Genomic DNA, 144,179 nt, shown 5'->3' with positions numbered 1-144,179 from the left:
TGAGCTTTGGATCATTTCAGTGTTCTGGGGAGAAAAAGAGGGGGTGACTTATTCAGCCACAGAAGGATTACCTGGTATCAGGACTGTACCTTTTGCCAACTCAGATTATGGTTAATTTATAAGTCTAGTCTCTAAATATTTAAGTTTCCACATGCTCAGTAGGAAATCTTATTTGGTAGCTAGTCTCAGAAGATACCACTTGCTCTTCCCATCATCCCCACAGAATTACTGTGGCAGGGCAGGTATGTCCCATAATTGCATCTGCTAAGGATCACTACAGTTCCAGGCAAGAGAAAAGAGGACTTGGAGAAGCCCATCTCTCCTATGCACTTAGTGGAGAGGAAGGCCGGAGCATCAGCAGATTGCAAAGGAGCGAGAAGTGAGGTCCATTTGATGGCAAAACTGAAATAAGGACCCAAAGAGGAGCTAGAGATTAAGAGACACTAGTACCAAGAGGCAAAAAGACAGGGGGACCATGATTTAGACCAGAGTACATAAAGGTGGGCTGAGATTAAACTGAACCTGAAAATTAGTGCAATTGATCCAGGGTAAAGTATTAAGAAGTGCCTGAAGGTTCTAAAGGCCTGAAGGTGCCCGAGTCCCATTTGCTTCAATTTCACTGGAAGTTTTACATTTTTAAGCATCCTTAAAAATCTGGTCCTCCCTGCCTTAGCTCCCCATCCATAAATGGGTACAATAAAATCCCCGTATTGCACAGCTTAGTTGCAAAGATAAATTCATTAATGTCTGTAGAGCACCCAGCCACTGTAGTGATAATAGACACCATAGAACAGCTCAGAAATTATTGTATAAATCTGCATTCAGAGCACAATTTGAATCATGTTTGGTAAACAGGGGTTAGGAGCACATGTTGAACAGGGAGAATGAAAACTATATATGCTAAAACACTGCTTACTCAGTGAGCATGCTCCCCTCCTGAGCAAAGCACAATGCAAGAGTCACTGTGAAGCAGGAAGGAATTATATACTTAAAACCTGTATAACTTAATACATATGTGAAAGAGTCAAATTAATGATGCATAGGCCATCTTAATTCTGGCATTTCCTAACTATGGAGCATCTGATTTTGGCATCTCAATACTGCTTTAAACATAGCTTTAAATGAAATCTATACGATATAGCAAATATGTTGTTGGGGGTGCTTAATTTGGCCCAGATTTTTCACGCCAGCTTTGATGGGGACAGCCTGAAACATATCTGCTAATCCAGCCATCCTACCTACCTCTTAAGTTATTGCCAGCTATACTGTGGGGAGAAGTGGACACACTGGAAGGCAGGGAACAACTACAGGAAGAGCTGGACAGGTTGGACAAATGGGCAGAAAACAACAGAATGCAATTTAACAAGGAGAAATGCAAAGTGCTGCACCTAGGGAGGAAAAATGTCCAGCACACCTACTGCCTAGGAAATGACCTGCTTGGTAGCACGGAAGCGGAAAGGGATCTTGGTGTCTTAGTGGACTCCATGATGAACATGAGTCATCAGTGTGATGCAGTCATCAGAAAAGCTAACTGCACTTTATCATGCATCAGCAGATGCATGACAAACAGAGCCAAGGAGGTGATACTTCCCCTCTATCGGGCTCTGGTCAGACCTCAGTTGGAATACTGCATGCAGTTTTGGATGCCACACTTCAAGAGGGATGTGGATAACCTGGAGAGGGTCCAGAGTAGGGCCATTTGTATGGTTAAGGGCTTGCAGGCCAAGCCCTATGAGGAGAGACTGGGGCACCTGGACCTCTTCAGCCTCCGCAAGAGAAGGTTGAGAGGCGACCTTGTGGCTGCCTATAAATTCATCATAGGGGCGCAGAAGGGAATTGATGAGGCTCTATTCACCAAGGTGCCCCTGGGAGTTACAAGAAATAATGGCCATAAGCTAGCAGAGAGCAGGTTTAGACTGGACATTAGGAAGAACTTCTTCACAGTTAGAGTGGCCAAAATCTGGAATGGGCTCCCAAGGGAGGTGGTGCTCTCCCCTACCCTGGGGGTCTTCAAGAGGAGGTTAGATGGGCATCTGGCTGGGGTCATCTGAACCCAGCACTCTTTCCTGCCTATGCAGGGGGTCGGACTCGATGATCTATTGAGGTCCCTTCTGACCCTAACATCTATGAATCTATGAATTAGCAAGTGTTCAACCACAACCAGAAGAGAAGTGGGGAGTATTTGAGCATACAGGATTTTCACAATCCATAGCAGCATTTTTTAATGCAATGCATAAGCAACAATGCTGGAACTCCTTGGCTTTATCTTAATGTTGGAATGTGTTGTTTTGCTTTTCCACAACTTGAAGGGTACCATTTGAAATGCGCCAGCTGTTTTCCTTTGAGAAATATGTGCTGTAACAGCATTACCACTTTATCAGTTATTACACTTTTCCATTTTATGACATTTAAAATCTAGCCTTATGTCAAAAGCATGCCTTCATTATAACATTGGTGGGGGGAGCAGAAAGGAGGAAACCTCTTTCTGATCTGACACATTGGGGAATCAAAATCTCTATAACTTTTTTTTAATGATTTGATCCTGAATGACTGAAGTCAAAGGCAGCTTAAAGATAGCTCAGGTATCCCTACACTACACTGTAGTCACTTCTGTGACTGCCAGGTAGACTTACCAGTAATTAAATAACTTCACAAAAACATGTGCCTAAGCCTTTCTCTACAACTCATTACATTTTTCTGACTAATTTCAAAGAGCCTGTATCACCTATTCCTGGAAAATAGCTCAGGTATTTGCATGGTGTCATTTGCAGAAGACCCATGAAATCAAGGTCCCATGAATTTCAAACTCTTGCTTTTCAGATAAATACTTTCAAGTCTCTTTAATCTAGTTTGACAGTTCTATATTTATCCATTTCATACTGCACCGAAGGAATAACTCCAAATGGATTTCTTATCGTTTATAAAAGTTTTGGTGTTTTTCCAGAGCTTCAGAGACTATTTCCCCCTTCCTTTGAAGTACAACTATTGTCTGGCCTGTGCCCTCTCCCACTTGCTGCTGCTTCTTGTTGGCTTTGTATTCCCATATGGGAGTCAGAAAGTGCCTCCCTTAAAGGTTAATAGGAGAATTCTAGCCTCATCAAATCTATAGGGCACCTATAACTTCAGGCAATATTTTGAAACTAATCTCAGGTTTGTAAAAGATATCACAGTAAAGCCATAATTAAGGTAGCTGGTTTTCATCCCAGGAGACAGTCTGGGTAAGGTCACAGAAAATCTTAGTGTGGAGGACAGCAACAAGGCTAGGCCCCAGATCCTTGCCAGAGCTACAGAAAGACTGGAACTGCTTTACAGTAAAGAGTTCTATATATTACGTACTGTAATAGAGTATTGTTTCTGCACCACAAGCCTCATCAAGATATTACAGACTATATGAAGCAGCCCATTCACCCTCAGGCAGCTCAGTGGCTCTTCATCCAAAAGCTACTGTTTCATCAGTGAGACCTTTAACACTGAACCCCACCCCTGCTCTTTGCAGCCCCAGAAAAAAACAGCAGCCATTAATCACAAGGTGCTGACAGATGTGTCCCCTCTTATTCTGCAGACAGCTCAGAGTTTGGCTGCATCAGCTGAGCCCCGCTCCTGGCCACACTAACAGATGTCAATGAAGACACTGCTTTGGAGTGCCTCCACCTGAACCCTCATATGAGGGTTCAGATTGCCATCTGATCAAACATTTTTAAAACATTCTGCAGCTGTGCCCTTGTCAGTACATGGCTGTAGAACACTTTCAGTAGTCGATCACATGACAAACTGTCATATCTGTCACTGCCACTCACGTCTGTCAGCACCCACAGGGTCTGCTCACTGTATTTCACCCTGCCTCTGTTCCAGAAAAGAAAAAAGATGTCTCCCACCTCCCCTCTTAAGACCTGCACCCCAATTTTTGGCACAGCTGAAACAGGAATGGAAGGTGTTACAACTTAGCCTAGTTGATGCATTCTTTTGAGAGACAGAAGATGTAGGTTTGAATCTTCTCAGGATGTGTAAATCAGTCAGCCCTCTTGGCCCAAGTCAAAATGGGTAAACACCACAGCCATCCTTGTACCAGGAATTTTCAGACAGTCTAGCACCCTTGGATGTTAGAGCCAAGGAAAGAAGTCGTTTTTGTAGATATACCCTTCAATTTCCACTTTTTCTTGTAACTAAAGGAAACCCATATCCACAAGTATTTTAGCTTTATACAAACTAAGCCATCTAGTCTCACTAATCTTAGTGACAGGGGCCTCCAACCAAGTCTAAATCCAACCTAGCTTTGTGGCAATGAACACTGAGTAACAGAATTCAAATCAAACTGTATTTCTTTGCTGAGGGCTCATATCCAAAAACAATGTCACATAACTTTGGATCTGCTTATGTTCTGGCCAAAATAATGAAGAGCTTACTTGAGGTCTCACAAGAGAAAAGTAGAAGATTTCAGCATTGTCTAGCCTACCTTCAAATCCTAGCCCTCACTCATGACCTAAGCATAAGCCTAATATGGATCTGATTATTGCCTCTGTCACAACCCAATGATTTTGGTGCCTCGGCACGATGGAATTTTCCTGCCACATGAGAGCCTCTTGCACAGCAAAAGTTTTCTGCTACAACAGAAAAACCCCGGTGCAAGAGAGTTCCCGCCATTTGAATGCAAATTTGTGTCCTGCTATTGGCCAGTTCTAAATTATTCCTATGTGGCGGCTAGTAATTGGCTTGCTAGCTGTTTAAAATTTCGTGCAACTTCCGCCCAAATCGGAGAACTTTAAGCACGCTGCAGAGTGCCTCTAAAGAGATCTGACTTGCGGCTGAGCTGATCGATAGACTGATCACCTATCGATTCTTCTCCCCATCGCCGAGCGCAATCCTCAACGTACCCTTTCCCTGCCGGCTTAATTTGTGGATGGATTAGCTGGCCTGAGCCTTGCCAGCTGGAGCAACTCACATACTTGTTTAAGCGACCGAACCACCTGCGTCGCGGCTACAAGCGGTGTAAGTAAAGTTTTTGCAACCAATAAGCTTTTTCTGCCTCTCCATTCACCAGCCCGCCCAAGCAACCGAGTGATTTCTAAATCATCTCGAGTCGGCTCCAGCCGTCTGAGACAGCCTCCTTTAAAATACACTTCATATAAGACCGAGCTACTTAAAACCTAAGTTCTATGTTCAAACTTCTAAATTGTAAAAAAGGCTGCCCTTAATAGAAGGGAAATATGACTGCTTCACTTCTCAGGGGGGAGAAATCAATAAAGAAGCCTCTTCAGCACCAAAAAATGTCAATTAGGGCCTCCTGGCTCTTCCTCAAGGCTGTGCCAGTGGGTTTTTTTTTTTTTTAAGAAGAGCAGGATAAACGTTTTCTATAATTATTTCCAAAACTGCAGCATTTCAGAGATTTTATAATGTTCCTGCTTGACATTTCTGTGGGTTGCAACGGTGCTCTGTACTGACTTTGTCGTAAATACAGAAGCCATCAATCGTGCTACAACAGCTGCCTCCTTCTCTGCCTTTCATAGCCCTTTGCTCCTTATTTTATTCATTATAGAAAGTAATACTGAATGTAGTGCTCAGAAATTGTGCAGATATGACTGTCCTTGAGACAGAAATCCTCTGTCAATATATAACATCAGAAACACTGCAGACCTCCCACTACTTTGTTACAATGCCTCAAACATGTTCTGCAGAGCTGACATCTAAATGAGAGAGGTGTCCGTGTCCATTCATACCTTGATCTGCAGTCTTTCCTGACATGGCTAAGAAGACTCAATCTAGATTATAAAGGACAATAAAGAGGCCTTTCTAATACTGCCATTTTGTGAATATTATCCCAAAATTGTAAATATATAAGTGATTTTTCCCCAGTACAAAGATCCACACGTCAATAGTTCTTAACCTGTGGTAGAATTTCTGTTCACAACATTTATATTTTCTAGATTTCTCCAGTCAAGGAAAGAAGGGCTGTAAGTATGATAATTTGTTAAACCAATATATACACAGAAGCCATTAAGCCAGTTAGCCTTAGTAAAGCTAATTTAAACATTGTGATGTGCTCCTTGCCAAGTTTTTATATAATGGTTATGAACCTGAAACAGCACCAATGCTCTGGTTTACAATCCTGTGGGTAAAGGGCCTCCTATCCCACAGTTGGATCAAGAGATAAACTGTTCCACTGATGGAAGGATGTACAGATTTTTTAACAAAAAGACTCAGGCTGTAGCTAATATAAGCAGAAGTTAGCTACCTATACAGGAAATTTTAACTTGGGACATCTAGGTGGTCTTTAGAAATGGAGTGAAATAAGTAAATAATTTTCTGCAGAGAAAAGAAAGGCTTATAACTTATTTGTGTTGCTGATAGTTGCTTGCTGTCTGCCACTGTAGTATTCTGCATGAGCATTATGCTCACCAAAGGCTCTAATATAAAACTCTGAACAATGCAGTCATAAATTTGATGAATAGCACAATGAGCATAAGCCATACTTGGGAGCTGCAGCAAATGCTGGAAAGCTGATGTGGCTCAAAAACTGGATCCCGTGACTGGACTGGCCTGCCTTTAAATGAGTCGCCTGACCTCAAAATACGAGCCTGCCAAGGGTGGATTTATTATTATTATTATTATGGGTTTATTGTTTCTCAGGTTTTACACTGTTGAACTACCATTCTAGAAAATGACAATGCAACCAATGGCAACATCTTCCAGGAGGGCTGCCAATGGCTCATTCTGGGTGTTGTGACAACATTACAAAAACACTATTGTATCTCATAAGTAGGCCACTAAAATGATGACTGCTCACAGAGCTTTGTAACATGGTATTAGAAGAACCCACTATATATTTGTTTCAATACTTAATCTGTAAAATCACTGATTTTGTCATACGCTAAATAGGCTTGTGCCATAACAAATGAGCCTATACCATTTAAATCAATGATGACAATAAAAATCCCATTGTTACCAGGAATTAACGGGTATTAGCAAGAATGGGGCACTTTGCAGTAATTATGCATTGTAATAAGAAAGCAGCAAGAGTTTTCAAAAGCTACTTGATTTATTGCCAGACTACCAAGTATTGAGATTTGTTTACCAGGACATGTTGCACTCTGGTCAACCTACTGGCCTACCTAATCTAGGAGTATCAAGAAAAACATGCGCCAGAAAAAAGTCCTTTGAGTATGTACAGAAACGGTGAAAACAAGAACAGAATGTATTAAGTAAGGAAAACCCTAAAAATGAGGTCTTACAAATGAGGGCTTATACTTTGCTCATCCATCAGATCTCCTTCCTCCATATACTTGTATTATTACTACTTCTACTAGATATTCATTTTGGCTGTATGATTGAAACAAATGAAGATAATGGCATCATTCTCAGACAAAGGGATCACAAAATGGAAGTGCAATTTGCATCCATTTAAGTCTTTTATTCATACAGCATTGCAAAATGGCTCCAGCTGTATCAGGAGCTGAAGCAAACAATCTGAGTACAAACTCAAGCTTTCCCAGAATACACCAGGTTCTGATTTAGCCCATTCTGCAGATAGGTCTGACCTGGATCAAAGATTTCAATTTGATCTCACTTCCCCTTTTAGATTCACCTCTTTTATAATGAAATCATAAATCAAACGTATTCCTCTGAATATTTTCATAGATTTTAGCCTAATGAATTACTTGTTTAAGGTATCTGTAAAATCAAAATCTTGCTTAAGCACTCTTACTCCTACCATTTTGTCAAAATCTACAATCTACTAGCTATTTATACTTTTGCTTGCATGATAAAGGCCTTTAATTCCTGCTACACCATAAACTTGGCTTCCTGTTTGAAATTTCGAATTTCCTAATTTCCTGTTCATATTTTATATTATCTGTCACCCCACCAAAACAGTGTTGTTTCCTAAAATGTCAACCATTGCTATGCAGGGTGTGGCAGAAAGCCACCTTTGTTTCCCTCCCAAAAACTCAGCTCTGTGACAATTTTAATTAGGATGGGCCCAGCGGAGAGATGCATCCTTACCTTATCTCTTTAGGTAACCTGAGCTGGATACATTCCTGAGGGAGGGGGGAAACCTGCTCCCTCTGCCTATGTGACTAGTATCACATGCTTGGGTGAGGGGCTTCCCTCTTGGTGGGCTAGAGTCTGCCTGGCAACTAGTGATGTATTTCAAACTAGTTGGCTGACAGCCAACAGGTACTGACCTCCATTGGACCAGGTAAATGAGGTCACAAGGGCTATATAAGTTAAGGACTGCCCGGGAGGAGGGGCAGCAGCCATGAGGGTTACTCAGGAAAAAAGAAGAGCTGTACCTCTGAAACTGGCTCTCTCTCTCAAAACTCACGATCAAGGAACTACCTGCTTCCAGAGGGATTCTCCAACTGCCTCTGGATGATACTTGTGAGTAAGCTACCTGAGATCCAACTAGATATATAGCTTGCAGTAACTCAGATGCAAGATCAAAGGCTACCCAGCCACAGGAGTTTGCTCAATGGGATTTCTCTGATATTGCTCTACCCTGTACCATATTATAACCCTACCCTCTGTAACCAATAAAGTTCTCCTTGGTACCTAGTGTGGGAGACTTATTGGGTGTGGGTCTAGGTTACGCCTTGGGGTCCCCTTGGTTCAGCTGACTAAGGGAGACCACTACTTGTGCTTCTGAGTGGGGGAAGCATCCCAACTTCTTGAAGTGAATCAAGTCCCCTTGAGGGCTACTAGGCCTTTGTTTCCCAGAGTGCGCAGAGCCTGAATTAAGTCCAGAGCTCTGGGTGGTGGCAGTGGAACCCCCAGGCTAGCGGGTGTGCTCCAGGAAGGGGGTTGACCAGTCGTGAGGTGCCCCTAGGGAGGCACTTGGAGCCTGGAAGGTGGTCGGGCACAGGGAGGTGGGTGGCTCAACACAGGAGCGCTCCCTACTGGCCTGCCACACGGGGTCATATGATTTTTAGAGTTTGTATGACAAAAAATATAATGGTATGCTTCTCTTCTCCTTTCCTCCTTATTGCTTTCCCTGCTATTCCCTTCTATTCCCAGGTTAATTAAACCACCAACATTTCACTTACACCAGTGTAGTTCACACCATCATTTAGATACAATTCCTGAACAAACTCCACCATGTTTTCTCTTTTACAAATTCTGGCATATACTGCAAAGATAGCAGTTTCTATAAGTGGTGCATTCCAGCACCACTACTTAGGTTTTTCAGCTCACTGTATATTAAGATAACTAAAGATTTTTACCCCATTACAATCATTTTTTTTCTTACCACTGTACTGTAGCAACTAACTGTTAGATAGACCTTCATTAAGACCCTGACTTAGCAAACCATTCCCATTTAGCAAAGCATTAAACATATTTAACTTGAAACATGGTTCTGTCCAATTAAACACATGCTCAAAGATAGGCATTATGGTTATTGTTGAACAGAGTTCTTCAAGGTCTGATCCAGAGCCCACTGAAGACCTCTCCCACCAACTTTAGTCAGTTTGGAGAGGGTGAATATGTGCAATAGTCAACAGGTGCGTTGAGACGAGTGTGCACATGCCTCTTACAGTGTCTCAAAGCCCCTTGAAATGCTGCAAGAGGCACATGTGGGAATGAAAAAATGTTCCCTGCAGGGCAAAATTAGACTCCTGGATATCCAAGAGTCAAGAAAACCTGCAGATCCCGGACCGTGCCCTGAGGCAACTGCCAGCTGGGTCCTCCACAGAGATGCTCCGGTAGCTAACCAGAGCATTTCTATGGTTGGCCCTCAACCCGGTGCTGAAGAACACTGCCTGCTCATGCAGGGCAGGCAGTGTGCCAGCTGCAGGGAGCTGGATCTGGGCTCCTGCAAGTAAGGGGGGGGGGCTGGAGGAGGGCGGAGGGGACCATGGGGGAAACCCCCGCTGGCCCCGCCCACTCCCCCAGCCCCCCGCTCCCTGCCATGCCAGGCCCCATCCCCTGCCTGCCCCCTAAGCCCCCTGATCCCTGCCCCACCCAGCCCCCGCCTGCCCCCCAATCACTGCTCTGCCCAGCCCCAGCATCCCAGCAATTAAAAAAAAAAAAAAAAGCCCACAACCACCGGCAGTAGCAGCTGCCATTGGGGGTCATTGGGGCCTCATAGCAGAGCCCGCCAGCAGCACAGGGCCGGGGTGACAGCACCAGTGGCCCCAGCTGGAGCTTCACAATGCCCTGTCGACTATAGCCCCCACAGCCGTTGCTACTGCCAGTGAGTATGAGGCTTTTTAAAATTTTTGTTAAGTGCCGGTAGGCTGGGGCTGGGTAGGGCAGCAATCTGAGGGGCTGGGGAGCAAGCATGGCCGGGGAATGTGGGCCCTGCAGTGGAGGGTAGCCCCTGCAGGGGCCATAACCCCTGTTGGGGGGCAGTCTGAGAGCTGTGCTGAGGGACTGCACCCTGCAGAGGGCTGGAGACCCACCCCTCCTAAGCAGCCCCCCCACAATCCACCCACATACCCCAGTGGCCCCCACATCCCTCCACAGCCACTTACATACCACCCCCCACCCTTCTGCAAACCCCACATCCCCCCAGCACACACCCTGTGTGCCCAGCTGCCAGACAGGATGAGACCTACTGGCAGGAGCTGTGGCTGCAGGGGCAGCTGTCCCCACATCCTGGTTACTGAAGAGGTCACATGGAGCTCTAACTGCTGTATGGTAAAAAAATTAAAGACAAACAGCAAAACATATAGGAATTCATTTCATTATGATGATAGAGACGCTGGTAGGCTTCCAAATTGCTTTAACACTGTAGATATATCAATAAAACATTGCCCAACTGACCACTGTCTCTCACTCTCTATTTATAGTGGTTTTTTGTTTTAATTGTGGAGGAACATGGATTTGGGGGTATTTTTACAGAATGACTTTGGAATTTTTATCAGTGATTTTTCAGTTTGCAAATAGGGAACACCAGAATTCCTGCTAGGGAGGCAAGCAGCAGGACCCAGGCAGAGGATCCTGCTCAGAACTGGCACCTTGGACCCAGCTGGAAGTGGCTGACCTCCTGGCCAGTTGGGGCCAGGAGGACATCCTTTGGTAGTTCAAAGCAGGCCACCACACTAGGAACGTCTTCCGGGTGATACCTGGGTGGGGGCACACGTGGCAGTAGTGCTGCACAAAGGCCAACTCTGCAGCCACAGCCCACTGGCAGTTGGCCCAGAGGGGCAGATGCCTCTGCTGGCTGTGCAGTCCCCATCCAGGTCTGGCAGGTGCGCAGTAGGTCACAGCCAGGCAGCAGCCCCCACTGCCAGACTGCTGCAGTGGGTAAAGGGTGCAGGGAACTCTCAGGGCTGCTTCAGCAGTCCAGCTGGCACAAGGGGTAGTGTCCCCAGGTACCAATTAGCTGGGTCCCAGAGCTCCTGAGAGCAAGTAGCCCTGAGCTATTTGACAGGGCAGCTTTTCATACTGCTGGGGACAGCACAGGTGCTGACCCCAGGCTCTAGCTCCCCCTGGCCAGGCAGGGTTATTTTGCCCCAAGTGGCAAAATTTGCCCCACACCAAAGTGCATGTCCAGGTACATGCACTGAGGCAAAAAGCCCTGGCTCAAATTTGTTCCGTTTCTATTTGAGCAGCTGCAAGCGTATGTGTAGCCCAATGAGGACAAAGCTTTTAACTTCACCCGGGCAAATTTTACATCTTGTTCTAAAGTGTGCTTTTGTCATATATTGGCATAGGAATATAAAAAAAAAAAATCCAAAAGATAGAGCTGATTTAAAAAAAGAAACACAAGGTTTCTGACAGAAAATATAGTTTTGTCAAAATATAAATGTTTCACAGGAATGCATTCATTTCAATGAGGTTTTCAATAAGTGGTAGTCAACATGTACTTTCAAGTGACTTACTTTACTTCAATAGTGTTGAAATCTTCCATTTTAGCATTATCATTTCAATTCATTTTCCTAACTGTATATCAAAATATTCCTTTCACCATTTTATACATGTACATTGGATATTTACTCTATTATATTTAAACTTTTGACCAAGGAAGAGTTTTGATATTACAGAAGCAAATCTGTTTGCAATTGTGTTCAACAGGAAATTGCAAAGTTTTGGCAGTTCTGATAATTTAATAGCTAGCTTCTATTAGCTTCTTCTAGTTATTATCAGTCAACATGGAAATCTATTTTTCAGCATCCTCATCTATCACCTTATAAACTCGTTGTACAGATGCAGGTCCACAATTGACATATTGCCCAAAGTTCACAAATGAACCTCACCTTTTAAAGGCAGTGGTAATTTTCTGTGCTCAAACAAGTTATGGTGCATCAGATATTCATATTCAAGAGAAGATCATTACTCCTGTTGGTGAAACCTGCAATTCCAGAAATTTAGAGTAGGGCCATTATGAAGATTAATAAGCAAAAAAAAGTGTAGTACTATTGCAGTCAGTTTACATCTTCAAAGCACTTTAAATACAGGAAGTAATTAATCCTCAAATAAATCTTCTATGGTAGCAAAATGAAATTGTCATCATCACTAGAGGTCTGCGTTTAATATGACAAGTAGAGCTAAATTCTGCAGGAAGGCTGCTTGGTTTCTAGGGCATTCTGGGAATTTTGTGACAGATTCCCTTACATTAAGTAATTAAGACCACATGTTCAGGCAATGAAACTGGCACACAGCTCTGAGGTCAATGGAGCTACATAGGAATACATCAGCTAAGGAGTCACTCAATGGAATTTGAAATTGAAGAATAGGAAGTGAACAGTGGCCCCCTGGGCCCAATTGATTTCTCACTGTCCTATTATTTAAAAAAATAAATGTAGCATATTGAAAAAACAGTAGTTTAGCATCACAGAACTTCTCAGGAGGAAACTAAAATTTTTGGCACTGGGATTCAGGATGGTGTAGGAGCTGATCTGAGACAGCGAGACAAACAGTCACAGAATACTTTTGCAAGAACAATCAGTGAAGTTACACCAATTGCTATATTGTCACTTGCTTTCACTGCTAACATCTCTTTGAGATGAATGGGGTAGTTCACACCTCTCAGCACAGAATAAACCTTGTTCAGAGTTACAAAGCTCTCTTCAGAATCAAAAGGCCAGAAATATTTTTCCCCTCTTGAGCTGAAACCAAGATTCAGATTTCAAAACTACATTGATAAGTGGATTCAATATCACTGAATATAGGTTCTTGACTTCCTGAGAACCTGTGAGTACATAACTATTAATCAAATGTCAGTTGCAGTTATTGTAAAACTTCATTCAAATTCCAGCATACCAGCATCCACAGGCTTGCCAGAAAAAATTGTTTTTCACTGTAGTATGGAAGTGAGCAGCAGCGATTCTCTGATGCTAAGACCAAAGAATTAGACAGTCTCTTCTTCTCAGCACTTGCTCATCTTTCTTTCCTCTTGCACCCTTCATAACTGTGGCTTATTTAGATCTGTTAAAAATGGTTCATGTAAGATTCCTTGCTTGCTGAGACTTGGGGATTGTTCTACCATCCATTGAAATTTATCGTAACACTCCCATTGATTTCACTGAGGCAGGATCTAACACTGCTGTTGTGAGGACAATGGCAAAACTCCCATAGACTCCAGTGGCTGCAGAATTAAGCTACTTGTTAAGCTACTACTTAAAGTAGTAACACAAAGGACAAATACTAATGAAGTGCAGAGGTAAATGGATCATATCAGAGGTACAGCAACACTTTTTAGCACGTGAAATATAACAAATTCACTGGAAACTATCCCCCTTCAGCAACAGCAAAGCTTTGAGGAAAAGCCATCTCTTACATAATCAATGGAGACAACCTTTTCTATCAGCTTACCTCACTAATCTCATACTTCAGAATATTTCCATTTTTTATCTGAGAGCTCAGTAGGCAGAAGCCATGCTTCTAAACAGCTGTCTTTTTCATCTACATTGTTGTGTTTGAATGTAATGCATTGGATTCCCCATTACAGCCATTTCCCAAACTAAAATGTAGATGTCCCTTCTCCCCACACCTTTAATATATGTCTGCCTCAATAATCAGGCATCTGGGCAACAAGAAGATCCAAAGAGCATTCATTGTTCAATGTAATGAATTGCATTAGGAGCAAGAGTGGGTTTACTGAAGAACTGTATAAAATGCAATTTGTGGTTGGTTGGCCTGTTTTGTTTCCCTATCTTTCTTGTTTGGATCCAACAGATGCCAAGAAAAAAATGTCTCGACTTTCCAAAACAATTTCCTACATAGGTAAGTACTTAAAGAATAAGGATCGAAACTCATTGTAAGCTGCCAAAACATCCAATGAACCAATAGTTTGTGAGAATCTAAGATTTTAGTTATGACATTTGATGGACTGAAGAGAAGAATTGATGGTCTGGAATGCTAGAGGGGAAAGTACAGACCTTAAGTGTGAACCAAAGTTTTGGCAGAAGAGTCACAAAAGAATGGATATTAGAAATACCAGAGACCGAAATGGCAAGAAAAGTGGCAAGATTTGGTGAGACCCTTTGAAGCTCAATCCCTCCTTTCTGCCCAATTTAGCTTGTATTTTCTTAGCCCCCACCTCCTCATTGCTTTCTCTCTATTCCCAAGTTAATAAAGCAAGCAGAATTTCACTTGTATCACTTCATTTACATATCATTCCTGAATAAACTCAGCCAGTCTTCTTTTCCAGATCCTGGCATATATTGCACAGATATCTACAGGTCTGACAGAAAGGCCAGTTGAAACTCCATCAAGAACACAAGTATTGAAAATCCCATATAAGGGGTTTTAAGCAATATAATATTTCAAATGGAAAAACACATACAGTTTGGAGCTATTCAAGTGCAGCATCTCACAATCTTAGCTTCTCTCCCAGTTTCCCTGTCAGTCATGCCAGAAAGGGAATCTAAAAGAAGCAACATGGTCTTTTTCTGTTAAGCAATACCAATTGGCTGAACCATGTTGCTGGGTTGTAAACCTAGAATCCTCTTTGATTCCTAAAGATGAAGTACACATACGATTAAATAGGAAGCAGAGGTTTACATGAATGAGCAGTATGTTGCCTAACTGCATGAAAGTGGTTACTCTTAATAAAAGACCCTTGACTTTTATTACTCCAAAAGCTGGAGTACTGTGTCCAGTTCTGGGCACCCCACTTCAAGAGGGATGTGGACAATATTGAGAGGGTCCAGAGGAGGGCCACCCGCATGATCCAGGGACAGCAGGGCAGACCCTACAATGAGAGGCTATAGGACCTGAACCTGTTCAGCCTTCACAAGAGAAGGCTAAGGGGGGACCTTGTGACCATCTATAAACTCACTAGGGGGGACCAGAAGGGTTTGGGGGTGACCTTGTTTCCCCTAGCGCCCCCCGGGAGAACAAGGAATAATGGCCACAAGTTGTTGGAGAGTAGGTTTAGATTAGATTAGACATCTGTAAGAACTACTTCACAGTTAGGGCGGCTAGGACCTGGAATCAACTTCCAAGGGAAGTGGTGCTGGCTCCTACCCTGGGGGTCTTTAAGAAGCGGCTTGATGCCTACCTGACGGGTCAATTGAGCCCAGTTTTCCTCCTGCCCAGGCAGGGGGTCGGACTGAAGATCTACAAGGTCCCTTCTGACCCTACTTCTATGATTCTATGACTAATACAAAGGGTTTATGGGACATCTTGTCTGAGACATGAACCTCTTCAAACTTGCATTGCTTCCAGCTGATCACAAATATAGTTAATCAGACTGGCAGTTACTTTTATAAACAGGAACTAATTGGCTCTCTACTGTAGTTAAACAGATTTGTACACTGAAGATTATCTAGAGACACCTGCTGGAGGTCAGCTTCAGATTTCCTGCTTGTACTGATGGAACTTCACTGAGCAATGAAAGTTATATTCCTACTTGGAAAGGCAGGGGCTCTGGCCTCCACTAAAGTCAACAGCAAAACTCAAGGCCTTAAAACCTAGCCAAAAAAAGAAAAGTCACTTAGAAAGAAAAGACATTAAGCCCAATGCTGCATAACCAAGAATATATTGGAAAGAAAGATATTCCCTGCTCCTTAACAGCACCTGTCATTCTGTGCATCTAAAACAGCATTAAATCTAGTTGAATCATGTCTGCCATTGCCTAGATTATCAGCTGCAGCAGGGATGACTGCAGTTAACACACCAAATCCTGGTTAGCACATGCCTCTGTGACAACGGTGCAAACTTATTCAGTCCATTATGATAGCCAAATATAATGGAAGGACACATATTTGAGTCTGCATCCTTGGAGGTTTTTAAAACCTGACTAAACAATGCCTTGGCTGGGATGATATAGTTGGGGATGATCCTGCTTTGAGCAGGGGGTTGGACTAAATTACACACTGAGGTCCCTTTCAACCCTTATTTTCTATTATATCACCACTTACCTTGCATCAGGAAATCTACTAAGTGGACATTTCATTAAATGATCCCAATATGTTGTTTTGATGCATGAAAATCATCATAGCAGATGAAAAGCAACTCCTGTCCTTTGATAAGGAAAGAAAACATTGCTTTTACACAATTTTTAAAAAAATAAGCATTAATCAACATTTGGAGTATTTCTTTTAGACTAAGTAGTGGGCTTGAGTTTTTTGCCTTACACCAAACCATATGTAGGAATACAGAATCATGTGTTTCTTCTCTCTACTAAAAACAAAAAAAGTGGAAGCATCATAATTTTCAAGAGGAGGCCATCAAACAATAACATCCTTTTCCATGCTTTGGATCTTTGGTCATAGCACCAGAGAGAAAAATCACATTCTGTTTTGTTAATATGTTTGGGTTAGCTACAACTCAGGGAACGGTTTCCTCATCCTAGTTATTCAGTAACTTCTGTTGACAGGTCCAACTGTAGACTCTGTTAAGTAATTCATGTTTCTTCTTTGAAAAAGATAAAAAGTATTCAATACAGATTAAGTACTTTCTCTGCATCTTACATACAAGTCAGGCAGGGATTGAAAAACCACACACCTCCTGTCTCCACGGCTCCAAAAGGATCTACAGAACACTTTGGTAAGACACCCGCTGGATTATTAGAGGTCTATAAAACCTGTGTTTCAACATCCACTGTTATGTGTAAACATATGGGGTACCCCCAAACAGGTCTGTTTTGCAATTGAGAGCAGAAACTTAAAAGTAAAGTCTTGCCTAGACACGCAGGGCATTTTTACACATGTTCCGGGATGCGTGTTTAATTAGCAAGTTGCACTAATTAATTTAAGTTGCATCTGATCATCACGTGTATCAGTGTCTCTGTGTTGAAAAAATGGTGGCAGGGTGCTTTGAACTAAAGCTTGCTCAACAAGCTTTAGTTCAAAGCACCCCACCGCCATTTTTCAGTGCAGGAACGCTGATACATGCGATGCTAGAGTCTGCTGGAGTACCTTAATTTTTGCACTCCAGCAGACTCGATTAATCGAATCAGAAGCAATGATCATAAACTCATAGAAGAAAGTTTCAGACAGGATTCTTCATAGTTCATGTGACCAGACTCTGGAATATAATCCCAGTTGGGGTGGTTCAGGCACCTACCCTAGAGATCTTCAGAAGGAGACTGGATGCACACCCTGTTGGGGTTATTTGACCCCAGCAGTCTTTCCGGCCCAGAGCAGGGGGACTGGACCAGATAATCTCACAAGGTCCCTTCCAGCCCTAAATTGTGAATCTGCGAGTCTGCTCCTACGCACTGGATTTCCAGCACATCAGAGCAGGCTTCCTGTATATGTATAGGAGCCCACAGTTTGCATCAGTCTAACCAAAATACTCCCTTCTCCTCTCCCCCATGTCAGAAGGTTTGTTTTAATTTAACTATATCATCATTGTTAAACCCTGCTTTGTGTTCAGACTGGGTTGTAGGACACGTTTTCCAAACTTTCAAATGAATTTTTGGTCTAACTGAATCTGGGGCAGTTTATAATTTTAGGGAATTAAAGTATACAACATACGATGGCTTCACATGGGGAAAAAATTACAGTTTTTCAAGACAATGCTTTTAGTTTTTGGAGTTACTAGAACACAGACAGCAAAGCAAAGTGCAAGAGTACAAACCCATGAAGCCTTTAACAGAAAAGGCAAGAGTCCTCGAGTTCATGAACTGCTGAGTTTTGGACAGATTTAATTGTTATGCTTATAGCTGACTCACAGCTGAAAGGTTTTTTTGTTGAAAAGATGGTTTAGGGAGACTTACAGGCTCTTCAGCAAATCTGACTAGAACTCAGTCTCACCCCAGTATTCTTCCCCTCCCCCCTTCTTCCACCGTAGTATGCACACAAGGAGGGTTCAGAAAAAACAACGTCCCTTTAAGTTTGAAGTTTAGGCCTATGCAGTTCTCCCCCACTCCCTCGGCTATGAATTAACTCAATACTCAACTAGTATGCTTGTACGCAGACAAGCACAAAGGAAATAGCACAGAACAGCAATGATTGCTCAGCAGTCAGCACTGCACATGAAGCAGGGATTTTCCAGGTCATTTTAATATAGTTCATCATTTCAACTTGTTGGGCTGATACTGCCAAATCAGCAGATGTACTTCTTAAAAGAAAGCCTCACCAATTTTGCACAGGGCAGCATTCTGAAAACTCATGGAAAGAGCAACACTTTGCAACAGTGATCAGCAGTGAATCACACTGTAAAATAAAGGCTCATGACGACTGGGCTGGAGACTCGGGTGCTGTAGACTGACTTAGTGCCGTGCTGATTTACGCCACCAAGAAATCGGTCCTCCATCTAAGTAACAAAATTGCTGCAGCCAACAGCTGTCTAAGAAATGTCAAATGTAATTCTAAAAAAGTTACCTCTAAAGACATATCACAAGCTCACATGAAGCTATTGTTTCTCATGCCGTAGAAATGGTTTGGCTATGTGTAAACACAGAGAAAGCTAATGGTTTGGCATGTTGGTGTTCTGGTATCTAGACAGACTGGAGAATGCAAGGAATGAATGTAAACCATTGGAGAGAGTAAAGAGAGTTAAAAAATTTAGTATACTATGTACTTGGACTGTTGCTCCCACTTGGACTGAGCTAGTGATCCACAAGCATGCAGCAATTCTGAAATACTGTGTTGTTTAATTACAGTTAGATTGTGGTCCCCTTCCTCGCACTGAATTGTGCTTTACATCAAGTCTATTCTCAGCTGAAGTCAATGGAACAACTTGTAAGCAAACTGCAATTCTGTATCCGGAATCTAACCCATATCTTTTTAGCTAAAGGTCATGAGTGGTCAAGTGTTCCTCAGTTGTATTCAGAAGGAAACATTTTAAGAAACAAATAATCAGAGTGTGGGCAGAGGAGGTAAATTCAAAGTGTTCTTCTTTTAAAAAAATAAGAAAGCAGGAGTACCACTGTTTTCAACATAGATACTTGCTTTATGAAAGATGATTCCCTGGGAAAAAATGCACACAAACATCTCCTGAAGAGCAGCATCCCTAGGTAAGGGCTGTGGCATCTCCACATGTCTCACTCCAAATGAAAGCACAGAGAGATGCAAGAGAGTGCTGCCTCACCTGAGTACAGCTGAATTAATTCAAAAAAGGAGAAGGAAGTAGGATCTGTCCAAGAGTTTGTTGGAGCTGCTAGAAATTAGATCTAAGAATGAAAGAAAAAGCTAGCGAACAGCAGGTGAGAGAGATCCGGAGTATAGGTGAGGGAGTGAGAGAAAAGAGCAGCATCACAGGCACCTGATTCCAACAGTGAAATTAAAGCATGCCTGAGGATGGGTTTGAACTGGCCATAGGGAAGATAAGGAACTCTGCTTCTTCCCATAGGCCCTGACACCTGTTACTTTTTTGACCACTGAAGTCAGCCCTACCATCCTACCTAGCACTCGGGTCCTAAACTTTGGAGATTCTTTTTGTGCAACATCTCCAAGCAATAACCTTCCCTAGTCACTCATACACAACCAAACCTCAATCTAGACCCTTGCCATGTCACATCTCTATTACTTTCACATCTTAGTCTGTTGCCTTGAAAAGTGCCATCTTGGCCATATGGGCCTATTCAGAATGGTCTGCAAAGGTCATTTTCCTTTATACATCACATATCTTTGCTTTCCTCCTCCCCTGACTCCACATTCTGTATCACATCAAACATAAGCTACTTCTCTTCACTGTCAATGCCCTTCCTGGCCTACTTTCACCATACTTGTCATCATCTCTCATTCATTATCAATGGTTTGACTGCCATCTCCATTCTGCCTGTGATGCCAAGGTCCATCACTGATTTGTTGGATAATAATACAAGAATCTTCTCATCTGGTAGCTCTTTATCCTTACAAGTTCTCCATAAGCATTCACAAAATTATCTCATTAACCCTCTATAAATACTCCATGTGCTCCCTCACCTCTCTGCATCCATCTCTTGCCTCCACTCTGAGACCAAGATCATTGTTTGTGGTCAGTACTATCTTTGTGTTCTGTCTCTATAGAGCCTGAAGCAACTGGGGTCCTGGTCTGTGATTGTTTGTGCTATCATGGTGCTGAGGACCCCCAAAATAACAAGAGAAGGATCAGGAGCAGCCTAGAAGAGTAGTGAGCTTCTGTGAACTAAATGTTATCAAGCAGGAGAATGTAGGGAAGGAAGACTGGGAAAACCAGGGGTGATCAGAGTGCTAGAGGTAGTTGGGCTGCCAGAGGGCTGATGTGAGAGATAGTACATTGAAGGGAGAGAGTTTTGAGCAGTCAAGATAGAGGGCAGACCATGTGTAAGGGGTTGAAGGAAGAGTTGAGGATAGAGGAATCTGGGGCAGGATCACCATTTCTGACCTTTGTCATGCCCTGGGTGTGGTAACGGATTGCGACGGTAAGAACTGAGCTTATCAAACAGTCCAGGTAGGACACGATAAATCTCTTGTTGTTAGATCCAGCCAGGTGGAACTAAGAGCCAAATAAATCAGTTCTCCTGCAAGCAACTTGCACAGAGGTCACCAAACACCCCACTGTTCCTCACTGGCCAGTAGTGTAGTCACTTATTACTGGTTCCTTCACCTGCTATCTAACGGCCACCATCTGTTCCCCGTAAATTACCTAATTCGGAACCAACATAGAGAGGCAGGTAAGACATGGAGTCACTAGTGGCCTGAAATCAAGAACACAACTGGCCCAGCACTGTCACAGTTCTACCAAATTCAGGAAAATATGTGAAAAGGGCTCCCAAATACAGTAGTGTCATCCTTTTGGTAGGGAACTTTAGGCTGTTCTGAGAGGCCAAGGCAAATAGCAGTCTTTACTACAGAAATAGCATCATCCCCTCAATGTGGCAACTACCTCTTCTAATGCATTTGTGCAGCATATAGAAGAACAGCATCCAGTGAAGGCTTACAACTGACCCAACATGTTTATATTATGGTAGCACCTATGGGGCCCATTGTTCTCTCAACTGCCTACAGTGGTAGAGAAGGAAGAACGATGAGTTGCATGCACATTCTTCGGTTCCCTACCACATGTGTACACACACACACACCCTTTCTAAACAGTGAGTTTTGACAGAAGCTTTTGCCTTCCTCACTCATGGGACAATTCAACATTCTGGAGACAGATTAGATTTTTATTAAACCTTAGTGCAAGTCTGGAACATCTTTTAAAATCAATTGGTGAGCATGTTCTGACCTACTACACACATACTGCACCATAAAATTAGGTGCAATCCCAGCAACTGTGGTTGGAGATGTCCTCAAGGGGAAGTTTTCCTTCATTCCTAGACCTTCAACCTTAAAGTCAATCAAACAAAAGAGGCACATACATCTCTTCAAACAGGATCTGCGAGGAAATGCCTAGACAGTTTTTTATGCTTCAGTCTCTTGTTCCACATTTGTGGTATAGACATTTCTAAGAGTGTTGCAATAAACACGGGGGGGGGGGGGGGGGGGACATATTTTCTGGTTATGAAACTGCATCTTTAGTCATAAGTGCTTTTGTATCAGAGGATACGTGTTAGAACAGTTGTGCTCATCCTTCATCCCATGGAGTGAATGCAGCCTGCAATGTCATGTCATCCAGCCCATGAGGCTCCCCACAGGTCTAGAGATTTGGCATCAGGGGAGTGGTGGCAGTATTAAGAGCCATGGCTCTGGAAGCTATAGCAATTAATGCTGCCATCGCTCCCCTGCTACCAATTTCCAGTCTGCAAGACAGATGACAGCCTCATACATCAGATCATGCTGGCACAAGGGATTGCTTTGCAACTGGATCCAGGCGTTGGCTCACACCTTTTCAGTGATCTGGCCCATGGACCGGCCCTGAACCACTCATTTGGCCCATGAGGCTGGAAGGCTGAGCACCAAGTTAAACATGAAAATACACATTTCTGAGAAATACTTTGCACGAACAAGCAAGACTGTACTTTTCCCCAAACAATATATGACTTTATATACATGACAAACTTACAATATATGACATTTCTCTGTATATCATGTAACTCTGTAAAAGAAGACAAAGAAAAAGTGTAGAGTAGAGCTAGAAAAAGAAAATGCTAATGTCGAGTGCTTTCAAGATGATTAGTTACAAGTAAAAAACCACTAGATAAATAGATTATAATAGAGGTTCTCAACCCCCTGGCTGTGGCCCAGTACTGAGTCTTGAAAGGTTGGCTGCCAGACCAAAAGTCTGGAAGTGACCAGCATACTTATAATACTTAGTGTAAAAAATGGGTTGGCTCTCAGTCCTCAGTATGCTGGTTACTTCTGGTCTGCAGTATGCAGGTCTGCTGTCTATAAATGTTGGGAACCACTGGATTGTAAGATCAATGAAAACAGCCACCTGTGCTCAGTTGACCTCATTTATCTACATTCTTCAGTTTTGCTAGTTAAAAATATTGCAAAAAGTCGGTGGCCTCTAAGTAGATTGTAGCTGTGCCATGGCATTCCAGCTGAGAGAGATAACCCCCTGTGAAAAGCATAGCTATGAAACGTGACTTTCTATCAGATGTGTGAACACTGATGAGTGTCAAAATGACAACAGCTCCCATTTCCTCAAAATTTTCTTCAGGAAGAATTTTATTATGTTTTAGAGTAGTATCTTAGGAGTTCAGTCATGTACCAGTACCATGCCATTGTCAGGAGCAGAATGGCTATTTTGGTAATAGTTACAGCTTGAGGTAGTGCCAAATGGTATGTAGTGCATTTAACCAACTGTAAATAAGAGCTTTCTTATACTGCCACATAGTCAGTTGTTCTGACTTAAATCTCAGAACAGAGACTTAACAGCAGAGTTTCCCATCAGCCATCATGGTTCCTGCTGCTGTGTAACACTATTGACTCTTTTTCACGACAACTGCATCTTTACACTGGGTATCCTCCTTTATAGCATCATGTGAACTTCAATTTTTATCTTTCTGCCTGAAGGCATTTTACATCTATGCCTCCTTAACTCTAAACAAAAACACCATTTTTGCACTAGATCTTAACTAGCTGATGCATTTAAGGCATCTTTCCTATCCATTTTCTTAAATAAGTCAATATGTGCTAATACTCCTTTATCAAGTCAATGTGTCACTGTGTCTCAACCACCTTCAACAGTTGCTAAGCTTTTTCCTTTAGAAAAAGGAGATGGTCTCAGGTCTCACATATTCTTCCTCCTTAGCTCAAACATTTACTTGACCCCACTTCCTGTGTACATGTGGCCATCCATGAGACGCACATTGCTTTAATTCCACTTCTGCTGAAGTCAAAATTCACGACTTCATGCTCTCAGTTCCCTCATCTTTGACCTCCCTAAATCCCAGCTTTCCATATGACAGCATAGGCCAAATGTTATTTTCTATTCCATATAATACCACTGGTTCCTCATTCTTATTTAGGAATGCCCAAGTGGTTTTTTAAATCCTCTATGGACTTCTTATAGTACCAGGGTACATTTTGTGCAGATATACCCGAGTTGGCTTTAAACTGGATGGTTTGGTACTGAAAGCACAGTAGTCATAGCAACACAGAGTTCAGTGTGGGCTTGCCTGAGAAGCTAGGGCAGTATTCAAACAGCTAGCACTAAGCTCCATACAGCTAATCTGTTAGCCAGTTTAGGTACAGCTATATGAGTAACAGTCACTACAGTACAGTGGCCTAGAAGAGCAGCTCTATTCCCTGGGCAGTAGCTGCATATGGAGCAATGCCAACTGCTGTTCTGCCAGCCATGGCAGTGACTATTTTTGCACCTCTCTTCCCCCAGCAAAGGCAGCACCTGAGGCTGCTGCTTCCCTGATCACTCCCCGCCTCCCCTAGTTATGCTACTGCTGCAGTACTGACATATGCACAATCAAAACCACCAGCTGAAAGTCAGAACCACTACGTTTCGCATTGCTAGGCTATGACAAAACACCAGTAGGCAGGGCAGAGTAAAATTCAAATTGGACCTAGCTAAACAGAGCTTCCCTACTCAAAAATAAAGCCCATGGTCATAAAAAACCTTTCCTTCTTTTTCTTTCCATCTATTTCTTTTCTCTCATTCATTGAGTACAGACATAGATATGTATTAATGCTTACATTTTCCCACTAGTTTCAGGACCATACAACATTGTTAATGAAAGGCTATGAAAAGACTCAGAAAACCCCCTTAAAATCCCTTTAGAAAAACTCCTAAAATTAGCATTCAAGTAAACACCTACAATCCAAATCTAAATCTGCCAGTAATCAGGCTATCACAAAACCGACAGCTTATTTCTCTTACATCCTGAGACTTCTTGTCGCTTAGTGCAAAGCATATTGATGGTTACAAGTTCTGCACAATTGTACAACATCTCAAACTACACAGAACTCCAGTTTTGGAAAACAATGTAAAACCTGCATATTCTAAGTTTGTGTCATCAGTGTCTTTCCACTGACTTGAATGAAACTACCAAAGCTTCAGTCAACAATGAATCTCAGATAAAATATCTAAATTTTAGAAGCATTTATGCTTTGAAAGGTTATTCAAAGCATAATGGGATTTAGATTGTTCCTTTATATCTTACCACTTAGGAGCCACTGTAATTTGGTTTTTGAAACAAAAATGCCATCTTGGGAATATTTCCCCTTTTATTTAAAAATAAAAATGAAGAGCAGCTAACAAACTTAAGATGATTAGATAGCCTTGCAGAATTTAAACCAACAATGCATTTATCACAGTCATGTGATATCTCTTGAAATCTATGTAGTTTCTTAGCTCCCAACATGCCATTGCAAAATCCAGGGCTATTGCAAAAAACAATTATACAAGTTTTTAGCCTTTCCTGCTCACTACATCCTCCAGGCCCCAGTTTGTGAATCATGCAAGATCTCAGTGGTTCCAAAGCTTAAGATGCTAAATCTAAGTCATACAGAAAAGCAACCAAAATGTGCTTGGGAGAAACAAATATGGTAATGGGGAGACATGTGGTCAAAATATAGACAGTGAGCCTATCATTTTGTCTTCTTACCTCAGCTCTGTGGTCTTGGGTATAACGTCAGTCACTTGACCTCAGCTGTAACTTGTAATACTTTACAGCTTCTTCACATAAATGCAGGTTTGTTAAAAAGCATGAAGGGGATGCACAAGTATGCTGCATATATTTCAAGATTAGAGTCTATAACCTTGGATTGTAGTTAAGCACAGAATGAAAATACTAATTGCTAACCATGGTGAAGATCAGGTGAAATACCAGAATAATGGCAGCTGTACCTTTGGAATAAGGGCAACTGTGAATATTAGCAGCAGTAATATTGGAGAACTAGGCTCAAAGGAGCCTCCTGGATCTTTGGAGTATGAGTCCAGGCCCTTACAAGCTTGTCCTACAATCCCTTTCAGAAATTTATCGAGTCCTATCATAAAACAAGGTTTCTTTGCTCTCACTGCATTTCTGTTTAAAGGCTTTTCCTTTTCTCTAAGGCTTAAAAACATTTTAACATCCAACCTAATTCCCATATCCAATTTATAGCTATTTGCCTTTCTGCCAATGTTGCCTTTTAGTTTATATAGCTCTTGTCCTACCCTGATGTTTAGCCAACTAACGTTTTATAGAATAATCATGAGCCCTCTCAGCCTTTGTTCCAGTAGGCTGAACAAGCCAAGTTCTTTTCATCTCTGCTTTTAAAGTAGATGCTTCAGTATAATCACCCTAGTCACCCTTCTCCACATCTGTCCTGTACAAGGAAATAGTCAGCCCAACAATATTAAAGCAAATATTACTCATTTTGCAACAACTTGATGAAGCTCTGATTAAAACCAAGTAGCCAATGTCCATAGGAGTTCATCCCATCCTAATTAGAGCAATCACAAAGGATTATTTTTTCATCTTTTTAATGAACATTTGGAACAGAATGGAATTACCTGATGCTCATTTGTCTTCTTGATGTGATACCATAAGGAATTTACAGCAAAACAAGACCCATGTGATTTAGTCAGACTATTCTAAGATGAAATAGCATTATTTGTATTGAATAAATATGCTTATTGTTAAATGGAAGATAGTGAACAAACAGGCTTCCATAAGAGCGAGTGTTGTGCTTAGTACTCTCTTAAAACGGTTCAGAGATATGCTGGGAACAGGGAACTAGAGGTAATCTCATTATTATGAGATTAGCTAAAATATAAAAGCCTCTTCTATGACATAAGGACATTATGTCAGTCTAGGTTCTGTGTTCATATTGTAAAACATTAAACAACATACCTCACTGACATCAATGTTGATATTCATTGATGATAAGACCAAGAATCGATATAATTATATTCCATTACAGATGCATCCTCTTCTACTGCCAGAGATGAAATTATTATGGCAACATAGGCAAACTTGTGCTTTCATTCCCTGTGCTGTATTTTTTCCTGTGACTGGAAGACTGTAAATTCCAGGCTTATAAATTTCACACCCTCCACATGCACAAATGTGATATAATTTAAAAATAACATTCAAGACTAAGGTAGATGGAAAAACACTACAGAATGAGAGTAATATATATGTAGAGACCTAGAAAATAGCTAATGCACAAGAACATGTGACACCAAAAAAAAGTAAATAATGGCCAGAGACAAAAAAAATTAATACAAGCAGGCAATGAGATGGTTATGCAAATAAAGGCAGCAAAAACTTAATAAACAGAAGTCATACATGTAGGAACTAGTGAGGCACTGCTTTCTGCAGCAATGACATTGAACCTGGGATACAATTTTGTTGGTCATTAAGCATGTGACCAACAAAATTAGTCACATACTCAGCGTGACCAGAATTACTAAATTAGATCAGCTCCAAAGAAGATGCAAAGCAGCTGTCAGAAGCTCAGGAAACAAAGAGCCTGATTCAACCAGTTTATCATCCTGTTTCATATCAGCTACCCAGCATCAAACCAGCATCACATAGGGGTATGAATTGGACCCTGGGAATTTAATTGCTCAGCTGAGATCAATAACTTCTGTATGCAAATAAGGGAAAGGAAGGTCCAGAAGTTTATCTAGTCAGTAACTGCTTAGTTATAAGCAGCAGCGCCTGAAGTGCAACAAAGATAGAAACCTGGGCCACGTAGAAAACAAATGTGCATCTGCTAAACAGTTACCAGTATTTTTGTAATAGAAGAGCATCTGCTGCATAGATAATAAAGCAATTATATGATCTAGGGGCACGTTAAAGTAACACCTCACAAAGTGTATAAATGCAGACCAGTGTTCAAGTAATAAGCATTAGTCACAAGTGAATCTCATATCTTTCAGTGTTTTGCCATGTTCCCACCTCTGTTGCAAAGATGCCAGAAAGTAGATTCTACATACAGAAACGGTCTCCTTTCTGTTTATTTCAGGACATCTCAGACATACTGAGATGCAAGTGCAAATAGGATTTTATTTTAAAAGGAAAACAGTGAACCTGCAACTGGCCTCAGTGTTCAAGGTAATGCTGTGACTTACTTGCCCTGCACAACAGTGGTGTTAAACTGTGTTTCTATCCTTGCAGTGAAAGTACTAACAGAGGCAATGGCAATAACCTTCCTGTTAGAGACCACCACAAACTTCATGACTATTTCCAGAACAAAATAACTTTTAAAAACTTTTCCAGAAAATGCTGAAGGCAAGTGCTGTTAAGTGCTTTTAAAAACAGCTAATGTTTCTCAAGGTTTAGTTTTCCCCTCTTACTTCTAAGTGACATGCTTCCATGAAAAGGTATCCAGGCTGTAGCTGTATTGGTCTAGAGGAAAAGGAAATCAGGATTCATAGTAGAGATTATATCTTTTATTAGACCAACAAGATTTTAGCAAAATCATTTCTACCCAGGAGAATTTTTACAATCTTTTCTCCATTGCCTGATGAAGGGTGTTTATGCCTGAAAGCTTGCAATTAAATATTTTTTTTTGCAAAAATCTTGTTGATCTAATCAAAGACATCATCTCTACTATGAGACCTGATTGCTTCCATGAAAAAGAACTTCCATTTAGGAAGTTAACACACAGATTATCTCTGTATGATAAATATTTTTGTTTGTATTATAGCCAAAGAGTTGTGATGGTAACTCAGAACAAGAACTAGCCTTTGAGTTGAAGCATTAGACTGGAATTCAGGAAAACTGGATTGAGCTCCTATACATGTGCTTGTGGTGGTGGGAGGTTAAGTAGAGCAGTTCCCGGAGAACCACTCTAATTAAAATGACTCACCATCACATGTAGTAAGCCCCTATGCGTTTAAAAATGGCCACAGGATGCTTTAGCTAAACCCCATTTTAAAATGCACATGGGTTTAATATACATGATGGTGAGGCAGTGCCGGAGTGCTCTAAATTAGAATGCAGAGCAGACTTGATAAATTGATTAATCAAGTTTGCCTCAACCCATTCTAATTAGAATGCAAACCCTGTGCATAGGCAGCCAGCTCCCTGTGTGATCCTGAGGCAAAGCTATAACCTCTGTACTTTGTATCTCTATCTGTGGAACAGGGTTATCATTTTGGGGCGATTTATCTGCTTAGCCTGTAAACTCCAAAGGAGGACTTTTGCTTTTACTGTGTGAATGCATGTATATGTATATAGTGCTTAGCACTGTGAGGTCTAATTTCAATTGGCTTATTCAGGTGCTACAATTAAGTCACCAAAATTTGGCGATGCAGTGATAAAAGCAGATTTTGCATCATATGCACAATAGCAAACTTTTAGTATTGCTATGACAGTTCTAATGTAGTGCTCATGCTTGCAAATGAGTTAAAGACCCAATTCAGGATGGCCTTCCCAAATCTCTAATCTTTTCAAGCAAGTTTACCTTCTTGCACAAATTCGAAGCAACTTACTGCCCCCAAAATACATCAAGTCAATTACCATGCACCATCTACCTGCTAAAGAAATCTCTATCATTGTCATAATAAAGAATCTAAGGAATGTGTGGCTGAATGTAGTGACAAGTGCTGCTGAAATTCCTTGATACTGTAGTGTTTTGGTTTATTTCATTCATCTTACTGCTAATGAGCCATTTATTGTAAGCAAGCATCCAAGTTCTTCTCATTCGTCCATGAACTCACTAATTTAGGATAGATCAAAAAAAAAATACAGGTATTGCATGTCAGAGTATCTGTTTAGTCTAAAATGAGATAGAATGATTCATGCAGGGTCTTGGTTTTAGCTTCCCCACCTTCAGTGCATATCCAGACTGAGAAGTAAGGGATGTGCCATGCTCAGTTAGGTTCTGGAACCCTGACCATGTTGACAGGGTGCAAGCTCAGGATTGAACCATGGTCGCTACAGATTTCTGAACCCAAATAGAACTGGGCAAGACTTATTTCTCAACCATAGGCCAGATCTCATAAGGGACATTGTGTAAACATACCTTTTATGTCTCATGTAATCTTTGAGGTTGGATCCAAAGCTGAAAGAACAACTCCAGTTGACTCCAGGAACTTCACATCAAAACCCTTAGTGCTAGATTCCCACCATGTGAATAGAGTATATAAATCCTACATGTTTCCAAATGCAGTTTTTAAAATATAGTTAGCAGCAAATGGACCTTCAAGTAAAGCTTTCCAGAAGAACCCCAAGGGAAGACTATTCAGGCATGGATTACTTATGCATGCGTAGCACCTCAGAGACTGACTTGTTCAGAGAAGCTAAGCTTTCACAGGCAACAGTCTTTAGCCATGACTCTCAACCAGGGTGCCATGGCACCCTGGAGTGTCTTGAGATTCTTTCAAGGGTGCCATGGGTTGCCATGCAAGGTTAGCAGTTAAGTGTGCAAACATGGTTTACACAATAAACCCAAAGTTTTCAAATGGGAATCCACAGTGTTAAAAACATTCTGCCCTGTGTGGTCTTTCTGAGTTCTTTCCAACAGAAGAATTATTTTTCTGCAGTCAAAATGTTGGCATTTTCCAAGGGGTACCTTGAGACTAAAAAGGTAGAAAACCACTAGTTTAGTGCCTGAATGCTACCCCATGCAACCTCCCTTAATCTTGCTTTATGAAGACTAGACTGTACCTGGTAATCTCCATTTGTATCTGGCAAGGACATCATGTTTGCAATTATCTTGCACTTCAGCAGGATAAAAAATGACATGATGGGGGAAACTGTGGAAAGAATCATGTAAAAGGGACAAGCTCTGTCCAGTAACAAAAGTTTAACTGTAGAAGTGTAATTTATCTGGCCTGTTATAGGCACATGAGTTGCGGATAACTAGCTGTACACAACTGAGTTGAGAAATAAATTTAAAATGTATTAGCGATAGATATATTTTAATGCCAGTCCAACTCACCTAGGAATAAGATAAGTTGACTTATTTTGGAAGCTATGACTCCTGCAGAATTTTGTGTGTGCATTTTATTTCAAGCAGAAATCAACCGTACACCTGTAACTTAGTACAACAGCAGGTGAGCATTTGTTTCATTTTAAAGTCTGGCATGCACTAATGCCAGTTCTATACTGCTTGGGTTTAGAATATTAATGGCATCCTGCTAACTGACCACTTCCAGGCTCTAACGGAGGCTACAAGGTGCCATGTAGAACTTTAAGGCATATTTTCACACCTTCACCAAAGCCGAATAGAACATCACTTTCCTAACCCACTGGTATGGGCAACGCAATCTGAGGAAGTTAATGATTTTCATTTCCTCTGATCGTGTGGGTTCCAAATTCTAGGTTGTCAAAGATAAATAGGAAAGATCAATCTGAATAAAACTATTAATTCTTTACACCTTTATATTTTTTAAATTATTTAACTTTTATTACTGTTGCACCATTTATACAATTACATATAATTTCAATGCATCCATTGTACATTTTGCTTTTCATTTGTTTTCCAATGAGTGGTGTGTTGGTGTCTGTGACACAGAATGGAAGAGAAACTGGAACTGCAATGAACGCAGACTTTTTCATTTCCACTGACCAATAAACAGAACTACAGGTGCACCCAACCACAGACATGCATTAACTCGTCATGAGAAATCTAGGTAGGCTAAGTAGGATGAGAATGCTTTTTACTCCCAAAAATGTTTGGAGAGGAAGAAGAATCGGAGGATTGGCATTGAGAAAAATGTGGACAGCTAAGTGGGTTTTGTCTGAAAGTTGGCATTCATCCACTGCATTAAAAAAAATATCAAAATAAGAAAGGCTGTAAATAAAAAAAACCACAGAAAATACTGCTTTCATAAAGATCTGATTGCCTTGGCACAAACCCAGTGGGTAGAATCAAAACACATCACTCCCAAACCCCATTACAGAACAAAAAAAGATTTCAATACATTGGTGGAATGCATTTACAGCTGTTCAGATACAAAAGAGGTGCTGTACTTTCAGACATCCATTTTTTATTTTAAATCCAAGACTGACTTGTCAAGTTGGCAGAAAGTATATTAGATATTTCCCCACAAAAATACTATTTGGATTCTCCCCCTCCCTCCCTCCCTCCCTCCCAACTTGATGGGACATCCTTTTTATTTTCTGGGCAATACATATTGTTATTTCAGATCTGAAACAAGTTAGTATAGCTGAAAAATAAAAAACAAAAGACACAGGTTGTTTTAAGTGGTTGTTTTCAACAGGCTGTCCAATTTAATCTTGCACTGCTATGGTTTGATCCGAATTAGTCGCTGGAACTTCAGAAGGTTTAGCTTCCTCTGGCGGGGCTGCAGGCTCTGAGGCCTTAGGAGTAGAACTAGATGCCTCTATTGCTGCCTGGGTCTCCTTGGAAGAAGGTGCAGCTTCGCTGCTGCTAGGTTTTGAGTCTGAAGCTGGGGCCACTTCACTTTTAGTTTCTTGAGTTGCAGGTGCTGTGGGAGCCTCAGTCTTTTTGGCTTCCCCTTCCTCTTTGCTCTTGTCATCTGATTTACTAGTGGCTGTGGCTTCAGAAGGCTGGGAAACTTTTGCATCATTGCTGGACTCAGAAGTTTTAGATGCTTCGATACTGGCAGCAGGAGCAGCAGCTGAAGTCTGCTCCTCTTGCTTGGGTGCCTGTTGTTCATTGTTCTGTGGTTCTGCTTTTGCATCAACAGAGGCCTCTGACTTCTCCGGTTCAGGTTTTTTAATTTCTTCCTGGCTCACTGCTTTCTCTTTTTCTCCTTCTTTTTCTTCTCTCTTATTGGCAGTGACCTGGGAATCTTTATCACTCTTCTCCTCTTTGTTGTTTTCCTTTACTTCTGTGGTTTCTGTGGTTTGCTGGGCATCCTCACTCTCTTTTGGAGTCCCTTCTTCCTCAGTAACAGCTCCCTCAGCCTTCTTGTCTTTTTCTTTAGCTTTTTCATCATTCACACTGTACCCCTTCTTCTTCTTGCTAAGTTTGCCTCCCATGTTCGGAGCTCTGCAATAAGATGGAGAAGAGACTGTTACCAAAAAAGCCCACTAATTATTGGAGGGAAGGAAGAAATAAAATAGGTTGTTACTTCTCATGCCAGCAGACAGAGAATGTTGGTGCTGGGTACTGCAACAGAAAACATGGTAACATGATCAGTCATTAACTACTGGACATCAAGAACCACTAGCATGCCAGATGTTTATCCTATACTTCCTGCCTGCCCAAAAAACTCTGTACTGAGATATCAAATCATCATCATCATCTTCTATAGTCCATTAATCAGACTATTTAGCTATTTAGACTAAGAGAGTGAGTTGCCACTGTTCGTCATCTCTCCACACTCCAGTTGCTTTCAACAGAAAGGAAGTACTATTAAGACAATCCAGTTTTTTTGGTTTCTCCTCCCTGCCCGTTTCAGGGACACAAAAAAACTCAGCAATACCATTTGACTTGCACACAAACTGCTGGAATCCTTACATGAGGTGTCTACCCCTGGTTAGAAAAAAATCCCCTGCTACCTTGTACCCAATAGGAGAGTGCAAAATAGGCCCTATTTGATTTGGATTTGGTCTCGGCCCAAATCAGGAACAGTGATTCTATTCATTGATTCAGATCACTGTCCCAGATCCAATTTGGCCGAATCCGAATCTCAAGTTTCGATGCTGATTTGGAGAATCAGCGATTCAGCCACAGACACAGCTTTAAATGTTTTTTCTACATATCTCAAGGTACCAGGAGCAGCTCATAAATGCTTCAATGGTGGAGCAGATGGAGCATCCCACAGGAGAGTGGGGGGGAGGGGCCCCGTGTGCTCAGAAACAAACCCGAAAGTGGACCGGAAGTACTTCCAGTCCATTTCCATGTCTGCTGGGGAGCGTGTGGGGGCCCCACCTCCACGTTCCCATGGGATGCTCCATCCGCCCTACCATCTCAGCATTCATGAGCTGCCTGGTACCTTGAGGTATGTAGAAAAGACATTTAAAGCTGTGTCTATGTCCAAATCGTCGAATCTTTCCGAATCGATTCAGAGGGTTCCAATCCAATTCAGAGAGATTAAGGGGTCCCTTGATATGATTCGGATTTGGAGACTTGGCCACCGAATCGGGCCGAATCTCCGCCAAAACAAATCGGCGACCGAAGCTTCATGCAGCACCCAAGGCAGTTAAAGTAGCTAAGTAGTTAAGGTAGTAACTTCCAGTAAACCTGGAAGTAAACCCAAAACACCAGTTTGGAGTTCATGAGAATAAAGAATGACCACCACTTCTCAATAACTGCAGTCTACCCATCAGAAAAAAAAGCAAGTCAAAATCATCAGTCCATGAGAGATGCTCAGTGCCACAAAAAAACAAATAAGCTGTGGATAAAGCTATGCATGCTTAGCAGCCAAATTTCAAGTGTTAACAACTCGGCCATTTAAATTTTTTTCCGCGGCTGAGATCATACATGCCAGGTTTCAGCCTGGAATGAATTTTTATAGCCAAGTTATAAACTGATGCAAACTGGTTTAGAATGGAAGTGCTGATCCAACTAACATTGGTACTAAACAGATTGAGGTTACATAACAGACCGCACCTACTCCCCAACAACCTCCTGTGACCTACATAGCCGACTCCCAGCTGGGATGGAGACCGTCCCCTTGGTGGGCCTGTATGTATTTCTAATTGCAGAGACCAAATATATGCATTCAAGATACAAGGAGGGGTATAGGCATTACATGCTCTTAAAATTAAACTCAAGAAGCAGAAGTTGCTTCAGAACAAGGAATAATCTGGTTTATTTTACTTTCACCCTATTTATTTAAATTGTGGCACATATGGCATGCAAGAATCACCTGCTATTTCAGTCCTTTCACACAGTGAACCTTATGAGCAACCACACTCGGGCACAGGAGGTTGGATTAAGAAACAGGACACTGACCATCTCAAATATAATAAGCTTTTACCATTTTTCCTGAGAGAGAGATATGCCGGCAAAGCCAATGTAGGAATTTTCAAATACAGGCTGGTATGCAAAATGTGATGTGGCGCAGAGCCACATACAGAGGGTCCCATCTCTCTCAACATCTGGTCAATGTTCCCAGAAACACCCAGTGACCCTACTTTGTCACCATAAAGTGCCTCAACTTCCAGAAGCACTGTGGCCCCCTTTAAAATATGTCAGCTTAGAAACCCAAAAAACCAAAGCACCCAATATCACACTAATCATTTTTAAAATAAGGATGTGCAAGTATAATTCAAAAGAGGCTGATATCCCCTTGGAAAGAAGTACAGATAATGTTAACTGTCCCAGCTAACAAGGAAAGTATCCCTGAACAATACAGTGAAGCACAAACTTGGCCTGGAGAAAAGAGGCATTTATTTGCAGTGCTCTCATTAATGAGACCTCAACTTGAAAAGAGAAAACACACACACACACACTTCTGTCTGAAAAACATTTACTCTGTATTAAAGGAAAAATACCCTGGCAATAAACACCTATTATTATTATAAATGAAAGGGTTGGGGTGGGGGAGCAAAAAAAAATCCCATTTTAATTTTTATATTTTATAAATACAGTGAACATTCAGTTTAACTGTTTCTTCAGTAGAGTCAATTTCCCTAGTCTGTAGAGATCTTTCACCTACCAGAGATGAAACCTAGTCTCCTAAAAACATACAGAATTGTGAACATAAAGCCAGGAAAAATGACAACAGGAATCAAAACTACACATAACATCAGAAATTTCTATTACATTATTTTCAAAAATTGGCCAAATTTTTAACACCTTCATCTTATTAAGACTGCTTAAAAATATTTAGTCTATTTTGTGCCACTTAAGACTTTTTATTTATGCATTTCTACTAGCTTGGGTATTTGGCTAGCTTAAGCTAGAAAAAAAGGTTAAAGTGCGTAGTCCCATACATACATCATAACAAAATACTGAAATTTGTGTTAGAAGGATCACAGTCTTCATTTCTTTGAATTGGACTTGCATCCAAATTTGGGCTTAAACGGGTGCTTTTACACTAGACATTTACTGTGCAGTTGACCAATTAACTGCATAATAAACATCTCAGCATCTATACATACACCCCTCTTAAGGTGCATGAAATTAAAACTGCAGCAGGGTAGTCTTGTAAAATACAAGTACTACTTTGCGGTGGATGGGGTTATTTTGTGCACAGCAGTGCATGTCTAGATGTTGCCCTAGCTGGCTGAGGCATAGCGTTTCTCAGTGCAGGTCTGGCTGGCAGGCATCCCCTGTGCTGAGGCACCCTGTACCCCACAACACATGAAGATGGAGAGCAACCAGTCCAGGGCTGCTTCCCCATTTCCATGTGCTGTGGAGTGCTGGCTGGGATGTTGTGTGCCTCAGTGTGGGGGCTCCACAGCATGCAAAGACATGGGAGCAGCCCTGGGCTGGCTGCTCCCCTGTCTCTATGTGCTGCCCCATAGCTGGCTGAGGCATAGCGTGCCTCAGTGTGGGGTCTGCCTGCCACCTAGCCCCACACTGAGGCACTCTGTACCCCAACCAGCCCCTACATCACATGAAGCCCAGTTGGAGCAGCCCTGGGCTGACAGGCTGACTCCCTGGGTCCCCCTCCATATTGGACTGTTCCTACTGGTCTCCACGTGATGCACACGAATGCACTCTGGAACTTATTATTCCAGAGTATTTTGCTCCTGGGCAAACATTCAAACAGTGCACCCAGGAGCAAAAAACTCCAGAACAATAAGCCCCAGAGTTTATTGGTTTGCATCAATTGCACATGTAGACATGCCCAATAACTATTTTTTGGCACTCTGGGCAAGAGAGCTCCAGAGAAGTCAATTGTCTGCCATGCTATTAATAAGGCATATACTGTGAGGCTATGCATGTCTCTTGTCTGTATGCAGTTGGAATTGGAAATTATGATGAACAAGGACTATTTAGGTCTCAGATCTCATGATCAAACAGAAGAGTAATGACAAGGGATTTTCCCTGTAATGGCTCAATAGGGAATCCTGAAAAGGCTGACCATCTCAGGAACCTTATGTTACTGAAATGGTGTGCCATTCCCAAAGAAGAATCCCAAGGTAACCACACTTGATGATCATGATCATTCCCCCTATTTCTGTGGCAAGGATGTTATCTTCTTAGTTAAAGAAAGGCTATGGATGTCATGTTTGCAGTCTGATAACATTACGGCATCCCTAATTCTCCTACTTGCTCCTCTGATACACTGAGTACTGCTCCAGCACTTCTTACAGAAACAAAAGATAGTTTATATGCAGATAACTGGTGAGTTTTGAAGAGTTTTTGCAAGTCAGCAGGAACAGAGATTTATATTAGCGCTGTGTCCGCACTCAGATTGCCAATCCCTAACTAAGCCTATTTGTTTTCCTGGTCTGGCCTGGATATTATGAACCTAATTTCACTTACTCTGCCTTCTGTATTTTTCCAGATTTTGCTGTGCTAATTTGCCAACATTGCTTTTTTCAGGCAAAAAAATAGTATCAAGCTCTGAATACTGCTAGTTGTAGAGCGACCAAAGGCAGATGTCCTCCAAGAAACAGAAGTACACCATTAAAAGAAAAATATGCCTGAGAACTAAACAATGCACACTATTGTACTTTGTGGTTCCTATGTCCTGGCTTTGCATTATAGCAAGTGGACTGTGTGTGTAATAGGAAAAGATGGGGAAGAGAGAAACTAATTTTCATTTTTTCTTGATAATCTTTAGTGTTAAAAGTAGACTGCCACTTTTCTGTCTTGATCATTATGTATTATTAAAAAAAATACAAAGGGAAACCATTTTGGAACATGAAGGCCAACTGGTACTGCTTCTAGTACCACGGTGACTGTCATTTACTTGATTGAAAGCACTTCATGAAGATCACATATGCCCTACAGTCAGAGTTGGCTCATCTCAATCCATTTTACAACCAACCAACATTTTACAATCCCATTTTTCATTGTCTTATGAATTTGAAGTAAAAATTTTCTTTAAAAAATGTTTTTCTTTAAAAACAAAACAAAACAAAAACTAACCTACAAACACCTCAATAGTTGTGTCAGGTGCCACAGCTAGAAGCTACTAGAACTACTGAGGCTACCGCACAGGAGTACCTATTCTGTAGGCCACAATGCAATTTTATGGTTCTCTCCCTCACTCATCTGACAAATGTACTCCCCGTGCATCTTTCTTCTCCAGAGATGGGTCTCTGTATACACGTCACAGGCTGAAATATTTTCCATTATTCTCTAGTTACACCTCAAAAAAGGCTCTGAGGTAGGTAATGCAATGGATCCTGGGATGCCTCAGACATAAAAAGGTTCCTGCTGCTCACCAACCCCATAATGTGTTTTTTCTAGAAGTAAGATGCATATGAAAGAAACTTCACTAGCAAAAGAACAATATGGGATTTTGATACTGCTGTGACTTGTGGCCACTTCTGCAGACCCACCTATCTAGACTACACACAAGGCAGTCTTAAGGCAGACTTTGCCACAGAAGATTGCACACTTCAAGGGTCAAGCACAAGTGCTAGTATCTATTTCCAGGTCAATTCAAACCAGAGGGGGAAAGAGATCCAAAACATTTTTATTATATTCATTCCATATTTTACCTTTGTTGTTAAACATAATGCCAACAAACCACCTTACTAAACGTTGGTCTCCATTTGGACTCACTTCAGCTCTTGGTTGGACAAGTGGGAAAAAGACTTAGTTATTCTCAGAACTGAAAACTGGTCTCAGCAGTTTCTATTGTTAGAAGAAAAGGGAGCTAAAGAAAATCTGAGTATGGTTTCTCAAGCTTCTGTGGATTCCTCAGGTTTTCCCCTCAAATTTCATTAAAGTCAAAGGCTAAACATTTTTTTTTAATTTAGTTGTTTCAAGTTAGGCACCCATAGCCATACATAGGTAAACTATAAAAGTGTTCATTTTTTTAGAGAAACAAAATGTCTGTTGGGTTAAGAGGTACTCAACAGCACTGAAAATTTCACTGCTTACTTGGATGCCTTGGCATGTGTTTTGATGCCTACCTACAAAACGTAGACATATATAACTACTTTTTCTCATTTTTTATACTCCTGAATGTATCAAATCACATGATCACTACATGCAGGTTGGACAGATGCTTGGTTTTGTCAGCGATGACCCTGCCTCAAATAGGGGGCCTGGCTAGATGACTGTGTGGGGTCCCTTCCAGCCCTACTTTCTGTGGCCCAGAGATCATATATGTGTCATATGCATGCATCCTCAACTAGTTTAAATCTAGGCAAAACCTTATTATAAGTATAGGGTCCCCCCTCCTATATTTTCACGTGCTACCACCAATATAGTCAACTGTAGCTGAAGTGGAAAAATACTAAAGAGCTGTGTTAAACCTGTACAAGTTTGATGGTATATTTTGATGGTGTCAATTTAGTACCATCTGCAGCATGCTAAGCATTGTCAATATATTTGGGAAGACTATCCTTGAAGAGCTTATAAAGCAACTGTTACTGGATGAAAAATACTCTATTTTGTAAATGCTTGCACTACAATTGCTAGAGAAGGTCCTCAAGCCAAAGCCATGCTTGGATTTCCCCCACCCTCAAAGTTTGGCATGTACTAGGATCAGTTTAATTTTTAAACCAGGTCAATCACCCAACACTACACTCAGCTGGAAATTTCTGACTTGAGGACTTCTTGAACAGAGAACTTCATTGTTGCTATTCCCCTGAATTTGTACACCATGAGGCCTGTGTTTCTCCACTTCTAAAAAAAGACACTAGCATACAGGCTGTTTCTTGGTGAATAGCAGCAGTACAGCAATAATTTTCTAGGTGCTTTTAGTAGTTTAAAATGTAAGGCTTTTGTCAAATTCTGGATTCTGGAACTCTGAAGCCACAAGAGTTCAGTCTTTCCCTCCATTCAGATTACAGGAAAAATTAACAACCCCCTGCCCCCCCCCCCCCACCCCAAAACAAACAGCCCAGAATTAGAGATTGGAACAAAAGAAGGTTCCAAAAAACAAAAACAAAAACCAAAAAAAACCAACCCCATCAAATCTTTGTTCAACTGCTGCTATTTAGTACTCTCCCTGAAGTTTTGTCCCTCCCAGAAAATAACACCACGACTGTGCATTTTTCACCAATTAAAATGGAAATGCCCCTTTCCACAGTTGTATTAAAAGTTCTTATTGCACCAATATACAATGTGGGACAATACTTTTGACAATAACACTGCTGAGAAGGACCTAGGTCTTCAGGTGGATTACAAACTTAAACTCAACATTAGTTAGCAATCTGGGGCTCTCTCCCTACCCCTTGCCCTCCCTCCCCCCCCCCCCCAAAATAAAAGTAAATGCAATTTTCAGCAATATTAAAAAGAAGCATTGTACTATAACTTTCTGGGTTTTGCATATCAGTAGGGACCTACATAATTCATGGCAGAAGTGGGCTGGGCAGCCGTTCCTTTAACCTTGCAAGTTTTCCTATGTGCCCCCTCCCCACCCTCCAATTGGCAAGGGGGCCCCACCATTCACTCCTGAATGGCACGGAGGCAAAAACTTCAGTTTTAAGTACAGTGCTGTTTTTTTTCCCCTCCTGGCCAGTCAGGAACAAACAGCAGAGCCACCACATCCCCTCAGTCAATCAGGAATGGGTGGGGGGTGCGCAGGTGAACCTGCAAGATTAAAGGAGCTTCTGCACAACCCACTTCCACTGTGAATTTGGCAAGTCCCTACATATTAGTTTTCACCTCTGGTTAGGCCTTAGCTGGAGTTCTGTGTCCAGCTGTGCCTACCACATTTAAAAAATGATGATGTAGAGTAACTGAAAAGGGCACAGACCCAAGCAAAAATATAAGGTAGTTGGAAGGTAAGCTCCATGAAGAAAGGTTGAAAAAACTAGATGTTTAGTTTGAACTATGTATGTTTGAACTATGTAAGTTTAGTTTAGCTAGAACTCAAGCCATATGAAAAAAGGTTGAATGAGATAGGTATGCTTAGTTTAAAGAAAAAGAGATTAAGGGAAGACATAGATAGCAGTTTTCAAATATTTGAAAGGCTACCTGAAAGATGGAGAAAGACTTCTTTCCCTTGTCAAGAAGAACAGAACGCAAATAATAAAGTAGGTTTAGATCTAATCTCAAAAATGTTCCTTTTGGAATAGTAGGACAACAGAACAAGCTGACAAAGGAATTTGTAGAATCCTCTTCATTGGAGGTTTTCAACGATGATCAAAGAGTTAGCTCACTAAAGGGAAGAGGCTGAGAATAACCTTCCTTAACATAAAAAAGATGACAAGGAAGAATGGAAAAATAAAACATAACTTGGAGCCTATGAAATAAGGGCCTGCATTTCACAGGAGCAAAGCCTCTGTAGCTCCCATGCAATTTCAGTGGCATTTAGAATGCCCTGACCTGCTAGGAATTACAACTCAAGTTTGAAAAGTACTAAAACATGTCTAAATCATGGCCTTCAATGGAGCTTAAGTGATCCCCTGAACACAGCCCTAAATTAGCACAAGTTGCATAATACAAGGAATACAAAACAAGCTTCTGCAAACTTGGAAGCAGCAATAGAGCAGTCCCAGTTATATCCAAGATAAAAAACAGCTTGCAAAGCTACCTCAGCACTAGCTACTTCACCTCACTCCTAAGTATGCATTGTGTCAAAAGTCTACAATTCAAAGTAGAATTTCAACATTCCAAACAAGATAAGATACCCTTCCCAGAGGTTACCTAACCAAACATGTCTTCAAAAAGACAATGCAATGAATGCCAAACAGCATTAATGTAATTCAGCAACTTGTTAAACTCTTTAAAAAAGGGTAGGGTGGGGAGAAATGGCATTTAAATCAAAATCCTTTTTAAAAGTTTGGTTATAAGGTTCAGAATATGTAAACAAGTAATCCAGTTACACAAAACCTTAAGGCCAGATTTTCAAAAAAGCATTCTGTACCCAACAGGTTCCGCTAAGAATTCCAGGTGCTCTATGGAAAAGTTTGGCCATTGAAATACCAAAGCTTATTCCCAGTGCAGAAAGAAGAAAAGGAATTGAATAGTACAGAAGAGTTGCTTTCAAATACAGGAATGCTAATCAACTGATTTCCCACATCTCTTGTTGGAGAGTATGGATGTGCCTTGGTTCCTGGAGGCAAAAAATCAGGATTGTTTCTATGCCAAAAGCTAAGGAAGTGGTAACAGAAAGCCTAGGCATTTCATTCTCCAGCAGATGTTTCATTTCTACTTCTCCCCTTGTTCTAGTAGGATATTTGCCAACTCAGGGGAAGAATTATTGATGGTAATTTGCTGTTCTACTGCCAACCATGATGACACCAATACATTTAATTACTTCCTAAGTGTACGAAGAGGGGCAAATGTAAGGTCACATAGCCCCCATATAGATTATGAAAAAGGTTAGAACATTTTTTTTCTGGATCCAAATAAATCCTCAAATAAGATTTTAAATCCAGGACTGCCAGCAAACACAGACTGACCATGACCCCGTATAACAGTCATAATACATAACAAATGGAGGACCAGACATTGATAATGGTAGAATGCAGAATTTCAAGATTTCCAAGATTTACCAGTCCAAGCACATTACCTTCTTAGAAACTAAATCCCCGCAAGGAACTGAATAACCAGTTTAACTGAGAATGAATAATGATAGTCAATTATCACAAACATAATCACTCTCATAGCAAAATATATCAGTAATATGATCAGTACTAGTCAAAGTATCATGTATTTTAAATGCTTGAGATCTCATATTTTTGCTGGCAGACCAATGAGGAATCTATCAAATAACAGAAAAGAGATTCGGACCAGTAAATTCATTAGACATACAAGCTTTGCCAAAGTTACTCAATCCATTTAGCATCAACCTAAACCCAAAGTAACTTGCCTCAATGAGTTACATTAGCTACCATAGCTGAAAAAAAACCCATCCCTGTTGAAAGCAATGAAAACTTGTAATTGATCAATTAAACAACTGAAAACTATTTCTTGAGTCTGCCCATATTTCAAAATTAAAGGTCTGAGTAGAATTCTATGGGCTAAATAGATCCGTGTATTTTAGACTACATTAACGTCGCCCTGAGAACTTCAATAACCTGAGAAGCAGGGTATTCTGCCCTTAGTTTGTTGTCCTAATGTTGCAATGTTTAGTTATCTCATAAGAAAGCATTCTGAGCAGCATTTGAATAGTGCAACTGAATATTGTTTCCCATATATTTACTAGAAAGAGCCAGCATCTGACACCAGAATTAGTTTGATCTTCAGAGAAGCAGTAGAAACATGTTTGCCTCTTTCTGTTACCATAAAATGCAAGCCGAAGTTGTTTGAATTTGTGGCCTTTCTTGTTTTGTTTTTGTCAGCTTTTAGCTAAGCCATTTTTTGTCAAATACTGGACAGCTTGGGCTGTTTGCATTGTGACCACATCAGTTGTGGCAAAGCAGAGGTTTTGGAAACCTGCAACACCATTAAACCAACATATGTAAATCAATATGCTGCTGTCTTCTTGAAGTCACAGGCAGTCTGAAAAAATAGCTGTTACATACAAAGTGCCCTTTTATCTTAGCATACTTTTTGCTGTTGAAATATCAACTTAACTCTTTTCATAACTGCCAATTTTAAAAACAAGACCAGATGATGTGCCGGACATGCTCTGCATGCTTCAATAAATGTACCCTATAGCACTGCCAAAGTCTACAGCTTCATGCCTGGTAACTTCTAAGGGCAGTTATATATATTTTTATACATGGTATATTGAAAACAAAAATGTAAATTAAACATAAAAAAGATTTTAATGAACACTTTATGGGCTGAACTATTCAAATTCATGTTTATTTAATAGAAGTCCTTTATTCAAAACCAAAATAATTGAAATTAAAGAAACAGCCACAGTTTTTTTCAGCGGGCTGCACCATGGAATCTTACTGTAAAAACGAGGTCCAGTTTGTGAATCAAATACACAAAGACCACTTATAGAACTAATTATTTCAGGTGACATGGTCGTATTTTTTGCTAGCTTCATACAAAAAGCAAACGTTGCAAAAAGTCAGTATGCCCCAGACCAGAGATTCATAAATGTTAGGGTCGGAAGGGACCTCAATAGATCATTGAGTCCGACCCCCTGCATAGGCAGGAAAGAGTGCTGGGTTTAGATTACCCCAGCCAGATGCCCATCTAACCTCCTCTTGAAGACCCCCAGGGTAGGGGAAAGCACCACCTCCATTGGGAGCCCATTCCAGACTTTGGCCACTCGAACTGTGAAGAAGTTCTTCCTAAATCTAGTCTAAATCTGCTCTCTGCTAGCTTATGGCCATTATTTCTTGTAACCCCCAGAGGTGCCTTGGTGAGTAAAGCCTCACCAATTCCCTTCTGTGCCCCTGTGATGAACTCATAGGCAGCCACAAGGTCGCCTCTCAACCTTCTCTTGCGGAGGCTGAAGAGGTCCAGGTGCCCCAGTCTCTCCTCATAGGGCTTGGCCTGCAAGCCCTTAACCAGACGAGTGCCCCTTCTCTGGACCCTCTCCAGGTTATCCACATCCCTCTTGAAGTGCGGCACCCAGAATTGCACGCAGTACTCCAACTGTGGTCTGACCAGTGCCCGATAGAGGGGAATTATCACCTCCTTGGTTCTGTTCGTCATGCATCTGCTGATGCACGATAAAGTGCCATTAGCTTTTCTGATGACTTCATCACGCTGACAACTCATGTTCATCTTGGAGTCCACTAGGACTCCAAGATCTCTTTCCGCTTCCGTGCCACCAAGCAGGTCATTTCCTAGGCAGTAGGTATGCTGGACATTTTTCCTCCCTAGGTGCAGCACTTTGCATTTCTCCTTGTTGAATTGCATTCTGTTGTTTTCCGCCCATATGTCCAACCTGTCCAGGTCTGCTTGTAGTTGTTCCCTGCCCTCCGGTGTGTCCACTTCTCCCCGCAGTTTTGTGTCATCTGCAATCTTGGACAGAGTACACTTCACTCCCTCATCCAAGTCGCTGATGAAGACATTGAAGAGTATCGGTCCAAGGACCAAGTCCTGCAGGACCCCAGTGCCCACACCCTTCCAGGTCAATACTGACCCATCCACTACGACTCTCTGGGTATGACCCTCTAGCCAATTCACCACACACCAGACTGCGTAGTCATCCAAGTCACAGCCTCTTAACTTGTTCACCAATATGGCATGGGAAACTGTATCGAAGGACTTCCTGAAATCTAAGTAAACGACGTCAACCCCTACTCCTGCGTCCAGGTGTTTTGTAACCTGGTCATAAAAAGAGACTAGATTAGTCAGGCATGATCTACCTGCTACGAACCCATGCTGGTTTCCCCTCAGCATAATTTTTCCTGCCGGGCTCTCGCAAATGTGAGCCTTCCTAATTTTTTCAAAGACTTTGCCAAGGATGGAGGCGAGACTGACTGGCCTATAGTTGCCTGGGTCTTCCTTCCTCCCCTTCTTGAAAATGGGGACCACATTGGCCCTTTTCCAGTCCTCCGGGACCTGGCCTGTGCCCCATGAGTGTTCAAATATTCCTGCCAGTGGCTGTGCAATGACGTTAGCCAGTGCCTTCAGTACCCTCGGATGGAGCTCATCCGGGCCTGCCAACTTAAACGTATCCAGTTCCTCCAAGTGCCTCTGCACCATCTCAGGGTCTACGCTTGGTAGTCTGGCGCCCTGCTGCTGCCTCTCTACAATCCCAGGGAGAGACTTGTCTTGCCCCTCGCTTAGGAACACTGAGGCAAAGAACTCATTGAGGAGTTCAGCCTTGTCCCCCTTGTCTGTCACCAATTGTTTATGCCCATTTAGTAGAGGTCCTATTCCACCTGGGACTTCCTTTTACTCCCTACTCTATATATCTAAAAAACAATTTTTTGTTATCCTTAAAAAAAGGATGCCATCCTCAGCTCCATGGTAGCTTTGGCCTGTCTAACTGCCTCCCTACAAGCGCGAGCAGAGGAGGTATACTCCTCTTTAGTAATCTCTCATTTCCACTTTTTATATGCCCCCCTTTTTGCCTGTAGGCTGCTCTCGATTTTTCTGGTCAGCCAAGGAAGCCTCTTGGCCCCTTTCCCCCTTTCTCCCCGCATCGGGATCGTCTCCCTCTGTGCTTGAAGGATCATTTCCTTAAGGCACAGCCACCCTTCCTTAATCTTAATTACTAAATCTTAATTACAATACTGTTGTTCACACAACACAACTAGAAGGAAGAACATGAACACTATAAACACTTTTTTTCCCAGAGGCTTTTAAGTGCCATTGAACAAGTAAAGTTTGGGCCAAAAATTAGCATGTCTTTAACAATAAACTAAACCAATAGCCAAAAATATTGATACGTGCCTTCTGCTGATTAATTTCAAACTACTTCATTGGTTTATTTTCTTTTTATTTCTCCCCAATCAGTACCGCTTACTTTTAAAACAGGAGTCAGTTTTCAATCTTAATTCCTAAATCCATAGTTTGGTTGCCAAATAGAAGTGGCCAGATTTTCAGAGATGCTCAAGCATTCTAGTTCCCAGTGGGATCAGGCCCAAAGAATTTCACAGCTTACAATGCTGGAAGATTCTGACTATACTACTTATGGCCAAACCATTTTTTTGCAGTCCCATATACTTAATATACAAATGTAAACATCTAGGTAATGAAATATTAAGAATATAAAAGACTTGGACAATGTCATCCTCGCAACTGTTACATTCAGGTTCTGTCATTTATTTCCCACTACATTTATGCGCACATATATTGATTCCATTTCTATATCAAACACATTTAGAAAGAAGCCACCAAACACAGCTCTCATACTATGTTTTCCAAAAATCATTTCAAAATCTCACATACTCAACACACCAGAAGAAAACCTAATATAAAGATACAGTTAAGAAAATGAAAGAATAAGTTAAAAAAATTATTTAAGAAAGGTGTATTTTAGGACATAAATTAAATATTATCTCCCTTCAATATTTTACTTTAAGAACTCTAAATTTTCATGCCAACTTTACTGATTAAAACTGAATCAGGTTTGGAATCATATCAGTACAAAAGCCACAGTACATTATACTAAAGTGGTCATTAGTTTCTGCCATAAGATTTCAAGTGGGGATTAACTTGGGGAAGTTAGCACTATATACCACTGGGCATGTCTACTAGGCCTGTGTGAAACGGTTAGTATTCGCTTAGCATTCAGCTGATTTGGGGGACAGTGATTCAATTTGGTGATTTGAATCACTGTCCCAAATCAATTGAGTCGAATTTGATTTTCAGATTCGGGCACCACTGAATCAGCCAAATCTCCAAATCAAACAGGCCCTATCCCTAGCCCACTCTCCCAGCCCCATCAATGGCTGTCCCACCCAGCCCCAGACTCCAGGCTATTTAAAAAAAAAAAGCCCGGCACTCAACGGCTGCTTCCAGGTGGGGGGGGGGGCAATCCCCACTGCCCCCCATTGCCCTGCACTGCATGGAGGACTCTGTCATGATCCCACATCCTCCACCCACTCTCCCAGCCCAGCATCCCAGCACTTTAAAAAAAAAAAAAGCCCCCACTCACTGGCTGCTGCCAGGCCGGGGGGGGGGGTTGATCCCCGCTGTACCCCACTGCCTCATGTTGCATGGGGTGGCTCTGTCACAAGCCTCCATCCCTCCCAGCCCCCCCCTCAAGGATGCCCCACCTTGCCCCAGCATCAGCTCTTTAAAAAAAAAAAAAAGCCCCACACTTGCTGCTGCCAAGATGGGGGGAGAGGGGGTGATCCCTGCTGCACCTCCCCACTACCCTGCACTACATGGGGGGCTCTGCCATGAGCCCCCAGAAGCCCTGATAGCTGCTGCAACAGCCAATGAGTTTTTTATACCAGGAGCTTGGGCCAGGTGGGGCAGCCATGTGGGGCTGGGAGAGCAGGCGGGGATCAGGTGGTACTCAGGGAGTCTGGGGGAGCAGGCAGGGGATGGGGCCTGGCGGGGGTCCCCCATGGTCCCCTCCCCCTCTTCCAGCCACCCTCCAACCCCTACTTACCGGCACAGAGTCCAGGTCCAGCTCCCTGCAGTGGCGAGTGGGGACTGCCTGAATCTCCAAAGCTCTCCGAATCTTTTCTGAATCAATTTGGAGAACTTAGAATTGATTCAGACCTTTTAATTGGTCTCCTGATTCAATTCAGAGATTCAGCCACCAAATCAGGCAGAATCTCCTTAGAATTGAATCAGCACCCAAAGCTTTGCATAGCCCTAATGTCTACATGTTCATTAATGAGCAGTAGTTACTGCGTATTTAATTTAGTACTTGCTTAATGAAGCACTAACTAAATGTGCAGTAACTATACTTACTGTGCAGAAGCACCAGCAAACACTTTTTTTGTGATGCTTAATGCACAGTAGCCTAATACTACTGTACAATAGCATATTGGAATGGTTTTTGCCTGGCATGTTACTGTGCTGTGTTATTAGGCTACTGCTTATTAAGCATCTTGTGTAGATGCAATCTCTGATTGGCAAATGGATTTTCAAAGTGGTTACCAAATTGTTAGACATCCCTTAATCCCTTTACAGTTACATCTCTCATAGGCTAGGGACAGAAATTACACACAAACTGGTATAAGTGATCAGAAACCGATTCAAACCTGTAATACAACAGAAGTTCAGTGCACATAAACCACTTTCAAAATGACCAAAACTAGTTTAAGATAAACCTGGACGGATATCAGCCTTAACTGATTTAGGTTAAATTGGTTTCTTGAACTTCTGTCCCAGATCCCCTCCAGATTCAAGTTAACTCACAGTGCCCCAGAATCCCAGGATGCAGAATGCTTTGCACTTCCCCTGCAAACTGCGCCCCTTCCTCCCCCTGGCAGGGTAGGCAGGTTAGCCTGGCCCAAGTTATCTGCTCCAGTTGAGCAGGGAGGCATGCTCAAGCACCCCCAGCTTCTGGCCTGGGCCACTGCAGGCATGTGGCTGCATTTCTGGCACCAAAAGTGAATGTCTGTTCACTTGCTTATCAGTTCAATCTATGCAGTTTAAACTAACCTTCACAGATTAAATCGATTCAGCCTCAGGCTTTTTGACTGTTCATACTTAGCCGTACAATGTTGGTCGCTTTAAAGGAGGCAACTCAAACTATGGGCCACTTGCAAGGTACTCTTTACAAACAAGGGCTACCACTAGCAAAATCCTCTCTAGTCAGATGCAAGATCTCAGCAGAGATCTTAGGAAACTGGATCACAATGCATCACCATGCTGCACCATGTGAAGAGGAGGTTTTGAAGGAGAGGCTTAGACATGCATCTACACCTGAATGATTCCTGTGTGCTGTATGTTAAAGCAGTATTAGATATGGCTCAAATCCAAGTTTCCCTCCAAAACACATTTATACATGTACTTCAGGGATGGGGGTGAAAGGGAACTTTAATTAGAGCAGCTCTGAGAGCCACTCTAACTAAAGCACCTGGAACATCATGTGTATCAGAGTTCCTGTGCTGAAAAATGGTGGTGGGGCGCTTTAACTAAAGCTTGTTCAACATAATTACATCGCATCAGAGCAGCCTCTTTGAACATGTATAGAGACCCACAAAATCTACTCATAGAAAAAAGACTCCCTCTGGCATGTAGACTCTCTCTTTCCCCCTATGTTCCACTAAATATTAGTCTCTCAAAGTTTAGTATTGGAACATCCAACTTCTGTGATATACCTGGTTTCAATCCTTAAATCTACCTCATGCTCTAGCCATGGTTCTTGTTTCTCCCCACTTCTGAAAATAGTGCAGAATAGCTATTGTATTCTAGTGTGTTGACAGCTATAGATTTTTACTCACCCTGCTCTCCTCTCTCTCACTTACACTCAGTAAATGCATCTGCCTAGCATGAAAGGGTCATTGTAGAAGGAGAGGTCCCAAGAATAGAAGGAAGCCCAAGAGTGACTCTTCTCCCCCACTTACCTCAGGTGGAACAGGAAACACTGCCAGGGACCAGAGCACCATGCCACACTTGCAGAGCCAGTGTTTGGTCCAGATTGGCAACAGCGAAGCCCAAAGAAGTACTTCCAGCCCTAGAGGGGCAGCCAGGGAGAAACTGCAGCATTCAGGCAAAGGACTCTCCTGCTAGCACTAGCCTGCAGCCACCTGCAGCACAAAGGCACCTCACCAGAGGTATGGGTGGTTGGAGAATCACCAACTAATGGAAGTCCGTAGACAGATTTCTGGGGCAGCACACACAAAGAAAGTTGAACCCCCACAATCAAGTAGGTGCTGAAGGTTACGTGTGTGTAGGGCCCGGAGACCTGATTCCTCAGAGAACTGAGGGCGAGGCACTGGAGCCCATCAATGGGAATTGTTTCTTTTGTTGGATTTAATTGACGTCTGACTGTGGTCTGGACTGTTACAACATGAATTGATAAAGAGAATGCGGGGAGGGGTGAGTGACCCTGAAGGAATACTGGTCCCTTTAATTTGATTTCTGAACTTTATATCAGGACAGTTAATCATGAATGGAGAGAGAAAGAAACAGAGAGAGAGAGATAACCCTGAAGAAGGCTTGTCCCTTTAGTTGATTTGGTTTTGTCTGTATGAAATTGCTAAGGAACAAATTGAGGGGAGGATTACCCTTGAAGGTTGAAAGGTATCATGGTGAATGCATCTTATGAGAGGTGTAAACTGCCTTAATCTTGAAAGGCTGTGAGTACAAGTGATGAAAGTAAGCATGCCCTATGCAGACAGTGGGACTAGGATAGGCTGCCCCCCTGCTTGGACTTCCATGGGATCAACCCAGAAGATCTGACTTAAATCCCAACAATCTAGGGGAGGCCTCTAAACTGACTGCAAGGAGTCAGTTACCCAAAACAAGAAGTCAGATTAACATAGAGGAAGTGGTACGGGTGGGGTGTAGGGAAGGCAGAGCCCCAGGAAGAGATTCCTCCAATATGCCCGGATTTACTACCCAGTGGAACTGCTCAAAATAAGACCAAAGTTGTGGCGGGTGAGAGAAATAACATTGGAGAGCAGCTAGTGAGATAGTGTCGACACCTCTTCATCCTGACATCATTCACCAGGAAGACATCAGGCCAGAGGGTCCAGGATTTATAGCAGCTACCCCCGACAGTTATAAACATCACCCTTTCTTTTAACTTACTTACCCTGAGCAGCAACTGGACATTCTTTATTATTAGTATATTCTCTGCCTTTGATCTGATAGCTCCTGCAAACTAACTTTTACCCTTACACAATATGGTAAAGTCTCCTGAAGGAGGTTATATATCATACCATTTACACTGAACACTCACAGGTCCTGCTGACAATATTGATGCTTCACATGCCTTTCTGGTGAAATTTAATCCTCTGCAGAGTGCCAGTATGAAAATCTAGATACTACTTTACTACCACTTGAATGATATGCAGATTCTGTATAGGTCTTGAAGAGGCTTGTATTTCATTCTCCAAACAATACTCTTTATCTTTAGGCTGTGTCTTCATATGATATTTTAGGCTAGAATGCAGCTATGAAATCACTGTACATAGAATCATAGAAAAATAAGTCTGGAAGGGACTTTGGATTGTCTAGTCCAACTCCCTATTAAAGGATCATCCCCCTACCAGGGTTCAAATTATAGTAGGGCTGGGAGGGCTAATCCCCCCATAAGAGACAAGAGCCCCTGCATAAGAGATGAGAGCCCTCAGTCCACTCTGTGCCTTTCTAAGCAGCTCAGACAGCAGTGGCAGTGGCTCCTTCCAGCTTCTGGCTGCCACTGCCACAGAGCCCCCCAAAACTTGGAGTGTAATTTAAACCCTGCCCCCTATTAAACCATCCCAGCCAAGTCTTGTATAAAAAACTACTCCTGGTTAAATCTTTGTGACCACAACATCCATGCCAGTATGCTATCAGCTACCTCAGCTCTTCAGTGTATCATAAAAATACAGTAGAAAAGAAAGGGTCAAAAAAAGAACTGGAAAAGATACAAGGATTAAATCTTACCTTAAATCAAAAGATTTTGAAAAAGTTTTATATTCACATCACTGACTAGTATTTCTACAACCCAAAGCCTGAACTTCACTATGTCATTATTTGATTAGTTTCATTTCCTAATTCTCACACTAGCACAGCATATTTTGTAGCCCAATAGAGAAATGTTTAACGCACAAAAGTAAAACGCAGATCCTCTTTCTATTTTTTTTAGTTTTTACTGAGTTTTGAAAATGCCCCCAACAATATTCCAATAAGACAGCTAAGGAAGTATGATCTAAATCAGAGCTGGCAACCTACAGCCAACAGGCTGGATCTGTTCCATGAAGACTGTATCCAGTCTGCAGCAGCTCAGGAAATCTGCAGAATACTTCAGTCACAGCAACAGAAGAATATCCAAGGTCCTAAGTCCTGCCCTTTTCTCTCCATTCCTTTGGCAACATCTGCTGATTCCTGGAGGGTGGGGCTGTGGCCCACAGCAGAGGTTGGGTTGAAATCAGCAGCCCCACAGTGACAAAAGGTGCCAATCCTTGGTCTAAATTAATATACTATACAGTGGGTGTATAGTTGGTTGGATAATCAGACTCAAAGAGCCATCAATGGCTCAGTGTCAAACTGGAGCAGGGAATATTTTAAGTGTGGTTCCTCAGTGGTCTGTATGAGGTCTGCAACTGTTCAATACTTTCTTTAATATGCTGGAAGATGGAACGGAACCATAGTAAATTTGAAAAACACCACCAAGCTAGATAGCATAACAGACACTTTGGAAGATACGATTATGGATTCCATATGACCTTGATGAATTTGAAAAAAAATGGTCTAAAGTAAAGAGGATGAAAAAGTCAGTAAGGACAAGTTCAAAGTACTGTACTTTGAGGGGAAAAAACAATTAAAAGCACAACAAAAAACCAAGGAGCTAGTTAAACTGCAGCACCACAGAAAAAGATCTGGGATTATGGCACAAGCAGAATACACATCAATGATTCAATATTGTTGTGCGGACAGAAAAAAGCTAGTGGCACATTGGGATGTGTTAGCAGGAATGCTGAATGCAAGCCAGTCATACACTGTTCATCTTTGGCAAGAGCCAAATGCAGAATTACTAAGTCTTGTTTCAGCCACTGCGCTTCAAGAAAAATCTGGAGCAGATGGCCTGGAAAGATTGTGGGTTTTCTGCCATTTCAAACTTTGAAAATCCCTATTATCCATTTTAGGAAACTATTTTCTCAGCCATGTTGGATGAGAGTTCATCAGGCATTCCTGTAACGTTTATTTAGAATTGCAGAGAACCACTTGGAACGTCCTAAGATTTAGAATCCTCTTTTAAGCATTAGAAATATAAGTGAATATGTAGCACTGTTGCTCCATGTTGCTCCATGTAGGGATGCTGCCATGCAGAGCTGTTCCCTTTGCATTACATTTTTCTGGTAAATTCTACTTGCTTTTAAACTTCTAATCCTCAAGGGGATGAACAGGAAAGCAGCCCACTTCTTTCTTCTGTTTCAATTATATTTATCAAGGACAGAAACACATTGGCTTAAAAAAAGAATATCTCCAGCAGAAATTCATACAAGTGTTCCAATGAGTTGGTTAGATTTGAGAAATCCACTTTTGAATTGTATATTTGCTTCTAAGAAATCAAAAGTAAAAGCTATGATATGAGCTAATCCATATAATGTGAACTCATATTATGCTTTACATGATTGGTGGTTGTGGCAGGACACTGTTGGTGCCTCCCACTTCAAGGGCTGAAGCAAGCAGCCATCAGGTGCTTGATTGTGGTGGCCATTTTAGATCTCTGGCCACCTATAAACAGAGACTCCTCCATGACTGTTTCAGGCTGGACAGAAAGAAGTACTTCTTTATTGTCCAAGCCCCCAAGGCCTGGAATAGACTACCGCTGGAGGTAGTTCAAGCACCTACCTTGAATACCTTCAAGAGAAATTTGGATGTTTATCTTGCTGGGATCCTACGACCCCAGCTGACTTCCTGCCCCTGGGGGGCAGGACTCGATTATCTTCTGAGGTCCCTTCCAGCCCTAATGTCTATGAAATCTATGAAACATCTTGGAGGTAAGGGCAGGAGCTTAAGGGGATGGTTTGGAGGCTCCTGGTCCTGGGCATGACCTAAAACTGCACCCTGCTGGGAGTGGGTTGCCTGGTGGGGCTCTCAGTGGCATGGGAGCCCCCAGGAAATGCCAGGCCAGTTACCTCCCTGGTGAAAGGTGGATCAGGGTGCCTTAATAACCCCAGCTCCCACAACCAGGTGGGTTACCCTCTGGTAGGACCAAGAAGGTGGACCCAGGTTACAGTGGCTATAGACTCAGAAGCCTGACTTAGAATACCCTTGACAGGTCACTGCTGGTGCCAGGACCAGAACAGTCAGAAGGGCCAGGGGCCCACAACAAGGGACACCCAGAGCTGAGGGCCTGGGGTTTCTGACTGGCCTTGGAGGTGAGTCCAGGGTCTGTGTGGCCAAAGGTCCTGGGGGAACCATGCTCAAGATGGGAGGAAGAGTTCAGGGAGCCAGGCAGCCCAGTATGAGGGCAGAGTAGGCCTTCTGAGGGGAGAAATCTGGTTGGGGTCCAGATTGGAGGATTCTGGGACCCAGCGTAGAGCCAGTAATGTTAAGATCTGTGGATGCCATCTGGAAGGCTTCGGCTGCGGTGTTGGGAAGGAACGGAGCCGCAGATAGCGCCCTTGGCATCGGGGCAAGAATGGGCAGCCTCCCGCCTAATTAACAACATAATTATATATCAAGGCATGGCAGGAGGGAAGGCAGGCAGTTGGCCCAGAAACAGGCGGGTGGGCCATTGGTAGACTGGCCCCGAGGAAGACCCCTGTTACAGGGGTCAACCTTTTTGGCAGGAGTGCCACAAATTATCCCTGCACTCTCCGTAAGTGCCACTCTGATCCCTTTCCTCTGCCCAATCTACTCTCCTGCTTTTCTGCTCTTTGCCCTATCTGCCACTGCACTGCATGTCCCTGCCCTGACCTGCCCTGTGCCCCCTGTGACATGTGCTGCAGGTTGGCCACTCCTGCCTTGCACCATTGTTTAGTATCAAATTAGGTTCCTGACACCTTAGAGGCTGATTGTGTAAACTTCCATTTGACATCTTCAGTATCTATACTTATTTGATTTCTACTTACGCATGTATGGGCATGGCTAACCAGCCATGGCTGAACAACCATGCTAGTGCAAAAGTATCAGAAGACTGATCAGTGGCCAGTCCATGAGGCAACTATTAAAGCCAGAAGCTAGCTGCAAGCCATGATTTGCATTGATAAATTTATGTTCAAATCAAACCAATGAGGCAGAATTCCAGTTTAATGGTTTCCCTACCAGAATCACTCCATGGTCTAGAGGCTAACAACTAGGAAAGCATCTAATAAAATTTAGAAATCAGGAAAAATGGATAGTATAGAAGTGGAAAGCCTTCTCAGTTTCACATTCCCTTTAATGGAACAGCTGGTATTTCTTTGTGTTGCTAATCTCAGTAAGCAGCTGAAAATTTGTCCATTTCAAACCTATCTGAAAAAAAAACACAAAATGGAAGCAGAAGGGAAAATAATTTTGTCATCTGCATAATCACTGGCTCAGGGCTGGATTTTTTTTCCAGACTACTTGCTTGATCTTTGTGGAGAATGTAATGGAGAATGTAAACAGTACTTGATGCTGCATGAATTCATTTTCAGCAGTTCACTATGGCAAAGTACAGACAGTCAAAATGCTTAAGGCTGAATCAATTCAGTCTTTGCAAGTTAGTCTAAGTTGCGTAGGTTGAGGTGATAAGCAAGTGAACAGTCATTCACTTTTAATTCCATAAATGCAGCCACATACCTGCAGTGGCCCAGGCCAGAAACCAGGGGGCCCTAGACCATGCCTCCCTGTCTGCTGAAGCAGACAGCTTGGAGGGCGGAAGGGGGGGGGGTTGCAAGAGTGATGCAAAGCATCCTGGGATGCTGGGGGACTTTGCATTAACTTGAATCTGGAGGGGATCTGGGACAGAAGTTCAATAAATCGATTTAACCTAAATCAATCAAGTCTGATCCTACATCCCCCTAGGTTTATCTTGTACTGGTTTTGAAAGCAGTTTATATGCACTGAACGTCTGTTGTATTACAGATTTGAACCAGTGTTTCTTTGAAAAAATCCTCTCTGGTGCCTCGCCCAACAAACTGTGTGGCTGATCATGGGAATTGCCAAAGAAATCTGCATCTGATTGACTAGCTAAGCATACCTTTCTCCTCCCCCAAGATAACAGGTAACTGAGAGCCACCATATTCTGCCTCTTGACGAGTTGTATAAATAGGTGTTGACTCAGCTCCTCCACCCTGCTCAGATACTGACAAATGTAAGACAGTAAATGAAGGCACTTCTACTTTAACACAGTGGAAATAAATGAAAGCAAGGACATTTAGTTCTGGGCCCTTGCTTCAAGGGAAGAAAGTATACTTCCTCTAATGGAATAAACACTCTGCTACCAGTAAGAACAAAACACGGTAATGCCAGAATAAAACCAGTGAAGACAACATGTCTCCTCACTGCATTTATGTTGTTAATGCTTTGTATCCATCTGGAACACTTGACACCAAAACTTCCATACTGGGAGCTGGACGCGGAACATGATTCACGCACATAAAGTTAAGCATCCACATTTGAGACTAATGGGCCTCAATCATACCCCAGTCCATCTCGGATCCAGCCCTTAGCCCAGTCCCATATCATCCTGCCACTCTCTTCTACAAACACAATGACCCCTCAACTTTTACTCTCCACCCATATGCTTCTATGCTTCAGTTTTCATATTTGTAAAATGGAGGTATGCTTTTAACATGTAAAGAGCTGCTTAAAATCCAGATACCGGGGTTGCTTTGATTTACAATCACTAGTCATGTATTTACACTCACTCTGGAGTTACACAGGAACTCTAAACTTTTGCAGATACTTCCAAAAATTATTTTAGGACCAAGCCTTTTCATACTTGCTCTCAGCCCTGCAGTACATTTGCATACAGATATTTTGATTTGTAAGTCAAAAATACATTTCATTCAGTTATTTTACTTGACAAAGGGGAATATTTTCCCTACAAATATGCAAAGCACAGGTACATCCAGCTGAATTAAAAATAAAAAAATCAAGCTGTTAAATGGCAGACATCACATTAGTCCTCACTGAGGACTATGTACATAAGAAAGCTGAAAGTTATTTTGTTTGGCTAGAAAGTTCTGATTAAAAAACTGCAGCACATCCACAGTTCACAGCTTTCCTTAAGTTTCTCTCAGCATAACTGGATTGTTGACGGGGCTTTGCTAAATGGATATTTTACATATACAGTGCACATCCTCCCTAAAAAAAAAATTTATTGCAGAATAGTCAAATACAAGTAGGTGTGCAAAAGGAAGTGTGTCCAGAACCCCTCTTTAAAAACAAAAATGACACAGGAAATTCAGAGTTTCTTTTACATTGATGCTAACTGCAATGTTACATGTACATAGGAGGCTCTCTTCTTACAGAAAAGTTCCTATATATTGGTATTGCACTGTAGCTCCCGTATACATGCAATAATGCAGAGCCATTTTGAAAACCCAAAGTTCCTTCCTTCTATTTGAGTAACAAACATTAACAGTACAGATGCAGCAACTGAGTTGTTGGTGTGACTATACCCACGAGGAAGCCAGCTGAAAGTTGCTTTACATTAGTTGCAACAGAAGACGGAACGGAAGTTTCTGTTGTAATGCATTGGTCTACTCCTGGAAACCCGAACAAGTAAGCAACAGAGAGGATTTCACAGACCTTCTTCACTCCCACTTTGCCTCTTGGAGTATTAAAATCTTTGATGTTTTCTTAGTAATTCATATATGCTCAGGTATATCAGAGAGAATAATTCTTGCCTGGAAATCTGACCACATACTCATAAACAGAAACAGGTTACAACGCACCACTCATAAAACATCTGTCCCTTTTCAATTAACAACTGTGACGTTCCAGTACTAGGGACATTTAAAAGGCCTGAATTGATTCAATCTTTAAAAGTTAGTCTAACCTGGCTAGGCTGCACCAGTTTGTAATCATCTAGACATCCCCTCTGGACTGAAGAAATGTAGGTACATGCCTGCAGTGGCTCAGCCTAGAATCTGGAGGGGGGGGGGGGAGCGCTAGAACAGCCCTCCTGTCCCTTCCGCAATGCAGAGCTCAGCGAGGGGGGGGAGGCTTGTGGCCAGGCCCTGGCAAGATACTCTGATTAGGGAGGGGTTCTCCCCCAGTCACTGCTCCTGACCAGTGAGAGAGCCATCAGACAGTTAATAACAGAGTATTTAGTTACACAGCAGGGAGTTGATACCATTTATCAACCCATCAAAACAAAACAGAAGCTTCTCTCATTAGTTCAAGCTCTTCTTAGACAACTTTTTTCAAAGAAGGAATGGAGGGACATTACCAGCTACTTGTTGATTAGCTCCAAAAACCCCTAAGCCGACACTGTCCTGTCTGCCTTTTTCCTGTCTCCCACAGCACAGACCATACCCAGCATGTGGTATGCTAGATAGTGCTGAGAGGTGTCTGTGTAAGGCTGAGGGGAGGGGGGAATCCCTGCTTGAGCAGGGAGTTGTGAGAGGGCTGGAGGGAGCAGGAGGAAGCCAGGCAGAATCCGCTGTACCTGCAGTCTCTGCCAAACCTCCAGCCAGGGAGCAGGGGGAGGGGCCAGCCTGGGGCCATCCCAGAGAGCCCTGCCCAGGGCTGCAAAGCATCTGGGATGCTGGGGGCCTCTGGTTTAAGTTAAACCAGGAAGGGGTCTGGGACAGACAATGCATAAACCAGTTTGAGCCAAATCAGTTAAGTCTGATACTACATTCAACCAGATTTATCTCAAACTGCTTTCAGCCATTTTCAAACTGGTTTATGTGCATTGAACATCTGTTCTGTTACAGGATTAAACTAATTTCTGATCACTTAAACCAGTTCATGTGTAATGTCTGTCCCTAGCCCAGATGACCATTCTGAAATATGTCCTGAATCACAGATCAGCATGGAAACCTCTCACCATTCTGACCTTTGTGCATAAATTGACCTATAGCTTGGTCTCAAGTTTTGGGGTTGTTTTTCTTTTTTTGTTTTTGTTTTTTTACAAATTCAGCTAGTTGGTGTTTTTATGATTGCAAAATTATGGCATATTTTAAAATGCACAATTTTAAAAGGTCAGAAATTTAATCACTTTGGGTGTCCTAATGCAAAAATTCCCCATGGATAGGATTTTCAAGAGCACTCCACCTCTTGCCATTTATTGAGACCAACAAGTGCTTTTAAAAAGTTTTACCTCAGCCTCTCCTGAACTTGTTCAGCACTTATTGTCCCTGTTCCTCATTAGACAATGTTCTGTGTAAAAAAAAGGTTTTAGAGATACACTTCAAAAACAAGCACTATTTACATGTCAAATTTCAAGTTTCAGCCATCTGTGTTACATAAGGGAAAAGATAAAAAAGGTTTGTGTTATTTTGTTTGTTTGTTTTTTAAACTGAGGGAAAAGCTACTTTTTCATTCGCATCTCTCAGAAACCAGCCATGAAGAATGTTACTTATACCAAAGAGAATTTTGGAGGCTTAAGAGAGAATTGGGGACTAGAAATACAAATCAGATTATACTATAACTAGGCATTTAACTCCAAAATAAACTCTATGCAACTAAAACACATATACAAAGTTGGCACTGGAACATTTCACTACAGTTCTGTTTTTGTCATTTATAGTGTTAAAAAAAAACAGCTTTCATTTCTAACTACCATGTTCACAGAGAAAATCTTTAAAGTGTGAGCCCTTCGAGCAGGCAATTATTTCAGGCGAAAGGCCACTTACCGAGTTTTGACAAGCTGTCAAGGGTCTCATGGGTAGCCCTGCCCCTCAACAGGTGCCCCACCCCCTGGTCGCCATCTTGTGATTGGAAGTCCTGCCCCCTAACCCCTGAGCTTTGCCCCACAAAGTCTCTCGCCTTGCCCCCAGAAGTACTCCTTTCAGGAAGGGGTTTTGCCATCTCAGAACCAGAAAAATACAAAATTATTTTCTAAAAAACAAACATCTACAGCATTCATTAATTTGATTTCAAAAAATATTTTTGTCCGGATTTACATGTGTTTGTGTAGTGTACATAGAGGTGATTACACAATAGCTTAAAATGATGTCTTACTCTTCTGTATTGGATATGGGGGGTGCATATAGGTTTGTGGGGGGCTGTGGGTATGTGGGGTGTGGGTGGGTATGGGGTTTGTGGGGGGTTGTATGTGGGGGGAGGGTAGCTCGGGTGTATGAGGGAGTGTGGGGGTTTGCATGTATGGCAGTGCAAGGGGGAGTGTGGGTGCATGTGGGCCTCACCCTATCAACAATCGCATGCGCATGCGCACACACACACACACACACACACACACACACACACACTACATGCAGCCTGCATACGCTGCCTGTCTGCATACGCTGCCTGTCTGCATGCACGAATACGTGCACTGCTCCTGCCTGCACACGCGCATGTAGGGTCCTGTGCTCCCTAGTCCAGTGATGCAGCTGGAAGCCACATGATACCAAAGCAGGACCAAGGCAGGAAGAGTAAAATGGCTGAGGGTGGGGCAGGGCTAGGCTGCTCACTTCTGCTGGGGACTCCCCCGGGTCCTAATACCCCTGGCTCCTGTCAGCCTTGACAGGCAGCCAGGAGCAAATAAATATTAATTTACTAATTTTTTTAGGGGTCCCATGGGTCGGAAAGAATGGCCTGGCAGGCTGTATTTGGCCTGCCCCTGCCTTAGAGAGAGCAAAACCAAAAAGACAAATTTAAAAAAGACCGTGTTAAGGTCTCATGGTTTAAGTTACTTGTGATTTAAGCCCTTTTTTAACGCTTGGAGTTGGCAAAGCTGGATGCATTTATAAGCATTGTCAAGGAAAAAGAACCTAAAAAATATATTGTATATTCACATGATTTTAAACACACGTAATCCCTTGCCCTGTCATTCAATAAAGACATTGAGAGAAATAATCCTTTAATTGGATAATTTTTTGCATTTCACCTATATTAAGTGTATGCTTAATATATGGGACCTGTTTCTCTTATGAGTAAAATAAAGCTAGCTAGAGAACTAATTAAGCTTTGCAGGAGTCACACAAATATATAAGTTACTTAAATTTACTGCCATGTTAGTTAGAACATGAATGAATCACATCTGGAGATATGGAACTTGAAATTGGCTACCTGATAGGGTTTGTTAATAGTTTGGGCCTAGACACACTACTCCAACCCACCTAATACCAGTTACACTGCATTTGTAAATCTGTTTCACTTTACATAGCTACTTGCTGTTTATTTATAAAAAAAACAAGTTCTAAAATATGTTCAGAGCACTGTTGCCACTTCCAAATGGCACACTTTCATTTCATGTTATTGTCTACAGTAGATGACTGACACATATTTCAACGTGCTATTCCAACGCTGCAACAGAAAGCAGGTTTCCTCACAAAACAGAAGCTCAGTTCATTTTTAAAGTACTCATTCATGTTTTCATAGGTCATTTCCAAAACTACCTAAATCGCAAAGGTGCCTAAATCCTTAAGACTTACTTGAAAATTTTACACATGATCTAGTCCCCTACTTGCTGTGCAGTTAATGCCTCAAAGCTCAAATACAGTCTCTGAAAGAAGGCAATCACTTTTAAAGAATAACGCCAGTTAACTCAAATAGTAAGAGCAGTTAGCCATGCTAAACACTTTTCGTGATCTGTGACAAAAATAGGCAATCTTACATTTTTAATGAACAGTTTAAAAAGCAGAGGAAGAACCACATTTTTGGGAAACGAATTTCATCTGTGACCTTAAAACAATCCATAGGATTTTCAATATTTTTTCTGATGTTTAAAAAAATTAATCCTTATAGTGGAAGCTGTTCTACCTGGCGCCCAACCAAAGCACTTATAGATTCCATATGACTTCACTGTGGTCTGCCCTTTCAGGGTAGGTACAGACATTCAAAAAACCTGATGCAGGATCCATCTAAGTTACATAGTTTTCTGTAAGTGGTATAGTTTAGATAGGTAGCAAACAGAACATGTGTTCACCCTTTGGTGGAAAGTGCAAATCTTAGACTGCGTTCCACCACTTTTAAACCAATCTGTGTGTGCTGAACTTCAGGACTGAGGTCAGTGTCACAGGTTCAACAGAAAAGGAAATACAGTTCTGCTGTCAAGGAAGAATAGCCAGAGTGAATTACTGTAAGTGATATTTCCAACAGAACCAGCCAACAGAAGTTGTACTTGATTTGGCAGAAGTGATGTACATCTGCTGGCTGAAAGGAGTAACCAGACTGAAATTCTGCTGGCAAAGCTTTGTACCATAGACTAGGGCGGTGATTCTCATTAGACTCATGGTAGTCCTCAGATGTCACTTATTTTTTGACTATGGAAAATAAATAAAGCAATTCTTCTGTTGCAAAGAATTTAGACTGTAACAGATCAGAATGATTTTGCCACTGTGGATTCCTATTTGAAATCTCTGGATTTATCTTGTGAATCATGTGTAAATGTGGGCACACCTAACGGTGCTAATTTTGGGTAGCATGCTTAAAGTACACCCTGGGGAATTATGCAATTATATTCCTAAGCAATTTTATGCATAAAAGGCATGACCATGCATAATTTTGCATAATTTAACTATGGTGGGCTCTGTGCCTCTGCCTCTATGAGGTAGAGGCACAGAGCCTCACTACTGGACAGCTGGGTAAGTGGGGAAGGGAGCTCCTGCCTGTGGAAGGGGGCAGTGGGGGTGGGGTTTGTGGGGGAGTGTGGGGCGGGGGATGTGTGGGTGGGTAGGGCCTACCCACCATTGTGCTGGGCCAGTCGACTCATTGCCTCCACGTGGGGCTTCCAGCACTCCAGCAGGAAGTCGCATGTGGAGGCACGCAGCCCGCCCAGACCAATGGTGGCTTCCCACTGGAGTGCTAGAAGCACCACATGGAGGGCCAGCCCAGTCCGATGGCACATGGATCGGGAACCACACACCATTGGGCCAGGTGGGAAGCCACAATAGTGTTATATTTAATTTAATTTGTAGGAAAAACAAGTAATTAATTTTGCATAATTTTGAGTTTTCCTGTGCATAATTTTTAATTTTTCTGCACATAATTCCCTGGGGTGTATTAAAGGAATCTTGCAGCACCTCAGGATGCCATTTCACCCTGGTTAAGAATCACTGGACTAGGGCCTCAGAATACTTAGTTTACCAAGCCAGGTGATAAAATTAAGGGGATACCTGAATACTATATCAAAGGCATTGCAACTAATTGTGCTTTAACTAACAGATTTACCAAAAAGTCACCGAAGGCATTGCACACCAAGCTAATGACATCCATAGTTATGATCCAGGATCCTCCTGTCATCAGCTATCTCCTCAAAAGAACAGTAACTGTGGTCTGAAAGCATCTGTGCTATATCTGGATGAAGACCAAGATCTGCTACTTGCATGTTTCCCCAAGGAAAGAAGTTTGACAACTTCACGTGGCTACTTGACCTTTGTAGAATGAGGGTGAGAGCTTACCTGATTAATGCCGTATGGCCAAACAAAGAGGCTGAGAAGGGAAATGTCCAAGTTGATATCAAAGCAGTTCTAGCAAGGAATTTGTGACAGCAGGTTCTTAACATTTCTGAACCTAGAGTTGTCTATTATTAATATGCTACAGAAGTAGGCTGACAAGCACTAAGAAGTGCACGATTTCATTCATGAGCCTATCTATCATGGGCCACATAATATCATCATACATATCAGAGCATGTAAAGATAAAATCTCAAAGTAGAGGAGGTGTTTTTAAGTGTGTCACTAAAAGCTCTGTGTTTGGCTACAGCAATTAATCATAATGTATGGAAAGCTGCAGTAGTATGGTAAAACAAAAAAAACTATATTAATTTACAGTGTGTACTTCTCATGGAGAAAAGCCCAGTAAATTGAACCAAAGAAATGAAGCCCAATCCTCTGTTATATGAGATGACTGAGCAATTTGTCATTCTGCAAATAAAAAGGATTAAGTACTAAGAGAGTTGCTTTTGTCACAGCCATATCTGTGTATTCTAAAAAATGGAAATATAAAACTGAAGTCAAGATTATATTTACCAGAAAGGGGAGTTTTCCATTCAGGGTTTTTAAAGCGGTAACAAGATCTACAGACCAGAGAAATTAATTCCCTTCTTTACAGATCAAGTTCAGTATGGGAAAGGCAGAGGCATAAGTGGTCAGTTCTGCACCCTGGGTTAAGTTCAGTATGGGAAAGGCAGAGGCATAAGTGGCCAGTTCTGCACCCTGGGTTGTAGTAGCGCATGGTACAGGAGCAGTGGCTAGAGGTTTGCTGCTGCAAGGAAAGATGTCACTTTTTCTTGCCACCAAAAATCTGTGTTTACATGACTGCTCAACAAGTTGGAAGCAAAAAACAAAAAACAAAAAACAAAGAAATGACATCTCTGCAGCAGCAATCCTCCACCCACTGCTTTTTTTCACCATGCTCCACCACTGCCCAGGGCACCATGGCCACTTTCGGGATCACCCCTCCTTTAGCCCCACTCACCCACTCATTGTTATGCTACTGGGGTATGGCACAGCAAATGCTCAAGTAGCCCTCCCAGCATTCTTCAACCCTAATGTGAAACTAGTAACCTTAAGTGAATTTTATTCTGCACTTCAAACCTGGGTAACCCTATTCAGGTTGTGAAGCATGTCAATAGTTTCATATTCACACATTGATTGGAAACAGGTCATGAGGAACAGGACATTTCATGAAGACTTGAAGAACTACTACTTTCAGGCTAAATCCTTTTTGGCAAGGATTACCAATACTGTAATCTGTTAAACTCCATACCTCACCTCATCTCTTCAGAGATCTGAGATGTTCTCCAGTAGTGGTACTATTTATTCAACTTGACAGAATGCTGGAGGCAAAGCATCCAGCCACAACTTCAAACATCTTCCATACTAAAACTCTGGCCACTAGATTAAGCCATTTCTTCACCCTTAGTGTATGAACATATTTAAGTTTCCATTTCCATACTGCACTCCTTGAGTCTTATTTCTATGGAGACTTGCTAATAGCTCATGTTTATGATCAGACACTTCCTAATAAAACACTGATGTTTTAGGTTCACGTGGATTCCTGTATATACAAGATTTAAAGATAAAAGTTAAAATCTCCAACTCAGACTTAAAAATTCAACTTGCACAAATCAAAACAAAAAACAAAGCTTCCCATCCAGGAAGAGCACACGCCAACTGCTGAAGCTTCCTTAGCCTGACGAAGGGTTTTTGAACCCGAAAGCTTGCTTAATAACTTTTCTCCAACTATTTGGGTTGGTCTAATAAAAGATATCAAATTCACCCAAGGAACCTTGTCTGCCCATAAAAAAGGGAACTCATTCCAGTGGCTCAGAACCTAGCCAAAACAAATAATGTCTGCACTGAAACAGGCTTTTCCACATGGTTTTCGTAGTATACTTAACTCATTTATCCCACGTTTCCTACATTTGCCTGTTCTACACTACAGCTTTTAAACATATTAGATAAAAAAAGAGACAAAGAGACATGCCTCAAAGCAATAAATGGATTAGCTAGCTTTAAAGTTTGTGCATTAAAAATACTTTGCCTTCAGGTTTTACCACAAAACTAGACAGAGACAGAGAATATAAGGTGGTATATCTGGTGCTGTGACTATCCCCCACTGCCAATGGATGCCAACCTACTTCCAGAGGTGGAAGTTGGTCATTTTTAGCATGTTCTACAGTAAGCAAATTCAGTGTGTTATTAGGGTATGCTCTATGAAGCTGTCAAATGATGTTTTGAGACATTTTGTCACAAATAACACGCATCTTTATATACCAGGCACTTTAAGACACCTCTCATATTTGTAGAAACCAATCTGATTAATTATTAGAAGTGCTTTATTGTGTTGCAGAGTTTTGGAAAAAGAGCTATTCCCTACTGGGATGGTGAGAAGAGAGAAGAAAGGGAAAAACCCTTCCCTTAAGAGCACTGCTTAAAAGGATATAGCTCATGTCTGGTTTCATACTCAATATTGTCAACATGCCAGATTACCCCCTCCCCTGGACAATTAAACAATAGAGGACAAGGCAGGAAAAAATTCTCCTTACAGTACTTCTAATGGCTCAAACCAGCTTGTGGAAGGTGGTCCCTTCACATGGACCAGGCAGGAAGTTCAGTCCCTGATTTCTGGTACGACCTCCCATCCTCTGCCAAAAGAGAGACTCATACAGACCACCTGTCACTTCCTGGACCCGCAGACTACCATCAAAATGTTCACCTCCTAGCACATAAGGGCTAGGGACAGAAGGTACACATAAACCAGTTTAAGTGATCTGAAACTGGTTTAAACCTGTAACAGAACAGAAGTTCAGTGCACATAAATCAGTTTCAAAATGGCTGAAACTAGTTTAAGACAAACCTGGTTGAATGTAGTATCAGACTTAATTGATTTGGGTCCAACTCATTTATAAAACTTCTGTCCCCCTTCCTGGTTCAACTTAAATCTGTCAAGTCTTTGCAGCCCTGAGCTGGGCTGTGCTGTGCTGTCTGCTCCAGAGAGCAGGGCTGGCTCCACCCCTCTGCTCCCTAGTGGGGGCTGGCTGACAGGGGGGCAGACTCAAGCCCAGCTGAGGATGCAGCCCAGTCTGCAGGGCGGAACTGCCCCCTCAGGCAAACCCTAGCTGGGGTCTGGGACCAGGGAGGGGTGTTAAACACTCCTTCTCCTGCTCAAACTTGCTGTGAGGAGCTTCAATTCTGGACTCCAAATCCCAGAGGCACCCAAAAACAAGAAGAGGAAGTAATGAGCAACCCTGCAGAGTCCTGGTGCTATAAGTATGGACTGCAAATCCCAGAGACCTTGAGGGCAGCAGGAAGAGGAAGTAAACACAGCCAGAGAGCCACGCTCTCTTGTGCTTTTGGCCTGAGCCACTGAAGGCATGTGGCTGCATTTCCTGAGCCAAAGGTAAATGTTTGTTCACTTCTGTTTCAATTTAATCTGTGCAATTTAGACTGACCTGCAAAGACTGAATTGATTCAGCCTCAGGCTTTTTGACTGTTTGTACTTAGCCAAGGTGCTGTTACCTGGTACTAGTCAACATTTAACATTCACTTTGCAAAAGACCTAGAGTTTTTACATGAGAGAAAAACCTAAGGATTTTTTTACTGCTCTCCAAATGGGTTCTGTTTTTTTCCAGGGGCAGGAGTAAAGTGCACATAGCAGGCCCATCCTTTTTCACACAGAATAAGGAAAGGCTGCCACAAAACAACCTTTACCTCTCCTGTTCGCAGAATCTCAGTGTGTAGAGAATTCTATGCATGCATATCTGGACATGAGATAATAGCCCCATTGTGTAAATGCTATGTAAAACATAGGAAGGCAGTTTCTGATCCTACAGCCAAAACAGATGGATGAGGAACATAAAGAAACAAAACACTGAAGGTCATTTTTATCTCACAGCATGCTTAGGAGAGTTTCCAACAATGGAGAGACTTGCATGGTATTAGTATGCTAACTGCAGTGCTAAGAATTAATACATTAATACACCCTTTTAAAGTGTTTGACTTGCTGAATTGAGTTCAGTATCATTGTGGTGGTATAAATCCATAAACCTGAAGGCAAATACCAGCTCACAATACATTATAAACAAGTTAACAGCAAACATCACAGGAAATCAAAGTAGCATGACAACATTATACCACTGGGATGAGACTTGCAATGCCAAATTTCCCATAGCATAAAAGTAGAATTTAAAAACCTTCAAATATTTTGAAAATTATTGGCCTTAATGTAAAATGTAGGGGTAGGGACAGACATTACACATAAACCAGTTTAAGTAATCAGAATCTGGTTTAAACCTGTAAGAGAATAGATGCACATAAACCACTCTGAAAATGGCTGAAATTAGTTCAAGTTAAACCTGGCTGAATGTAGTATCAGACTTAACTGATTTGGCTAAAAACAATTCATGCAATATCTGTCCCAGAACTCGTGCTAGTTTAAGATAAACCAGACACCCTCAGCAACCCAGCATGCTCTCCAGGCTGGGTGGGGCTCTCTGTTCCACAACAGAACTGGCCCCTCCCCTCTTCTTCCTGCCTGCAGCTCTGGCAGAGACTTGCAGACACAGAACATCTGCCTGGCTTCTGCCAGCAAAGCGGGAATTATTCCCCTCTCCTTTCTGCTTTACAAAGACACCTCAGCATTAGCTAGCAGACCACATGCTGTCTACTGTCTGTGCTGTGGGAGATGACAGGCAGGTAGGCTTTTTTGAGCTAATCAACAGGTACCTTAATGTCCTTCCTTGAAAGAGCTGTTTAAGAAGTGCTCCATTAGTTAATTGAGAAAGGCTTTGTTTTCTAAATGGGTTGATAAATACTGAGTTAGGGGTGATAAACATTCCCTGCTGGGCTGCTTGGTGGGGGCGGGGGGGAATTATCAGAGCGTCCATGCCCTCCTCAGCTCAGCCCTGTGGAACCTAAGGGAGGACTGCACTAGTGCCCCTCAGCTTCTAGCCTGAGCCACTGCAGGCATGTGCCTGCATTTCTGGGATGTCTCTCCAGTTAGAAAACTGATTTAGCCTAGCCAGGTTAGACTAACTGGCAAAGAGTGAATCAACCAGGAGTTCGCCTGGGAACTGGCTGAGGCCACATGCTCCAGGACCATGGTTGTCATGGGTGACTTCAACTACCCAGACATCTCGTGGGAGGATCACTCAGCAAAATCCGAGCAGTTGCAAAGCTTCCTATCGTGTGTGGGTGACTCAAGAAGTCTACGGGCCAACGAGAGGTAATGCACTGCTCGACCTGGTACTGGCTACTAGAAATTACCTAATTGGTGACCTAGTGATAGATGGGAAGCTGGGTGACAGTGGCCACGAGCTGATCACCTTCACCATCCACCGTAAAGCTGGCAAGTCAGTCAGCAACACTGAAGTCTTTGACTTCAGGAAAGCTGACTTTGACAAGCTTAGGAGGCTTGTCAGTGAGGCCTTAGGGGACCACGACCCCAAGGGGAGAGGAGTTCAGGAAGAGTGGTTGCTCCTCAAGGGAGCGATCCTCAATGCACAAGTTAATTCTATTCCATCTCAGAGGAAAGGTAGCAAAAGGGCACAGCAGCCCCCCCTGGCTCTCCAGGGATCTAGCAGACCTCCTGAGGCTAAAAAGAAAGGCCTACAAAAAGGATGGAGGATGGGATTCACCTCCAAGGAGGAATATTCTGAACTGATCCGGTCCTGCAGGGAACAAACCAGGACAGCCAAGGCTGCAACTGAACTCCAACTAGCTTCGAGTATCAAGGACAATAAAAAGTCCTTTTTCAGATATGTGGGGAGCCAGAGGAAAAGCAAGGGCAACACTGGAACCCTGCTAAACCAGATGGGACAACTGATGACTGATGCCCAGGAAAAAGCCAACCTATTAAATGGGTACTTTGCATTGGTCTTTCATCAGTCCCATTGGACGCCCATGCCAACTACTGGGCAGGGAGGTCCGGGTGAGGGAGATCCCCTGCCCTCCATCAATATTGACCTCGTGAAGGAACACCTTGAGAGGCTGGATACCTTCAAGTCAGCTGGCCCTAACAATCTACACCCCAGGGTACTCAAGGAGCTGGCGAGCATCATAGCCCAGCCTCAGGCACAGATCTTTGAGAACTCCTGGCGCTCTGGTGTACTATCCAAAGACTGGAAGAAGGCCATTGTGGTGCCTATCTTCAAGAAAGGGAGGAAAGTGGATCCGGCAAACTATAGGCCCATCAGCCTGACCTCTATCCTGGGAAAGGTCTTAGAAAAGTTTATTTAAGCGGCCATCCTTAATGGACTGGCCGATGCCAACATCCTGAGGGATAGCCAGCACAGGTTTGTTGCTGGTAGGTCTTGCTTGACCAATCTCGTTTCCTTTTATGACCAAGTGACCTATCACCTGGACAAGGGAGAAGAGATTGATGTCATATATCTTGACTTCAAAAAAAGCCTTCAATCTGGTATCCCACGATCACCTCTTGGCGAAACTGGCCAATTGACGCCTTGGGTCCACCACGATCCCCTGGCTGGGAAATTGGCTCTGTGGTCAGACCCAGAGGGTAGTAATTGACAGAAGTCAATCGTCATGGTGCCCTGTGACCAGTGGGGTCCCCCAAGGCTCTGTCCTTGGACCTATATTGTTCAACCTCTTCATTAATGATGTGGACATTGGAGTCAGAAGCAGACTGGCCAAGTTCACCGATGACACCAAACTTTGGGGCAAAGCATCCACACCTGAAGACAGGAAGGTGATCCAGGCTGACCTGGACAGGCTCAGCAAGTGGGCAGACGAGAACCTGATTGTGTTTAACACTGAAAAATGCAAGGTTCTCCACCTTGGGAGGAAAAACCTGCAGCATCCTTATAGGCTCAGTAGTGCTACACTGGCTAGCACTATGGAAGAAAGAGACTTGGGGGTCATCATTGACCACAAGATGAACATGAGCCTGCAATGTGATGCTGCGGCTAGTAAAGCGACCAAAACGCTGGCTTGCATCCATAGATGCTTCTCAAGCAAATCCTGGGACGTCATTCTCCCCTTGTACTCGGCCTTGGTGAGGCCGCAGCTGGAATATTGCGTCCAGTTTTGGGCTCCACAATTCAAAAAGGATGTGGAGAAGCTTGAGAGAGTCCAGAGAAGAGCCACGCGCATGGTCAGAGGTTAGGAAAACAGACCTTATAACGACAGGCTGAGAGCTATGAGGTTCTTTAGCCTGGAAAAGCGCAGCCTCAGAGGTGATCTGATGGCCACCTATAAGTTTATCAGGGGTGACCACCAGTATCTGGGGGAACGTTTGTTCAGCAGAGCTCCCCAAGGGATGATGAGGTCGAACGGTTATAAACTACTACAAGACCGTTTCAGGCTGGACAGAGGGAAGAATTTCTTTACTGTTCGAGCCCCCAAGATCTGGAATAGCCTGCCATCGAAGGTGGTTCAAGCACCTACATTGAACACCTTCAAGAGAAATTTGGATGCTTATCTTCCTGGGATCCTATGACCCCTTCAGGCGGGGAGCTAGACTTGATGATCTTCCGAAGTCCCTTCCAGCCCTAATGTCTATGAAATCTATGAAATTCAGGCTCAGGCTTTTAGAATGTTTGTCCTTAGCCACAGTATTTAAGTTAGAAAAACAACATTGCACAAATTTAAATTACAAGGCTAAGTAGGCGGCAGCAGGTTTGTGTTTAAAGGGCATCTGAAACTAAGTTTATTGAAATAATTTTTACCAGTGCAAATGCTATAATAAGTGTTTACATTAGTAGATTGCACCAATTTAATTTTATGTGTTTTATAGTTAAGTTAGTACAAGAACTGTGTCCATACCAGCCACTGTACAGGTTTTGTTTTATTTAGTTTTAAAAGAGTTTTCCCTTTCCTCACCACATATACCATTTTGGGTTCATAAAAGAGCCTTTCTTTTATTTGTGCGGGCCAGGGGCGAGCCGGGCCCGTCTTTGTGCACGCAGGCTGTGGCCAGCAGCCCGGGCACGCGGAGCCGGAGAAGACCGGGGGCAAGCTAGAATTAGTCACGGACGCGTAGTGGTTGATTTAAAGATTATTTACTTACACCAAAGATGGTCGTGGTGTAGGCTGGACAGTTTCCAGGTTCAGCTCTGCTTAAATCCTCATTAGAGGACTACGACAAATTCGTTCTAGCCTCGGAGTGATTGAAGCTCCGCGGGTTCGGTAGTTTCTCTCCCCCGGAGTTGCTGAAGCTCCGTGGGTTCGGTTCGGTTCTCTCCCACGGAGTTGTTAAAGCTCCGTGGGTTCGTATCTTTAAGATGCAGGAAGGGATACGTCTAGGAATTTATCGGCGACAGGGAGAGGCTAGAGGCTGTTCGTTCTTTTCCCCAGAGTTGTTAAAACTCCGCGGGTTCGGTTATCAGACCTCTATTGCCTTTTAAGAAAAGCATTGGGTCTGAAAGGACCCGCAGCGCTTAGAGATCTTCACACTCTCCCCCTCGAACTCCAATTGCTCTCTCTCCGACTTGGGCGGAAACCACCCAAGCCCTTTATACGGCTAGCAAGCCAATTGCTAGCCGCCGCGTGTGCATGTATTAGAATCGGCCAATAATGTGACACGAATCTTCATACAAATGGCAGGAACTCCTTGCACCGTGCATTTCTTGGATGCAAAAGAAATGCACCATGCAAAGAAAGCTACAAATTGGCGGGAAATTCTCCGTTGCACCGGGGTTCTCTTCTGCAGCAGAAAACTCCACTGTGCAAGGAAGCTGCAATTTAGCGGGAAAAATAATTTAGCAGTGCCGAAGCACACACAAACAAAAAATCACAACTTTGGGTTGTGACATTATTTACAGCTGGCATTTACCTATCAGTTGACTAGTCACCAGCATACTGGATCTTTGAATGGGTCAGAAAATTTTATTTTCCCAACCTTTGGCATTTCCCGTTTTACTAGTTTGTTATGTTCTCACCCTCACACTCCTACCATTTAAACACTGGTAGGTTGGAAAGACTAATCTCACCATTTAAACATAGCTGGCTATATGCAGCTATAGGACTGCCGCAGCTATTCATTGTTGTGTATGGTTTTAGAATATATTTTAGAAAGAGTTAAGGAGTCGTGCCCACAGTTCATGTGGACTGAATACAAACAGCATGCAAACTCAGTCTCATTAACAGGGTTCAAGAAAAGTGCATTGGTAAAAATGAAGAGCAAATGCACTGGTATCGCACAACATTTGCTGCAGTGGGCTGTGTTGACACTAGCCAGCTTGAATACAAACTCTTCCACAGAAAACCTTGTTGCTATGGAGAAATAAAAGGAGGAAACAGAGAAAGGATTAATACAATAACAAGCCTTTTGTGTTATCTTTAATTGAAAGGCTATACCAGTAACCAGTAATGTCAGAGGTGTATAGATGTACAAGAATTCTGCTCCAATTACTTAAACAAGATACTTATTTCCAGCTATGCATTTCTCATTAGGACATGGTCCAATACCCAGCCTGACCTGGAACCCAGAAGCTGCTTTTATCAGTAACCAGTTGACCCAAAATACCATATTACATTTTAAGGAACTGGGATTCCTAATAGAAAGGAGTTTGGTGGATCATATTGCAGCTTCAGTTTTTCATACATTTCATCTGGTGCAAATCATTTTACTGATTACATTGATTCACACCAACCATTATTCTGCTAATGTCTCAATCAGTAAATTGTGTTCCTGTTGAGGCAGGGCAACTCGCAGGACTCCTGGGGTTCTGAGTTGCACTAATTTAATTTCAACTACTCCCCACTGTTTTAATTAGTTGCTAACAAACTGAAGGCATTCTCTCTACCAGAGTGTTTTGTTTTGTTCCAACTGGAGAAATAGCATTCAGAATATGTTCCAGGAATTTCTGAAAGTTCATTCTCATTCTGCATTAGAAAGAAAACAAAAACACTATTAATGTTTTCCACAAATTTGGGAGTTTTTTCTGAAGGTGTGCGGTGGGAAATCTAAAGTTCCCCTGTTCCTGCTAACCAAAGACTCAGTGATATGGAAAGTCACCTGAAGGAGATCAAAATTCTGATAGAATCTGGGATGAAAGCCTCTGCTCCAAATTAAGCAGAGCTACAATTTAACTTCATCCTCCTCTGGGCTTACAGCATGCAAAAGTTATATACTTCAGAAACAGAGTGCTACGGCCCCAGTAAAACTTCATAATGGAAAAAGCTTTGCCCAAACAGATACATATCCGCAAAACACAAGTTTTGATTAAACACATTTTCATCAAAAACAATCCAGCTCACCATATTTAGCCTGCTGCTCTTCTGGGGGACCCAGAGCCAGGCAGAAGCCCAGAAGTTCATAGGAAGCAGCTCTTCCCTTTCCCCAGGAGTATGAAAAACAGCTCTCCCCACCCAGATATTTTCTCATTTATTCCCATCCTCCTAATGTACATGAGTAGGATCCAGATTGTAGGCTCCATCTGTTGGACACCTTGAAGCCCCCCTGATGCCACCCCCATACACATAAACCAATACAAAACCAGGAACTGTAATGCTCTTTCCCCTTCATTTTATTTATGAACTCAGTTTAAGGATTATTTTTAAGGGAGGAAAAAATGCAGTCAACATCTCTGCAGTTCTGGGCATAGTATTGGGTAATTTTTGCAGCTATGTAGGCAGGCTCACAAGATTATAAGGATCATGTATCCATGGTGATTTTTAATAGGAAAGCCTCTTGCAGTTGAGTATATTTGGAAGCAAGAAATGAAGTCAGAAAACTGTAAATTACATTTTGAAAATGCATCTTTGAGAACTGGATTCCAAAAAAATGCAGGGCTGGATAAGATTCTAGGAAGTCAAACAGTGCTGCCCACCAAGACTGGGAGAAATTGATCCACAGCATCACTCTTCTAGTTTATTCCTATGCTGTAGTTACCCTGAGTCCTCTCCTGTTCTCCAGTAAATTGCTCATAGGTTATTGTGTCAAGGTCCAACAGGCATATTTTGTAAACAGTAATATCAACATCAGCATGTTACTTCAACTCCCACATGGTTCTTGTTAAGTTACATTTTAGAGAGTAACTTTCATTAACTCTCCCCCTCCCCCAGTACTAAACATAATTCAATTCATATAGCTTTGTTTTGCCAACAGTCATCTAACAAAGGATGTACAGCAATGCCACACAATAACACATCCAAGACAGCAATAATATAAATGCAAGAAGCACGCTAAAACAATTAATCAAATTGAATAGTCACTATGTAATATTACACTTTGAAGCTTCTTACAACAGCATTGGTTCGTTGTTTCTATATTCAGATTAAGGTTTAAAATTGACAAATAACAGTGTATATATTTACTGTTGAGTATTAAACAGTACATATTTAGGAAGTACATTCTTCCTAAACCCACCTTCAGTATCTTCCAAACCTACCTTCAGTTCCTACAATTGAGAGCTAGCTTTTTGTGGAAAAAATGCTCATATTTTATTAAGCCACTTTTATCCAAGTAATTATTTGGCCCTTACCACCGTAACATACAAGTGCAAGGGCCTCAGTTACTCTGGGACAAGACTGTCCAATTACATCAACACAAGAATTTTTTGCTTTTTTTTTGGTATCTGTTCTCTAACCATATGCAATGAGTACCCCCTCAACCATGGAAGGATAGGGTAACCAAGAAAACCACTATAGACAGAGCTGCACTGACAAGAGAGAATTTGGAAAATAGGCCTAAAGATTACGTGTTGGGAAAGGGGAAGCTGATTTGGTTGTACCACAAAGTATTATCTAGAGCATCACTTAGAGGCTCAGACTATAAAGAGGCAAGCCCTCAAGTGGACAAGATGTCAGGTTTCTGTGAAAAGGACTATGACAATGATAAATCAAGCTATTACTGTTTGCATTCCCTATGTAGCATCTAGTTGCTCTGTTTCCATAGCTACCATATGTTGAGATCTCTGAAGTATCTACAGCAACAAGGAAAGGCAACATCCATGTTCACTTAAAGCTGATATCCCGTCTTTTTTCCTTCCTCTCTCATCCTTCCTCTGCCAATCAGCCAACTAAATGAAGCTGATGGTATCAACCTTTTTTCTTTGATTAAGTGGACTTTTTAGAGTAATTTATAACTGCTGTTTCTAATAGTACTAGAATGAAAACCCCAACAAGCACCCCACTCACCAATGTCCCCCCCCCCCCCATATACACACACTTCCTTCTCCTTTGGAGTAAACAAATTGCCTCACTCTATGATTTCAGCAACTGGAGACAAACCTTGTTTTGTTTAGAGGAGGGCTGTTGCTTCCTCGGTCAACAAACATTTACCAAACAAGCAAAAGGCTTGAAGCTGTCTAGTGCTCCTTCAGGTCATCCAAACCAAATCACTGATAGTATTCCCCTTTCTCATCTACTCCTGACAGAAGGTTGTCACCTTTGAGAAGGCTTATTACGCATATTTAGATTAGTTAATCAGATACTTCAAGCTACAACAAGGGTAATATTCCTATGTCACATTCAAGTGTAGCAACATCTCTTTTGTAAAACTGACCTCCTTTTATCCATATTGTCTCTCTTTCCACCCCAACATTATTCCAAAACAATGCTTCCACTTAGAATATTCTACAGGTTTCATGACAACTTTGTTCCCCTCAATGAAACTTATTCCCTGTAGTGGTTAAAAAGACAAGATGAGCCTCAAATATCTCACCAAACATGGAAAAAAGTTCAAATACAGGGATTTTTGATCTTTAGTATGATGGTTGGCATGCAAATCATCTAACTAGGTAACAACTGGCAAGTGCACACACATACAAAACATAGCAATAAGATAAGCAATCAGATTAACCTTCTGTAATGGATTCTGACATGGGCCACCAGTTCGATGCCAAGTCAAGTAATTAGGAGTCTCTTCTGTTTCAGTGCAATTAAACCAGGCCCGTAGGTCTTCACTAACAGGTATGCTTTATCACAGTACTGTTTACCTCAATCAAGGGCACTCTATGCAGCAGTCTACCAGTTCCCAGCAATGTGGCAGAATCGGTGCAATAATCATCCTAGAAAGATACTGTTCATAATCTAATTACACTTTCAGTTCTTGTGTGACTGGGTTTTTTTTTCTTAATAGTTAAATAAATCACTTAATGTTCAATTCTTGCTGTAACTATAAAGAGATTAAGGCATACTTGAGCCTCAATGAATGGTAACACACATTCTAAATTAGCCTTGACCTACAGATTAGAAGCAATTTTGAAGAATGGTTTAATGTGTGTAAAAAATTAATAAAACACAACTCTTAGAAATATTCTTGAAATGTTCCAGGATGGCAGCAGACCTACTGTACATATTTAAAGTTGTGCTACTGCTTTTGCAAGCTCATAAAGCAAAGCATGGCACAAATGTTTAGCTTTTTATACTGACATTATTAATTTTGGTTTGTATGGACACATGAATGGCTCAGATATTAGTATTATAGAACATGCTATGGAATCAGCCTGCCCTTCCCCCTTTCTTGGCAACAGTTAGTTTTTATTACTCACTGAAGATACTAAGCTGACCTTCATGAAGAATTAAGTTTTATTCCTCCACAAAACAGGTAATGCACAGGTAGCATTTGTTCAAGTTTTTCCTAGCCAAAGGGTTTTCCTAGTACCTTCCATGGGTTTTATATCAGACCCCAAGAGTACTCCATATCACTGTTCTGGATTTGCCCAGACCTAGGCAAGAGGATATCTTGAGCCTGTGGAGTCACCCCCAACCCCACCCCACCCTAATGAGAATGAAGACAATTCTCAGTTACTGCTACTTGCAATTTGAAAACTTTATTTATGACCTGGAGCATGATGATTGCTAAGCATGGGCGACTGGTGCCTCCTAATACTGGGGGGAGCACCAGCAGCTGATCGCCGACCGGTGGGGAGGGGGGGGACGACAGAGGGAGAAAAAATACTGAGGGGGGCCAAGCTGAGCATGCGTGCATACACACATGCCTGCCCGCCCCCCCCCCCATGAAAGTCTGTCGGGGGAGGGAAAAGGGCCGGGGGGGGGGGGAGGGAGCAAGGCTGGGGCTGACACCGGGCAGAAATCCAGCTTGGAGCTGAGGTCTGCTGCACCTGTGCAGCTACCCCTTCCCCCACAACAGGGTTCACAGCCCAGTGCTCATGTCCACCACCCCCCAGCCCTGCACTGGCCCTGGCTGCCTCCCTGCACTGGCCCAGCCCCAGCCCCTCACCACCCGGGGGGGCCTGGAGCTGGAGCAGAGCCAGCCTTGCCTGCGCTACTGGGCCAAAGGAGATGGAGCCCCTGGGACCCCCACCCCACCCTCTAAGTCATCCCTGAGAAGAGCCCGGCAGCTCCTACAGAGTCATGGCACTGGGGAGCCAAGGGGGGCAAATGGCCGCCCCGATCTTTACATGGGGCAAAGGCAGGCTGCAGCTGCAAAGTAAGCTGGGCTCTGCCTGCTCCATGCCTTGCTGCAGCCTTTGCAAGTGGCGCGCTGCCATGTGTGTCCTGCCGCTGGGTGGGCCAGGCAGCAAGGCACATGCCACAGTGCTGAACCACTTTCAACGGCTACAGCGAGGCACGGAGCAGGCAGAGCCCTGCCCCTACCCCACTCCCTCCTGCACTGTGGGGGGTCTTGATCTCCCTCCCTCCCCCCCAGCCAGAAACTAAAGGAAGAAAAGAAACCTTACCTACCTCCCTGCTGTGCTGTGCTGTGCTGTGCTGTGCTGTGCTGTGCTGGGCCAGCTGAAAGCCCAATGTGCCCCTCCCTCCTGCTGCAGCAGCCTGCAGTTGTTTGCCCTGGCGTTTGGGGGGGCTGAGCCCTGTTAGCCCCCTCTTTCTGCCATCCCCAGTGGCCGATCCCCGCCGCTGGCAGAAGTGCTTCTGGCACTTCTCTCAGGGGGGGCATGGCCAATCTCAGGGGGTGCACGTGCACCTGCATGCACCCCCTATGCATTGCCAATGTTGCTAAGAACCCAGTATTATCCTACAATCAAAACCTGTGCACTAGAATTCAAACTGAAATGTATAAGAGTTTTTTATTGAAAGACACGGTATCTACTTTCACTGTACCAGTTCCCCATAACTGAACTACTTCTAACAGTTTCCCCTCTCCAGGTCTGCTTAAGCTTTCCATGTATACAATGATTCTGCCCTCCAAGAAAGTTAAGAATTCCCTTTCTCAAAATATTAATTAATAAAGCACTTTGGTATTGTGATTAAAGGTGTTTATGTGGTTTCAAATGGTAAAGTGTTAAATAACAAAGTTAAAATAAATGAATCAATACTACTACCTTGATCCAACTGCCAGTGACCTGTAAGAGGGTGCTTAGAATACTCAGATCCTGGTAGAAAAGTTTTAAACATGAAACATTTTATATTGGTGTTTTTCTAGCATTACAATGTGGCTACCTCTCATTCACTCCCCAGGACGTACTCTGTGAAAAAATGAAAGTTTCACAGCCAAGTGCCTGTGCAGAGAAATGGGCTGCACTTTTCAGTACCCTCAGATCAGACAGATCAGTTGCTTTTGTATTAAAACTGCTGCACATTTGCAGTTTCTACTATACAGTTAATAAACAGAAACTCATTGGTAAGTAGTAAAGAAAGGTTGAGCTGACATTGTTCATCCTATGCCAGTCCTCGGTCTTCACAAACTGAACAGCTCATTGGGATAGGAAAATTAAGACATGCCAGTTTCTAGAGCTTAAGGCCCATGATAGTACGATAAGGCTAGCAACATGCCAACCACCTGTGACCTCCCAGCCTGAATCACCAAGTATCCATTTACAGTTAGGTTAGCTGGGAACAGCCTTCTGCATGAATCCAAAGAGGGGCTGAATTCAGGCCCCTGAAGCTGTAGCAGGATGCCTTATCTGCTCTTCCACCACACCCCGGTGCACACACTATACAGAGAGAGGAAAAATAGACATATTATGATTTTCTTTTTTTTTAATGAAACCTAGGAACAGGTTGATCTACTATCTGAAATATCATATAATACATTTTGTTGTTGTTAAAACAGCCCTACTACACAAACTCTAACTTTAAAAAAGTGTTGGGTAAGCACTTCTTACACAGGTTGAACAGAATAAAACTTTCGTAAGTCACCTGGTAATCATTAATCTTTATACTGTACAATCATTCAAGTTGTGGATCTCGATTCAAGGAGTGGATCTGTGAGATGACATTTCTAAATGACCTTTACTTCTGCAAATAAACTCAACATGGAGCCTCAACAATTTAGGTGAGGCTTACTTTGTATGTTCCCATTCTAACTCCTAAAGCCCAGGGAAATACCTGTTGTAGCCCAGGCAGTAATGCTTCCAGAACCAGCAGCAAAAATTGGAAGACAAGAACTTTACTGGCCAAGAAAGAGAAGTGTAATGCTTTCTTTAAAGCAGTATGAGAGCAGAGCTTGCCACATTGAGTACTGTATTCAACTTCTTTGTGGAAGCAGAGAAAATCCAAAGGCTAGTGGACTTCTCAGTGGTTACTAAGAGAAAGCAAATCTATTGGTAGCACACCTGGAATTTTTTGTATCAGAACCTCTTTGGGAAAGTAAGTGACTTGTTACTTTTTCTTCAGTAGTTTCATAAAATATTCTGTCTTCCATAATTAACTCACACTCACAAATAACATTCTCACCATATCACCTGGACAGCTTTGGTTTACCCTGTTGTTAGCACACAGAGACCTTGCAAAGAGAAGTTTCATAAAACAATGGTAGCCCCTATTCCAGGTGAACATTGGCTTCCGTCCTAAACACTTGTCATACCACGGAGGTAAAGATGGAGACAACAGATGAAGGTGATTAGTTCAACCTTATTGGCAACCTGCCAGCAACTATCAGTAAGTGCAAAAGTTAAAAATAACTTGGCCTTGGATTGTATTCAGGCTCCTTGGGGAACACAATGCTAGTGTTATTTCTAGTTGCAGAGATGGAAACCAGAACCACTTTAGCAAACAGTTTTCCAAAGCAAAGAATGATGACATGAAGACCAAAACATCAGTGAATGTCTTAAGCTCAGAGTACCACAGGACCAAAATACCATTAGCAGACCAGTTGCTCTAAACTTAAAAGATGTATTCAGACATTAAAAAAAAAATACAGGGAACTCTGCTATAAAACACCATATACTATTGCTAGCTGCTGCTTTTTCCCCACAACTGCAGATAATAATGGACCATATCTATGATTATGTTTCCTTACTTCCACAGTCTGCACCTTCTGGATCCTTGGACTAAGACCATAATGCCCATTATTAACTCAAGTAGTGCATTCTCAGCAGAATTAACAGTCTAGGAAACTCTGCTTTCTCTTTGTCACATGCTAAACTGTCTTGCCTCTAGCAATAGAGAGCCAACACAGCAGCAACATGAAAGCAAAGGAAAGAATTTATAGCTCCTTGGACACCCAGGCCACATTTAAGTAATGAGTAGTTTGATCCAGGCTGGTCTTTGCCTTCCTGACCTACTACAGTAAGTGAAACAGCTACAAGTGCTTGAACTGACTTATCAATAGCTAGCTGAGAGAGTCTTTCTGCATGTCAGACTAGCAGCTCCAACAGAACTCTCACTACTGAATTGTTCCACCTTCCAAAATTCAGTTTATGAATTTGATAGCCAGCGTTCAAAAGTAATCAAGTACCAAATACAAAATAGTTTGCTTTCTTTAGTAGAACTGTGGTTCAATAGGGCTAAGGACAGACGTTCAAAGTGCCCGAGCCTGAATTGATCCAATCTTTGCAGGTTAGTCTAACCTGGCTAAGCTGAACCAGTTTGTAACCGGAGAGACATGCTCTTTGGACTGAAGAAATGCAGGCACATGTCTGCAGTGGCTCAGGCTAGATGCCAGGGGGCACTAGAGCAGCCTTCCTTTCCATAGCATTGAGCTGAGGGGGGGGCGTGCCCAGGCCCTGGCAGGATCTCTGATTAGGGAGGTCTGCCAGCACCATCCCAGGATTTTCCCCTCTCGCTGCTCAAGGGGCAGGAGTGTTGCCAGACTACAGGCCCCTGCTAGCACTTTTGGGGGGAGGGAGAATGCAGTGAATGCATCTGTTGATGATACAGAGCTTTTCATTCTTCCTTCCTGCTTCTTTATACTGTCTGCAACAAACTGACAGGCAAGCAAGCCAACAGAGGGTTAATAACAGTGTTTATCACCTCATCAGCAAAACAACAGCCTCTCTCCATTAGTTCAAACTCTTCTTAAACAGCTTACCAGCTGACCTGTTGACTAGCTCCAAAAAGCTGTAAGCAGTCACTGTTCTATCTGTCTTTCCCAGTGAAATTGAAGACATACACACACAGACACCTCTTGGCATTAGCTAGCATACCACATGCCTACGGTCCATGGGGCTGAGGTCTGTCCTGTGGAAGATGGGGGGGAGGGGTTCCTGCTTGAGGGGGGTAGGGCAGTGGGAAGCCAGGCAGACCCTGCTGTACCTGCAGTCTCTGCCAGAGCTCTAGCCAGGGAGCAGTGGGGAGGGCCAGCACTGCTGTGGAGCAGAGAGCCCCGTCCAGCCCAGAATGCATGCTGGGATGCTGAGGGAGTCTGGTTTATCTTAAACCAGCAAAGTGTCCAGGACAGACATTGCATAAACCAGTTTGAGCCAAATCAGTTAAGTCTGATACTATATTCAATCAAGTTTATCTCAAACCAGTTACAGCCATTTTTAAACTGGTTTAGGTATACAGAATGTCTGTTCTGTAACAGGTTTAAACTAGTTTCTGATCACTTAAACCAGTTTGTGTGTAATGTCTGTCCCTAGCCTAAGGGAATCAATCTCCACAGAAAGAATTTGTAAGAACTGTTTGAAGATCAAAGCTTCAGCATAGGAGGTTGTCCCAGGGAGAGGCAAACCTGGACAGGCTCAACGAGTGGGCGGACGAGAATCTGATGGTGTTCAACGCCGATAAATGAAAGGTTCTCCACCTTGGGAAGAAAAACCCACAGCATCCTTATAGGCTCAGCAGTGCTATGCTGGCTAGCACTACAGAAGAAAGAGACTTGGGGGTCATCATTGACCACAAGATGAACATGAGCCTGCAATGCGATGCGGCGGCTAGTAAAGCGACCAAAACGCTGGCTTGAATCCAGATGCTTCTCAAGCAAATCCCGGGACATCATTCTCCCCTTGTACTCGGCCTTGGTGAGGCCGCAGCTGGAGTACTGCGTCCAGTTTTGGGCTCCACAATTCAAAAAGGATGTGGAGAAGCTTGAGAGAGTCCAGAGAAGAGTCACGCACATGATCAGAGGACAGGGAAGCAGACCTTATGATGACAGGCTGAGAGCCCTGGGGCTCTTTAGCCTGGATAAGCGCAGGCTCAGGGGGGATCTGATGGCCACCTATAAGTTTATCAGGGGTGACCACCAGTATCTGGGGGAACGTTTGTTCACCAGAATGCCCCAAGGGATGACGACTAGGTCGAATGGTCATAAACTACTAGAAGACCGTTTCAGGCTGGACATAAGGAAGAATTTCTTTACTGTCCGAGCCCCCAAAGTCTGGAACAGCCTGCCACCAGAGGTGGTTCAAGCGCCTACATTGAACACCTTCAAGAGCAAACTGGATGCTTATCTTGCTGGGATCCTATGACCCCAGCTGACTTCCTGCCCTTTGGGCAGAGGGCTGGACTCGATTTTCCGAGGTCCCTTCCAGCCCTAACGTCTATGAAATCTATGAAACCGGGGAGACTCCCAAGCCCATGAGGGGAACCCCAGGGCTAGGAGCCGGAGGTGAAACAGGGAAAGTGAAAGTAAAGAAAGAAAAATTACTCACAGCAGGACGGGAGGAGGAACGAGGACAGCTAGGAAAGCCCGCGTGAGGCATTGACCGCGCCTTTAGTCAGCTGCGGCTAGCGGATGACGTCACCCCCAATCACTGGCCGGCGGAAACAAAAGGGCCGGCAGTGAGAGGGAGCAGGGGCGTGTGGATACTGGGAGAGGGCCTGGTCAGTAAGGCCAGCCGGAGGCGCGGGACGCCAGAGGAGACTGCGTGCACTGGCTGCGGAGGGGCGAAGGAACCCGGCGGTGAGGCAGCTCCCGGAGCCAAAGTAACAGCTGCAGGCAAGCCTGGAGACGAGCTGGTAGGAGCACCCAGGGCGTGAGGAGGCGAACGGACCTGGGAAGACCCAGAGGGAGGGCAGCCACGCTGGGAAGACCCAGAAAGAGGGGAGCCGCAAGGCGAAGACCCAAAGAGAGGGCTGCTGCTCTGGGAAGACACAGAGGGAGGGCTGCTGATCTGGGAAGACCCAGAGAGAGGGCAGCTGCAAGGCAAAGACCCAGAGAGAGGGCAACTTCCAAGGCGAAAACCCAGAGAGAGGGCGGCTGTGCAGCGAAGACCCAGAGAGAGGGCAGCGACTCCAAGGAGATCCAGAGAGAGGGTCATGACAGCGAGAAACAGGAGGGAGAGTAGCTCTGAACCTGGGTAGGTAGAGCAAGGCCACAGAGCGGGACCACGTACAAGAGGCTCTGTCAACAAGCAGAGGTATAGAGGGGCTATCTGTGCTCCACAAGGAAGCCCAATAAGGGCTGGGTGATGCCTCTCTTGGGACTCATTAAGTTTGTTTTTTGAGTTGAGAAGGGTGTTTTAAGTTCCCCCGTATCAGAAGGGGATGAGGTGGAGTGGAGGCAGGAAGACTGAGGGAGTGAGCGGTAGGGCTTATTGTTTGGGTATTCAGGGGAGCGTGAGGTCGGTCACGGAAGCAACCAGGACCCGCCGGGCTGGGTAAAGGGCAAGGTGCAGGGGAGGAGGAGCCTCGCAGAAGACATCAAAGTTGCAGGTGGCCAACGAGGGCAACCGCGCCGCACAAAGCCCCACCCACTGAAAGATTCAAAGCCATGGCAGGAGAGAAGGGGCAGCTTGCAGCACGTGTGAAGATCTCCCGTAAGGCCATCTGCAACGGCGAAGCGAGTACCAGCGAGCACTCGAATTAAGGAAGCCCGGGACAAGATGTACGAAGCCAGGCGGGTACAGAGGTCACTAATGCTAATACTACCAAAGGAGACAAGTAGTTATAAGAGGGTAGATAGCAATTTCAAGTGTATCCACCTTGTATGTTCAATAATAATACTCTTGTAGAGCTGGAAGTTAATTTAAACACCACTTACATCCATATTATTTTGAGAATGCCAGTAAAGTTGCCTTGGATCACACTGAGGTATTTTTGTTATGTTTTCTTTCCATTAGTTGCTGGTGTACACTGATAGAAGAAATAGCCCTTTAAAAGATGACCAGCTGGATCTTAAATCTGAAGGGAAGTTAGTCAACTCCCTATAGGCCAAGGTAATAAGTACTATGTTGTTAGTACTTAAACGATGATTACAGAAATGGGTTGGTCAAAGACAGGAAATAGAAGTTTCTAAACTTGTTGGTGTCAATCATCCCCAAGGATGTAAAAAGAAAGCCTAAATTCAACGACAGAGAGAAAAATCACTCTGGGAAATGTGATTTGTAAGAGATGCACAATAAAGCTAAAATGATTCCTAGGGTTAAGTACAGACATTCGAAAAGCCTGAGGCAGAATCTATCTAAGTTACACAGTTTTCTGTAGGCAGTGTAGTTTATATTGGTAGCAAACAAAACACACATTCACCCTTTGGTGGGAGGGGGGAGGCAAGTCTTAGACCAGGTTCCACCATTTTAAAACCAGTCTGTGTGCGCCAAACTTCTGTTCTGTTATGGATTTAGACCTCTTTCTAATCACTCATACTAGTAAAAGTTTAATGTCTGTACCTGGCCTACAAAATTGCTTCGTATAATTTATATCTCCTCAGCTCATATTGGGAACATCAAAACCTAAGAACTTCAGACAGCATGCTACAACTGCCTGGGCATGTCCCAACAAGCACGCACATGCAGGGGCATGCGTTTCCCACAAGACAAATAGCAGCAACACATATTTGTACCACTGTTATTTGTCTCCAGGCACACTCCTACACATGCGCTCCACAGCAAAGTGACTCAGGTGGGGTGAGGGCGGCTGGGGCCAACACCCTTACCTGGGGGCCTCTCAGGTGCTGAGCATGCCTCTAGCCAGCCAGGCTCATTTCTGGCAGCACACGCTTCTGCCACTTACGCCACACTGCTTTTTTTAGCAGTGGGTCGTTTTTACACCAGGCTGCAAAAACTGCCACACTGCAAATTACCAGTGCAGTGCACAGGTGCTCACATGCCCAGTGATTTGCAACACCTCAAGTGGGTTGATGTGCACGCTCATCAGGACATGCCCACTAAGTTCAAATCTTTTCCAACCCACTAAAACTACATAGTTTAAGATCTCTTTGTTTCATATATTCAGGTTACTCACTGCTTCTGATACAGAATTTTGGCCGTAGAAAAAAATATATGTGAAGGGATTGTTTAAAGTCTTTAAGTGAAGGCATTCACAATTCAGATAGTTGGCTTTCCTCCAGTAAAGTTGCTAACACAAATCCTATAGAGAATCCAGAAGTCCTGTTTGGCAGTATTCATGTGCAAAATAACTGACTATAAGGCGGCAGAAAACAAAACCAACAACCCAGGAAGTCTGTGGTCCAATAAAAGAATTTCAACAAGATCCGGTTGAAAAGTGGCCCCTGGCCAAGAACCAAAAGCACTGCTTGTTCCAAGATATTCTGTATTTGTTAAAGCACTTAAATTGAATGTTCACCAGGTAACAGTGCATTCATTACTATACCCTTAGAGTGGAAAAAATGATGCAGTCAGACTTAGCCCAGGTAAGCAAAACCAAAGTAAAGCAAAGCCAACATTTTTGGATGACCACATAGAACAACAAACTTTCAGACACATGAAATTCAACTCAATTCTTCCACCTGATTGCCCTTTTATAGCTCAATTCTACAAAAGGCTCTTGCAATCATTGTTGAAACTGCGCATTCCAGTCACTGCTACAAGACGGAGAGATGGGGAGAGGGGAAGAAGAGAGTGAAATCAGTCTAGACATTGACTCTACATTTTCTGATGTCAAAACTATAAAACCTCAATATTAAAACCACATTGATTCATTTGTATACTTAAGAACTTGGCATACAGGCATACTCGGCAAGCATGTGTATGGCCAGACAGCAGCTGATAAGTTTATGGACACAAAAGCCAATGACAAAACACATCCGCACTTTGGATCTCCAAATTATATGCTACTGAATTTAGAGTGGGTCAGTGACTTGCAACTGCCTCAACAACAGAAGCAAACATTAATCTCACACATAGGGAATCTATTAACAACATAATCCTGTGTTTGACATGATTCATACACCACTTATACATTCATAATTAATAAGCAGGAAAATAAGGTATTAAAACCTTTGATTAAACACTGACGATATTTCAGAGTACTAATTCACCCTTTACCTGTAAAGCCAAACACACAACCAAAAGATTCAGAAGAGACTGAATTCTCAAAGAGAAAGTGTGGCAATTTTTTTAATGCATCAAAGACTGTCACCTACAAGGCAATGCATATTAATCATTTTAAAGAACGTTTATCTCAATAATTGATAGAAATTCAGATTGACAGAAATAACCCATAGACTCAGAAACTGAGCTAGGAAAAAAGATTAAAGTCATTTCTACAGAGAAATGGTTAATGGTTCCAAGATACTACATGTATGGCAACTCCCTTCTGTCCAGAAATAAAACCCCATCAGCCTGACCCTCTTTTGATGTGTTACATTGTAGTGTTTTGCTATTAGATTTGGAATATTTGCTTCAAAATCAGTGTTTTATTTGTTGTCTAAGAAACAATATTACACATTCCAGTGGCCTAAGTTTCCATTAGCATTCTGCATAGCATATGATGTACTTATTCTATTGCTGGAACCATAATCAAGGTAGCACATTTGAAGAAGTGAAACACTTAAAGTGAATCTTTAAAAATAATATCTCCAAGTCTTCAGAATATACCTGGAAGTGTTCTAGGCCCTACTGGAGGACTTAAAGCACCCAAATTCTGGTTGAAAAACCAAAACATAATAGAAAATGTTGGCATATTTTTGTTATTATGCATAATGTCCCTCATTTGACCACCTATGTTTTTTTCTACGTAGATACACATGCACACTTGTCCACAAATTATGTGTGTAGTAGTTGGGGGAAATTGCCTTGATTTGTATTTTACTACCAAGATAGCATGAGGAAATTCATTTGGACACAATTTATAGCTGAAATAGGAAAATGCCCCCCCCCCCCCCCCCCACCACCAAAAGAAAGGAAACCATCTGGAAGCTCTTAATGAATTTTCCATACTCTGCTACATATGACTAGTCAAGTTAAGCTCACTGTACCAAGGGCATCCCACACAAACCAAAACCGCATCTAATTCTGGCATGAGAAACCCAAGCTGTAAAAAGAGAATTTAGAAAAGTTATGAGCACCTGAAAGAACCTCTCAGCCCTATTTAGAAGCCCTTAAGCCAAGCTCTCAATTGGAGAGTAATGGCTGGCTTCATGCCAATATCCAGATTTTTTTTTTTTTTTAAATGGTTGTTTTAGCATTGACAGAACTACATGGACAAACAAAAAAACCCACTTGTTTTACAGAAACAAAAAGACAAGTCAGCTGTTGATGCCAACAACATCCTTCAAGCAATGTTTCAAAATTATTTTGTGGAAATGGCAGAGGAACCCAAATGAACTCAGAATTTCAAGGGAGAGCTCTTTATATCCCTCTAATTGGGCAGACACACCAATCCTTGTTAGAGCATCCTGGTGAATCATTTGTTGTTAACTGAGGCATATGCTGTAAGATTCCACTGGCATGCCTTCAAGGGTCACCAAAGAGCCTCTTCCATTGAAATTAAAAATCAAGTTATCTATCAGCTTTTTAATAAACAGGATTTAGATTTGACCCACATTAGAAGCTTATTTTCATTGAGGGTTAGGAAAAAATGTTTGTCCTTCCAAAGGAGGGATGAAGATTTAATATTTACACCAGATTTTGTGTGTGGTGATGCTGTTAACATTGAGTTTCAGCACAAAAATAATCTAGCTTCCTTCTTCCTGATCTGACGCACTCTCACCCATCCAATTTTCCCCAACCATACAGGCAAGAGTAGCCTTAACGTCATTCAGTCAACAAAAGCATTTCCATTGACTTCTGTGGGTTATGAATTCTGTCTTTAAGCATCAAGGCAGTAAACACCTTATAAATATGTCTACACTAGGCACTCTTGTGGCTGCAGTGTAACATAGGTCTCACAAAGGTAGCTTTAAACCAGCTCTGGAACTGCCAGCAGTCAGGTCAAAACTGCATGAATCTCAGAGCAGGCTAAAACTATTTAGCCAACCTCTTGAATGAGCTTTGCAACCTGGTCTAGCTCCAGAATGCCACAAATAGTCTGCCACCAGGTATCAGAGGCAAGTAGCTTAAAATTCACTCAACTGTATCTATAACACACTGCTGACACAACAGTACTTGCAGTGTAGATGTGCTCTTAGACTAAGTACATATGTTCAAAAAGCCACTGGCAGAAGCACTCTAGCTATTGCACTTTACTTAAGAGTGCTATAAGTTTGAGTGCAAGCGAACCGAAGAGACGTTTACTGTTTGATGGAGGGGACTTGAAGCCTGCCCACACTAGCCACTAAGTACACTCCCGCATGCCTCCCAGGAGGCTGCCAGAGCGGCCCTATCTCCCCAGCCCCGCTCCCACACCTTGCCAGCTGGCAACTGTCAGCAGCAACTGGAGTGGGGAGGCCCCAGACCCCTTCCCTTTAAGCCCCTCCCAGCCATGCAGCAATGTGCTGCAGGGCTGAGGCTGCTGCAGGGGAAGAGACCCCAATCCTTTCCCCTGTAGACCCCCCCTACCCCCAAGCTGGGTAGCCTTCCTGGCCAGCCCCAGGGGGGCTGCAGGGAAAAGGGGTCTGGGTTCTGTGTCCCCGCAGTCCCCCTGGGCAAGCAGTGGTATGCCACAGGGATGGGGCCACTATGGGGAAAGAGCCCGCATTCCCCCCCACCTCCAGCTGACTGTGGCTCACAGCTGGTCAGAGGGAAGAGGCAAGGCTGGGAGAGAGGCTGTCTCAGACTCAGGTCAGTGACAGCCAAGGGAGTGGGGCTGGCCTAGCACTTGGGCAGGGCAAATGATCTCTGCCCAAGACTAGAGCATAGCCCTGCACAACACTGCCTGGGATGGTGGCAATCATGTTCTAAGTTGACCCTTGATGGGACAGACATTCAAGAGTGCTTTACTCTAATACCTCATCCATCAAGGGTTAACTTAAGAGTGTGATCTTCCATTTTTAAAGTGCTCTACAAGCCGTGAACATCTGTTCAGTTATGGCTTTAGAGCACTTTCTGCACACTTAAAGCATGATAGGTAGGGATGGCATGTGGATCTATTGTTGCATCCACTAAAAAATTTCTGTTACCCTAATTACAAAGGGGATGCAGGTTACATTATTCAAGTAGTAAACCAGAATGCCACATATGATCAGTCTCCCTCTGTAACACTGCTAACAAGACACACTCATCTTAATATCATTATCCTTATTATCCTTAATAGATAGTTTTCATAATATGTCATGGATATGAAAATATGCCTGGTTTTATAGTCTCTGTCATCAGAATGTAAAATTACACTATGCTTTTACCTGATTAATCACCCTTACTCTTTGGGAGCCAAGAACAGCATGTTTTACTGAAAGGAAGTATAAATTAAAGACTAGTGTCTCAAGTGATTTGGAACCAGAGTCCTCAATAACCATTATGGTATAACAGTATTGTGCACTGGGCAACTGTATGAAAAAGGATGGGCTCTTGAGATGTCAGCATTTGTATTTCAGACTGAAAATCACCAATCTCGTTCATTTGTATAAGATGTTAGTAACTGAGAACAAGAACCCGCTACTATTGTGTTCCAAATCACCTTCTGGATAAATGTCAAAATTCAGTTACTTAGAAGCTCGTACTCATTCAAAATGCATAAGAGCTAATCTTGTAAGAGATCAGCATTTTAATAATGTGTTGAATCTATCTTCTCTACACATCAGTTCTGGGTGTGTGGGTTCTATACAGTCCTAATTATTCTTTTCATTTAAACTCAGTAAAGATATGCAATACTCTAGACTATGCAGTTTTTACTTATGATGAAACACTGATATCCTCTGGACATGTCTATACTGAACAGTGTAGTGCAGGGATACCTGAACTTGTTTAGGTACTAAATGCTGTATCACCTCATTGGCACAGACCACACGGGTTATTCTACCCATTCTAAAAAATGGGAAGAAGAGAATGAATTAACCCATATTAGACTCCATGTTAATCCATCTTCCAGTAGATCATTTAGAACTAATTCATACATCTCTACACATCACTGTACCATGCATCACAGACATAACCTAGTGACAATTGTTGCAAAAAAAAAAAAAAAAATCTGAAATTTACATATTAGTACTCTTGGTTTATCAGATTAGGGTATATTCAGTTGCTGTCTAACTTTCATTCATTATTTGAATGAGGCTGAATATGTGAGAAACCAGTGGAGAGTAAGTCTATCAGCAGTCCAAATTCTAAAAACCTCAGTTTCTGTCCATCTGTGAAAAAACATCTAGCATTAGGTCTGATACAGAATACATAACTGATGAGTTATTACAAGAGACTGCCATGTAAATGTTTTGCAAATTTTTGGAGGCGATATATCTTATTGGACCAACTACCTGGTTAGAGTAAAGTTAAACAAGCTTTTGAATGCACGACATTCTTGAACTGCTGAAGAATGTCTTTCATTTGAAATCTAGTCCAAATTTATTCCAACCATGCAGTTGGTCCAATAAAATAGATCACCTCCAAAAAATCTTGCTTCTTGCATAATTCCTGGACCAACACAGCTACAACACCACTAACATTACTATGTTATGTTTTGGTCAGCTTTTTAGAAGTGGTAGTATTTGTGGTGTGTTTTGGGTTGTTGGGGTTTTTTAATGTACACATACAGAAGTAGAGTTATCACCTTAGTGCCATGGTCAAACTTCAGTTTAGGCAACTGTCATATTAGTCTTCATTTCTCTTCAGTTGCAAAGCTTGTGTGGTATTCATAGGGGAAAAAAGATGATAGTCTAGAACTATGGTAATGGTACATACGTAGACCCACTTCTAGAAACACTTAGGTATGATGTGTCAAAATTATTATGGTAGTATTTCTATATTTAGCAGTGCTTGTAGGATTCTAAGGGCTTTAGAATATCGTGATTAAATGGACCGTGGTAAATTATTTACTATGCTGGGTTTGTTGTATACAAAGACCTTTAAGAATATTGAAGTTTTGTGCCTGCAGATATTTTAATGTTTGTTTACTGGCCATCCACTTTTAATTCCAAGTAACAGCACTGTTTATATTTTGAATAAGCCACTGTTTAGTGAGAATCCAGAACTGTGACACACAAACAAACTGATCTAAGCCATCTATACCTTACCTTTCAGAACAGGTTATGATTGGTTCTTATATTAACAAAAGCTTTCAAGAACAAACATCTCTGAAATAATCATCAATAGATATTAGGAATATCAGTTTTAATGCCTTTGATTAAATTAACTGACAAGTTTACACATCAAGGACAAGCAAAAGATCACAAGAAAAACTTGTCACTTTGACTATGCTGATATTTGAGTCCTAAAAACCTTGATTTAATAGTTTTGTCATAAAAATCCTAGTCAGAAGTTAATACTAGAGGCAGAAGGGAAATTTATAAAGCTGGAATCTGACATAGTCTTCAGTAGAACCGTCAGCATCAAAAGCATCACTTAAAATGGCTGCCTCCTGAGCTAAACACTGAAATGTCAGATACTATGTAGGACTCTAGCAGTTATGCCACTTCCCTGTTGTTCCTCATCCCAAAAATGAGGAGACTTTTTTATTCTCCTGTCAATGAGGTTTGCAGATTAAGCATGATTTAGAAGAGAATAAAAGGATCAAGTTCCAAGACAGAGTTCTGACTCCCTCTTGTCCTAAATCCAAAGTCATTACTTGACTTTAAATAATCAAGGTTCCTTGAAACATCCCACAAACTTATTTTCTGCAAATCTGCAACGTGTTTTATTTTGTGTCTTATGTACATTATTCAAACCAAACATAATATCATTCTTAGTGGTTAGAGATGTGTTAGAGTTTGATTTAAGTTACCAGTATTACTGATTTCCAACCAGTTTAACTCTGTTTTCCATTTCAGATTTACAGTGATGTAAGAGCAGAATTTGACCCCTCAAACCTTATTAAACGAATACATTTTTTTTCTTTTTTTTAATACAAAAAGCTCAAAAAAGCTCAAGTTTCAAATACTTCTGGTTTCTGAAAACAAAAATATTTTTCAGTGGAAGCATGCATGTATTCGTTTTTATTTGTAAAAGGGTTAAAGTGAACTTTTAAAGTTCCCAAATGATACCATCACAAAATGGAATTTTTAAGTCTTCAAAATAAAAATATGAGATGGAAAACCTAGGTTCGAGCTGTACTTGTGCCCAGTTCAGACCAGGAGCTTGATTCTCAGTTTCCTATTTCCTCATGTCCCCAAATGCACACATACTCTTGTCCAAAGTAGAATAGCTCCAACAGAAGAGATTGAAAGAGGACATCTGCCAAACTAGCCAATCATTTGGTGAAGAGGCCACATGCCTAGGATATAGGAGACTTAGGGTATGTCTTTCTCAATGCCAAGCAATACCATACTGAGAGAACATTATTATCATTCTTTGTGCTACCTCCCAAATCAGAAGTACTCTGCTGACCAGCATGCAGAATTACTCTGTTGACTGGCTATACTACCACTTCAGTAGGTACCATATCTAGAGTTGGCTCAGAATACCTCCAAACAGAATATTTTCTAGCACCATAACAGTGTGGAGGTGACATACTAAGATTCAAGTCCTAGAGCAGATGTAAACCATTAGCTTCCCCCAAATCCACAAGCACTTTAGCCACCAGACAATTTGCTTTTGTGGCAGGGCACTGTTCGTGCCTGCCACTTTAAGACTGAGGCCAAGCAGCCAGCAGGTGCTTAATTGCAGTGGCCATTTTAGAGCTCTGGCCGCCCATATAAACAGGGCAGCTCACTGCTGGCAGCTCAGGCAGCAACATTGCTTGGCTGCAAGGCTGCTGGTATCATCCTGGAGGTAAGGGAGGAGCTGTAGGGGATGGTCAGGAGGCTTCTGGTCCTGGGCATGACCTAAAACTGCATCCTCCTGGGAATGGGTGGCCTGATGGGGCTCTCAGTGGTATGGGAGCCCTCAGGAAATGCCAGGCCAGTTACCGCCCTGGTGAAAGACAGGTTGGGGCGCCTTAACCCCAACTCCCACAACCAGGTGGGTCACCAGCTAGTAGGGGCTAGAAGGCAGACGCCCAGGAGTAAGAGTGGAGCTAGAGTCTCAGAGGCCTGACTGAGACTACCCTCAACTGGCATGGGCTGGAGCCAGGACCAGAACGGTCAAAAGGGCCAGGGGCCCAAGGCGAGGGACACCCAGAGCTTGGAGGGCCTGGGGTTCCCGACTGGCCTTGGAGGTGAGGCCAGGGCCTGTGTGGCCAAAGGTCCTGGGAGGGGACCACACCTGAGAGAGGAAAAAGTCTCAGGGAGTGAAGCAGCCCTGAATGAGGGCAGGGTAGGCTGCCTGAATGGAGGAATCGTGGAGGGGTCCTGATAGAAGGATTCTGGGGCCCAGTGTGGGGCCGGTGATGATGATAACAGCTGGATGCCATCTGCAAGGCATGAGTTGCAGTGTAGGGGAGGTATGGAGCCGCAGATAGCGCCCCCTGGTATTGGGGCAAGAAAATGGGCAGCCTCCTGCCCAATTAAGATTCTTAATTAAGAACAAGGCGTGGCAGGAAAGAAAGTGGGCGGTTGGCCCAGAAACAGGTGGGCAGGCCAAAGGTAAATTGACCCTGAGAAGATCCCCTGTTACAGCTTCTTAAAGGTGAATGAGTCTCATTTAAACTAGAAAACATATTTGTCAGAACTATTATATAGGTTCCTACACAAAGTTTCAGTTTTGGGCTAATAGGTGTTCTCCAACAAAATTAATACACATATTCACTTAAAGATTCCCAAACAGCTTTGTTCAAGACCTTGTCCCTGCCAAGTTTCAAAGTGCAATTTTTTTCCTGTGGTTCTGATAAAAAGTTAGAAATGGCCAGTGTTCAAAATGGAATTTCACCTATTATACTCAAAACAATCAATTTGCTTCCTTTCCTTCCTCAAAAACCATAACTGATTAGATAAAAACCATAGGAAATGTAGAATCTACCAGATCCCTATAAAAAATATATATATAAAAATAATTCTCTTTCAAATAGTTCACTGTATAGTTACTATGGCAAGCTCCTTTGGGAGCTTTCACACTGTCAGACCCTTTTCCATTTTCTTTCCCAGGACCCTTCAATCAGCACTTCTTAGCCTTTTTAAGAAATGCATGATGTTGCATGTCTTAAGGCCTTCGGCACTAGTCACAAGACAAGACTCCAGGAAGTGGCTAGTCGCCTTGTGATGGAAAATGGAAACAATCTTAATCTTTACTGCTGCATATGAAAGTCAAAGTATATTTTAATCCTTTACTATGAACTTCACGGTTGATTCTAAAGTTCATGTTTATTTTCACTGGCTGTCTATTAACAAAAAAGGCTTTGGTAGAGGGCATACCAATTCTGTTAAACATACCTGGACTTGACCAAATCAGAAATGTCTTATAACCAACCAATCCTGCTTTGCTGTGTAGAGTTTAATCTTCAGCAGTCACATAATTATTTGCAGGTGGTGGGGTGATATTTTCTAGGGCATGTTAATTCTGAATTGAGATAATATGTGCAGTACTTCAGCCTACATTGCAATTTGTGCCACAGATTTCCTACCATAGCCATTAAAAAAAAGTTTTAAAAGTTCTTGTGAACGCTGGACCAGGCTAGATCTCTAAAGCCCAGCCATGGGACAGCAAAGAGGTTGATGCAGCCTTCTGGGCTGCCCCAACTTACACACTTGCATCAAAAGCCCCTTTTCAAGCATCTGTTGCTGACATAAGAGCTTAATCTACCCATGGCTCACCCTATCCCAACACTCCCTTCTTTATCCTCAGGTCCACAGCACAACCTCTATCCCTGCACCTTCCTATACTTGGGCATTTCAAAAGAATAGTTTATTCTGATCCTGTAGCCCCTTTGTGCCATTATATTGAGGGCCTTCAGCTTCCACGTTAACAAGTGGCCTCAACTCCTTAAAAGAGTTCTTTCTTAAATCACAGCTTTTTCTGACTTGACTACCTGCTGTGGCATAATTACATTACTGTGCACAATGGTCTTCTAGAAAGTAGAGGCCACTAAAGTCAGTGCATATTTTGCCTTTATTTTCAATAGAATCTGATTTGGCCAATTATATTAATTTGCTTTGCCTTGACATTCCCTATACTGGAATAAAGTTTGTGCATTTGAACCTTTCAGAGTAACTTCAGGAACATCTTCTTTAAAAAAGTCAGAGGTGTTGGATGTAGCCATGTTGGTCTAAGGACACAGGCAGGCAAGGTTCTTTGAGTAGATGTGATATCTTCTATTTTACTTATTAATAAAAGATACCTAATAAAAGATACCACATCTACTCAAAGAACTTTGCCTGTCAAAAAGTCAGTGCACTCAAGCAAAACATAGAGGAGGTGAAGAGAAGGATGAATAGACATCAGTGCTGGACAAAGCCAAAAAGGGAAGCTTTCTTAATTTTTTTAAGTATATTAATACATGGAGACATTATGTACGTATGTATCACCACCAAGGACTCCCAGTGAATTTCAGACTCTCTTTCTACCCATCCAAAACTACATGCAGCTGAAAAACTATTCTTATTGAAGTGGTTTCATGCTGATAAAATTTATTTTAAAGGGAAATATCCCCAATTTACAGCAGCATAAGCAAAGGCAGAATCAAGCCAGCTTTCCACTCTTACTCCTGAACTTCCTCCCCCATCCACTCACTGAGTAAAACTACACTAGACAACATCCATATGCAGACTTTACACTCAAATGAATGTTCCTAATGCATGGAAGTAGGGCCTATTGGAAGGGGTAAATGGGGGTACAGTTTTACCAGACCCAAAATTATAGCCTTAAAATGTTAATATGAATAGACAGTAAAATAATAATGGCAAGTAATGTACATATATGGTGTCAAAGTATGACCTCTAGAAATGTATTTCAAAATTTAGGAATGCAGAATTGAAAGAAAATTCCCTCATTTCCTGTTTCCAAAATGGGACATGAAGTCCCCCACTACCAGGAAGTACCAAGCCCCCAAATCTCTCGTGTACCCCACATGGAAGCAGTCCTCTTCCAGCACCATTGTGCTTGTCTGAGAGACCAGGCTGAATGTTCTAGTTAGAAATTAGCTGGCTGGTAAACATATTCCACCTCTGATGAAACTGAGACCTTGGCTGATGAACAAGAATCTTGGATTCATTACACCGTACAAAACCTTAAATGCTTCTTCAGAGCATGCTGTTACTTCCAATAAACAAGCATAGGCAAGCATGGAAGTCAAACAGCAGGTCAACTTCAGTTACAAAAAGCTGGTATCAGTTGTGTAGTAGTCTATAAGCGCAGAATGGAGAATCTGCAATATGGAACTTGAGAGTATCATTTCAACTGCTCACCTGCACAGGAAAAAAAACTGCAAAGGTGTTTGTTTAGCCAAATATTAAGTCTATTCAAACAACTTAAGAACACAAACAGGGGATTTCTTTTGAATTGGCCAATATTTGTATTAAGCTCAACCTTCAAAGCTATTGTTATTCCACAATTACGTTTGGGCAACCATGTGTTACAAATGCTTGTGTACAGCATAATGCCCTGTTCTATAGTTTGATTCCCATGTTGCAATGTGGACCAACTCAAGAGTCTTTCTGTAGCCTACAGATTAGACAACAGATGCTACTGTTATCATTACCAGTCAATATTACACAACTAATATGAGGTTTATTTGCTAAATTTATGGGATTAACTTTAATATGAGATTAAATTTTCAGTAGGCATATATGCATTACTTAGCCTAGTAATTTTTTAAAGCACTTTAAAAAAGCCATTTGCCCTTTTTCAAGGAAAAAAATGAATTTATCTATGGTCTTTCATCCCAGCCCTCAAACTTTAGCAGAAACACAAGCAAAACCCATGTTGTCAAGAACTCTGTTTAACAGGCTGGATTGCTTGGGTATTTGTTTAGTAGATGCTAGGTTTTGGGAAAGCCTGTTATACATACTTTTCAGAAAAATTATTAACAGAAGAAATGTAGCTGAATGAAATGTCCCACTATCTACATATAAATTTTTCTGCCAATCTTTTTGATGATTTACAAATTTACAAAGTGTATTTATTTCACCCATGTTTGCTTCAGTCACATCAAGCTTCTCAGAAGATTAGGGCAAGATAACTCAACATGTCAGAAATTTCCAAGTTTTCAATCACTTAGATTCACACCAGAGTGTTTGCACACATTGTTTAGCTTTTCTCTTTCAGATGGTTTACAGACAAACAGTAACAACTAATTTAAACATACTGAATAGAAAATATGTCAGGGGAATCCTCTAGTGCTTGTTTAAGACGAGCATAAAGCCGCTTCATGCTATTTAGGTAGCAAAAGGAGATTAGAAAAAGCATAGGAACTGGCCTGCTGTAAGAGGACATCTTTAGCCCACCTTGATGCCAAGAAAATCTTGCATTACTTTCATTTGTTCAAACTCTTGAGTATCTCCTTTAGGTTTGGACTCAAACCTTTGCTGTGCAGGGTACTCACTGGGAAGTCTTAAGATTCCATGCATCCTTTTCATATGATGGACAGCTCTATTACACCTTGCCATTTTAATTACTTGCCAGTTTCTTTGTTGTGTAGGTAGAGAAAAAAAACTACCTTCTTTTGTAAATCAATTTGGCAAAGTGATCCAGGTATTTTGATTGTTGGTATTATTTAACAGAATAATAATTTAAGTATGGAAGTTGCGTATTTGTGCTTCTAGCAAACACATAGTATAAATTACTTAGGAAATGTTCTCTACCTCAATATTTATCTTTGAAATAGTCCCTGAGGAAATGCAATTAGATTTAACTGGGGAGGTAGTTAAAAAATCTAGAACCTTGAAGCTAAACATAACTCCCTTCCCAAGCTGATTGAACCAGGGAGCCAGCATCATAAAGCTACTGTAATTAAAACACCTCAAAACACTGATAGTATTTGTTTGTGTATTATCATCAGGTTTTCTATGTAGTGCAGTTAGCCATTAGACATTGCCACTGACCCTCTTGTTCACCACGGTAACCAGCATTAGGCACTGTATACCCATAAGAAGGCACTTAGTTCTGCTTCACTGACAGCATTATCATAGCAAGATTATATCAGAAAGCAAAGGTTGGCCTATACTCTTTTTATTTGTATTATTCTGAAAGAGTTGGAGAAATTCTGGTGTTAAAGTTTACCATGATAAACTCATGTGACCTGAGCATAGTACTTGTCCTGACAGCATTCATAATGAATTCGCAAGGCAGTCATAAGATTGTTACCCATCATTTATAGAGTCTGTGCTCTAATGAAGCATGATGGAAGATGCAGAAGTTGAAATTAAGCTGAAAGAAGTGGGTTACCTGTTCTAATGCTAGAAATCCAAGACAGCAGGACTGAGTCAATAACAGCCCTTTATGCAACACCCAGACTTGCACAGCCACTGCTTGCCAAATAAGCCTTCACCACTGTAGTAAGGCAACGGTTACCACTATGCAGTCATTTTGTACAGTTAGATTATTACTACAATTATTCAGTGATTTAACACCCTGCAAGAATCATACCCTTCTAATTCTTCTTGAAATTAGAAAACAAATCCAAGGCAAACAGCTTTGCATTCACAGCTTTGCATTCAAGCAAGAACCAGTCACCCTTAAAATAAAGCTTGGTTTTAAAAAGGAAGGGGAAAATGCAATTCCCTGCACCCCTTCAATCAGCATAAAGATTACTTGCACATTAACATTTCTTCCAATTCTGAAAGATTAGCGGCACAGAATGCTTGAGGCTGATTAAAGGAAAGGGAGAGTTCTACATTCTCTCAGAAGTGTTTGCTTTAAATTCCATTTAAGGAGCAAGCTTTTAAAGTTGATAAGGCCATAGTCAAGAGAATTTTTCACGTTGGGAGTCTCTCACACACTTTAATGGCTGCTTTCAAAGTTAAGATCTTTTAATAGAAAAAAAATCACAGTTAATGTTCAGACAAATAGCTCCAATCCCATATCTTCACCTGTCTCAGACACCAGTGTTTACCACAAACAATTCTGCAAAATGATTAGCTCTCATCTTTTATTCCCCACCCCAATGATGAAACAGACATATAGTTCTTTCATCTGCAACATGTTACATGCACAGGATAAGGTCCATGTATTACTCTTCTGCAGTGGGAGTCTCAGGATATGAAAAGACTAAGTATAATGGAAGTTCTACAGTAGGAAAGACTGGCTTCTACTACATGCAAGGGAACAGAGAATAAAGAGGATAACGTTCTGAATCCCATATTGACAATAGTGCTATGGGCCAAAACCTCTGGACTGTAGAGTGTACACTGGAAGATAATCAGCGTTGGTGATACATGCAACTTCATAGGATGTACTTTGAAATTGAACCTATGCTGATCTGCAATTTTTTTGAGTTTATGGAAAGCTAAAGAAAGCTACTGAGGCAGACAGTCCCACTCTCAACCTACCACCTCAGTCGTTGTTGCACAGCATGTTTCTGCACTTGTTCCTCTAAATAAGAAGTCTATTAAGGGAATAACTAAGAAGACATATTTTTCAATTTGGTTTGGGGGGTCTTCCCCAATGTTAATAAAGGGCATTACTATTTGAATGTGTTTGTCCCCATAGCTAATTTCATACCCAAGTAGCTATCAAGGATTACACAACATAGACTGTTCCCTTCTCTCAGCTTTTGAACAATGTTCCCATACTGGATCCAGTACAGAAGAGTTGAGAGCATTTGGATATATGTCTACCTTCACTTATTTAAGAGTGCTAAACATGTCTGTAGCTGGTGTGAAACTAAGTCTGTAGCTAATAGTTTGGACAAACAAGCCTTTTTAAAGTTAACATTGTGCCTTGGTGATAGCATTGTTGTTACAAGATAACGTCACAAAAAGAAATACCTTCACGTTATGCAGTCAAGCTACCAAGTCTAGTCCTGAAAGCTGTTTTCAAAGACTTTATGCCTTAATGGACTCTGTCAATATAGAGCATTGTTCAGTGAAGTTTGAGTAGCCAGGAAAAGCTCCACATCCCTGCTATCAATAATTTATTTATAAATCCATTTGTCAGTGACTGACTCAACTACAGAAGATTGAACATTCAGTGACGTAATAAGTATTCAAAACTGTATGACAAAAGCTACTGAACAATTAGTTGTTGGGAGATGTTTAGGTGGCTTTATTCAATCTTGTAGTAACAGAATTCCAAGCAATTTTGAGCAAGTTCCAGTACTTCTAGTACTATATAGTACTGCACTTCAAAATACCTGCCAGAAGTCACTTAGGCTAATACTGAAATTATTTGCAGTAGAATATCTTCTTTAACTTAAGGCAATTTGGCCTAAAATTGGATTTTTGAGCTTTCACTGTATATGTGACAAGATGTTCCTCAGTGCTAGCCTCCTGAAGCAGCAAACACCAATATTTAAAGGAAGTCTCCTACATAAGGATCAACTAAATAGGCAAAATGGTAGGTCATTGTTGAATTGCGATTCCAGGTTGCTCACAAATTACTGCGATTTCTGTAACATCAGTTGCTTTTTCAAGGTGGAGAAAATATTTTGAGGGATAAAAAAAACAGGGCTAGGGACAGACATTACACACAAACTGGTTTAAGTGATCAGAAACTGGTTTAAACCTGTAACAGAATAGACATTCCGTGCACATAAACCAGTTTGAAAATGGCTAAAACCAGTTTGAGATATACCTGGTTGAATGTAGTATCAGACTTAACTGATTTGGCTCAAACCGGTTTATGCAATGTCTGCGCCAGATCCCTTGTTGGTTTAAGTTAAATCAGACTCCTCCAGCATCCCAGCATGTTCCCTGGGCTGGATGGGGATTTCTGCTCCACAACAGAGTTGGCCCCTCTTCTCTGCTCTCTAGCCGGAGCAGGGGCAAAGAGTGCTTAGACAATGGCCTGCTATGGCCCCTATGTCAAATTCCTCCCTCTGTCCCCTTTCCCACCCCCACCTCCACTGGCAAACCCTGGGGACAGCAGCTGGGGTTTGCCAGCTCCAGCCACACCTCCACAGCTTGCCTGCAGCCAGGCAGGGACGGAGTTAATTCCTTCCTCTGTCCCCTCTCTCCCCCAGAACCCCCAGCGGTTTGGCTGCAGTCTCTGCAGCTTGCCTGTAGCCAGGCCAGAGAAGGAATTAATTTCACAGTGTGTCCTGGAGAAGAGTGGGGGGGAGGGGGGCAGAGGCAAGTTAGCCCTCTGTGTGTAGATCCAAGCCCTGTACCTGTAAACCCAGAGCTAAGACCTGCAGGCCCAGACTGAGAGGTGGGAAGTGTTGGCAAAGACCTGATGGTCATCACACATGGCTGGAGATGTAGTTAAGGGAAGTTGCAGACAGCTTCACCAAAGAATGCAGAGAGCTACCTTTACATTATAATGCAGAATGTGTAAAAGGTGGGAATACCTAAACAAAACCTTTCTGAATGCCTGGCTGTAAGGTGACACGCTGCCCTCAGGATTAGTGAAACTAATTCTTGTCTTCCTGGTTTACATTTTAAGATAGACTAAGTTGTGTATCCTGTGTTTTACTGGGCTGTATCTTAACTTAGGCAAACACTTTTGGTAGTTCCCTGTTGTGTGCTTTGCAAATTGCTGTTCAATAAATGCTTGCTTTAGAGAAATAACTTTTTCCCCATCCCCACTCCTCAATCTGGCAGCAGCTGCCTCCCCTCCCCCCACTCCCCCAGCCTGGTGGCTGGCATCCTGTGTGTTATGCTAGCCCCAGCTGATGCCTGGCCACCCAGCCACTGCTCCAGCAGGGAGGGGTGAGAGCCTTGGAGGACATCTCTCTTCCCTTCCCTTTGGCAGTGGCTGGCAGGCATGCTCTAGCACCCTCCAGTTTCTGGATTGAGCCACTGCAGGCACATGGCTGCATTTCCTGATTTAACAGAGAATGTCTGTCTAGTTATTAACCAGTTTAAGCTGTCCAGCTTAGACTACCCTGCAAACAGTGAATCAATTCAGGCTCAGGCTTTTTGAATGTCTGCCCCTAGCCCAGGTGAGAAGGCAGCACACGTACCCATAGGTCCATGGAGTTAAGTCACCAGATAGCTCACATCTCCAGATTTCTCTGCTGGACCTTCTGGCCCCTAGCAGCATGACTCTGAAGGCTTCATGCTGCCACCAGCTAACCACTCCACAGCTACTCAGTAGCAGTCCTTGGGTGGATATAGTATTAATGCAATTCCCAGAAACATAAAATCCCACACAAAGCACACGGAAAATGGGATCTATTCTCTACTGCCTCAAGACCTCTCCCACAAACCAGAACAGCTCCTGGGCAGAAGCACAGCAGACCATTTTGTGTAATGTGCCAGAGAATAGGGGGGAGACAACACTATCATACCCCATCTATTACTGCATTGGTAGTGAGGAATGTCATATGAACCAAACCAATGTTACTTCATGCACACTGCAAATGAGGTTATTGACCAGCATTAGTTTCTACTTCCACCCTCCTCCTCGGGTAAAGGGCAGAGTAAGTAGTCATTAAATCTGGTAGGGTTTGTTGTTTTCACTCTGAGTCAAGAAAAAGCATGCCTTAAGGAACTACAAGCTCCGGAAAGGAAAGAATGGATCACCAGATAACCCCAGCCCATTCCCAGCCAGGCAAATAACAGCAGCCATGGCTATGACATCTCTGACAGAGTGCTCCCAGGAGTAAGTAATGCTACTCAAAGCAACATTAGCTAGACAAGATGGCCCCAGGCTCTAAGCTTCTGTCTGCAAAAGGAACTATCCTGTTTAGAAAAACCTGTGAACTGAGTTCTCCCCATTTATTTCAGTCCCATAGATAAAGACAAACTGCTTCTCTTTCCTGCACGTCTCTGTATTCATTTTTGCTCCCCACATACCCAAGTATAATTTCACGCCCCTGAGAACAAGCATAATAGAGGCAACAAGCCATTCACAGCAGCAGTCAACCCCCATACACGTGACAGCAATGTGAGGGTTTCCTCATCAACAAAGCAAACAGAAACCTCCAGTATTTGTCAGGCAATACCTTGTTCACAATAGTAAACAGGTTCCTCTTCTCCACTGGTCACTACCAAGGGAGTTTACAGTACTGTGTTCTCTCTGGCATTTCCCCACACATACATACACCTGAGTCGTGATCTTCTCTGCTTGGAGCATGTCATTTCCAAGGCATTGAAGTAATCAGTCTCTTGTACTGCAAGGTATCTTCGGCAGACAGTTGTGCCTGGGCATTTGTCTGGATCCATGTTTCTTAATGGTAGCTGCACACATGTGAGTGGGCTTCCTACCTCCCAATTTATGTGCTCCTATGGAGGAGATGCATAGCAGTTTTGTTATTGTTCATCTACACTTTGCCATTGGTAGACCTATAAATATTTCCCTCCGTGCCTAGGTAGCCATTTCAGCTTTATGATAATACAATGAATGTTTGGTATTTGATTTTCAACTAGTTTGTAATTCTAACCATATAAATATTCAATGTACGCCCCTATTTCCTCTAGATATCAAAGAAGAAGGAGAAAACTGACAACTCGCAATTAAGATTTTCCTGGAAAGTACAAGGGACTACAGAGCTAGAAGGGTCATATTCTGCATCATATCCAGCCCTCTGGGTATTTAAAGATTTACTGAAGAAAACGTGGCTCAACATCACTGGCTTTACTACTTACACATGGAACAGCTTCCACTTTTTACTTAGCCAGTTGATTCATGTGTTTTTAGCTAGTAAAAGTAATCCTTATTAAAAACTAGGCAAGAGTTATTTCAAGTGCTTGCCTTTTGCCAGTAAGTGTTATGCTTCAATAGACCAACACGGCTACAACCTAAACCCATGCTTCAATAGAGCATTCACCTTCTACTCAGGGCAGTGTGAAGTCACTATAGCTGCTGTTTTAACATGTAGTTAGTAACTTTTGTAGCAGTACCTGTAGAATTAAGGGAAAAACAAGGATGAAGTCTGATTATCTTATTGCATTGCCCTTTCTGTGTGAGCATTACATGCATTTAGTCCATATTCTGTCATTCTAGAAACCCATGTTAAGGTACCAAAGAAGTTCTGTTCTCCTAGCAGCTAGCTGGAGTTGGTTGCAATTCTTGTCCCTTTAAAAAGCACCCAAATATCTACATTTGCGTTAATGGAAATGAAAAAAAAAACCCAAAGTAAGATAATATCCTCATGTAAGCTGTGTTGCCTTATGTTTCCATCCTAAAAACCAAAGGATTTAGTATAAGTGTCTGTGCCATATTTCACTTTCCCAAAGTTAATCACAGTAGCACTACACAGTGATCTACAATCTAGAACAATATAAAAGTATGCAAATTAGCTTCATTCCATTTTGGGAAAAAAAAAAAGAAAAAGAAAAGGATTAAGCCAATCAGAAAAGATCTGCCTTCTGACGTAAGTCCTCAGCAAAAGGGTTTGGTTAATAAAACTGTTTCCCCAGAGTTAAAGATAATGAACCGTGGTTGCAAAGGAATTATTGCACATCTTTTGTCTTATGCAAATTCTGATCATTTAACATATGTTAAAAATTACTCTCTTTATCAGTGTTTTCTGTTCTTTGGTGGACATAAAGTCATTTTTTTCAGATTCTAACCAATCACAAACTTTTTACACATAGGCATGTCTTTTCCAGACCTTCTAAACATAATTATGAATTCTCACATCAGAAAACCAAGAACTACATGTTTTTTGTATTAACCACATTTCTCCATTTTGAAATACAATGCCTATTTGGCATTACTGTCTCAAACAAGAAAGTTAAAGCATGTAAGATACTCCAAGAAAAAATGAATCTTTAAACATTTGTTCAATTCTTTATCTTGAAAGTATTTCCTAATGCATTAAGCTTGTTATGTTGCATATGGTTTCTATTTTCAAGTCTGCAATGCTTTCAGAAATTTCTTTTTTGCCTTCTCTCATGGTTACCTCACTTCTATTCCCACTGATTGACATGAAAGAAACCAATCTGACCCATTCCTTCATTTTCTGTTTCTCTAGCTGTGGTTGAAACAGCAGCTGTTCCAACACATCTACACTTTGGAACAATCTGGGACTTATTAACTTACCCTGTCTCTCTTCTTTTTTGGGGGGGGGAGGGAGAAGGGGAGTGGGGGCAGATGGAAAGAAGAGAGGAGAGACTTTGAAACTAGGCAGACATAAATTCATTGTATTTGAATAAATAGTACTGGTTATTTTCCTAGGTGGAAACCAAAGATGTGTAACCTTTAGATTTAACATTTACAGAAGAAGCTACCAGAGTGCAGTTTAGAGACCTAAATCAGGATCTAAACATATACAAACAGAAGAAGCAGATGTTGCCCTGAAGACCTTACAGCCTATATGATCAGAACAAAGGGAGTACGAACATTCCCTTTTTCAGAAGGGGAAGAGATTAATGATCACATTTTTAGAGGAAGCTCAGTACCCATACTCAGGGCCAGCTATCCAAAAACTTGTATCACAGTAAGACCCGAGCACTTTGAAATCTGGCCACAAGTCACATTCCTAACAGCCTACAGGATGCCTGTGGCACAAATCAGATCTTGTGAGGTCTGGCTCTTTATTACCATCCAAAACATCTCGTAGGCAGCCTGTAAGCATGCAAGGAGAAACCATTTGGTATTGTTATAGCTATTCCCAATGACCAGTTATCAGAATTTTAAATTTATGTGAACTAACATACCTTGTAATCCTTTAGTTTTATTAAAATTTAACTCCTTTAACAGGTCTAGACATGGATTATTTCAGCTCACAGATGATCAAATACAGTTTTGAGTCTAGTTGTTTGAGCCTCAAGTTCAGCATGCTTAAGGATAAACACAGTCTTCAGCTCATTACAAGGTATAAGCATAACTCTCACTAGCTTCTATTAACCCTGAAGGACTAGCCTTCCATATATGACAAAGCAGCCCATTTAAGGCATGCTGAAGCCAAGAAAGGTGCTTCTGATACCAGAATAATCTCCAGAACATTAAGAATTAAACATCTAAGTGATGTAACTTGTTTCTAGAGGTTTGCCACACATTTCATTAATCTGAAACTAGTGCCTCTAAAATTCTTATTTATGAACTTAGGATACGAGCAGGTATTATAGTTAAGTCAAGAGACAACATCCAAAGGGCAATACAATCTCCACCTGATTATGACCTCTTGCCTATCTACGGCCAGCCTGTAAAATGCACTTTTGATTAGGGTATGCCATTCTTATTCATTAACTACATACATGGCTACAATTTTCATCATCTGCTTTAAGCTGTTGAGAGGACATGATTTTGCTGAAGGCATGTGGGCTAGTCTGAAGACCTAAACTTTGCTCCAGGCTCTGCTACTGGCCTGCTGTGTGGCCTTCAGCAAGATACTTCACCTTGTTTCCCCATTTGGCTTCTTAAGAGTTTTGAGCTGTATTAAGCAGTATGAGACCTGACTATTAAGAGGGATAAAAATAAGTTGAGGTAGGAAAGTACTTCAGAAAAGGTTTTCGAACACAGATACTTTTGGCAACAACAACAACAAATCACACAATACAAGCTACAGTCATACCATCACATAACCACCACCTTTCTATAGAGTCTGTTCTGATAAAGGATTTCAAGGTATATTGAAATGAAGGAACTACTGGAAGGTGATGCAAAGAGCTCTATTTCAAAATATTTTATTCCAGTGGCATTATGTTGAGACTGATATATACACAAATATTCAATGGTTGCAAATTCAATGAGCATGTGCTCTTTATATAAAGTCAAAGTTAAAATTTCAAGGTGAAGGGATGGGAGCTGAAATCATGTCTTTGCTTATTAACGTGAACAGATCATTTTGTTCATCTCAGGGCTCTGGTTTCAACAAGTACTTTATGAAGGAGTGTAAGACAGGTAGAAAGATACTACATACAAAGAAACCAGTAGTAGTTTTACTTTTAAACCTAGATTTTATTTTAATGGGGTACAGTAAGATGTTCAGAAGTTCATTTTGATGTAGAAAATGTTTGGTGTGCTGCCCCAGCAAGTATGTATTAAATCAGCATTTTGTGCATCAATACACACAAGAGAAAACAACTAGGATTGTAGCCCCTCTGCAACTGTAATTCTGACTGTGGAACATACCTAACATTCTCCAAACTAAAACTAAACCCAGTGAGGAAAAGTGCTCTTCCGGTAGTAGAGAAGAGTAAAGCATCTGAATAGGAACATACAGTCCTGCAAAACAACCTGGGATGAAGGCAAATGCAAAAATGTGTATGGTAAGAGAGAGGAGCAGAGGGAGAAAATGAGCAGACACATCTTAAAGCTTGTTTTGTTTTCCTCCCTCTCCTAGTCTCTATATTAATCACAGGCCCCAATTTAGAGAGCCTCTTGGTAGAAGCACTTCCACTGGAGACTGATGTAGCTCAGGCATTATTATCCCTTCCCTTGACACTGCTACCCCACCTGCCAAGTCTCCTGCTGCTGCTCCTCCTCCTAGACATATGGGGAGGACAAGGAGGGGTCATACCTTTAAGAGCAGTCTGAAGTCTGTACAAACTGCAGGTAGCATCTGGCAATGATCTGTACACCCTGGGGTACAAAGCCTCCACCATGACAAGTGCTGAGGCTCCAACAACTGTTTCCTTTTCCCTTTACCCCCTCCTTAATGAGCATATAAAGATGAGAAGGCAATCCTATCGAGGGCAAAAGGCCTTGCAGTGTAAAATTTCCAGCCCACTGAGGTTTGTAATAATAAAATCTACAGCCAAGATCTGCCTAGTAGCATGCTTGCATGGATGAGTGCAGTATCCCTCCCCGCATCTACAACTGACATTTTGACAGAAATTAGTATCTATCTGCCCTTCCTAGATGTAGAGAAATATCAAACTCATAATTTACAGAGCCTGTGAGACTTATGATTTATAAATTGTCACCAGGTAAGGAAAAAAATGATAGCCTGCATGATAATAGCCTACATGATAATCCTTGACAACAGCAGGTTACGGGGAGCAGGGAAAGGAAAGGGGAATATCAGCTCAGATATGCAGGCATGACATTTGGCACCAGAGAGACCGATATGTCTCCTTTACAAACCACAGGAGAAAAAATAATGTGCGTCTTGAGAGGCAGCTGCCTGGAGCAGGCGACCTAAACTAAAGCAGGATCTGCCAAGCAAAGATGTCCCCTGTAGCATAGCTTCTTTATGCCATCCTTCATGTGGAATTTAACTGCAGCACATAAATTAAATCCGCTTAATAATCTTCCAGTGACAGGATCAGTCTCTCTGGTGCTAATACATCTGCCTTATTAGCATGGCTCTGTAAGAAAAACCCCTATGTCTACAAAAAAGACCTGGCTAGATAAATGTCCAAGAGATGGTGCAACTGGGATGTATCCAGGCCACGCCTTCTCCTCCCTCCCCCCCCCCCCCCTTTGCTTTAGCCCCACTCTTGGAAGGCCATTTTATGGGAGGATTTGCAAGCAACCGCTCCCAGTTCTGCAGGCTGCAGCCAACGCCCGCCTATTTTCCTGGGATTGATTTCCTTAAATCACCTTTGGGAGGGGAGAAGGGGTGCCTCCACCCTCTCAGCCCTCCCTGACAGACGGACAGCTCAGCACCTCTACAACCAGCACCCACGGTTAACACACGACATTGGGGGAGGAGAGAGAAAAATCAGCACATTATGGAAAGGGGAGAAGGGAAGGGAGGGGGAAGAAAAGGAGAAAAAAAAATCCCTCTGCATCGTAACAATCTTTGTGTGCTTACAAAAAAAAAAAAAAAAAAGCAGCTGGGAAGAAGCGGTGGGAAACGAGTGCACAGAGACCCGGTGCCCCCACTGCAGCATCTCTTTGTTCCCCCGATGCGATCGGAGCCTGATGGATGCCGGAGCGACCAGCGCCCCCTCCCCACGCCCACGCCCTGCTCCCCGGCGCATGCGCCACACGAAGACAAAGGACTAGGTGATGACAATAGGGTCCCGTTCATTTGCACTGCAGCATCACTCCGAGAGCAGAACGGGGAGGGAGCCCAGCCCGGGAGCCTCCTGCACCCCCAGGAGGCGGGCTGCGTGCGGCTCTTGCTGCTAGCACGAAACACACCAGGGAGCCAGGATCTGCAAGAACGGGAGGCAGATACCCCCTCTTTAGTGCGCCCCGGCTTGGCGCGGTCATGCAGGCACACGGCGGGAAGAGCAGGGGGAAGGGGGCATGGACGCGCAGCTCCTTTAGGGGAAAGGGAGAGATCTGCTGGAAGAGGCAGAAAGCACTCGATGAATATTCATGGACGAAAAAATGCCTTTAGGAGCCAGGCGCTCATTATGAAAGTGCGTGAGGAAAAGCAGGGGTCTCTGTCTGTCTGGGGGTTGGCATCTGGATTGTAGCTTCTGCGCCCCCCGGACCGAACTCTGGCTGCTAAACCTAAATGTGTGTGCGTGTGTACCGAAATACATATAAGTACGGGTGTGCACACACATACAAGTATATATTTTGGAATATATATATTCATCCGTTCATACATATATATATATATAGTTCGGCATACACACACATATAACCATACACGCATTACATACATACATATACGTAATTTTAGAAATATATGTACACACCCATACACACACGCACACACATATATCGTATGTATATTTACGCACACGTATACCCTCACGTACATATATACACTCATATAATGATCAATAGACACACACACACTGTGCATGAAGGGCTGATTAGCACGGGGGTGAAGATGCTGCTGCCGCCTCTGCGGGCATGACGGAGCCCGCTGCCGAATGCGAAGCCAGACGCTAGCTGAGCTCTCTTCTCGCCTCCCCATTACAAGCCCAGTGTCGGGCGCCAGCCCGGACTCACCGCCCGCTACACCGGCGGAGCCGAGGCCCTAGCCCGGGGGCTCTGCCCGGCCCCACATGCCCCAGCCGCAGCCCCGCTTCAGCCGCCCCACAGGTGCTCGCAAAACAAGCGTCCGGCACCGCCCGGCGGAGAGCCGCCTCTCCTCTTTCCCCCCACCCTCCTCACACGGGGGGGGGGGAGCTTCGGGGTCCGGGTCCCTCCGAGGGGGGGGAGCACCGGCTTAACGAACCGCTTTCCTGCCCCCCGCACGCTGCCCGGGCATCTCAGCCCCCACACTGGATGCTGACCCCCCCCCCCTTATTTTTGCTCATCTTCCTGCTGTGCACAGACCCCCTCCCCGCCCCGGGCCCCCTCCTCTCCACCCACGCGGGGATAAAAAGCTCTGCGCCCCAAAGAAAAGGGCTGGGGGCGCTTACCTGGCTGGAGCCGGTGCTGTGCCCCGGGCGGTTCCGGCGGCGCGGCCGGGGCTGCCTGTGTGCTGGAACGGGAGCGGTGCGCGCTGGAGCAGTGCCGCCGCCGCTACTGCCGCTGCCGCTGCTGCCTCTGCATTTCTCTCCCCTCCTCCCCCTCCCGGTGACAGTCTGTGGGCAGTTCAAAAGCCACACGCGCTTTTTCCTTTTTTTTTTTTTTTTTTTTTTCCTGCTAGATTCTCGCAGCAGCCCGAGGGGGGCGCGCTGCTCCAGCTCCCGCCAGCGTTTAAATAGGGGCTCAGGAAGGCTGTGGGGTGTTGTACTGTACAGGTGGGAGGCCCCGAGAAGGAGCCCCTGCAGTCTCCGCGGGCAGAGCCGGGCCGGGGCTGCTGCTGGAGGGGCCCCGCGCCCCGCCACGGGGATGTGGAGACCGGCGGAGGCAGCCCCGCAGCCCGGTGCGGAGGGACTGACGGACGGGCCCCGCTGCAGCCTGCGCCGTGTGGGGCACCAGCGACCCTCATGCAGCCACCCCTGCCCCCAGATTCTTTGTGAGGGGACGGGGCACGGGGGGGGGCAGCGGCTGCTCAACGGTGCATCTCTGCGGCAGCCTCTGCAAGGAGCCGGCATGTGAGGCGCGGCCCTCTGGCGCCCTCTGTTCCTCCCGGCTGCCCAGCACAAGCTCCCCGAGGGCTCTCGGCAGCCCCTTACCCTGAGGGGCAGTGCCCGGAGCACGCGGCCGGCTCCCCGGTGGGTCTCAGGGCACAGAGGAGTGGGAGCTGCAACCTCATGCCCTGGGATGGGGTTTCGAATTACACTTTGACTCTTAGGGGGAAAAAAACATTGGGCTACCCATCACACTGCCCTAAAAAATGAGAGACCACCCTCCCCCCTGCCCAGCTTATGATTTTCAAATCTTACAGGAGGGCTCTCACCTCTTATGGGGAGGCTCAGTCCCACTGAGCTCCCCAGCTATTTGAACCCTGGTTTTAGGGGCAAGGATGGGTGTGGTATGGCCATGAAGCCAACCTTGCCACCTAAGCCTCTTTTCAGGGCAGCCCACCAGTCCCCAACCAAGCAACAGGGAGCTGCCAGATGGAGATGACCTTAGTGTCTCCCTACTTCAAGCTAAACAGGCTGGTCCGCTCCTTCCCATTTAGCAGTTGGTAGTAGGTGCCATCCCACGTAGAACAACACACAGACTCCAGAGGAGCATGAAATGGGCACTGGTGGGGAGGAGGGGGAGCTGAGCTCAACTAGAGCTTCTAGCACATCCTATAGCAAAAACAGATTTGCAAGAACTCTATCTGTATTTTCCTTCTACAGGCAGGCAGAGAAGGGGAAACAATTATAGGAAGTTTACTTGGGATACTATTCCCAATATGCACACAGCTGATTTCCCCTATTACAAACACCATTTCTTTGCTTTGATGCACACAGCCCAAACACATCAGCCTCCCTGTAGGCAATGAACAGTTATCATGAGACAAGTTAACTCGCTAATCTATGAAGCACATTTGGCCTATTTTAAACTTGCTAGTGTCACATCATAGTTGTGACCCCTCAGTATTAGCATGGCTATTAACAACCTTGGCTTTGATAAAAAGCACAAACTACTTTAACAAAATACTCATTTTTAGAACAAAACTATAGATACTATGCTGCAATATGGGTCATTTCCCATACAACTCCTTTGTCATCTGTTCCTCAGACCTTAAAGGAAAAAAGGGTTTGGGAAATTCTCAAACTGTAACAAGTTAAGTTAAAATCCACCTACTTGATACAGTATAAACATGCAACTTATCAAAAATTGTGTTGATGTGTTACAGGTGGGAAGAATAATTTCCAAGTCAAATGAATGTCACTTTTGGCAGTAAACTTGTTATATAATGGCAGCTTTTTCAAATGCTCCTCGTGTTCTCTGCAATGTACTTTGCAGTGTAAACTAGCTTAAGCATAACTACGTGACAAAATGATTAATAGAATAAAAAGAGAAACTGACTTTAAGGGAAATAGACTCAAAATAATGTGTTCTCCCCTGCCTCCCCCCTTTGGAAGAGCTATCTTTCTTTCCCTCATAATCCCGCACAAAATTATAAACATACAGCACTAGATTAGAATTTGACTTCTGAGACAATGCTACTCAATCAAAAAGTGTGTTCTACTAGTTAGAAATCCTAGAAGATAGCCAACTTATTAAAGGCATTAAAAGCATGCTCCACTGAAGTCTGATCCTTACTTTCGACAGTTTTGTTCTGAGATAATTGCATCCAGCATGTTGTCAGACACTCGTCCATTTTCTTTCTGGTTCTCTAGCACAAATGTTTCTACTAACGAAAATTTGCACAATTCACATTAATAAAAGCCAGCCATGAATAGTGAAGCACAGCATGCCATCCAGTAAGCATTGTTGCATAGCCATTACTGTTAGTCTCCTGAAACAACTTTACCTCATGGTTTACTTGGAAGCTTAATAAAGGTCAGTTTGTGTTAAAGGCACATGCCATTTTTTTTTTTTTTTAAAGGAGTCAGATCTCATTTGAGTCCCGATTTCTGAGTGCTTAAAAATATAGGCTTGTCATTTTTAACTGGTCAAGTTAGTTTTCCCTGTAGCAATTCCTGCAAATCCTACTAAGTGCTACGGTAAGCAGAAGTCAGACAGGACAAGTTGGAGTTGCCCAGCAGTGAAGCACAGCAAAGGCAATAATAATAATAATAATAGTAATCAGAAAATATGAACCCCTCCAAATAAAGATGACATTTTCAGAAGAGCTTTAACTGAAAAATATTCTTGTCCACTTCTTCTGAATTCCAAAATACAAAAACCAGGGCATCCTTCTCACAGGGTATGCTTTGCTAGTGAAGATATCCACACAACGAACTAGTGCCTGTCCACACTTCCCTTTAAGAAACTGCTGCTAGTGCTTCCCTGTTCTGTAACTCCGAGTTATGCTAATTGATCTCCCCAGTATGGTTCAGGTAATAAATGCATTCTAAATTGATTATAGAGACATACCATACAGGGTTTTTAAACCAACCTCTGATCTTTAAATACTTTTAAGTTTCTACCAGAACAAGCCTCTAGAGGGGGCAAGGGGATTGGACTTAACAGACTCTGCTTAGGTCTTTACTGTCATTGATGTTTTCCTTCTTTTATTTAAATTCCAAAGGCATTTGTGATGCACTCCAGGATCATAGGATCATGTTGAAACAAACTTAACAATTAAGTGAGGTACCTCACAGTCCTGTGTACACCCTCCAAAGTGTGTGGTACCAAATAAGAAGAGACCAAATATTCCCCTCTCATGTCTACTCCTATTTTGGAATGGACACAACAATGGATAGGACGAAGCACCTGAAACTTTGAGTCCAGCACTGTTGTATCTCTATAAAACAAAACCAAGTCACCCTGTCAACCTACCAACATGAAGCTCCCCTCACATGGGCCAAGTAAGTTTCTTGGGGGCAAGGGAAGAAGCATGAACCATCAATGTTTGCCTCTATCAGTTTTACAAGACATTTTTTAATTGCTTGCCATAAGTACATCTAAGAACTACTTTTCTCTGATAATTAGATGCTACATAAATTCTTAGTTAACTAGCATTTTGTCTTCTTTTAAAAATGCATATGCAAGTAAAGGACAGGGCACATGATTAGGAAGTCACCTGTCCAGGGTGCCATTTTCCCTTCAGTTACCTTGCTTTTGTCAGACATCCCAAGGGGCTGCATATCTCTGACAGACAATAATGAGCTGACAGCAGAACTTTAGCAATGTCTCCCAGATGATTCCTTTGCTCTGAACTGAGTGCAATGGCTCTGCCTTTAACATGTACAAGTAACTGAGAAGGGAGGATCTTAAGCAGTCAGAAGCAGAAAGCTCCAGGAAGCCCAAGGCTGCAGGACTTTGAGAACTCAGTCACTGAAGCTCTGGAAATACTGCCCATTTTGGGGGGTTTCTTTAGCATCCATCAAACCATATATGGACCTGACTGTACCCACAGTCTTGTGCACATGCACCCTGAGGAATCACTACTGAGCCAGGGTGAGCAGTAGTGCTACCAGATAAAGTATAAGAGCAAAGGTGAATAGATGCAGCAAGTGCCATACTGGAAAAAGGAGCTTGGCCAAACTGCCCTTCTGCACACTCTCACTGTCCTCTCCCAAATCTTTTGCTGTAAATGCACCATTTGACCCGAGCCAGCAGGCCCATCTCCACAGAACACACCAGCCTGTTTTTAGCCCTTCTTGCCAAACTCCAGCACAAGAAAATTCAGCGTTGAGTACCACAGCCAATACTCCACTTTGACTATTATGTTCCAAGCCAAGCTGAAAAATAGCTCCAACAGAGGAAAAGACGATACCTTTCATTTAATAAAGTTATTCCGTATGCAGCAAGCATTATAAAGTTCATATCTCTTCAGAGAAACTCAACATAGTTATCCTGGGCTGTTATTCTATTCATTGTGCCCACTTAGTTTCTATTTTTAACAACAGACCAGGACTGGGGTCATTTAGGTGGGGAGGAACAGAGCAGAAGAGGGAGAAAAAGGAGTGGGGGGAAGGATTATCTTTGCCAAGAAAAATAAGACCCCAATCCATGGCTAGGTCCTTTAGGCACTAACGGTACAAACAATAATCATCAAGTTCTTTCTTGTGTCTCCATTACCTCAGGTCACATTTCAGTCTCTTCCCCTCCTATATTGTTCCACCACCAGAGATCCTGTATCACCTCCACACTCCACTTCTCTCTCCACACCAGTTAATTTGATCAATCAGTAACACAGATTTACTGACAGCTTCTTCACTTCTCAGCTTCATCTTCTGGAGGAAAAGGCAGAAATGCCAAACAGAAGTCAACAGAGGAGGTCGGGGAATGAGGTGTTCTGCATTCCTTTTCCAGGTTCTAGAAAGTAGGGTTACCAACATGAAAAGAAAACCCCTTTTCCCATTTTTATCTTGGTAAAGACACTAATATCCACACCCCCTCCAAGACTGGATATGCCAACTCCAGCTGCATCCTCTGCCTCAGCATTCTGGCATTTGGAAAAAGCCCAAACTTACAAAGTTGGTCTAATAAAAGATATCAGATTCACCCAAAGAGCCTTGTAAACCTACAAAGGACACTTCTATCAATTAGCCACAAGGGGGAGCATTCAATTCAACACAATCTCTATTGTGAAAGCCCGTTTCCTTTCATTGAAAGAGAGTAAGATGTAAAATGAATGTATTTTTACTTCTTTAGATGTTTTCCCAGTACATGTAAGAGTCATTTATTCAGAAAGCCCACAGTCCCAGCCAAATGTAGTAGCTGTGGTATATCCACTACAGCAGGCTGCAAACAGCAAAACTTCCCTCAGTTGCTGCTACTCTCCCTTCTATCCATCTTTACCACCCAAAACATGTATGTGGCACACCTGGCTATACCCTGGCATATCTTCAGTGCCTGGGCCCCACCCCTCCAGTTATATTTGCAGAGTTATATTTTTGATGTGTGCGACTGGTTCTAGTGTGAGGAAAAAAGCAAAGGCAACTTTAAAGCCCCTCTTCAGTAGAGAGAGCATGGAGGGAGGGAGTGGGAGAGGACAGGGGAGTGGAGAGAGAGTTGCTGCTGCCCTGGGTGTGAAAGCTAATCAACTATACCTCTACCTTTATTCCTCCCCTAATTGGTTCCTTTGAACAAGACCATTTCCCAGTTCTTTTGCATTTAACTGCTCTGGTTAAAATTCCAACCATAATGATATCCTTGTCAGAATTTCCCACGACCTTGCTACTTCACCCCAAAGTCTGATTCAGAAGTGTTCTGCAGTCAGAAGGTACTACCAGGAGTCACCCCTCTCCACTCAGTGAAGCCCAGCTGTAGGGGCCTGATTTTTTCCATATTACATCTTGCATATTTTTTTTATACCCCAGAGAGTCTTAGATCAAAAAAGGCTGCTTGCTACTGGAATGCAGAATTCTACCATGGTCCAATTTTGCACAAGTGTAAAAGGCATTAAGGGTGAGGGTATGAAGAACCAGGCCACTTGCTGTTACTTTCAACCATTAAGAACTGCAAGTCAGCAACAAGAACAGATGCCTGTTTCACCAGTGTAGTCAGACGACCCATTCTTACTACGCCCCACTTGCTGAAGGATATTGTTGTGTTGATGGACTTAGGTTCTGGAGAGTCAGATGGTCCCCTGAAAAAAGCTCTAACTGGCTTTATTTAGGAGTAGCTCTATCTTGCACAGTGGTGTTGTTCAAAACTCAAATGACTACAAATTAAGGGAGACATAAAGGAACATAAAGGAGCTTTATATCTTTGTTTTTTGCCCCCCTACTCACAGCTTTCCCAAGTCAGTCATGATGAGGCTCTTCCACTAAATGAAAGTGATGCAGTAACTCCTAAATACACATGAAAAGGGTCACAAAAAGGGCTCAATGCTATCACACCACTTTTCAAGCTGGAAAACTATATAGGTAAACAGGTCATTAAGGCACAGCCACTTAGGTTGCTGTTACAGTATAGTACAGTACATTCTCTAGAAGTGGTGCACTAAGTATTTAGCCACAGGACTCCATGCTGTCTGTCTCCTAAGCACTGCTCTGAAATTTCACTCCACTCTGAGATATTTATAGTTTTTCTCCCTTTTTGAGCTCAGCATAGTGATCATGAAAGAAGAAAGTACTTGAGCTTTAAATAAACATTATAATATGCATTGCCAGCTGTCTATAAGCTGAGTGATTAAGGCTTTGTGTCTCTGCTATACCTTTTGCCTATATTGGGTGAATTGTGTGGATGCCACAAATGAAAGAACATATGGGAAAGGTCCAAGACATATGGCAGGATAAAAGTTGTTTTCAGTATTAAATTATTTATATACACTAACAGTAATGAACTTGCAGTTTTCATTGCAAAGCCTTAAAAAGAACAATATAAAGGCAGACGGTATCTATGGCAATAAACAGATTATTTACTGTGTCAAAGTGACAAAGCATTACGTACCTTCTGCTTCATCAATTACAGCTTATTGACCTATGGAGCTGCATGCTTATGAGTCAAACTCTGGTTCTTGCTTGCCTGGTGACTACGAGGTACTGAAATAGAGAACAACCATTAGCAAGAAGCAGAGACTGCTGCTGCCACTGGGTCCCTCAGGCAAGATTAACTTGTTAACTATAGCCATCCAAGTTGCATTAAAAAATGGCAATCAGCCTTTATATATAGCTGTGAAGGGAAGAGATAATAGAAAATGAAGCTGGACACAAGATAAGGGCCTAATCCAAAGTCAGTTACACAAGCATCTCTTTTAAATAGAAGGCACTAGCATTCTGTAATGACCAGATCACTGAGTTGTTCATTCAATCATAGTTTAATATATAGTAGCAGTGGAGAAATTCTACAGCAGTTTAAACCTTCAAAAGATCTCCTTCTCTGTCATTAGCTGGTCACAGAAAGACCTTAGCCAACTTGGTTCTACTATCCAAGCTAGGCACAATTTTTAGAGTTCAGTAAAACCCTATTATAAAATGTATGAAAGCACTATTCTGTTGAATAAACAGCCCCTTACTCTCAGCATCTGAAAAAAAACTGAAGTCAACACAATCATCATTTGTGTTTCATGGAGCAAGCAGCTGGGATGAATAGTGAGAAGTATCTTGGCTCTGTTCCCCAATACAGTCAACATAAAAAGAAAATACTGTCCCACTACCCTAGCATGCAAATACCATGCCTTGCCAGAACACAGGTGAGACCAGGTTAATGCCACTGCATGCTGAGTCATTCTAGGTATTTACACTGATTTGTGAAATTGCTGTTTCCTCCACCATGACTATTCAATGTCCATTCACTGAAGCTGTTATGCAGATGATGTAGGAATGTTGGCTGGCCCAGAAAATAACATACTGATCGGTTTCACTTTTTTGCACTACCAGTTTTATGTAATGAGTTTCTTTAATCTTACAAGCATGCTGCTTTTTGCTTGTGGACAAGAGAGAAGAAAAATGCTTTCTTCCCTTCTCCCTCCCCCTTCTGCCTTTGGAGAAACTCTTGTGAAAGTAGCAGATTTTATGCTGGGAAGGGAAATGAACCTGTATTTGAGCAGGGCAAAAGTATAATAGGAGCAACAACACAAAAGTTTCTCCACCCTGAGTAAAACTACACGAGACAGTTACTGTGGAGTTTAGTTGCCTAATTAGCTCTTCAGTAAAATCTCAGAGTCTACACATGCAGCCCTATTAGTAAACTGTAGTAAACTAATAAATACCACTGTACTTGTCAATACAAGTGTAAATGGGGTGGCATTTAGTGCACCACAATGCACATGCACGTGCACATGTTGATGGGGCTGATTGGGCTGGCGAGCCCTGTACGGAACACCCTCATGCCCCAGTCAGCCCCTCCATAGCACATTGGGTCAAAGAAGCCGAGGGCTTAACATGCTGCAGTCCTGAGTGCACATATAAACACAGCACCCAGGAACAATAAACTCTGGTGCAAACTACACTGGAGTTTTTCCCTTCGCACTAATTGCATGTGTAGACGTACCCACTGGCCTGCAAATCACAGAAGAAATAGGACTGAAAAGGACCTTATTACATCATCTAGCTCAAGCCTCCACTCAAGGCAGAATTATCCCTTCTGAAACATCTCAGCTAAATGTTTCCTAACACAAACTCCTTACATCTTAATAGAATCTCTCACTATACAGGTGAAAACACTTTATATCTCATTAAAGGCCTTTGGCCACTCACTGAAGTTCTCAATTATGATGCAGTTCACTCAGCACTAGAAACAAGACTGACTACAATTTCATACAATTCACTTAAGTTTTTATGATTTGATGGATGTTGTAATTTACAAGCCCCAGCCACATTTCTTTCTTTAACAATCTTATAAGGCTGTTTTAAGATTAAATTATAAAAGAGTTCAAGTTCTTGAGGAAATGAAGGAAAAGGCAGTAGAATAAAGGTGCTAGCCTTCAGAAAAGTGAATTTTGACAAACTTGGGAAACTGATGGGCAGGAGTCCATTGGAGTAAAGTCTGACAGGAGAAGAAATATAGAAGGGATGTTTGTACCTTAAAGGAAGAATATTAAGGGCACAAGAACAATATCCCAACAAGAAGAAAGGATGTAAAGTGAATGAAGAGACTAGCCTGGCTTTAGTAAATTGGAACTCAAAAAAGGAACCTTAACAAAAAGTGAAACTTTTTATACTAGGGAATACTAGGGAGGAACAAGAGAATCATACGGGCATGCAGGGAGAAAGTCAGAAAGGCCAAGGCACAGATTGAGATGCAGCTAGCAAGAAATGTAAAACAAAAAGATCATTCTATAAATATGTCAGAAAAGGAAGATTAAGGAAAGGATAGGTCCCTTCCTGGACAATTAGGGCAACCCAAAAACATGCAGGCTTGGATGTTTTTGAGAAGGCTGAATTAATGCCTTTTTTCCCTTCAGTCTTCACTAATAAGGTTGGCTACCACTTAATAAGCACATCTGGTAAAAAAAAAATAGGAGAAACAATAGGTAGAAAAAAATAGAGCACGTAAGGTGCCACCAGGTCCTTTAAGGCATACCTCAAGGTGTGAGGAGAACCAGATAAATGCAGGCCCAAGCTTGTCCTTGCCTGGGTGATTGCCCATCCCCGCTGCCGAGCACCTCTGCAAGAAGGTAAGTACTGTAATAAACTCATTTTTGAAGTCAGGTACCACTCAATTCACCAAAGTTATTGAGGGATGCCTTGATTCCCAAGAGGTTTAAAACCACTGGCCTAGAGTAAGGAAAGAGTTGGTTAGAGATAATACTGCATCAGCTGCTTTCATGTCATCAGGGCCTGCTTTCAGGCCAGCAGAGATTCACCCTAGGTGTACTCAAGGAACTGGCCAAGGTTATCGCAGAGACATTGGCTATTATCTTTGAAAATTGTGGCAGTAGTAAGGTCCCAGATAACTGGAAAAAGAAGCAAATATAGTTTAAATCATCAAGGCATCTAACTGGAGAACAAGGTAATAAGCAACAGCCAACATAGATTTATCAAGAGCAAGTCATGACTGACGGACCTGATTTCCTTCTATGAAAAGGCTTTGTGAACCAGGGAGGGGAAGCAAAGGATGCAAATACCTCAAATCCAGCAAGGCTTTTGACTCTTTCATGACATTGTTATTAGGAACAAAGACAATTATCTAGACAATTATTTCTGTTTAATATTACTGTAAGGTGGTTGTGTAACTGATCAGATCACTGTGATCAAGGAGCAGTCATCAATGGATGGCTATCTATTTGGAAGAAGGTATTGAGTGGGGTTCCCCAGTGCTCTGTGCTAGACCCAACACTGTTCAAGGTGTTCATAACGATTAGGAAGACGGGATCAAGCACAAACTTAACTAATTTGCATATGATACCAAGTTGGATTGAGTTGCAGATGTTCTGAAGGGTAGGATTCATAATAACCTGGACAAACTGGAAAACCTGTTAACGATAAAGAAAAAAAATCAGATGTAATTCTACCAGGACAAGTGTAAAGCCCTGCACTTGGGACAAAATAATTGCATGAACAAATAAGGAATGACCAACTAGGCTATAGTACTACAATAAAAGGACTTTGGGGGGGGGGAAGGCATTACAGCAGACTATAAAACTAAGTTGTAAGTCAGTGTGCTCTTGTTGCAAAAGCAAAAAAAAAATCAGCATACTGGGCTGTATTAGTGATAGCATCATATCCAAATCAAGCAAAGTGATTCCTGAAGGCTTTGTCAACTTTTGGGTACCTCACTTCAAGACAAACAAGGACACACTAGAGTGCAGTGGAGAGCAATGAAACTGATTACAGATCTAGGAAACATGATTTACAAGAAAAAGCTGAAAGAACTGGGATTGGAAAAGACAAGACTGAGGAAGAATTGATAATAGCCTTCAAATAACTGAAGACTGATTATGCAAAGGATAGAAATACTGTTCTCTGTGACTGAAGAGCACTAGGAGCACTGGTCTTAAATTGCAAAATAAGTTTAGACTGGGTATTAGGAAGAACTTTCTCACAATAACCATATAGTTAAGCCTTGGAACAGTCTACCCATTCTACTCCTGTCACATCACTTTGACAAAACCTTACTCACCTTACTTCATTCTACAGCCAAAGAGAGAGCACAAACCCAATTAGTTCTCCTTTTCAGGTCACCATTAAGACTTTAAGAACATTCCTTTTGCGTTTTTGCCAGATACAGGTGTACACTACACATGTAAGAAAAATGCACTTGCCTGCCAGTTTTCTGCTAAAGCTGGGATATGTTTGTTCTGTTCTGAACACGGATTTGAATTCTACATTCCAGTTGGATTGAAACCTATATACTTGCTAGAATATTATTAGCTTTCAGCCACTCTCACAAGCCATATTAAACTTTGGCATTTGAAATGCCATTTTTTCTTGGACAGATGACAGGAAAATCCTAGGTCCCTTTTCTCTAGGCAGTATGTTAAGATTACTGCAGTTGGAAAGATGAGACAGTACCACTTGCTAGACAAGGAAACATAAACCAGCTTTTCTGAGGCATTGTCCTACCACTCTGCAACAGTGTATTTTGCTGGGATATTTTAAGCAGATATGAAGCAACAATCTTTGCTGCTTAGGTCCCCCACTATTGTAGTAGCCTCAGAGCACCATAGAACAGAGTGCAATTCTGTTCTACTGGTCAAACAGAGACAGACACACACTAAGGCTTTGTCTCTGCTTAGGTTTTATAGAATAGTTACATCTCATCAGGGTTGTTTAAATAAACAAACAATCAAACAAAAACCCTTGGTCTTTGACCCTATGATCTTTTGCCATAGCCAGGCAAAGCTCTAGGGTGGATGCACATTTAGCTATATAAAGCTTTGCACCAGCACAGCTTACCTTGGTTTCCTGAATGCAATAAAAATTGGTAGTCAGCTCTACTTACTGGCTATATGTTCCAGAACAGGGAATGAGGAAGATTTGGAAAACAGAATCAGAGGTAGAAAGAAGTATGCCATTAGGTTAAATTTCCTTATCAGTAGATAGCAGCAAACAGGAAAGATAAAGTGCTTGAAATTGCCCTCAGACTGACACTGGGGTAGAACTTCCATCTATTTCTAGGCTAGAAATAAAGGTCACCAAATGAAGTAAATCAGCTGTTCTGGGATGTGTTTCAACACAGCCAATCAGCTTCATTGGGCAGCACTACCATTGTCCAACAGCATCGCTGGACAGGACAACAAATGACATGTTCTCTCTGGGCTGGAAGGGCTCAGGCCTATGCACGCCTTGAATTCCCACACTGGATCAGGCCCCTCAAGTCCTGCAAGCACCTGCCCAACTCTTCCCACTTACAGAAATGCATCTCTGAAATTGCTGGGGGTATGTCTCTAAGCAGGGAAGTGAGGCAGGTAGTCAAATGCTTGAGAGAGCTGATCCAGCCCAGGAATTCCTGGGGTGTTCAGGACCAGCCCCTCAAGACTGTGAAGTCCCTGCCCTAGGGAGATAGAAGGCATAGGCAGCTCCCAGCTGCATGTGCTCTCCTTCCATAAAGTAAGGAAATGTCCATCACTAAATAGCACAAATTGATACCACCTTTGCTGCAGCCCCAAATTTGGGCACTTGTGGCATGACAAGGGGTACTGATGTCTGTCTGCTTGGTCTTTGTGTTGCCATAAAAGTTATGGCAGTAGAAAGGAAACATCTGTTTCCACCCTTTGAGGAAGTCAGGCAAGAATATGTTTAAAGTTAACCAGTGCGCATTGTACACTGGACATTTGTAACAGCTAAATGCAGACAGCCCCTTAACTGCATTCTATAGAAAAGCTATGGCAGCTAAAATGGGATACTGAGAACGACAGAGCTGCAGCTAGGATAGATAGCAGTTGGCATTAAGCAGTGACCCCTCTGGCCTCACCAGCCACAGCAGAAACAGCACTCTCCCCTTGTACTTCAGAACCTTAGGTCCTCATCTCTAGATCTGAACAAGTATCTGGTTAGTCAAGTCAGGCAAACAAACACAATAAAGTTTTACTGTACTAAATAGCAGCTACCCACCCGCCAGTCCATTTCAGAAGACTCCAGCCAAGTTGTGTACATTTAAAATGCTATCATGCTAATGAAATGAGTTATTGCAGAGCATCTGGCCACCTAGAACACCACTGCTGACAGAGTAGAAGAAAATTCTCTAACTGGGGACAGTTCTATTTCACATGGAAAGCTTAGTAGACTTGAATGAAGGAGAACTTGCAGATCAGAAAACTTACGCAACTTCCAAATCAGTGCTCATGAAGGATTATTATGCAACTGAACATTTTCAACTAGTCAGTTTTAAGACATTTAAGCAGCTGGGTATGCAAGCATGCAATAAGGGAAAGTCATGGTGTTAGCCTGTGCCAGATAAAACCACATTGATGAAGTTAAGTTTAGCATTCAGATGTACAAGAAAACACAAGTAAGATTGCAAGTGCCAACTTTATCCTGCCCCAGTCTGGCAGAGAGCAATGAAAATGGTTAGGGGTCTGGGGAACATGATGGAACTGGGCTTATTTAGACTGGAGAAGAAAAGACTGGGGGAGGGAGTGAGATGGGGTGGAATTTAATAGCAGCCTTCAACTACCTGAAAGAGGATGGAACGAGACTATTTTCAGTGGTAGCAGATAACAGAACAAGGAGCTATGGTCTGAAGTTGCAGCAAGGGGATTTTAGTTTAGATGTTAGGAAGAACTTTCTCACTAGGGGAGTAGTAAAACACTGGAACAGGTTACCCAGGGAAGTTGTAGAATCTCCATCCTTGGCAGTTTTTAAGACCTGGCTAGACAAAGCCTTATCTGGGATGCTATAGTTGGAGATGGTCCTGCTTTGAGCAGGGGGTCGGACTAGATGACCTCCTAAGGACCCTTCCAACCCTAATTTTCTCTGATTCTATGATTTCATACAGAAGGTGATACAAGCTAATTGGTGATATTGTGTCTCAAATGCGTAAAATTTCCTTCCGTATCCAAAGGTAGCTGTACCTTTTTTCATAAGAATATCAGTTCAGTTGTAAATGGGTGGACCTAAAGCTCAGTGGAAAATATTAATAGGAACTGACTTTTATGGAAATGCATTTGATGCTACCATAAAAGATGGATGGCAACAGTTGAACCTGAAGCAGATTAACACACAGGCCCTCAGGACACAGGACCAGGGGCCCCTGCCCCTTGAGAAAAATCTCCCACTTCAGCTCAGGGGTCGCATCTAGACAGGCTAGGGTACTGCCTGCAAGAGTACTGCCTGCAAGGGTACTGCCCCATGGGAGCATGAGAAGTCTTCATCCTCCCCAGCCACCTGGGGACTCAGGCACTTGCCTCAAGGCAGGTGGCTTCCACAGCATGTCTGTGACTTTGCAAAGCAGGGCCCTCGCCCACAGCTCGGACCTTCAGGGCCTCCACTTGGCCCCTCCAATCCCTGGTTTCACGCTGGGGGATGGCAAGACAGAGCAAGGCCCCCAGTTCCCAGGAGCCGGTTCTATAACAATAGTAAAATGTATATTTAAAAAAAACATAGATGAGTCTACATGACCACTAAACTAAAACATCAGTCCTTTCATTTTATTATACATTTGTGGCAATCCCATGTGTCTGAGTCATTTTCCTAAAACAGTTGTTTTATTCAGTTTTGTGTGTGGCAAAATTGAGTAGTTAATTTCAACATCACATGTTGTGCTTTATTTATTAATGCATCTTGTAAACATTTAACAAGTCTATTTATTAATGCTTTCTGATACATTCATATTTAAAATGAGGTGTGGGGAGCCTCCAATTTTCTATTTGCCCAGGGCCCAATAAATCTTAATCCACCAATGATTTGAGTATATAGTTTGGGGGCTCAGCTGACAAACCAAAGTTATATCTGGGACATGAAAACAGCTGTACTTCTTCAGAGTACACAAATGGCTGACGAGGACATCCCTGTTTCTCGTGTAGATGCAGTATTAGAATTTCTCTAATTCTCCAAGCTATGACCTCCATGTGCAGCACTAGCTCTTCAGGCCAGAAAAATGTGGGTTTCTCTTACCTAAAAAAAAAAAATCAGTTCTAAACCTGAAGTTAATAGTAATCATGCCAAAATACTGCAATGCTTAGTTTTTCCTTATTTCCCAAGTTGCTGTTTAATGTAGGATTCTTGAGCAACAAATAAGTACTAAAATAGAATCAGAGACAGTCATATGTATCCACAGTCCACAGTTATATTGTCTGGACTCAGTGGTCTTATCAGACTTACTCTATCCTACAGTACTTAGGTCCTCCTATAACCTCTACCACCATGCTATGGAATACTGTTTAAGCAAAGCAAATATCAGCTGAGAAGATATTAGCTGTGGCAGATAAGTGTGGTAAAATAATTAAGGGCATCCATGAAATACTACCAGCAAAAAGACCTGGTAGGGTACCACTGGAGGGAGTTTTAGTTACTCAAAGTGGCACAAATTCAGTTATTGAATCGGAGTCCTAGCATGGTGCCATCAATGCCAACCTTAGCTGGTCACTTTAAAAAAGTTCTAACCACTTGTGAGCAATCATCCAAATTAATATATTGACAAGCTGAGAATGTTTATTCTGCAGCTTTCTATGCATTTATTCAAACTGGAATATCCCTGCCTAAAATCTCCTTTTACTTGCATTTTTCATTTCATTTCTCAAATTAGCTGTTATGTAGCAGTGTTTCTATGTGCTATGAAACCAAACCTGTTTTTTCATTTCAAGAACTGGCTTTACTTCAGTGAACCATAGCTGGTAAATCAGTTAAGCCCATTCAATACACTGCCACAAATATCAGCAGAAGAGCTAAATTCATAAATGGTGATAAAACAGTAAGCCAGATTTTACTCAGTTACACCACTGTAAATGCAGATTAAGTCAACTGGAGTAGAAGAGTAACTAGATTTTTTTTCTGGAGCAGCTACTGAAGAAGTTGATAGGATTGGGGTGGAGGAGCAACACATTATTCTGTTTTGTTTTGTTTTTTGTGACTATGAACATTATTTCATCTTCCTTAATCGCTTCCATATATCAGATACTGGAAGTAAACTGTTAAGAGCAAAAAGTAAAAGGCAACAAGAACCTGATTCTCAGGTCATCAGAACAAAACCATATTACTAGTATATTTGCATTAATGGAACTGGACCTCATATGAAGAACAGTGAAGCATATGAAATTTCTTCACTGTGAAAAAAATGGAATACAACAATTTATATTTGTTGACAGTTTTTGCAATTTTTTGGTGAACAATTAGGCTGTAAATGTACTAACAGGAAATTCCATTCACAAGATAAGCAGCTGTTCATTCCAAAAATTGCAGCAGATCATGGGGCCGTGCAACTTCTTTGTACAACTACTTATTTCAGGAATAACCAGCATTCCATCCTCACCCAAAGGAAATGCTTTGAGGGCATTTCTTACAGATACAGTTAAATCTCAAGTGCTTGTGAGACAAGACAGAAGGCTGCCATGGTTGTGAAAGAAATTTGAAAAGTTACACTTTCACTGCAAAGCATTTCAAATTAATCATTCTAAAGTGCCTAACAACCAGCCTGTTTTGCAGCTGGACATGTTAAGGGATTTTTAATCTATTAAAAACTCTAGGCCAGATAACATCACTGACCTGTTTATTAATCCTTTCAATATTAATAAGGCTATTTCTCATCATTACAAACTGGAGATTCAACATGGTTCACAGTTTAAGCAGTACACCACTGAAAAACTCCACGGTAATGAACTTTAAATGTTATGCTTCTGCAATACCTTGCTCAGCATCTGTTCTACAGACTAAATACATTTTAGCTGCATTCAAAGTGAACTCTGTGAAGAAAGTAAGAACAAAAGTAGAAGCAGTGGCATGTCAGTTTTAGTGATTTATTACAATATCCCCAAATGACATGCCCAGGATCAGGGGCCAAACCCTCAGCTGGTATACTTGGCAATAACCTAATTGAAGCAAAAGCTAAGCAAATTTACATCAGCCAAGATCCAGATCTAATGAGTCAGTGGTGTTTTGGCAATAACCCATGTTTAGTTCCAGAAAAACGTCTATTCCTGGTAATAAACTTTGACTCTGTGCCTTATCCATACAATATATTCCAGTCAGTCAGAATTCTGTGGGGGACCTCCAAAATGTTCAAGCTAGCTTTCTCTGCAGCACAGATCCAAGATTCTTGAGAACATAAAGTCAATTTAACTTTAGGGGGTATGACAGTTTCAACATGCAAAAAAAATAGCGTAAGTTACTGTAGCATCTCTATTTTCTATTTGTAGCTGACCAAGGAAACATTAGAACTCCAAATTCCTCCTGATGGAAAAAAGCTTACAAGAAGCCTAGCATTTATGCAATCTTAATCCCAAAGTGCTACAGAATTAGTAAACCATACTTTTAGCAGGAAGTCAGATGTGATTATTTTAAAACCAAATAAATAATCTTTGAAACCCAGATGATAAATACTGCTGCTAAACTTAGACCAGCTGGGAGTTACGCAGTGTTTTCATTAGAAAATGATGGACCAAATTCTGATAGTCACGCTTGACTTAACACAGCAGTAGCTGGTGTCATCTTCCACATTTCCTCCACCCATCCTCATTCACAATAATTGAGGCAAGTTTTATTTGATAACAGACTAAAAGTAATGCTAGCATATGCAAATCTGTATGGACTTCTGGTTTGGACTTCTATTGTGACATTTCCTCAAGAAAAAAATAAACCTTAATTTGTGATCAGACAAGAAACATTCATTCTATTTCAGAAACTGAAAAGAGCTAATACACAAAAACAAATTTCAAACTACAAGGAGTGTGTTCTCCATCAGTAGTAATTAGATATTTGCTCATGATTTGTCAAAAACATGGGTGAATGTTCCTAAGGCAAGCATCTGGTTCATTCTGGCTCCTGCATTCTCCTCTCTGGGCACCTGTACATGAGGTGCTTCCAGCGCAATAGTCTAATTCTACTGCATATTAGAGCAGTGGGCAAAACCTGTGCTAACACGCTAACGTATAGTAGATTCAGTCTACTGTGCATTAACGACACAAAAAGACCATTTGTTTGCACTGATGTGAAGTAGGGCTGATTACAGTGTATTAAGTTAGTACCTGTTATTACAGGTACTAAACTTAATACACCATAATTGTGGCACATTAACAAACATGTAGATGTGCCCAGTTAGCATGAGATAAATTCTATTTCCATTTCCCTACACACAGACCACAGCATCAGGACATGCTGGGTAGCAGCAGGGCCAGACTGCTACTGCACTTTGAAAATCCTTGACTGGTAGGTAGCCCAGTAGGGTCATATTTAGCTGCCTTAGACTGGAGGATGTTCAGGATCTCCAACAGCTAGTCTAGTGCTCTACCTTGAGCCATGTTTATGTCAAGGAGATACACAATGCAGATGTAATTAGACTTTGACGTAATGAACGTAAGGAAGATGTTTCTTAAGTCTCATTGGCTCTGAATAAAAAGTTCAATATGCGTTGTACTTTGCTTCCTAAATAATCCCTAGAGAAAAGCTCAAAAAAATAGACATTCATACTTACCGAACAGCATTAACTGAACTGTTCCACAGATGAAACTGATGTGACCTTTTGCAACCACCTTTACTAGAATGATTTAAAATCATGTTGATGAAAATCCCCTCCTCCCCCACCATAAAATGCAGTTTCATTTAAACTAGTCTTCCAGGTTTGGCAGGAAAGGCAAAATGTTTTACTTTGGCTCTGTCTGTTACCTTCAACTTCATAATATTCAATAAAATACATAAATAAAAGAGTAGAGTTTCAACAACACATTTCCACAATATTCTGGATTCTGAACAAGCGTCTTGTTTTGATTTTATCCTTTTTTTATTTTTTGAATGAATATTCAGCAGGGAATTTCAACTTTTAATTTTCAGAATTCCCTGTGGAACAGAGTCTCATTTATGTTCTAATTCTGGGGTGCCTATTCACATTCAGTGAGGCTGCTCTGATGCACTGTAATTACAGAGCATTGGAGCAAACTCAATTAATTGAGTCTCCTAGAGCATGGTATTGCTGCGCTCCAGAAGACTTCAGCATCACATGTATCAGTGTCCCCGCACTGAAAAATGGTGGTGGGGGCACTTTAACTAAAACTCATTCAACAAGCTTTAGTTAAAGGGCCCCAGCCACCACTTTTCAGTGTGGGGGTGGTGATGCACATGACACTCCAGACACCACCACCACCACTCCCTGAGCACGTGTATAAATGTGCCTGGTTTCTAGAATTTTGGATGCCAAGGACTAGGTTCTCAGCTAGATGCTTTGTTGTTAGGACAACAAAGCATCTAGCTGAGATGCAAAACAGCATTTTTTCAGCATCTAGCTGAAATGCAAAACAGCATTTAAGCATATAGTAACAATTTCTTCACATCCTTATTGTTTTCCAACCTCCCTCACTTCAGATTCTTAATTAGTTGCACCATACTAACATCCCCAGAAATCCTACAAACTATCCATAGATTATATAGCATAGTATTTAGGTTATGAAGCCTGCTGGTGCACAAAAGTATGTTTCTAGTCAACCTCATATCTGATTAAAATAAGCAAGCCAGCCAGCATTCTGTGTTGCTAGTAGGTATTAATATTTCATTAAGAGTGTGAAGCAACTTCAAAAAAGTGCTAAAGATTTGATTGTGGGCACGTGCTACTGCATTAGTGAACAGGGAATAAGCTGGTTTGACATCCAGGGGGGCAGCAGAGGTATTTTAAACTTGTTGGGATAAGTACCCCAACCACAGACTTTGGTGGGAACAATTAGCATTGATGTAATGAACTACTGGTAGTATGTGAGAATTCCAAAAGCTGTTAAAGGTTTCCTTCCACTTCACTGACAGAAATAGCAGTGTTCCTCTTGATTTCTAATGGGAACAGAGTTAGGCCAAGTTGAACTGTCATTTTGACATTTCAGAGTCAATGACAGAGACAAATGGTGAATTTTATACCTAGCAGAGCTGTTCTCAGGCTGTCTGTCAGTTCAAAATAACTGCATTTAGTGTTCAAATCATGCTTTCTTCACAGCCATTGGGAGGATAAAGGGTAGGATTTTATTTTTTAATTGAGTTCAGATTTTGAAGCCTAGCACTGCAGCCAGGGATGAACAGTGCGGAATGCAGAGACCTGGTCATATTTATCACGAATGTGAATTTGTTCACTGCATACTTCCTAATGGCAAAAGTATAGATCACTACAGAAAGAGAGGTAGGCAAATGTAGTAATTATTTACTTTTTGTCCTACTTTCTCATTCTCTAGAAATACTGTCTGGTGGAAGCCTTGCCCCTTACCATGCTGCTGGGGAACCAGAGGATCCAACAGGGAACCAGGCTTCATCCTATTTAGATCTCAGAGATTTTCAGCTGGGGTGCCAAAAAAAAAAAAAACAACCCAAAAACAAAATCCATAACTTCTTGAACAGTACATCTCAGCACTGGTCTGATTTCCTCAGCAAAGGAATGGAAAAAACATATACACTTTTTTGGGTGCAAATGAAGTGTGCTACCACTTCTAATCTAGATAAAAAAGTGTGCCCCAAGTATCAAATGTTGCAAAACACTGCTCTAGTTCCAATTCCTTGATCAGTCAAACTTTATACAGTTACTTCTTTAATCTACCATCTCAAAAGCTCTCCCATTTTTCTTTCCTTTCACCAGTGACTACTTAGTCTTATCACCAGTCTTGTGTTCCACATCTGTTGAGATATTTTGAGGTTACTTCCATTTATGTATAACACTTTAGAAGTAACCCTCCCTCGTCCCCTCACCCCCATCAGTAAGCAGGGGGTAGTCATTCATATTTTTATCTGGAATAAATATTTGATCATTCAAACTTTATAATTAAGAATCCTAGGATGGCAAAATATAGATAGTTAGGATGGCAGCTGTATTTCTTTTCCCCCAGTCCCTCCTCATACTTCAAATTCCTTTTTGGTTGAAATTTCCCATGCTTGACCTTTGTCCTGAAGTGATTCCATAGATTTGAGCAAGAACTGTTGAACCATTTTTTTTAATTATTCAAGTGTAAAAAGATGCCAGAAATTCAGTGATCACAAATACAAAAATAAACTGTTATAAGCAGCCCAGTTTAAAATAGTTTTAACTGTGTGGCCTAGAATTTTTTTTAATTATTTTCGGAACACAGTTTTAGGACACATTTCTTAAGGAGACTGCATTTCATATCTTCTTTTCCACTGACAACCTATACAATCTACAAGCTTAGCTGGACAGACCTTGCACCCACTGAATTCAGTAGAAACAGTGTTGACATCAACTTCAACACAAGCAGGAACAAGCCCCCATACAATTTGACAAGCAAGTCATCCTATCCCAAGAAGTTTACCATTGGCAAAGATCCATTGGCAAAGACTGTAGAGTTGTTAAACTACCCAAACTAAATATTTAGTTTGAATGACTTTGAGGATATGGGCAGTTCTCAGATTCCCTTGGTACAACCATATCAGTCAAAAATGGCACTACTATGAGAGAAATATAGGAATTAAAGAAATGTTGTAAAAAAAAGAAAAACCTATGCAAGATGGGAAGATAAAGCATGTGATCATATTAAGACTAGGAAGTCATAAAGTAAACCATCCTGAAAGCTCTTTTTAAAGTCATTAGAAGTGTGTTGCCTTCAGCTTCCATTACAACAAGTTATAAAGCAAAAGAAAAAGCAATGAAAAAGCCATTGTATGAGGTTGAATCATGCCTCAGAATGGAAGACTGTCACTGGAGATTAGCAAAAAAAGGAGTCATGACTATGATGAAGTCAGAAATTCCCAAATGGATTCAGTTTCATGGATGATGTAAAGCCAAAATAGTAGAGAGTCATAGCAGCACAATGCTAGGAAAAATGAAGATCAGGAAGAGGAATCAAAAGATGAGAACTCTAAGTTAGAGGTAATGTTTGAACTGGATTTGGATGCAGATTAAGTAATGAGAGATTTGCCATCCAAATTACTAGGTGTTATAGGGCACCTTCCTGGTCTTTAGTGATCACTCGGGTTGTCATCCCCTTTTTGGACTCTCCTGCCATGCCTTGATGGGAGAAAACAAAGAATGTACCAAAAAAGGGGGGGAATTGGCAATTCACGTAAGATGATAAGTGCATGGTGTACTGACCTCTGTCACAGGGCTCCACCACCCCTTAGACCCTGTCCATGCCCAACCAATTCACTTTTCAGAGATCTGTCTTTCTGGCAGCTGTGAACTCCTCACGCAGTTTGCAGATTCATAGATTTCATAGACATTAGGGCTGGAAGGGACCTCAGAAGATCATCGAATCCAGCCCCCCACCCGAAGGCAGAAAGTCAGCTGGGGTCATAGGATCCCAGCAAGATAAGCATCCAATTTTTTCTTGAAGGTGTTCAATGTAGATGTTTGAACCACCTCTGATGGCAGGCTATTCCAGACCTTGGGAGCTCAAACAGTAAAGAAATTCTTCCTTATGTCTAGCCTGAAACAGTCTTGCAGTAGTTTATAACTGTTTGACCTCATCATCCCTTGGGGCGCTGTGGTGAACAAACATTCCCCCAGATACTGGTGGTCACCCCCAATAAACGTATAGGTGGCCATCAGATCACCCCTGAGCCTGCGCTTTTCCAGGCTAAAGAGCCCCATAGCTCTCAGCCTGTTGTCATAAAGTCTGTTTTCCTGACCTCTGATCATGAACATGGCTCTTCTCTGGACTCTCTCAAGCTTCTCCACATCCTTTTTGAATTGTAGGGCCCAAAACTGGACACAGTACTCCAGCTGCGGCCTCACCAAGGCCAAGTACAATGGGAGAATGATGTCCCGGGATTTGCTTGAGAAGCATCTATGGATGCAAGCCAGCATTTTGGTCACTTTACTAGCTGCAGCATCGCACTGCAGGGTCATATTCATCTTGTGGTCAATGATGACCCCCAAGTCTCTTTCTTCCGTAGTGCTAGCCAGCGTAGCACTGCCGAGCCTATAAGGATGCTGCAGGTTTTTCCTCCCAAAGTGGAAAACCTTGCAGTTTTTGGTGTTAAACACCATCAGTTTCTCGCCCGCCCATTTGCTGAGCCTGTCCAGGTCAGCTTGGATCGCCCTCCAGTCTTCACGTGTGGATGCTTTGCCCCATAGTTTGGTGTCATCGGCAAACTTGGCCAGTCTGCTTCTGACTCCAATATCCACATCATTAATGAAGATTTTGAACAATAAGGGTCCAAGGACAGAGCCTTGGGGGACCCCACTGGTCACAGGGCACCATGACAATTGACTTCCATCAATTACCACCCTCTGGGTCCAACAACGGAGCCAATTTTCCAGCCAGCAGATTATGCTGGACCCAAGGCCACAGTTGGCCAGTTTCACCAAGAGGTGATCATGGGATACCAGATGGAAGGCTTTTTTGAAGTCAAGATATATGACATCAATCTCTTCTCCCTTGTCCAGGTGATAGGTCACCTGGTCATAGAAGGAAATGAGATTGGTCAAACAAGGCCTACCCGCAACAAACCCAGGCTGGCTATCTGTCTGGATGTCAGCCATTCCATTAAGGATGGCCTCTTTAATAAATTTTTCTAAGACCTTCCCCGGGATAGAGGTGAGGCTGATGGGCCTATAATTTGCCGGATCCACTTTCCTCCCTTTCTTGAAGATAGGCACCACATTGGCCTTCTTCCAGTCTTCAGGCACTACACCAGAACACCAGGAGTTCTCAAAGATCCATGCCAGAGGCTGGGCTATGATGCTTGCCAGCTCCTTGAGTACCCTGGGGTGTAGATTGTCAGGACCAGCTGACTTGAAGGTATCCAGCCTCTCAAAGTGTTCCTTCACAAGGTCTGCATTGATGGAGGGCAGGGAATCTCCCTTACCCGGACCTCCCTGTCCCATAGTGGGCATGGGCTTCCCATGGGACTGATGAAAGACCAATGCAGAGAAGCCATTTAATAGGTTGGCTTTTTTTCCTGGGCGTCAGTTGTCCCATCTGGTTTAGCAGGGGTCCAATGTTGGCCTTGCTTTTCCTCCAGCTCTCCACATACCTATCCACATAGGACTTTTTATTGTCCTTGATACTTGAAGTTAGTTGGAGTTCAGTTGCAGCCTTGGCTTTCCTGGTTTGCTCCCTGCAGGACTGGACCAGTGCAAAATATTCCTCCCTGGAGGTGAATCCCATCCACCATCCTTTTTGTAGGCCTTTCTTTTTAGCCTCAGGAGGTCTGCTAGATCCCTGGAGAGGAAGGTTTGTTCAGCCAGCAGCTCTTTCTATATCTGTAAATTTCCTTTAAGGATCAGGACTAAGAGATTGGAGAGGGAGTGGTTTTCTTGTGAGAAATGTGCCCTCACTGGTAATTGGGTGTTCTTGTCTTTAATAGATTTCCAGTGTGCATCCTCAGTTTCAGAAAGTTCCTCCTAGATCTCTCAACCTCAATTTCCTCTGCTGCAGCTGGAGGACACTGACATTGCTCCTAGTCCTTTTAGGGACATAGAAGAAAGTAAATCTCCATCCTCTCTACAATCCCCCTTCAGGTATTTGAAGACTTGTAAAATCTGCCCTCCCCGGCTCCTAACCACCCCTCACCCCCATTAGTTTTTTTCCACACTAGCTCTTTCAGTCTTTGCTCTTAACTCATGCTTTCCAGACCTCTAATCACTTTTGTCACTCTTCTCTGGACTCTGTTCACACCTTTAAGAATGGGGCCCAAAACTGGATACAGTACTCCATGTGATACCTTACCAGTGCTGAATCAAGCAGAAGAATTACTTTATCTATCTGTGACAATCCTGATAATACTACTCTGTATGCTGTTAGGTTTCTCTTGCTGTTGGCTCACATTCAGTTTATGGCCCACTGTAATCTCCAGATACTCTCTGTAGTACTGAAACTTAGCCCGTCATTTCTCTAGTCTGTATTTGGGCATGCAGTTATTCCATCCGAAGTGCAAGACTCTGGCTATTCCTTGTTGAGTCATCTGATTGACTCATTTTTCCAGTCTACTCAAGTGTTTCTGGTTATTACGCCTGCCCTCCAGAACATCTGAAACTCCACCCAATTTGGTGTCATTTACAAATTTGCTAAATAATGCACTCGACACCATTGTCCAAATGATCCTTGGATGTTTACAGATGGAGAAGAATTTTATAATTAACAGTAAAAGGCTATTTTGCAAAGAGAAAAATGTTTGAGTTAAAAGCTCTGTACCAGAAGCTAATTTGTAGGGCACAATAGCTTCATTCAGTTCTTCCTCAACTAATAGCTATGTTGTTTTGAGCACTGTGTGCTAGCTTGATAACTATTATATTAGCTATTTTGTCTCTAAGTTCTTTTGCAGAGTGTGAGGGTAAATATTCATCCTAGAAAATGTGCATCAGCACATAGCAATATTTTGTTGCCAGCTATGATGATTGTCAAAATGTAAAGCCTAGCTCCTGTTGCTTACCAATTATAGATTTCCTTTCCAAAGAAGGAATGCATGACTGGAAGACCCTCCAGCAAGGCAGGATCCCCACCCACAACCCAGAAGTGGGTGGGTAGTGTAGTGTAATGTGGGATCACTTTGAGGTGGCAGATGATCCCAGGTATGCTACCTGCCAGCACTGATGAAAACAGATCAGCCAGGGCAATGACAAGAAACACTTCATTACCACAGCGATGCTGCTCCATCTCAGGAGGCAGTACCCCCTTGCCCTTGTTCCTCCTCAGCCTGGGACCAGTGGGAGCATGCCCAAAAAGAAGTCCCCCCTCTTGCTTCAAAGCCCCCGTCCCCAAGAAGCAGAGGCAGGCCACCCTGGCACATTCCCAAGGCAAGTGAAGTCACCCAGAGCATTGGGAAGGTGCTTTCTCTGGATGGCCAGCCCTTCTCCTTTGTTGAGCATCCAGGGTTCAGATGGCTCATGGTGCTCATGGCCCCATCCTACCAAGTGCCCGCATGCACCACTTTTAGCAGGATGGTGGTGCCCTCCCTGTATGAGGCTTGCAGGGAGTTCTTGAGGGAGGAGCTGCACAAGGCAGGTCTGCAGGTAGCCTTACACTTCACCCCAGACTTCTAGAGTAGCCAAGGTGGAGATCATGCCTACCTCTCCCTCACAGGGCACTGGTGCGATCAGTCAGGGCATCGGTGGGCTCTCCTTCAAGCGAAGATGATGGATGAGTCCCACATGGCAACTGAGATCATAGTGGCCATGAACCGCATGGTGCAGGGGTGGCTCATTGCTCAGGACAAGCTCGCTGCAGGTTCATGGTCACCGACAATGGGGCCAATATGGTAAGATGGCATAGCAAACAAGTTCCACCTCATAGTCAGGGATACCTTGAGGGGGGACAGGGCTGCTGGTCACAGCGCCAGCACCACCAGCCAGCTCATTTCCAAATGCAGGAAGGTGGCAGGCTACTTCCACCATAGCATCCATGGGAGCAAGGTACTGTGGAACAAACTGGCAGAGCTGAACATCCCGCAACACAAAATCATGCAGGATGTGGAGACTCAGTAGAACTCCACATACCTGATGCTCAAAAGGCTGGCCGAGTAACAGAAGGCCATCCATGAGATGGCCTTGCTCGGGGAGATTGGGATCAGCGGCCCCCTTAACAAAACAAAGTGGGATGCCATCTCCCAGATCTTGGCAGTCCTCAAGCCATTCCTCAAGGCCACCGAGAGGCTCAGTGCTAGTGATGCCCTCCTTAGCCAGGTGATCCCCATAGTGAAGGAGCTTGAGAATCAAATGGAGAAATTCCAGGGGATCAATGGTCCTGGCTGGGGCAAGCCACTTTCACCAGAGATGAAGGCACTGGTGAAGCGGCTGAAGGAGGGCATCAAAAAATGACTGGATCCGTTGTGGTCCAGTACGGTCTATGTGCTGGTGGGCATGTGCAACCCGAAGGTGAAGGGGAGCATCTGCAGCAGCAAAACCCTTGATCACTGGACGGAGGTGCTGGTGAACAGGGCCAGGGAGGCAGAAGGGCAGAGGCAGGGGTACGTGGAAGAGGAGGATCCACTTTCCTCTGCCAGCACTCCATGCACCAGCCAATCTCCTCCACCACAGGCACTGCCAATGTGGGCCAAGGTCATGGCTTCCATGGTGGAGTCCAGAGGCACCAGACCCCACCACCCAGCAGATAGCACAGAGGCCTCGGTAGCTACCTATCTCATCGAGGTCATGGAGCCACCGCACTGTGATTCCTTGGCTTATTGAGCAACCCGCAGCCAGATGTGGAAGGATCTTGCCACGGTTGCCCGGGAACACCTGTCCACTTACCAGTGTTCCAAGTGAGAGGGTGTTCAGCATTGCTGGTGATGTTGTGACACTCCACTGCACCTCCTTGGATCCTGGTTTGGTGGAGCAGCTAGTGTTCCTGAAGACAAACCTCCTGCTGTTGGGGAACCCCAAGTTCAACATGCAGACAGAATGAGTGCCACACTCCTCAGTCTGCACCTATTTGCTTTTTTTAATTTGCTTTCAGAACCATTTAATGCCCTGCTCTTAGAGCTGGAGGCAGCAGTTTTTCACCAGCCAGCAAGGGAAGAACATCTCACTGGTGAGCTCCCAGGTTCTACATATGGGGCAGTAGATGAGAGAGAAGAACTTAAAAGGTAATAAAATTTATTGCAGGAGAAGAGACAAGAGAAAGGGCAATAATTATTCAAATGTTTGCAGAAATTCTTGAGATGGGGGAAATAGAAAAATGGTTGGAAAACTATGTACAAAAAGTTATGTGTGTTGAAAAGATATGCAATAAACACAGTATATGAATGAGATTGTGGAGAGCTTGAGTGGTAATGAGGGTGGATGACTGGAGTCCTGGTGGGATGTCCTTCGATTACCATCACTAATCCTTGTAGGGCCACACTGAGAGTTTACAATGGACAGCCTAAACCCTGTAACAAGTGTGGGCAGGAAGGATATCTGGCTGCATACTGCCGGTACACAACATACAACAGATGTGAAGGGAAATGGGACAGGGCAGCAACGAGTGCCAAGAAGTACTGAAGTGTGTCATTTGTGGGGAGAAGGAACACTTAGACTAGCAATGTCTGTGGTCCTTCTAAAAGAAAGCTAGATCTACAGAGGAGCAGCAGACACAGGAAAGGGACTGTAGGGAAGAAGATGATGTTGAGTCAGAATGTATGGCAGTGGAGGAAATGCTACAAGAAGGAAAAGCTGAGGAGGAAGAAAGTGAAATCTTAGTAGTCAAAGTGGCACAACTGGCAACAGGAAGAAAAAAAAAGAAAGGTAAGTGGAACAAGTGACTGAGCCAGAGGAGAGAGAATGAAAAGAGGAAAGAATGCTACAGGAAGAAGGGGGAGGAGTGAAGACAGAGCAAGGGATAAAAGAGAACAAAGTTGGGAAAAGAACAAAATCACATGCTATGAAACTTAGAAAGAAGGCAGACAAAGAGATGGGGGGAGACAGATTGATGAAGAGCTTTTTGGAGCTAATGTGGTCTGGAAGTAACAGAGAGGGGAAAGGGGAACCTTTCTTGTATATCAAAGCAATAAAACAACTAGTAAAGACTAGAAGGATGCAAAAACATGGAGGATTAGAGTCTACTGCAATAAGCAGCAGCATTGAAGACTCATAAAAAGTGGTAAAGATGTGTAGTTTAAATGAACAAGCATAATTTTGTATATTGCATCTATAAATGTCAGAAGCGTGTTATTTAGGATAAGATTATGCCAGTATTGAGTGTGGTCAAAGCAGACATGATATGTTTACAGGAGTGAGAAGACCCCTCAATATGTGGAACTATTTAAAGGATGCAGGACACTGAAGAGATTCTACAAAAGCATCTGGGAGTGACGAACAATGATTAAGAGAAAAACAAGATATTTTTTCAGAAATGTTGGTTGAAGAGAAGCAAAAAGGAGATTGGAAAAGCTAGAAGAATTATAGGCAAGGAAGCAGGAATTATTAAAGAAGGAGGTAAGAGGAGTATAAGTGAAAGAAGAACTGGAAGACAAAGCAATGGACTGAAGAATGGTTCAAAAAGAAAACAGATGAGAAAATCTTTTTGACTAGAGCACTTTGGGTGGAAAAGGGAGAAGAATGATATAAGTATTTTTTGGCAGAATTGAGGAAAAGAAGGAAGGAACTGAAAATAGTAGGAACTGAAGAAGGAATCTGAGTAGAAGAGAGGGCAAAGGTGTTGGATGCGCCAGCAGAGTTTTATAAAGGGCTTTACAAAACAACAAGAGTGGATGGAAGAAAAATGAAGCTGTTCCTTGAGGGGATAAAGGAAGGAATAGTGGATGGAAAGAAACAAAAATTGGAAGAGAAATTAAGAACAAATGAGGTGGAGGACTGCTTACAAGCTTATAAGAGATTGGTGCTGAGAAGAGACAAACTTCTGGTGGAATTCTATGAACCTTTTGGCAATGACTGGGGACAGATATAATAGACACATACAGGGAAATAATGGAGGGTGGAGAGATAGGGGAGGATTTTTAAGGAGGTGTGGTAATTTTGATATTCAAGAAAGGAGAGGAAGATGTGTTAGGCAACTGGAAGCCAATAATCTTTTTAAAAGGAGCTTACAATTTAATGGCAAAAATACTGGCCAAAAGAATGTGCAACTGTTTAGCAGATAGAATCATAGAATCATCATCATAGGGCTGGAAGGGACCCCAAGGGATCATCGGGTCCAGCCCCCTGCATGAGCAAGAAAGACATCTGGGGTCAGATGACCCCAGCCAGGTGACTGTCTAGTCTTCTCTTGAAGACCTCTAGGGTAGATGATTACACCACCTCTGGGGGGAGCTTGTTCCATAGTCTGGACACCTTATCTGTAAAGAAGTTTTTCCTAATGTTCAGCCTGAAACTATCTTCCAGGAGTTTGTGGCTGTTGTTTCTAGTTTTCCCCCGGGGCTGCAGCCATACCAATGTTGAGTAAAGCAGCAGAATCACTTGTTTGGATTTAATGGAGATGCATCGATTGATGCATTGCTGACTCACATTCATGCTGGGGTCCATTGTTATCCCCAGATGCCTTTCATTTGTAGTGCTGGTCAGGTTAGCGATGCCCAGCCTGTAGGTATGCTGGGGGTTCTTCCTTCCCAGATGCAGCACTTTGCATTTCTCTATGTTGAACCTCATCTGGTTCTGTTCTGCCCAACATGCCAGCCTGTCTAGGTCTGCTTGTATCTGCAGCTTATCTGTGGGTGTGTCCACACAACCCCATATCTTGGTGCTGTCTACGAACTTGGCCAATGGCCTTTTCACCCCCTCATCCAGATCGCTGATGAAGATATTGAACAGCACTGAGCCAATGACCAACCCCTGGGGTATGCCACTGCCCACATCTCACCAGGATGATGCCGATCCATTCATTTGGATTCTCTGTGTCCTACCCCACAACCAGTTTTGCACCCACTTGACAGTCCCACAGTTGAGCCCAATATCTTCCAGTTTTCTGATCAGTACGTTGTGGGATACCAGGTCAAAGGCTTTCTGGAAGTTGAGGTATATGATGTCAACCACTCTTCTCTCATCCAGGTGACGAGTCACCTGATCATAGAAAGTAATGAGGTTGGTCAGACAAGACCTGCCCACAATGAAGCCATCCTGGCTGTCTTTCAGTATCATGCCTTCTGCAAGTTTATCAAATATAGCCTCTTTGATGAATGTTTCTAGGATTTTCTCTGGAATAGAAGTTAACCTAATTGGCCTGTAGTTTCCCAGGTCTTCACACTTCCCCTTCTTGAAGATGGACACAGCACTGGCCCTCTTCCAGTCCTCTGGGATTTCTCCAGAGGCCCATGATTTTTTAAAGACCTTTGCCAGGGGCTCTGTGATTACTTCGGCCAACTCTTGCAGCACTCTTGGGTGGAGTTCATCCAGTCCTGCTGATTTATATATATCTAATTTCTTTAATTGATTGTACACCAGTTCTATGGCAATGGTGGGAACAGTGTCAATCCTGCCCTGCTCGTTCTGTGCCCTACCTGGCATGTTGTACCCCTCGGTCTTCTGAAAGACTGAAGCAAAGTAGTCATTTAGGAGTTCCGTTTTTTTCCTGAGTGGTAGTGACAAGGTATCCTGAGGCACTGAGCAGTGGCCCCACAATCCCATTAGTTTTCCTTTTACTCACTATGTAGCTAAAGAAGGACTTCTTGTTTTCCTTGATTCTTGTATCTAGTTTTAGTTCAGTTTCTGCCTTAGCTTGCCTAATTTGTTTTCTACAAGTGTGGGCCATTGTCAAGTAGTCTTCCTTAGAGGCTGTCCCAAGTTTCCATTGTTTGTACACCTCTTTCTTTTTCTGTAGGAGGGCTGCAACTTCCCTGCTTAGCCAGGAGGGTTTACTGATCCTTCTGTTATTTTTTCTCCATAAGGGAATGGATTTTCTCTGAGCCTTAAGGATTGTATCCTTAAAGAACAACCGTTCTCCTCATGCTCCCTTTACCATTCTCCTCATGCTTTCCTGGTCTCCCAGGGCATTCTCTACTAGTGACCTGAGCTTATTAAAATTTTCATTATAGGGCAAATAAGGCTTAGCTAGTCCATTCCTTGGGTGGCAGATGTACCATCTGTTGAGCCTCTCCCACGACCCTCACCAGGGTAGTGGCCAGCCAATTACCCAGCCGGGTCTAAGCTTGCTCTAGCCCCTTCTGGGGGCAACTCTATATACATAAACATACTGGGTACTCAGCCCTCTGGTTTTCCTTCCCCGCCCCAATTGGGGCTTTTCATCTCCACCCCATTTCTGGGGCCACCCCTCACCAGGGCGTTCTTATCTCACACCATGACTGGTGCTCCAGGGTCTCACAGGGACTCTTACTTCCCCCCTGGAGCAGCACATCATTGTGCTCCCTCTATATATACACACATACATATACATACATATTGGGCTCTCAGCCCTCTGGTTTTCCTCCCCCTTCACTGGGGTTCCTCATCTCTGCCCCCTCACTTGGGGCTCCACACCACCCCCTCACTTGGGGCCACGGAGCTTCGCTCCCCAGTGGACTCAGGTGGCCATAGCAGTGCCTGACCCCAACTACCTTTCCTCAGGGTCTTGCACCTCACAGGGCTCAGGTGGCCATAGCTGTGCCTGGCCCCCAGTCTCCCTCCTCGGGGTCTTGCACCCCACAGGGCTCAAGTTGCAACAGCCTTGCCTGGCCCCCACTACCTCCACTGTTACTTAAACCCACCCGAAGGTGAGGGCTAGGGTTAAGGCACCCCTACCCACCTTTCATGAGGGTGATAACTGGCCTGGCATTTCCTGGGGGCTCCTTCAAAGCAGGCTACCCTCAGAGCCTGTGAGAGCCTCAAGTACAGAATCCCATAGTTCCGGGACTAGATGAGGGAGAAGGTGGTTTGTGTGTAATCCCTGCTCCCAGCATTGTTTTTTAGCTGGTGACTGAATACATGCATATGCAAAACTGCGGTCTCTACTCAGCACTGGTGAGACTGCAGCTGGAGCACTGCGTCCAGTTTTGGGCACCACACTTTAACAAGGACGTGGACAAGCTTGAGAGAGTCCAAAGAAAAGCCACCCATATAATCAGAGTCTTAAAAGGCAAGCCATACAAGGAAAGGCTGAGGGATCTGGGACTCTTCAGCCTGAGGAAAAGAAGGCTGAGAAGGGATTTGGTAGTAGTTTACCACTACACTAGGGGAATACATCAAGGGCTTGGTGAGCAGCTGTTCACCAGGGCACGCGAGGGGAAAACCAGGAGTAATGGCCACAAACTCCTGGAAGACCATCTCAGGCTCAACGTTAGGAACACCTTCTTCACAGTCAGGGTGTCCAGACTGTGGAATAAGCTCCCTCCAGAGGTGGTGTAATCACCTGCCCTGAAAATCTTCAAGAGGAGACAAGCTAGACAGTCACCTTGCTGGGCTCACCTGACCCCCAGTTATCTTTCCTGCTTGGTGCAGGGGGCTGGGCTCAATGATCTTCCGAGGTTCCTTCCGGCCTTAAAGTCTATGAATCTATGAAAACTCAGCAGAGTCTGGAACCCAGGATTGCCCTAATGAGTCTTGCACTCCCTTCTCCAAAGTGGCTCCTGTGCAAAGTAGCCTATAGTTTATCAATTAGGACAGCCTCCTGGGAAATGGGAGATGTGGATTTAAACTCCTGGGGCATGTCCCCATGAACACGCATGTGCAGTTTGAGGCACCCATGCATGCATTCTCTGTACTGCTAATGAGGAGCACAGTGAGTTTTTTGGACACTGGGAGATCCCATGTAAAAAAAAAAAAATGCACCAAAAAAACCAGCACAGCACACGTGGCTGCAGCGTGCACCACTCAAAACCAGAGCCTGGTCAGCCAGAGCCACACTGCAGCTGCCAGCCAGGTTCCATGCACCTGGATCACTGCCACTGCAGCCCCAGGAGGCCCCCAGAACCCCAAGTAAGGCTGCTGGCCCCAGATGCTGGCTCCAGCCTCCCCTAATCCACCTGGGTCATTTTGCTATGTGCTAGAGCATGCATGCAGGGGTGTTCCCAGGGACAAATATAAGTGGCACATATATGTGACAGTACTATTCATCCCTGGGGAAACACACATTCCCGCTCATGAAGGCGTGCCCCTGGAGGAAGTGGAAGACCCATTTTATTACCCTCTAAGTACTCTAACCACTAGTCTATTATATATAAGATGTGTGCATCACCACCTCCAGTAGTGATTTAAAAACAAACTAGCTAAAGCTGCTTATTGAGAGGGGCCAGATCCTGTCAGGGCATGCTCATAGAATACTGGGCAGATAAGGCCTC

At 42.7% G+C, this 144,179-nt stretch overlaps 1 protein-coding gene across 1 annotated transcript; it reads right to left on the bottom strand.

Annotated features, from left to right (window-relative positions):
• Window positions 1–31,009: 31,009 nt before the first annotated feature.
• On the bottom strand, window positions 31,010–110,640 carry BASP1 (brain abundant membrane attached signal protein 1). Its single transcript, XM_014597422.3, has 2 exons — window positions 110,496–110,640; window positions 31,010–32,609 (listed from the first exon to the last, which is right to left on the bottom strand). Exon 2 carries the CDS (start codon window positions 32,597–32,599, stop codon window positions 31,865–31,867), a length of 735 nt encoding a protein of 244 aa, XP_014452908.1. The 5' UTR covers window positions 32,600–32,609; window positions 110,496–110,640; the 3' UTR covers window positions 31,010–31,864.
• Window positions 110,641–144,179: the final 33,539 nt, after the last annotated feature.

This window comes from Alligator mississippiensis, chromosome 5 (genome assembly GCF_030867095.1).
Source record: "Alligator mississippiensis isolate rAllMis1 chromosome 5, rAllMis1, whole genome shotgun sequence".
NCBI lineage: Eukaryota > Metazoa > Chordata > Crocodylia > Alligatoridae > Alligator > Alligator mississippiensis.
This window is presented reverse-complemented; position numbering and strand designations above follow the sequence as displayed.

Excerpts from the sequence above, each read along its gene's own strand:
- BASP1 (XM_014597422.3), bottom strand. The coding sequence starts at position 32,599 with ATGGGAGGCAAACTTAGCAAGAAGAAGAAGGGGTACAGTGTGAATGAT.